This window comes from Ambystoma mexicanum, chromosome 3p (assembly GCF_040938575.1).
Source record: "Ambystoma mexicanum isolate Mex_15411 chromosome 3p, UKY_AmexF1_1, whole genome shotgun sequence".
Lineage (NCBI taxonomy): Eukaryota > Metazoa > Chordata > Amphibia > Caudata > Ambystomatidae > Ambystoma > Ambystoma mexicanum.
This window is the reverse complement of record NC_090925.1, coordinates 283,672,847-283,817,025: the sequence shown is the minus strand read 5'-3', so window position 1 is coordinate 283,817,025 and position 144,179 is coordinate 283,672,847.

The window sequence follows — 144,179 nt, the reverse complement described above, 5'->3', positions numbered from 1 at the left end:
CTGTGCATGTTAGCAGGTTCCCATTGAAGATTCCCCATTTTCCTGTGTAAATCCTTAGTGCATTTTTCTAAGTAAATCAATTAATTTCCCCATTGATTTCACGGGATTGGTATGGTTGGAATTCGAAGCCAACCATCTCTTCCCAGTGTCTTATAAAATGTTATAAAGTGTTCCCCAAAATAAATAATTCAATTGTGATCTGAGAAATGAATGTGTCCCTGTGTTTAAATTGTGCCCTGCTAAACAAATTTCCATATGCAACTGTATGTTCCCCTTGCATATGTCATCCCGAACCAAAACCGATTTTCCTCTTGTGAGCTACCCCCTTTCCTAGAGCCTACCTATCATTGTAAGCTTCAGTGAAAACGACTTTCCAGTTGCACTTTCTTTACAATTGAAATTAAGCTTAACATTCCACAAATCGATGTTCCCCTCCTGTTCCTCTTTCCCTATGGTGAGATAAAAATGATTTAACTTTGCATTTTCTTTCACATTGTCTATGTCTTCAATTATCTAAAAGATGATTTTCCCTAGTGTGCTGAATAGTATTCAATTAAAAACCCATTCTTTCATTGTGCTCTGAAACAAATTGTTTCATTCGTTGCTTGCTCCCCATATTGTTTCTGTGGGCACCACACCAAAATCGATTTCCGCCCTGTATTCTTACTCCCTGCCACTACTTTCCATTCAAAGGAATCAAGTCCAATTGATGTTTGGGGGTTGAGTTTCGCTGGGGGGAGTGCTTAACCATAAGTGCTAACATTGTGTATGCATTGCTCTTCTTGTTTTGCCATTAAAAAGGCCAGGTCACTTCATAGAGGTTATTGCATCTTTGTGTGGCTGTTGTAAATTGTTTGATTCAAATTTGACATTAAATAATAAATTAATAAATATTGTATTGATACACACCAGCCTGGTTCCTAGTCCATTGTGACATGTGGTATTTGTGAAGGTTGAGTGCGAGACGGGTTGGAGGCCTTCTAAAAATAAAGGACCTAAAGTGTGAAAATTCAAAGTACTTTTATTGTGCGCCACATTAATTTGCAGGGGAAGGTGATCCCTGGCTTGCGTGTGCCGTGTAATAAAACTGTGACAGGGCTTGTCGGGCTCCAAATTGCATACATAATTATATGTTATGAGTTACGTTGTCTCACTTCGCATTAGTTTTCATATTCGGAGAGTAGGGTTAGATTGGCTCTGCACTGTAGTAATATTGTTACCATGGTTATGGCCTTCACTATCAAACAGTTGTGGTGATCACGGCTTGTACCCCTTGTTGTAATAATGAACAGTAAGTCGCTCAATAGATGGACATATGTATGTTTTTCCAATAAAAGGGCACCCACCACATAGCATTGGCATTGTTGCCAAGTGTTAAAATGAATATTGGATATGTAGACTGTATGAAGCAGCACGTTATACAAGCACAGGGCCCCCTTATACCAAGCCTTCTTTTTATACAACTGACCAAAACGATGGGTAGGACTGTCTCCACCCCTCCCAAGAGCTTTCACATATGAGTTTAAAGTTACTGAAAACAACGTGGCCAGCTTCCTGCAACAGACAGGTAAGCGGCCCCAGCATTTTTACACATATTAATCTATGAATTTTGAGATATAGTAGAGAGTACATATCCTGTTTAAATTCTATATTGTTTTATAGGTACTGGCGTAGTAGCCACTATGACAAACTGAAAAGGAATCTGGGGAATTCCAGCCCCCAGTGGACTGGGTACAAATCCAGGTAGGTAGACTAGCATTACATTGAATTGTTTACTTAAATTACCCTAGACATATTGATAGATCGAACCAGTATTACATGTCACAATTCCTCCTTTAATATGTACAGACATTATTGTTCTTTACTTGTAGACACAGAAAGACATTTGATGCTATTATAAAATCGGTTACGTCCTGAAGAAGGCCGTGATTGATAGGAGCAACAGTGAATGCTTCACTGATGGCTAAAACACACTGGCCCTCATTACGACCCTTGCGGAAAGCGACTGACCGGAGCGCCACAGCGTAAATAGCGTTTCCGCCATTGCACGAAGGAGCAAAGTGCGGCCCATTCCGACCCATCGGGCACGAGCACCACGCCACGGCGGAAGTGCAAAGTCCGCGATGGCGGAAATTACCCCAAAACGGCCCACACCGCCGCCGTACGGCGCCCTAGGTGCAATACCGCCACCCCTCTTAGCGGTCACCGCATTGTGCGCCTACCGGAAAGTACGGTGACCGGAAATATACGGAAACGGAAGTTAAAACATGGGCCCGGAACGGGAAACATCCCGGCGTACACCTATAAAACCACTAAAACCACACAACTACTAAAATCACTACCCTGAAACACACCCCAACCCGTCACCCACCCTAGCGAAACCAAGACAAATGGGAAAAGTAGCGAAGAAAGCGTGCGACCGCAAGCGGCAGGTCCACTTCTCCCGCGAGGAACTCACCGTGCTAACAGAGACCCTCCAGGAGAATGCTGCCGTCGTCTTCTCCACGCAAATGACCAGAACGGCACTTGCAAACAAGAAGACCATATGGGCTCTGGTGGCACAGCGGGTAAGTGCGGTGGGGACCGCACCCCGCACCCCACAGCAATGCCGCAAGCGATGGGACGACCTGCGGATACGCGTCCGCAGCATACTCTCTGCCAACCGCAACATTGCCACAGCCACCGGGGGAGGTCCTGAATCACCCATCAAGTTGACCCCCTGGGAAGAAATCTGTGCCTCCACCATCGGAATGGAGAGCATAGAGGGAGTCGGAGGGATGGAGAAAGGAGTGCAGACATCCGAAGATTCAGGTAGGTGTACCAGATAAAACAATGCCAAATCCACACAGTCCATCCATGTGAAGTACCATGCGTCCACATAGTGCAACAGAAACACATGTCCAGGAGAACGGCCACACACATCGGCCTGATAGCGCACGTTAAAACCCACAATAAATACATAAATAATTAAAAACCCCTAATACACGCACTACACGTGCAGCAGGCACACCCTAACTGCAGGCTGCCAAACAACTGCACCCTCACTCCACACACAAATCAAAGCACCTCCAAGGACCCGACCCAAATCACCCTCAGGTACCACCCCAGAGCATGTGATACAATGCCATTCCAATTCCCACAGACCCATCATTAACCCTCGCCCTCCTTTACTCCACCACAGGGTCCGATCCAAACGACGAGCTACAGGACACCCCTACCAGCACACCTGCAAAGAGGGCCAAGACCAACGGCCAGAGACCCTCCACCTCAGCTGCACGCATCAAGACACGGCAGCAGCACAAATCAGGTGGCAGCACAGAGGAGGGAACATCAACAGGCACCCCAGCAGCCAGCATGCCCACAACACCACCACCACAGGTCCCCCCAATGGATGCCACAGAAGGCACTGCCTCTGGTGGCAGCAGCACCATAGGTGACACCCCATTGATGGCAGCATGCTCCGACACAGAAAACGGGGATGTCGAAGTCAGATCCATCCATGACCTGTCCCAATCCCCCTGTCTGTCCCATCCCGTACAACATGAGGATACCACGCAGGGGCACCCACAAGACAACGACTGGCCATCCCCCACAAGCCCTGTGGCAAGGCAACATGAGGACAACAGCCCCTCTGTGACACCCCCGCAAATGGGCATGGCCCAGCAGAGGCAACAGTCCCTCGACCAGTTAATCGTGCAACAGCAGCAAATGGCCACGCTCCTCAAGGACCATGCCGATGAATGTGGGGGCACTAAGGCAGACATAGAAACATCAACTGAGACACTTAGGGCAGAAATGGAGAGAGGCACAGAGACGCTGAGGGCACAAATGGAGAGTAGCACCGAGAGCCTGAGAGTCCAAATGGAGAGAAGCACCGAGAGCCTGAGGGGGGAACTGCATGCGACGTCCAAAGACGTATGTGCCGAACTTGCCGCAGTGCGCCGTGTGCTCACTGAGCTCTCGCAAACCCTTAGGGACATGCATGGACGTGAGCAGGCAGACACATCATCCGTTGCAAGTTCCGTCCAGGGCAGCCCCCAACGTAGATCTGGAAGGAACCTGCGCTCCACAGGCAGGGGTGCCCCTGATACCCGCAGAGGGGGCTTGCAATAGCGACAGCCCACTGACAATGAGCATCTTTGGACACTGGGGTTCGGGGGGGAGGTAGGAGGGTGGAGGGGGTGTGTTGGGCTCACTTGGGTGGCGGGTCGATAGGGTGTTCAACATGACATCACATATGCCATATAAAGTGCACGATCAACCAATGAGATGTGTGGACATTGATTTTTGTGTACTAGGCCATCATAGGCGTACAGTCCATATTGTGCATGTCCCAGACACGCACAGTGCCACGAGTCCCGTGTCCATGTATCAGCCACCAGGCGTGAGTGCTAGAAGCATACATCAATGAGATGCTGACGAATGTCACGGGCCTCCGGTGCCTCGCAGACTCCATGAGGTGCTGCCACATCCCCACCCTCATCATGACCATCATCAGGTGCTTGCAGTTCTGCGTCAGGGGGCATGGGCACATTTCTACGTACGCACATGTTGTGGAGCATGACACATGCCATCACCATCTTTGCAACCTTCTCATGGCGGTACAGGAGTGCCCCGCCAGACCTGCTGAGGCAGCGGAAACGAGTCTTCAGTAGGCCGAATGCCTGTTCAATGACTACACGGGTACGTGAGTGGGCATGGTTGTAGTCCTCCTCATGCTGGTCCCGTGGGTTCCGGACTGGTGTGAGGAGCCATCTCTTCAGTGGATATCCAGCATCACCTGTATGTGGCCGAGAAACCTATGATGTGGAATGCCATTGCTACGTACGCACACCCCCCCCCTTCCTGCCAGGTCATTGCCAAATCACATTCCCCACATAATCATGCATGTAATGAGACTCACCGAGTAGCCAGGATCTGTTCCCTGCGTGTCGCTCCATGTAGCGTGGTATTGTAGAGTTCCTCAAGACCATAGAATCATGGGTAGATCCAGGGAATCGGGCACAACAATGTGTAATGATCCTGTTGGAGTCACACACCATTTGTACATTCAGGGAATGAAATTGTTTTCTGTTGCGGTACTGGGCCTCCATTGCATGTGGGACGACCAATTCCACATGGGTGCAGTCGATGGCACCAATGCAACCCGGTATGCCGGCAAGTGCATGGAATCCCACTTTTGTGTTGGTAATTTCCTGCTCCGAGCGTGGTAGAGAGATGTAGTCGTCTGCGTGCTGCAGGAGGGCATCGAGCACTTGCAATAGTGTCCGTGAGAACAGTGGCTGAGAAATGCCATGCAACTGTCCGACTGTGTGCTGGTAGGTGCCTGTGGCCAGGAAGTGGAGTACAGACACCACCTTCAGTAGGGGTGGGATGGCGGTTGGGCTATCTATCATGCTGACAAGGTCAGCCTGTGTCATGTCCACAATGGCGGCTATGGTGTCCCGGTCCAGACGGTAGAGGGTGTGGATCTGCTCATCAGTGAGGTTGAACGGATGTGCTCGGAGGCGTGGGATTGCGGGCTGCCTGCGTGGTGGTAGTGGCTGTGCTGGCGGCCCTTGCTGGCCCTGCCTTGGCCTCCTCCTCCTCCTGCGTCTCCTTCGTGCGGCCGGTTGCAGTTGGTGTTCGTCTTCTTCTTGGAGTTGGAGTACTTGCAGTGCTATCAGGTCCCCCAGGGCCAACATCGCGAGTCCTGCCGGTAGCATTTCGGTGTGGTTGTGGGAGGAGACTGGCTGTGCAATTTATGTGTTTTCAGGCTGTATGGCCTCCACCTGTGGTGATTAATTCCACCTGTGCAAGCTGCTCTCCCCTTTGGCCGAGCACGTCCCGCGCACAACGCTGCAAATCTGGGAATGGCATCTTGCTATTGCAATCATGTATTTGTACCCGATGGCCGTGTAACATTGGTTGACATGTTCATTCTGCTGTGGTCCCATTGTTGCACATACTATCTGTGCAGTCGCGAACAGACTTGTGAAGGGTCAGTGGAACGTAGTACTCGAGTAACGGTGGGCCCTCATGCATCACTTTACCGAGTTGCAATGACGGGCGGGGCGTCCCATTTGTGGGTGAAGGCAGTTGCCATTTTCACACACAGCCGCACTCGATGGAATAATTAGTGATTTCAAACGGCCACAGATGCCTTTTCGGCGTGATGTTGCAAATGTGGAATTCCAAGGGCGGCGCTTTCGGTTTCCAGCTAGCGGCGAGGAGATGCCCACAGGTCTGACTGCAAATATAACGTTCTGTTGTTCAATGTCCTTGAGACAGGGCCCATGGCGAGGAAGCAATGATTGATATGAATAGTTTGGGATGCGCAATTGCTACGTGGGCGATGAGGCCGGCCGTTCCCAGATACATGTTACTTCACAACACTGGAATTACGGGCTGGGGCACTGTGGATTTTGCAGGCTGCATAACGCACAGACTCAATGGATGTTTCTAATGTTATGTGAGTAATTATTCAGGCGTTTTGATTCCGGGATGAGGGAATGATGAATGGATGCATGGGCAGGTGATTTGATACAGAGTTTGCCATGTACAGGGCTTCTTGGGATCTATCCGCCTCCCCTACGCTATGTGATGCAGGGCTGCCATGGTGGGACCATCGTCTATCTGGCCTTGTTGAGCCCTCCCTGTCTCGACACGCCCTCAGACACTTGTGTCCATGCACATTAACATTCCCATCTGATGGATTCTGTTTTGACAGACGCATGCACAGGTACACTCGTTTGTGATGGTGTTTGCACCTCGATATAGATGGTTATGAGTCGCAAGTGGTTTTGGGGTGGTGATGATCCTTTGGAGTGGGCTAGCATGCATATGGCTGTGGATTTCGTGTGATCATTGAAGTGAGTTGTTGGAATGTAGTTCTGATGGCCATTCTGTTCTTTTTCTTTTCTTTTGGTTGACAGGTATCTCCTCCCCTTTTGCCACTGCCATCTGTATGCCACTCCTGCAGATGGGTTTTACTCCCGACACCTGCTGCTTCGTGTTAATCAGTGGAGCAGCATTACGATCTTATGGGACGATCGCCAATGGCCCACATGCCCTTACGCTGTACTGGTGGCTCGGAGCAACATTTCGGCCTTTCGGCTGGACTAGTGCCTCCCCATTGGGACGGCCCTGCGGTTCTGTGCGCTTCCATGTTGCCTTTTCGTACGTGAATGTGGCTCTGTGTACCATGAGGGAACAGGACGACACACAAGTAGTGGCTGGTCATTTCTTGCGGATGCAGCCCACAATGGTGATTGGTGTTTAGGAGTTCATGGCCTGATGGCTGTATGGGCTTGGTGACTTTGATGTGCATTAAATTTCTATTCTGATTTGGCCCGTGTAGCGTTTTTCTTTGCAAGTGATGTGGCATATGCCTATTTGGGGGGCGATGTATTGTGAGGAGATCTGCATTGGGTTCCAGCTTCGGAGTTTAGTTGCGTGGTACTGTACTGGGCGCGTTTGCCTACTAAGCCCGTGAGGTCAGGGATGGGGGCTGCCAATATGACAGTTTGAATGTTGTCATGCTCAGGGGCGGGGGATTGGGTTTTGTGTAACAGATGCCGGTCAGCCAGGTGGACTGGTGGAATGATGTGATTCTCGGAATATGGCTGGTCACAGGTGCCTGTGTTTGCGTGCGTTTCTTGGTGGGGGACTGTGGTCATGTCCATTGGGATGGCTTCTGTGTTCGTGCCATCTGTGCCCTGCAGCTCCCATTGGCCCCTCTTGTGTTTCTTTTGTTCGTTGCCATGCATGGGTGACTTGTACATTTCAATGGTTGCATTGTGGCTTCATTGCACCTACGGGGAGTTGTACTTTGTGGGCAGGGAGCGGTGTACAGGCACTCAGTGGGGCCGTTTACGGTTGATTCGCGATGCCGTACTTCTCACCATGGCGGAATGGTACATTACGCCATGCCTGATGGCGTTAGGTACATGTCCGCTAGGGTCGGAATTGGCGTACCGTTGCGCCATGGTGGTGTTTGCGGTTTGGCATGGCGCGCGCGCGCGTGCTTGGTGCAGTTAGCGTTGGCGTTCACTACGGTGTCGCTAATGGCTTCGTACTTTGCGGTGACGGGTCATAGTCGCACCGAGCGCTATTCGATGGCGGTATTGCATTTCCGCCATCGTTTTCCGATTTCCGCAAGGGTCGTAATGAGGGCCACTGTGTCGACTTCCCTAGAAGTAATTGTGCCACTGCAAACAAAGAGCAGGTCAAAACAAAAGAAGGATTAACACGATTTCAAAGATCCCTTAATGATGCAGGGGCGATTTTGCATCACACACCTATAAGTTGGATCTATGTTTTGTTTGGGTCTAATGTTGAGAAACAAGGGTTTTTGTGTCTGAAAGTTTGAGAAGACTTAGAGCTATGTTATAAAAAGATGTCAAAATGGTGTAAATCTGTAATATTTGTAAATAGTATATGTGTTTTTTAAACCTGGAAATCTGAATAGATTTATATTTTTTGAGAAATAATATGATTGGTTAATGGAAGTACAACAAAGTTGATTACATGTGGCATTATGGCCTTAATCAACTGTGTTTTTATATGTGGATGATAGCCTGGAAGATTAAGGCCCACCAGTGACCGTGAGGGTAAAAAGAGTCAACAGGTTGATTAGAGCCAGCGTGACAATTGAATGAACACTAATCTGCTTCTAGGCAGAGCTCAGCAATGTCTGACCATGAAATACATGGCATCTCAAACGCTGTGCTAAGTGCGGCCAGAGAAATGTATAAGAAGAGGGCACACATGAGGAGTCTGTTTCCTGCGGGTATGCACATTTTAGAGTGACTGATTACAAAATCTGTAAGTATTTTTCTGTCAGGACCAGAAAGAAAATAGCCATTTGAGTCGTTTATTTGGAATAAAAGCATGAGGATTCTGACTGATAACAAAAAGGCAAGGAACTGGGGACAGGGCTAATGCCAGCAAAATAAATTATCTTCAGAAACCTAACTTCCTGTAACAAACTGAAACCACTGACCGGGGGTATTAGGAATGGTATTCCTATTGTATATTTATCCTCTTGCTTAATATTTTTTTTTCTGAATGCATGGTGTGTGTCTGCAGGTATGAGGTCTTGATTGGAATGCCAGGAGTGTGACTGACTGGAATGTTGAGTGTATGAGATTCCACCCAGGGCAGTTGGTGATGATGTAGCCTGGGTGGTGGGAGCCAGTGGGCTTCCCTAAGACTATACTTCCTATCTCCTTGTGATGTAACCTGATTAAAGTAACCTGAAGATCACAGCTGGTCCAGTACTGGTCTTCTTCGGGGGCACGGTTCCATCCCGGACCTGACTAACAATCATATGTTCATATATAATCTGCATTGTGCACTTATATACTTGTCGCAGATTAACCATGGTCCTGAATGTTCCCCACCATTCTGCACGGTCTTCTTTTGGGAGTCACTAACCCTTTCGCTCTGTCATATATAGCTGTTAGATTGGGATTCCTATTTTGCTTAATTGTTATACGGCATATATGATCCCTGAGTTGTTTCACAAAGAAAATTGGGCTGCTCTTTTATAGTTGCCCCCTCTTTTTAATTGTATTCGGCAGAGAGTCAGCTATGACTCATATGTTCTATGCAGTAGTCTATAGCCATGTTTTTGTGTTTTACAGAATGGTAACATCCACCTCCTGAGGAAGACGTTGTGTTTACTACCACTACACGTCAAAACCGGTCAAGAGATAAACCCTACAGGGATGTGATCTTTTGCACTTTTCCTTCCGATCCACCCTGATAATAGATTATTTATTAATTAATTCTATTGATTATGAATATAAAAATTATGTCTATTTGATGGGGACCAGTCATGAATTCCTTCTTCCCACAGGTTTTTAGCATGATTCTTTTGTGTTTTAAGCTTTTGGATGTATGTCATGGTATGTTGAGTTGGGTTTGAATGAGTGCACTATGAATGGCAAGTATGTGTGACAATGTTTTAGCCGACTTTAGGCATACGGTTGCTCCTGTTTTGCTGTATTAAAGTGATCAGTGTTTAATTATTTGTTATTGACTCACCATTCTTTAAATTGTTGGTATCACTTTCAATAAATTTTCATACACATTTTTTCAAATTGATTTGTTTCTCTGGACAATCTTTTTCTGTTGTTCTATGCAATTGTAATACTCTGGTCCAGAGGCTAGAGTTTCCCTGCCCTTTTCAGATGTTTTGCTACCTGATTAAAGTAATCTGAAGATCACAGCTGGCTACCTAAATACCTGGATACTGGTTATAACCGGGGGGGGGGGCTTCCACTGAGCTATGCTTTGAAGGTACCTCCAGCATCATGTTCAGCTTGCCAAGCGTCTCAGGGAATCTGTCTTTTCTGTCCTTGATGTCTAGAGTTCAATGCATTAACACCCAAGCAGACTCCCCATCGTCAGATATGACACCTGTGGGTTGCAGATGCACTGATTGAAATCTAATGCGGTTAGTGAATTAGCTAGTGAGGTGGCTTGTAGGTCGGTGTGGGTATTTTTCAAATGCCAGGATGGGGCCACATAGGTGGTAGACAACATGGATGGTGATTGTGTTGTTAGGTGAGGTGGTCAGTTTTTGAGAAAGTATGTCACAGTTTCTGTTGAGCAAAATGTTAATTTGTCTAATGCAAATGTGGTCTTTAGCTATGAGGGTGACTGTACCTCCTCTAGAGTTCAGCCTATTGCGCATGAAGATAGTGCAGCCTGATGGGATTGCAAGGGATAGAACAGGGCCAGATGCAGCGTGCAGTCAGGTTTCTGTGATGGCAAGGGCACGAGATTACCTATTGTCAGGAGGTCAAGTATGTCAAGAGCATGAGCAGGTAGTGAGCGGTCATTGACCAAGGTTAGATTGAGAACAGGGGGGTTGTGATTGCCTACTTCTGTGCAATGTGTGGCCAAGTAGATAGGAGCAGTGGTATTGGGAGCCAAGCTGGCGGGGACGATACCAAGGTTAAGGTTATAGTTGTCTGATCCTTAGAGGACTGGTTGGTGGTTAAGAGAGTGCTAGTGCAGGTTAGATCCATTTTAGCAGTGTTAGTCAACATTACGTCATTAATGGGAACTTTACCATGTGCATTGGCACTATTGGGAGAGATGGGCACATCTACATCATCTGAGGGATCACTATTGGCAGTGTTGGGCATAGCAGCAGCACACATGGGTGCATCATAGACAGCATTGGGGTCAATGACAAGCCAAATGTGTACAGCATTAGCAAGTATTGGTACAATTGCCTCATAAAAGGGAGTAGCATTGGTAGCATTTGGAGCAATAACATCAGAGATGGATGCAACATTAACATGTATCGGTACAATTGGTTCACAAAAGGGAGTAGCAGTGGTCAAATTATGGCCAATAACATCACAAATGAGGAGGGTGTGGCTTGGCAGCCATGGAATAGGCTGGAAACCCTGTGAGCTCCGTGATCCGACAACTTGATCCGACCAAGAAACGCATTTTTTTTTTATCAGCGGCGGCCCAAAAAGTATGTGCAGGCGTGGGAAGGCACAGAGCAGAGCATGAGGAGGCTGACTGCAAATTTACAGCGGAGGAACGGTCGTATTGTTACTTTGTACTGAGAGGCCGGTCGCGGAAGGGACATCAAAATGGCCGCGGACGAGAACAAAGAGATCCCGAGGGGCGCACCCCTGAGACAGAGGAGCTGTCTCCGTTTGACAATAGCAGAGGAGGATTGCCAGGGATACAAAATAATCATCACATTGCCCAGTCCGGGTGGCCGCAGTGAAAGAAAAGCAAGGGGAGAGACGCTGGTGGAGTGCCCGGAGTGGAGCGTGGATTATCGAAGGAACCAGCAGATATCATCGGCCCTTTGAGGATAGCAAGAACCCACTCTTGCTGGGACTGAAGACCACGGGTGAAGGGGCTGACCCACGACTCACAGACACAGCACTATGTCTAATAAACCCCCAAGATTGAAGAGTAAGCAACCCACATTAGAGGAATACACTAAGACGCCACCCGCCCCGGAAGGAGCCAGGAACAAAGACAAAGCCCAAGTTGGGAGCAGTGCCACCATGGGCGCGAATCAGGAGGTCCTTGAGGCGATCGCCAATCTGAAGGCGGCTTGGGAGACCAAGCTCGAACTGGCGGTGACAGAACTAAAAACAGCGCTGGAGCTCCAGGTTGGGGCAGTGCAAGAGGATCTGAATCTGCAACGGCAAGACGTTAGGTCTCTGGCGGAGCACACAGAGAACCTCGAGAAGGAGATGGGCCCTAGCACGGCGGACTGTGCTTCCCACCGGTCGGAGCTTCACACCCTGGTACAACGAGTGGGTAATCTGGAGAGCAGAGCGGAGGAGGTGGAAGGACGAGCCTGGAGAAATAATATCCGTATTGTTGGACTACCAGAAGGAGCAGAAGGCCATAACCCCACGGAATTCGTTGAAACAATGTTGCTACAAGAAATCACTGGAGGAGTGTTGTCTCAGGGGTTCGCGGTGGAAAGGGCGCATAAGGCCCTAACGAGGAGACCACCACCAGGAGGCCCACCTAGGCCGGTGATCACCAAGATACTTAACTACAGGGATCGTGAAAGGATCCTGGAACACTTCCGCAAAGGTGGGACAATACAAAGAGGGTCGGCAAACATAACGGCTTACCCGGATTATACCCTGACGGTGCAGCGGAGCAGAATGAACCTTGGGGCAGTCAAGAGAAGATTGCGAGAAGCGGGTCATAAGTACATGCTGCTTTACCCGGTTAAACTGAAGGTTTTACACAAGCACAGAACTTTGTTTTTTGAAACTCCGGAAGAAGCTATGGGATGGCTCGACACGCAGGGATGCCCCCAGGAGTTGGACGTTCGGACAGGCGAAGGAGGTGATGTGGATAAGTAATGAACGAGAGGGGCACCGGGGGGTGTCAGAACTTAAGACTATGGGACTTGAATATAGTCACTGAAGTAGCTTGCTGAATGGTGTGATCAGGCTGGGAGAAACACATGATCCGCTAATATTGCGATCAAGACTTGGACTAGGAGCCTTGCAGGACCAACCTTTACATCCCCCATTTAGAGTTTAGTTAGGTCGCTGCTGGGGTCTTGCCCGGGGTATCAGGGTAGGTCCAAACGCGGGGGAGCCTGAGATCCAGGGATGGAGCTGGGCAGCTGTTGGGGTTGGCTTAGGGTGGGGAGGTGGGAGGGAAGGGGTTGTGTGCTGTGGTTTGTTATAGTTGGGGAAGAGTTATGGGGTGAGCTACACCTTACGGAAAATGAGATGAACCATGGGAGACCTTAAGATAGTCACTTGGAATGTTAGGGGGCGCAATAGTTATCTGAAGCGGAACAAGGTAATGATGTACCTACGCAGACAGAAAGTGGATATAGCCCTGTTACAAGAAACTCATTTAACGAAAGACAAACTAGAAGTGGTATGGAAAATATGGAGAGGGACAGTGGTGGGGGCAACATACTCTGCCAATGCAAGAGGGGTAATCACATGGGTGGCCCCACATGTTCCATTTCAGTTGCTGAGCTCGCAGGTAGAGGCGGATGGTAGGATGGTGATCATGAGCGGGATGGTGGAAAATGGAGAGATCTGCATCGTAAATACTTATGTCGCGAACCAAGATACAGCTGCTTATTTTAGGACCCTGTATAGTAAACTCAGTGGCAGCGTGGGGGGAGCTATATTGTGGGGGGGGAGACTTCAATTGTGTGTTGAACCCCACCATAGATAGATCAGACACTAAAATAGTTATACCCACCCCGGCTGCAAAGGCACTACATGCACTATTGGCGGATTTTGGGCTGACAGATGCATGGAGAACACGTCATCCGCAGGATAGACAATATTCACATTATGCAGGCCCCCAGGGCCTATATACAAGACTGGACTATGTATTTGTCACGCAGGAGTTACTGACCGAAATACCGCAGGCGGAATACAAGGCTAGAGTCCTCTCAGACCACTCGCCACTGCTGCTAACATGGCAATACCGACCCCCCATGGGAAGGATAGCCACGTGGCGATTGCGTGCAGAAGCGCTTAAAGATAGCATATTCAGGGAGGATATGCGAGAGGAAATAATAAGTTATTTCGAGATAAATACTGGCACTGTCAAGACAGCGGGCACACTCTGGGAAGCCTTTAAAGTGGTAGTGAGAGGAATTGCAATAGCCAAGTCTAAAGGACTGCAGGATGGGATTCTGACCAGATTACAGGACTCTGAAAAGGAATTGGAGAGGGTATTGGAACGGGGCAGCAACACTAAGGCAGATACAGAAATGGCACTGGGCCTGCAGCAGAAATGTACAGGATATTGGGAGAGATTATGTAATCTTAATTATAAAAAGTACATAGAAAGACAACATGCTGTTGGTGACAAACCAGGAAGACTCCTTGCGTGGTTCTACAAAAACGAGACTCCCAGGCCCCCAATCAGAACAATAGTGAAAGACAATGGCGACGTAGTGGATAAGCAAGAGGGGATTAATCAAGAATTTGCAGACTATTATAGATGCTTGTACGGAGACGAGACGGGAAGCAAAAGGGGGGAGATAGGAGACATACTGGAAGACATTGGGCTACCCCAAATTAGTGTGGAAGAAAGGGAGGAGCTAGATGCCCCGATCACTCTAGAAGAGCTAGAAGAAGTGGTGAGGCAGCTGCCCACGTGTAAAACCCCGGGAACTGACGGACACCCAAGCAAATTTTATAAGGCATATAAAGCAGAGATTCTCGCCCCACTGCTGGAAATGCTTAACTAAGCATATGAAGTTGGAAGATTACCGGAATCACTGCGCAAAGCGGTTATTATACCACTGCCCAAGCCCAACAGGCCTGGTAGTGACTGCGGTTCCTATAGGCACCTATCGATGTTAAACCAAGATAGTAAGATTTTAACAGCGGTTCTAGCAAACAGATTAAAGAAGGTCATAAACAAACTTATTCATCCTGATCAAACAGTATATGTCCCAAATAGGAATATCTCGAATAATTTAAGGCGACTCCATCGAGTGATCGAACATACTGAAGGGGACACTAGCGAAATGGCGATAGTGTCGCCGGATGCGATCAAGGCATTTGACTCGGTCAAGTGGCCCTGGCTGAAGGTGGCCCTAGTCAACTATGTTATGGGACCAGGATATCTTCACTGGGTAGAACTCCTATATAGTAAGCCATTAGCGAGAGTGAAGACAGGAACCGTGATCTCTGAAAGGTGGCAACTTGGTAGAGGGACCAGACAGGGATGCCCCTGGTCCCCCATGTTGTATATTCTGGCTTTGGAGCCTCTGGCGATTTATTTAAGGCAGCAATATGACGCAATAGGCATTTTTGTTGGAGAAAAATCACATTTAATTTCACTATACGCAGACAATATGTTATAGTATCTGCGTTACCCAGAGGAGAATCTGCAGTATGTGTTAGAAGTGGTGGAGAGGTTTGCTGAACTCTCAGGTAGCCGTGAACCCAAGTAAATCCTGTGTGTTCCCGCTGGGCAGATATAGAGGGCTCTTGGCGGAGAATTTGCCAGTACTCCAGATACCGTGGGAGGCCACAACCTTTAGGTATCTTGGGATAGACATATATCATAAAGTAGAAGCCGAACATAGGCATAATACAGAAAGAACGGTTCAGAAACTGGAAAACAGCATGAAGTTCTGGGCGAAACTCCCCTTAGCAATGATGGGACATGGGGCGATGCTCAAGATGGTGGCATTGCCCAGACTGTTGCATTGTTTCGTGAACATCCCATACTCCATACCCCAGCAATTCTTTATTAAGCTGATCAGCATATGCAGGGAATTCCTATGGTATGGGATGAGGAACAGGGTAGCCCTGTGTAAACTCCAAAACCCGCATGAGAAAGGAGGCATCAAATTACCTAACTGGGAAGTATATTATGTAGCGAGCCAGTTGCAACATGTAGCCAAATGGCTCTTTGCGGAGCCTACCTTAGAGCATAGGATGCATCAAGGAGATTGCACCCCATATTTTTTGAGAGAAATGATATGGTTACCCAAGCAGGAGCTAAGAGGTCGTCCGGGGATGCTGGGCCTTGGGTGGGGGATGTGGCAGAGGGCGTGCCGGTTGATGGACAAGCTGGCCCTGTGCTCTCCACAAATCCCACTGGTCACAATGATGGGAACAGAAAAGCAACTAAGGTTAATGATTAGGAAGTATTGGGAACCGGTAGGAATAGCCACATTGGGGGATGTGTAGCAAGAGGGGAAAATATTGGAATTTGAGGAGCTGGTGGAACAAACAGGGTTGAGTGTTGGGCAATATATTACATATAATGGGATGGTGCAACGAATTAAAGATACCTGGTCCGAGGTGGAACTTGCAGAGGAACCGGACACCACACTAGATGTGATATATGATATAGCAGAAGGAGGGCATGAAACGTCTAGAGTGTAGGAGATGATGATGACTCAAGTGGGCAAGGAAGTGGTGCAACTTACACTGGACTGGGAGGAGGAAGTAGGGGATATGATGAGTGACGGGATGTGGGAAAGGGCTCAGAGGTATCATAAAAAAGTATCAAGAAATGCTATGCTGCAACAAATACAGTTGTATATAACTCACAGAGCATATCTGATGCCACTAAAGATAGTCAAATTTAAGAATGCCGGAAGCCAAGTGTGTCCCAAATGCAATGAGGAAAAATATTGGAATGGTGCATATGTTCTGGGCATGTCCAATGATAACGAAATATTGGAGAGATATAGCACAGAAATGGAAGACAAGGGGATCCGCATGAAGGTGGATACAGTGTGGGCTTGCTTGTTGGGAGGGTTCCCCAGACCGCAGAAGCTTAAACATGTGAGTAAATTGAAAGATCTGGCATATGTACTGGCGAAGAGAAGGATTGCAATGGGATGGAAAGCGTGCCACAAGCCCAAAGTGGAGACGTGGTGGAGGGACTTGCAGAAGTGGGCAGAGGCAGAAACAGTGGCATGGCAGGAAGCTTGTAAAGGGGACATAGAGGGTGAAGCCAGAGCCCCAGCGGGTTGGAGACAACTAATAGCAGAGCTATTTGGGCTCTCGTATGATGGACCAAGTGATGATGATTCAATAAGCGTGGCGGGAGAGGTCTCCCTACCACAAGAGGTGGAGACTAACAATGGGAGAAAGTAGGCTTGGGAGGGGGGTGGGATGGGAAATACAGTGGGCGAAAAAGTAACAATGTACGTGCATTTATGAGCAAGATATGTAACCACTGTAAATTGAGTTGGGTTTGTTATTTGTTGTTTGAATAAAATTAATAAAAGTGTTTAAAAAAAAAAATAACATCGCAAATGGGCGCGACATTAGCAGAGGTAGGTACAATTACCTTACAGGGTGGAGTACAGGCATTCATATTAGCAGAAGGGTCAGGTTTACCGGGTCTGACTTTGGAATCATCACGCATTTTCCGGGAGGTGTTGACAGGCCTGAGATTTATGAGTCTGTTTGGAAAAGGCGCCTGCTCGGTGCCTGCAGTAGTGATTGTCTGTGGATCGTTATACCGATAGACATTGGCCGCTGAAGATGGCAAGGAATGTCCTAAACATGCTGGGGGAGCGAGAGCTGAGAAGTGTTGACTTGTTCTTAAATGCAGATTGCTGTTCCTTGAGCATATCGAGGACGTGAAAGTGCTCTAGGAGTCTGTGCTCTAGGAGGTTGTGTGCCCCACAGATATCGCAACTTTTGAGGCTAACATGGTTTTCCCCTGGAATCTGCGGTGTACCTGCGAAGGTATACCAGAGCGTGCGGGCTGCTAGGGGAGCTTGAAACACTGCGAGTGTCAGGCGCAGCCCTGGAGGTGAATGCGAGGAGTGCTTTGCAGCAACCATCAGGCTTACTATTGAGGTGGCAGCCATAGCGGATGGCAGGAAGAAGGGGGTGGGAGCTAGCAGGGAGATGTGGTGGGCAGCAAAGAGGCCAATTACAGGTACAGACTGGCAGCAAGTTCTACGTATGGGCTTATCCGACTGGGCTTTCTCAGCTGCAGAAGTGGGACAAGTCTTACCTTTAGTATGGGGCTCTTTCTGGTAGGAATTCAAGGGCGAATTCTGCGTTTGGGCCACTGTGATGCATGATGGCAATCCAGGCAGAGGCTTGCTGAGGCAGATTGCAGCATTTTGTGCCGCCTTCGGTGCTAGCTGGCTGCGCCTCCTGGCTGGCGGGTTCCTGGACACATGAAGCAGGGTGCAGTCAATGGGTTCTCCTGAAAATGGCAGCGGCCATCTTAGAATCCCAAGACTGTCATTTGCAGGTGGGGCATTCTTTGTTATCTGGGGTCCTGGTCTCCTAGATGGCAACATTATGGTTAAGTAACACTACTAAAAAACCTATGAAATCCACTGAAAAATCTTTGTTAAAGGACGTTATGGTTACAAATACAACTGAAAAACTCCAGAAATGGGCCAGTTATGGCAAGCTAAGCGTTTACCACTCACGCCACCGCCATGCACTGCTAAGACTAACACACAGGACATGAAACATGGCATCACAAATGTCATTGTTGACATCACTGATAACAACACATATTAATTTAATTTTAATAAACAGTCCCTACAAGCGTTTGTGTTTATAATGTTGGTAACAAGCTATCAGGGGTGATTGGGAGACCTATCATGAATTACTTAACGTATTAAAGAATATACTTATGTAAACAAAACATTATATTCAAGTGTTGTTGTTACTAGAGGAACCTAATCATACATACATATAGTCAGTGGTTGCAGCATGAACCATTGAAGTATGATATGATATGATAAATAATGCCATCACATTTGCTGTGCCAGTTTTTTTGCTATTGAGTTTATTCAATCTTGATTCCTTTTTTAGCCGGTTTACTTTTCAAAGACTTAATCACTGGTGTAGTGTAAATTAGTTCTGTTATGTGTCCAGTATGTGACACGTGTTTCGGCCTATAGCCTTCTTCAGAACTGGACAAAATACATGAATTCAATCTCCCTTCCGGGTTTCACAACTGCCAATTTTCTTGTAGGTAGTGTCTTTATACTGGTGTTCAATCACCTTGCCTGGTTCTCGGAGCTCAAATCTTCCTGCTGCATCCTATGAACTAGCACAACTGATATGATATGATATTATATGGCATTTATAACGTGCCTATACACATGTGTTTCAAGGCATGACGAGGCAAGGGCGGGGAAACAGAGGGAAGACAGAGATAGAGATCCTACTAGGCCAGGTGACATTGAGATTGCACAAATGCAGGGAAGGGGGGAAGGGGAAAAGTGCGGGGGAAAGGGGAAGGGGCAGTGCAGTACATAGTATAACAGTAAAACAAATAAGACAATAAATAATAGATTGAAGTGCAGCCTGCTGGTGGCATTTGCAGGGGTAAGTGCAGACATCAGGTGTCAAGGGCTAGTAGGGGCTGTATGGATATAGAACAGTCCCAGAGTGCAAGGGCTGCCAGGGGGGCAGTGCAGGTGTGCAGCTGGAGGGGATGGGACCTGGGCCCGAGATTAGAGGGTAGCCAGGTAACCAGTATAGTTTTCGATTCAGCCAGGAGATGAGCAGGGGAGAGGAGGAGAGGCAGCAGAAGCAAAGAGGAAGGTCTTGAGGTGCTTCCAGAACTGGAGATGGTTCTCCTCAAGTTTTATTGAAACATGGAGGCTGTTCCAGAGGGAGGCCCCAGCAGAAGATATTTTTAATGTGGTAATTTCCGATAGTAAAAAAAATAAATGCTACCTTATGAGAGATTTAAGTAATGTTAAACATGGATTACATAGGTATCAACTGAAAAATTACCACACACTTGTGTTGGTAGAAAAAATACATATACAACCACAGAATGCATACAAATTAGAGGCACATACAGGGAAACTAAACTAAGGAAGAAATAAAGAACATCACCAAAAAATGACAATAACATTAGAGTTAATCATCATGTGCACAAATTAATTGTGTGTTTGAGGGCTGCCCCCAAGAATCTGTCCATGGGCCACAAACAGCACAATAAAATTAAACCATACAACAAATACATACAGTACACCTTTGTGATGCTATCTTTGATGTCATGGGTGTTAGTCCTTGCAGTGCACAGTGGTAGAGCGAGTTATGGTTGCTTAGCTTACCATAACTGGTGAATTTCTGGGGGGTTTCGGTTTTACCTGTAACCATAACGTCCCTGTAATAATGTTTTTCGATTGAATTTCATAGGTTTTTGCTAGTGCAACTTAACCATAACGTCCTTTTAACAACGTTTTTTGTTAGTTAATTTCATAGATTATTATTAGGGCACTAAAAACATAATGTTGCTTCAGCATAGTGTATTTAACAATGATGCTATGTTTGTAGTTCCACACCTTCACCATAACGACCCATTAGCAATATTTTCTGTGGCTGATTATGATATAAAGCTCCTTTCAGAGTGTCACAATGTAAGTATACCTGCCACACAATTGTATGCTAAATGGAAGGAACTGTGGTACTGTGGAAAACACTGCAGTGCAATCAGTTAGAAATGTGTGGCTGTTGAAACAGATGGTTCTGCGTGTTGCAGTGCGTTTTCAAGAGCGCAAGTGCGCAACAGAAAGCACACACATTATTCCTATACGTCCAAAAAGGGCAGCAAGGCAATGTGTGTAGAGCGTGCACGTATCGCAAATGCAGTGATATCAACAGGAATGCTATTTGTGCGGAAAAGTGTTTGTGCTGTGAAACCATAGATTATCGTTTGTACAGTACGACAATGGCAAAAGTTGTAAAAAGACATAATTACACTTCTTCACAATGTACCGCGCTTTCTCCATTTCCGGACCAAATTAAAAAGAACGCGCCTACATGGGTGTCTGCATAATGGGATACACAATTATTCAGGAGATTGGAAACAGAAGCATTACCTGGCCTACTGCCACCCTCAGCACAAACGGCACTGAAAATCGCGTTACATGGTGTTCATTTGTCCCTCCACAGTCAACAACAAAAATATCATTGTGATAGAGCATCACCAAAGTCTCACATAGACAAAACAAAAACAATCACTTCAGTGTGGCTGCTCCATACGTGTACAAACCCATATGATACACTCCACACATAACTTCCACCAGACTCTGGTTTCCATGCACTGTCAAGCAATGTATGCACAACTCATCCACAAAGCATACGCTGTGGCTCATACAACACACAGCCATAAACTCACCCTCTGCATTTACTTCGACAAATATACCGTATACCACAGTCTGTGCGTGCACTCCACACCCAGAAAGCTTATTGAGCTGTAGAAGAGGTCCCAAATAAAGCCTGCACTCCAGTCGCCCATTTGGAAGTACCAGGAACGTTCACAACGAGTTATGTGACGTATGATGAGCAAATAAGCCAGCAGAGAGCCGCAGTAGGGCTCTGCCAAGGGCCTATCAGAAGAACGATACCTTTTGAAGTACCAATAACCAGACAATGTTGAACAGTAAAGTATCCATTGAGAAAACCCTACCAGCAAATGAGACGAAATGAAGATTGCCTAAGTACTGTCCCAGAAGAAACCAAATAGACCTTAATGGAAGACGAATGGTGACGTCACAAGGACTCGGACTGACTCGCACAAAGGATGACACAAAGAGACGAAAAGCCATGAATAAAGATACATAGAAGAAGGGAACAATGCTGAAATATAAAGCTTAAACTGTAAGCAGGATGAAGATATTCAACCAGCTAACACCTGTACCTATGCTTGGAACCGCAAGAAAGCTAAGGAAACAGCGCAGCTTGCTATGCTAAGTAGAAGAATAGCTTTATAGAATCTACCTTAAAACGAAGCACAGTATTAGAAGTGCGAGTCCACTTTGCACTAAAAGCAGAATCAAATCAGGTTACTATAGGCCATAAGAGAAGATTCATATTCCAGCAACACAAAGAGGGAAGGCTGAATCGAAAATCGGCAGAGGCAGCTGGTGCCAGGGAAGCCAAGGTCATACCAATAGAAGCTATGAACAGTAGCTACTTTTAATTGAAACTAAGAACAGAATATCCTGCCTCTGAAGGATCGAGATAAGAAGGCGAAGGCAGGTGGCGGGTGAAATGAAAATCAAATACACAAATTGAGAGAAACGAGGCAGATTCACGGTGTGAGTAGCACGTGACCAGTTGAGCGAGAAGGAACACGGGTTCATACATATGCTTGGCATCTGCCCAGGCAGAGATATCAGAACTTTTCGAGACAAGAAGATGCAGTTTCGAGGCCAACCACGTTGAACTAATTGATACATAGCCCATAAAGTGATGATTGATTGAAGGAAGGCCGGGTGAAGTGGGGGACACCCTGCACATGGCTGACCATTCTGCGTGCTGCTAAGCAAAGTGGAATTTTATTCATGGGGTTGATGCCAACCCAATCACAATGGACCAAATAATCTAGGGTCCCATAGTTAGTAGAACCAATGGGATTTCGTACTTTTAGTGACGTCTACAGTAGTCATTTATGAAGGAAGGTCTTAGATGCCCACCTGATAGTGTTTACCCAATCCCCTCACTCCGTTACCATATACAGATATAGCACCTATATTAAAGTTACCTTTTCCTAAACAATAGAATTGCATGTTAACTTTTGAGTGTTACACCTCAGATTATGACGCGTTTTGAGTATAAAAGTTATGTTTTGTATGAAGTTCATTGGAGTTGAAGCGAGACAGAGTATCGCATCACTACTGATTCCTATAACCTGTTTTTTGTACTTGACATTAAACGGACTCCCTTTGCCAAACCATTGAGTTGTCCTTATTGATTGGTGTTGGAGTAATAAATCTGCACCCCCACCCATCTCGAAGGTGCAGCTATCTCGTCTTAAAGTACTTCAGAGCAAACCCCGACTCTATGGGCCGGCCGGGGTCTCTCCATTACAGCTCAATCTCGTCCCAAATGGAAGGTGGCCATGTGCAAAAGGGGCATATATTACACATGCAACCCTGCAAATGTCAACCAGGGTATGGGATGTCCTTTGTAGTGGTGGTTCTTAAAAAAGCTGGTTTGTTTTTAAGTTTTTAAACAACTTCTACAATAATTACTCTTTTTTCAGGCTTTTATAATTGTTTTAATTTTTTGCACTTCGCCTCACATTCTAACAATACCCGCTTCAGTGCAGCCTGTAGATTGAAAAACCAAATGTCACTGCCACTGTGCGACAATGAAATGCCATTTCCATTGAGAAGGTGCACATATCTATCACCAAGGTTGTCATTGTCATAGGAGTACATCCAAGCAGCACGCAAAAAGTTCCACATGCTTCTGTTGATAAGACGCCTTCCCACCTCTGGCTGCCGACAACATTCATTGGGATAGTTATATACTGGACTTGGTGGTATACAGGAGAAAAGCACCTTCGCAGTGGCAAAAATGTGCTGAACCTTTTTCATCATCTTCTTGAATTGACGGTATACACTTGCAAAAACTTATGGAACCCAAAAGCAATGCTCCATAATGCACTACCACAACATGTATAGTAATGAAACTAGCCACTCATCGACACTATGCAAGCAAATGGTTGAAGGTACGGACAGCGACACTGCACCACAAAGTCTCCACTTCGTCCAAATTCAAATTGCCATTAAGGCCTGTTTCCACAGCATAGTGGAGCACATCTAGCAAAAAGCAATCACCCACTATGAAAACTGTACGTCTGGTCATCTATGTCTGTCTCAGTACGCAGAGTAATTAAACAAAATATGGCCGCCGTTTACTGTGACACACACTTGTAACGCTCACCTGGTATCCACGGGGACGTTACTCAGCCTGTTGTGACCTCTTACATCCTCGAACACTTCCCTGGAGGCTATTCGACTGGAGACTGGGCCTTGTTTTCTTGGATAGTGTGCTCTCCATCCTGCTTTCAGCGCAGGGGCATGTTGATGGATGCGGGCTCATTGCTGCCTAGTTACTTCACTGGCAAGAATCCAACAGGTAAGTATAATGAGGCTTTTGAACAGTTCTCCAACTTCGTTCCTTTCCTTCCTTAGATGATGGCCGGCGTCCGTGGATGGCGGCATGCTGCTGAGATGAGTAGCGCTGAAGGTGAGTGAGAGCGCGATGCACCCCTTTCGTATTTGTATTGAACTGAGTTATTTTCGTGTGTCTTTTAGGTGCTGCGACGTTTTCAGCGTGGATGCCGGTTATGAAGAACAAATGCGGTGAGTAAGCGCAGTATGCAGCACCTCTAGATGTTTCCATGCTAACCTGGAGTGTCTTTTCCCTCTTGCAGATGGATGAGAAGTTCCGGAGACAGAGTTCCCCCAGAGCAGCTGGGATTCAGGTAAGCGTTTGAAGCTTGTACAGTATTTAAAAACAAGCGAAGATTTGCAGAATGCTTACTAATGCCTTTTTTCTGTTATTTTCCCTTTTCCTTAGGAAGCGGCGTGCCGGGATGGGAATGTCACCGCCGAAGATGCCTGCAGAACAGAAGGAGCGATAAATGATGGGCAGAAGCGCCGCAAGGTAAGGCTGTTCCTAACGGTGTTCTTGTTCTTGCAGGAGCTGAGTGCAGAAGAAAGATGCAGGCCTACTGGAGACCGATCCGAACACAGTGAGTGTCACGCTGCAGGTGCAGAAAACACAAATCATTTTTCTCAGCCTGGGCATGGCTTAAATAGTCTTTGGGTATCCCAGGTGTCTCTGGGCTGAACCACACCCAAAAGACTAGACTGCACATGCAGTTCTGGGAACCAAAATATGTGGGGGCATCCATCTTGTCCCCATCAATGCACTACAAGTCCAATCCCCAATGTTATCCTATGGGAGTGAGTGAGTCTGGTGCCACAAATGCCAAGTCTGACTCCAAGTGGGTCTTTGGAGAGATGGAGAGGCCCTTGAGGGCCATGTAGGTGATCGTGGCCTGGCTCCAGCCTGACATCTTGGAGGGCTGGGGACATGAGGGGCAGGAATCATGACAGCACTCCCCCCAAGGTCCCTCTCAAGGTGGCTCTTCTGTCTGGTTTGGTTGGATGGTTTTTGATGAAATCGTCTAAGCAAGCGAGGTGCATGGATGTACTCAGAAGGCTCCCATGTCCTGTCTTGTGGACCATACCCCTTCCAGTCTACTAAGTAGTATAATTGACGTACTTTGAATCTAGGATGTCCTTGACTTCGAATTCTGGCTCCCCGGGACTACTACTGGCTGCCGTGGCGTTGCTACCCGGGTCCCAGGTTGAACAGGTTTAAGGAGATACACGTGGAACACAGGATGAATCTGCATGTTTGACAGCAAAGCTAGTCTGACCACCACAGGATTTATCACAGAGGTGACGGTGAATGGACCCAGGTATCTTGGACGGAAAGTTCAGGTTTGTTTAATGGACACGTGTTTAGACGCCAGCCAGACTTTGTCTCCCACTTGGTAGTCGGGGGCCTTTGCTCGGTGTTGATCAGCAAACTTCTTTTGACGATTCTTAGCTTGAAGTAGGTGTTCACTGCCCTTTTAACAGTTTGAGAAATGGTCGTGTGCAAGGTTTTGACTGCTGGCATTTCCAGGGTTGTAGTTACGTCCAACTAAGAAGTACGTGGGTGCCTGCCATACATGGTATAAAAGGGTGTCCGCCCAGTGCTGGTGTGTAGGGAATTATTATAAGCATATTCAGCTATCCATAATAGGTCGAACCAACTTCCTTCAGCGTGGTGTAACATGCAACGCAGATACTGCTCGAGCGTCTGATTTGTCCTCTCAATTTGACCATCCGTTTGGGGATGGTGACTGGTGGATAGCTGGATGTCGATGTGGGCCATAGAGCAGCATTTTCTCCAGAAGTTAGATACAAATTGAGTACCTCGGTCTGAGACCAAAACTGAAGGAAACCCATGAAGCCGTACGATGCTTTCAAGAAATACCTTTGCCAGAGTGGAAGCATTTGGGAGCCCCTTAAGAGGAATGAAATGTGCCATTTTTGAAAATAGGTCCACGACCACAAGAATAGTGTTAAACCCTTGACTGGGTGGTAAGTCAGTCATAAAATCAAGGGACAACGTGAGCCAGGGTGCTGGTAGGATTTCCAATGGTTGTAATAGCCCAGCTGGTTTCTGCTTGGATGACTTGTTTTGAGCACACACTCCGCAAGATAGGATGAATTGGATAATATCTTTAAGGCACGTGGGACACCAATAAGTTTTACCTTGGCTAGGGTTTTAGTGATTCCGGGGTGGCCCTCGATCAAGGAATCATGATAACTGGACATGACTTGTTCTTGTAGTTCTTGGTTTGGTAAGAATAAACGATTCCTGAAGTAGGGCAACTGATCTTTTATCATGTAATGTTCTCCTTGTGCACTCCACGCTTGTAATTGCTCCAGACTCATCAGGTTTTGGATTTCTTCATGTCATTCTTTTTGAGTTATGGTTGCTGTGATTCTTAGGAGCTTGTCACTTGGGATGATTGCTATTGGGTCAGGGGTCTCATACCCTTGCTCTTCCACCCCCATACGGAAAAGGGCATCGCCTTCCGGTTTTTCACCCCTGGTCGAATGTAATCACGTAGTCATATTCAGCAAAAGAAAAGAGCCCAACGTAGTTGTCGTGAGGATTGGGCCTTTGCCGTTTTTAGGTACTGGGGGTTCCGGTGGTCAGTTATTACGGTGATTGTGTGTCTGGCGCCCAAGAGTTAGTGCCGCCATGCCTTAAAGGCTGACTTAATGGCCAGGAGTTCTTTATCTGTCCTAGCGTAATTGAGATCAGGGGGTGTGAATTTACGCGACCAGAAGGCAACAGGGTGTAACTGGCCAGTTTCGGGGTCCTTTTGTGAGAGGGCGGCTCCCACAGCCATGCTTGAGGTGTCCATTTCCACCAGGTATCGGCGATCAGGGCGAGGGTGGCGTAAGATTGGGGCAGATGTGAATCTTGCTTTGAGTTCCTGGAAAGTCTCAGCTTCTGTTGTCCACTGGAACTTTTTGTTACTTTTCCTTAGTAATGACGTGATGGGATGCACGATTTGCGAACATCCTGGGATGAACCGGCGGTAGAAGTTTGCAAAACCCAGCATACTTTGAACCCCCTTGAATGAATTTGGGGATGGCCAGTTCAGGATAGAATCTACTGTGTACATCCATTCAGATTCCATTCGGGCTGAGAATAAAACTCAGGAATTCCACCTCAGAGACGTGGAATTAGCACTTTTTGAGCTTGGCGTAGAGCTGGTGTTGACAGAGTTTCTCCAATACAGATCGGACGTGTTTAACGTGGTCCTGCTTTGATGCGGAATATACTTGAATATACTAGGATATCGTCGATGTACACTAGATCACAGACATCAATCAATTCCTGTAGGACATCATTCATGAAGTATTGAAATGCAGCAGGTGCGTTGCAAAGGCCAAAGGGCATTACTTGATATTCGTACAAGCCGTATTTGGTGCGAAAAGCGGTCTTCCTTTCACCCCCCTGTTTTACGCGAGCAAGGTGATATGCACCCCTCTGGTCTAGTTTTGTGTAGATTTGGGCATCTTTGACTTGATCAAGCAATTCAGGGATCAGTGGCAGGGGGTAGCGTTTTTTTACGGTAATCTGGTTCAATGAGCTATAGTCGAAGCACGTTGTCAAGTCCCCCTCCTTTTTCGGTACGAAGAATAGAGGACTGGCTGCTGGAGACTTCGAGGGACGGATGAACCCGTTGGCCAGGTATTGGTCAAGATAGGCCTTCAGGTGCTGGTTTTCTGGTTCCGTGAGTGCGTATATTCGCCCACAAGGGATTTGTGTGCCTGGTATGAGGTCAATTTGGCAATCGTATTGTCTATGCGGTGGCAGGGTATTAGCCTGTTCTTTCTGAAAGACAACTTGAAAGTATTGGTATTCACTTGGTAGGGTGCCGATTGCCACAGTCGCAAGCGTGGAGGTTCTGGTGTCTATTGGTTGTTTCTCTTGGCGATGACATGTGTGGGCACAAGTCTCGGGAAAGGCCAATTCTTTTGCTTGCCAATCGATTTGAGGATTGTGAGCTACCAACCATGGCATTCCCAAAATCAACCGGAACTGTGGTGACTTAATGAGGTCGAAAACGATAGATTCTTGGTGTCCATCCAGGCCCAGAAGTGTTAAAGCTGCAGTGGGTTGGGATACTGGACCAGATGCTATTTCCGTGCCGTCGACAGTGGAAACAGTGTCAGTGGTGGATTTACGGCGTAACGAAAGCCCCATCTTTGCCGCAAGATCCTGGTCGATGTAATTGCCAACGGCTCCACTGTCTATGTATGCTCTTACTGCGTGTATCTGAGATGGTTGTTGGTGATTGATCAAGACCACAGATAGTGCAAAATGGGAGGTCTGTAGTTCACTTTTTTCGCTCGACAAGTGGACCCCTACACTTGCTGGACTGGGGAGTTTTCTGATTCCTTGATGATATCTTCCTTGTCCGTGGCCCCTACCGTCCTCCTCAGTGGCTTCACAGGGCACTCTTTAAGGAAATGACCTGACCTTCCAGAGTACGGACATAACTGCTGCTGTCTCCTTTTATCCCTTTCCGCTTTAGTCAAGGGGGTCTGACCCCCCGATTTGCATTAGTTCTCCTGAACCTTCCGTTGTTCGGGCAGTATTGTCCTTTGAACACACATACATAGGGCGAGGGTCCGGTCTGGTTCGATCTGCTCTTCGGTCCTGCAACCTATGATCCAGTTGAACAACAAGGTCAATGAATTCTGAGCAGTCTTTCGGGGGGTTCACTACTTGTGCGAGAACATACTTGAGCTCCCCTCGCAACCCCTGAAGAAATAACGTGGTTCTCTTCTCCACTGGCCATTCTGCTTCAACTACGAGTCTATTGAACGTGGCTATGTATGTTAATAGGTCTTGATTACCTTTGCGTAGGGACAGAAGTTCGTTGTCTAATGCCTGCCCATGATTACCACAGGCGAACAGCTTTTCCATCTCCTGCTGAAAGCCCCTGAAGTCATGCAGCAAAGGATCGTCTTGGGCCACAAAGGATAAAGACCAGTCCGCGGTGCTACCACTCAGGTAGGATAGCACAAAAGTGACCCGTGATTGGTCTTTCGGAAAGGCCCCTGGCCTTCAAAGGAAGTGCAGGCGGCACTGGTTCATGAACGTTGCAAACCTCTTGGGATCCCCGTAAATCATTCGGGCGGGGCCAAGGGAACTGCCCCAGGAAGGGTTATCTGAACGGGATTGGCTGATGGCACTGGCATCGAGGGCACGCTTCCCGGCAATGGTGCACGCCCTGCTTGTGCCTGGAGAATTTACCGGCTTAAATCATCAGTGCATTCTTTGGCTACTATCAGCTCTCTCCTCAGGGTGTTGGTTTCCTGCCTGGCCGCATGTACTTTGCAACATAGCTGCCCCAACATATGGGCTAACTGGTCGGTTTCTGATGTTTCCATGACGCCCAGGTGGATTTTGATGTGAGGCTTTGTGTTCTGTAACGCTCAACTGGTATCCACAGGGATGTCACTCAGCCTGTTCTGACCTCTTACGACCTCGAACCCTTCCCTGGAGGCTATTCGACTGGAGACTGGGCCTTGTTTTCTTGGATACTGTGCTCTCTATCCTGCTTTCAGCGCAGGGGCATGTTGATTGATCCGGGCTTGTTGCTGCCTAGTTACTTCACTGGCAAGAATCTGACAGGTAAGTATAATGAGTCTTTTGAACAGTTCTCTCACTTCGTTCCTTTCCTTCCTTAGATGATGGCCGGTGTCCGGGGATGGCGGCGTGCTGCTGAGATGAGTAGTGCTGAAGGTGAGTGAGAGCGCTATGCGCGATCCACCCCCTTCGTATTCATATTGAACTGAGTTATTTTCCTGTGTCTTTTAAGTGCCACAACGTTTTCAGCGTGGATGCCGGTTATGAAGAACAAATGCGGTGAGTAAGCACGGTATGCCGCGCCTCTAGATGTTTCCACGCTAACCTGGAGTGTTTTTTCTCTCTTGCAGATGGATGAGAAGTTCCGGCGACAGAGTTCCCCCAGAGCGGCTGGGATTCGGGTAAGCGTTTGAAGCTCGTACAGTATTTAAAAATAAGCAAAGATTTGCAGACTGCTTACTAATGCCTTTTTTTCTGTTCTTTTCCCTTTTCCTTAGGAAGCAGCGTGCCGGGATGGGAATGACACCGCCGAAGATGCCCTCAGAACAGACGGAGCGATGAATGTTGGGCAGAAGCGCTGCAAGGTAAGGCTGCTCCTAACAGCGTTCTTGTTCTTGCAGGAGCTGAGCGCAGAAGAAAGATGCAGGCCTACTGGAGACCGATCCGAACACAGTGAGTGTCACGCTGCAGGTGCAAAAAACACAAAGCATGTTTCTCAGCCTGGGCGTGGCTTAAATAGTCTCTGGTTATCCTAGGTGTCTCTGGGCTGAACCACACCCAAAAGACTAGACTGCACATGCAGTCCTGGGAACCAAAATATGTGGGGGCATCCATCTTGTCCCCATCAATGCACTACAAGTCCAATCCCCAATGTTATCCTATGGGAGTGAGTGAGTCTGGTGCCACAAGTGCCAAGTCTGACTCCAAGTGGGTCTGTGGAGGGATGGAGAGGCCCTTGAGGGCCATTTAGGTGATTGTGGCCTGGCTCCAGCCTGACATCTTGGAGGGCTGGGGACATGAGGGGCAGGAATCATTTCGGGGTCCTTTTGTGAGAGGGCGGCTCCCACAGCCATGCTTGAGGTGTCCATTTCCACCAGGTATCGGCGATCAGGGCGAGGGTGGCGTAAGATTGGGGCAGATGTGAATCTTGCTTTGAGTTCCTGGAAAGTCTCAGCTTCTGTTGTCCACTGGAACTTTTTGTTACTTTTCCTTAGTAATGACGTGATGGGATGCACGATTTGCGAACATCCTGGGATGAACCGGCGGTAGAAGTTTGCAAAACCCAGCATACTTTGAACCCCCTTGAATGAATTTGGGGATGGCCAGTTCAGGATAGAATCTACTGTGTACATCCATTCAGATTCCATTCAGGCTGAGAATAAAACTCAGGAATTCCACCTCAGAGACGTGGAATGAGCACTTTTTGAGCTTGGTGTAGAGCTGGTGTTGACAGAGTTTCTCCAATACAGATCGGACGTGTTTAACGTGGTCCTGCTTTGATGCGGAATATACTTGAATATACTAGGATATCGTCGATGTACACTAGATCACAGACATCAATCAATTCCTGTAGGACATCATTCATGAAGTATTGAAATGCAGCAGGTGCGTTGCAAAGGCCAAAGGGCATTACTTGATATTCGTACAAGCCGTATTTGGTGCGAAAAGCGGTCTTCCATTCGCCCCCCTGTTTTACGCGAGCAAGGTGATATGCACCCCTCTGGTCTAGTTTTGTGTAGATTTGGGCATCTTTGACTTGATCAAGCAATTCAGGGATCAGTGGCACGGGGTAGCATTTTTTTACGGTAATCTGGTTCAATGAGCTATAGTCGAAGCACGTTCTCAAGTCCCCCTCCTTTTTCGGTACGAAGAATAGAGGACTGGCTGCTGGAGACTTCGAGGGACGGATGAACCCGTTGGCCAGGTATTGGTCAAGATAGGCCTTCAGGTGCTGGTTTTCTGGTTCCGTGAGTGCGTATATTCGCCCACAAGGGATTTGTGTGCCTGGTATGAGGTCAATTTGGCAATCGTATTGTCTATGCGGTGGCAGGGTATTAGCCTGTTCTTTCTGAAAGACAACTTGAAAGTATTGGTATTCACTTGGTAGGGTGCCGATTGCCACAGTCGCAAGCGTGGAGGTTCTGGTGTCTATTGGTTGTTTCTCTTGGCGATGACATGTGTGGGCACAAGTCTCGGGAAAGGCCAATTCTTTTGCTCGCCAATCGATTTGAGGATTGTGAGCTACCAACCATGGCATTCCCAAAATCAACCGGAACTGTGGTGCCTTAATGAGGTCGAAAACGATAGATTCTTGGTGTCCATCCAGGCCCAGAAGGGTTAAAGCTGCAGTGGGTTGGGATACTGGACCAGATGCTATTTCCGTGCCGTCGACAGTGGAAACAGTGTCAGTGGTGGATTTACGGCGTAACGAAAGCCCCATCTTTGCCGCAAGATCCTGGTCGATGTAATTGCCAACGGCTCCACTGTCTATGTATGCTCTTACTGCGTGTATCTGAGATGGTTGTTGGTGATTGATCAAGACCACAGATAGTGCAAAATGGGAGGTCTGTAGTTCACTTTTTTCGCTCGACAAGTGGACCCCTACACTTGCCGGACTGGGGAGTTTTCTGATTCCTTGATGATATCTTCCTTGTCCGTGGCCCCTACCGTCCTCCTCAGTGGCTTCACAGGGCACTCTTTAAGGAAATGACCTGACCTTCCAGAGTACGGACATAACTGCTGCTGTCTCCTTTTATCCCTTTCCGCTTTAGTCAAGGGGGTCTGACCCCCCGATTTGCATTAGTTCTCCTGAACCTTCCGTTGTTCGGGCAGTATTGTCCTTTGAACACACATACATAGGGCGAGGGTCCGGTCTGGTTCGATCTGCTCTTCGGTCCTGCAACCTATGATCCAGTTGAACAACAAGGTCAATGAATTCTGAGCAGTCTTTCGGGGGGTTCACTACTTGTGCGAGAACATACTTGAGCTCCCCTCACAACCCCTGAAGAAATAACGTGGTTCTCTTCTCCACTGGCCATTCTGCTTCAACTACGAGTCTATTGAACGTGGCTATGTATGTTAATAGGTCTTGATTACCTTTGCGTAGGGACAGAAGTTCGTTGTCTAATGCCTGCCCATGATTACCACAGGCGAACAGCTTTTCCATCTCCTGCTGAAAGCCCCTGAAGTCATGCAGCAAAGGATCGTCTTGGGCCACAAAGGGTAAAGACCAGTCCGCGGTGCTACCACTCAGGTAGGATAGCACAAAAGTGACCCGTGATTGGTCTTTCGGAAAGGCCCCTGGCCTTCAAAGGAAGTGCAGGCGGCACTGGTTCATGAACGTTGCAAACCTCTTGGGATCCCCGTAAATCATTCGGGCGGGGCCAAGGGAACTGCCCCAGGAAGGGTTATCTGAACGGGATTGGCTGATGGCACTGGCATCGAGGGCACGCTTCCCGGCAATGGTGCACGCCCTGCTTGTGCCTGGAGAATTTACCGGCTTAAATCATCAGTGCATTCTTTGGCTACTATCAGCTCTCTCCTCAGGGTGTTGGTTTCCTGCCTGGCCGCATGTACTTTGGAACATAGCTGCCCCAACATATGGGCTAACTGGTCGGTTTCTGATGTTTCCATGACGCCCAGGTGGATTTTGATGTGAGGCTTTGTGTTCTGTAACGCTCAACTGGTATCCACAGGGATGTCACTCAGCCTGTTCTGACCTCTTACGACCTCGAACCCTTCCCTGGAGGCTATTCGACTGGAGACTGGGCCTTGTTTTCTTGGATACTGTGCTCTCTATCCTGCTTTCAGCGCAGGGGCATGTTGATTGATCCGGGCTCGTTGCTGCCTAGTTACTTCACTGGCAAGAATCTGACAGGTAAGTATAATGAGTCTTTTGAACAGTTCTCTAACTTCGTTCCTTTCCTTCCTTAGATGATGGCCGGTGTCCGGGGATGGCGGCGTGCTGCTGAGATGAGTAGTGCTGAAGGTGAGTGAGAGCGCTATGCGCGATCCACCCCCTTCGTATTCATATTGAACTGAGTTATTTTCCTGTGTCTTTTAAGTGCCACAACGTTTTCAGCGTGGATGCCGGTTATGAAGAACAAATGCGGTGAGTAAGCACGGTATGCCGCGCCTCTAGATGTTTCCACGCTAACCTGGAGTGTTTTTTCTCTCTTGCAGATGGATGAGAAGTTCCGGCGACAGAGTTCCCCCAGAGCGGCTGGGATTCGGGTAAGCGTTTGAAGCTCGTACAGTATTTAAAAATAAGCAAAGATTTGCAGACTGCTTACTAATGCCTTTTTTTCTGTTCTTTTCCCTTTTCCTTAGGAAGCAGCGTGCCGGGATGGGAATGACACCGCCGAAGATGCCCTCAGAACAGACGGAGCGATGAATGTTGGGCAGAAGCGCTGCAAGGTAAGGCTGCTCCTAACAGCGTTCTTGTTCTTGCAGGAGCTGAGCGCAGAAGAAAGATGCAGGCCTACTGGAGACAGATCCGAACACAGTGAGTGTCACGCTGCAGGTGCAGAAAACACAAAGCATGTTTCTCAGCCTGGGCGTGGCTTAAATAGTCTCTGGTTATCCTAGGTGTCTCTGGGCTGAACCACACCCAAAAGACTAGACTGCACATGCAGTCCTGGGAACCAAAATATGTGGGGGCATCCATCTTGTCCCCATCAATGCACTACAAGTCCAATCCCCAATGTTATCCTATGGGAGTGAGTGAGTCTGGTGCCACAAGCGCCAAGTCTGACTCCAAGTGGGTCTGTGGAGGGATGGAGAGGCCCTTGAGGGCCATTTAGGTGATTGTGGCCTGGCTCCAGCCTGACATCTTGGAGGGCTGGGGACATGAGGGGCAGGAATCATGACAACACTCTAACCACCTGATTGGCAATTGCAAAAGTCGCATTTCCATTGGTCAGCATGTTCAAAAGCACAGAATGAAGCACGTGCGACATGCAAAGTATCGTAAGGGCCGCACCCCAGTAAATCATGAGCAGTCCTCTTCCCTTTCCACTATCCTCTTCCCTCCACGCCCTTCTTAGGTATTGCTAAGTAGTGACACATGCACACACCAAAGGCCTCCAGGCCTTCAGCAGCTTACAATGTCAGTTCTCCACAAGACTTCATATGTACCGTTACAAAATCAGCCTGCACGTGTGCTGTTATTGGAAAGGAAGTCCAGTGGAAACTTCAGTGAAACATTGCATGAGTTATACATACACATTCATCCTCATAAGCACCCTTCACCAAGAAAGAAAGGTATGGACTGATTTTTTGCAGTATCTGCACAACTCGGTTATAAGTGGCTCTGCACACAATATCTGCCTCTAAGTGTTGACTACATGTTTAAAAAGCATACTGATGTTCCTCCCATCTCCTTCCATAAAGTAACAATTTGTTCGTATGTGCGTGCAACATTTAAAATTACCTGTAGCATACACTATATTAGCAAAGCAGGAACTCTGTTCTTTCCTTCTGACAATGCTACAAAAATTGTTCCCCACTAACCCACCTACTAAATAACTCGTACAAAGAAGTTAGTAAAACCACCACTAAATGTTTCTTAGCAACATACAGTCACTTTCCAAAAGGTCAGTCTCTACATGGCTCTGGTGCTGTGCACACTGCACTGTTGTCGAAATTCCCTTTTTAAATCTATCAGCTTCCACTCTGCGCCCTCAGCAACTCATCCTTAAGAGGAGTGCACAACTTGTCCTTGGCCTGAACGCCAGGGATACTATCTCGGCTAGACTAAAATGTCTGCAATACCTCACAGTGGCTGCGAACAATGAACTAAAAGCTCTGTGCATTATACAGAAGGCCTTCTGGTCCCTGGACCTCAATACCTTGCACTGTGACTTCCTAAATATCTGCTTGCTCCAGCTCTTCCCTCATCCACCTCACACTCCCTCAGGGTCAGTTGCTTCTACTCACAACCACATGTTGGTAAATGTGTTTCTTCTGCTGCGGCCTCCCTGTGTAACACACTCTCTGTCTCCCTGGCCCTTGAGGAGAAGCATTGTAGGGTTTGAAAGCACCTGAAAACCTTTCCATGTCTTCTTATTTTTCCCCTCCTTTTACCTACTCACTTCCTGGCTGAAACGTATTGTGCACTGCTTTCCTACCCACTTATAATCTTAGGACCAGGCCAGCTCCCTCCGTACAGTTCCACCCCTCCACTGGCTTTCTTCCAACCCCCGCACTTAGGGACTGTTTTCTATAACCCTAACAGTGCAGCCACCACTTCATGTCTACACTTATCCTTGCACTTGTCAGCACCGGTCGTAGTTGCATGTATTTAGATTTGTTATTATTCCCATGTACTGCAGTTTACCCTCCCCCTTCCCATTCACTTGCGCACTCTCAATGTCAGCTGTCCTAGAGGAATCAATGTCTCTGTGCGGCCTCCGTACCGCCTCCCTTTCCACAGTGTGCCTTCACACACTTGTATGCAGGCATGATACAAATGGCACAAAATACCATAACACATCATATCATATAATACACACACTACACTCATAACAACATGATGCCTGCCACGTACCTTGTAAACTTCAAAATAAGGTCTTCCCACTGCAATGCATGCTCTACAAATGTCAGAAAAGTGAACCCACAAAAGCAGCAGGGAATGCATAATAGCAACATTAGGCAAGTGTGTGCAGTGCATGGATACACACAGGGTGCATGCCCCGGCCTTGCACACTTTCACCATAGCCTCCGACATTTATTGGTACCAACAAACCTTCAGTCACAGTGTTTATGTACACACCGCAACCACCCATCACATTGCCGAATTGCTTATACTCCCCATGGCCAATGCCATCGGTGCCATCCTAAAAAGAGCCAGAAATGCCACATCTAATCCTCAAAGTGCCGCGAAATCCACAGCATTACCGTGCTACAAACTGGAGGGGGAGGGGGTTCAGGGGTGTTGGAGGTGTTTGGGGGGGGTTGGTGGGGAGGAATGTGAAACAGGGCTGGGGATGTGTCTTTAGGAATGTCTCTAAAAACACATATTTTTTTTCTTTTCATCAAGTTTTTGTTATGTACGTGTATTCATACTGTTTTTTTTCCTTATGTTTCTCTTTTGCTCACTGTCTGTTTACTTCTGTTCCTCACAATTTTCTTGCCTGAACATGAACGCTTATCTTATATTTCTACATAATTCTCTGCAATGCTTCGTGCAGAGTGGCAAACACAACAGCATTGCCAATGGAGGTAAAAAAAAATGCCATTTCTTTGAAACCACTGGAAATCTGTCTCGTAACTAATGCTTTCATAGTCCATGTAGAACATCCCAGCAGTGCACATAAAGTTATGTGAATATGTCACTGCCCCTTCTGGTCAACCACACCTTCGAATCCTCATTGGAGAATCCCCATAGTCCCATTTGCGAAACCTCCATGCTCAGAATTCCATTATGTGGCATGTGTGCATTTCCAGCTACAACTAGGGCCACACCCCAGTAAAACAGATACAATACTTCTTTCCTTTGCACTCAAACTTTCCAACACTAACTTAGTACAACCTATTGGCAAATATACAATTTCATAAACATCTGCACCACTCACATACTGAACCTCGGCATTGCACACTATCATTTCTTTACACAACTCCATATTTCCTGTTACACACTCTGAGAGCACCTTCCCTTTCATTCCAAAGTCCCTCCACCAAAAATGTTTCCTACAGGATACCCTATTTCAGCATCCACAATGATCCTGCGGCGCACCCAGCACACCTTTCGCCATGCACACAACAGTCCACCCTTGCCCACACCCAGCACAACACTATGAATCCATGCATGCGACCATGTGGACAGCTGACATTGTGCATAAAGGTAGCATACATAGCAGCACTGCAACCCAACTCACTCACACCATAAAACACCCATTCACGAAAACAGGTCGCTATTATCTGCATCTACAAACATACCACAGTTTCCATCACCCCTACCCACTACAATTCACAAAATATTGGGTCACTACCAACCAAACCACAACGTTTTCACAACATTGGCCCTACTTCAACAAATCTCCACTCAGCATAGTATAGAACCGATACAAGCTACCCTTCAACCATACCCTCTGCCATACTGTCAGCATGCACACAGTGCATCCAGTGCCCACACTGCGTGACTTTTCATTACACCATCTTCAATCACACATTGTCATGGGTTTTGACCCATGTTGAATCAATAGACTGGGTAGATGTGGGGAAGAGCTGTCGCCGCCCATTATTCTATCCCAGAACAAACTAAATCAATAGACTGGGTGGATGTGGGGATGAGCTATCGCCGCCCACCTTCACGCCAGAATAGGAGAACTGCGCAGTTGGCACGAGACCACTCCAAAGATACAACCTTCTTGTGGGGAATTCATTTTCTTAATCCCAAAAATGGTTGCATTACCAGTACTCACCACTATCAGAAAGCCGGCGTTTTAAAACCACCAGACTTTTGTGTAAAACTGAACAAATGAAACAAAACCAGACCAAGGAAAGACTTGCTTAGAGGTGTATACAATGTAAAACTATATTCTGAAATGACTTGAAGGGAGTAATTATTTAATGTATAGGTAAAAATTGTCAGTTTGATTTGAATGTAGAAAACTGGGAACAAAAAGTGACATTTAGCTGAAACCTGGCTTAATAAAACTGAATTCTGCCAGACAACTACCCCCGACAGGAGTTGATACTGGATCAACAGCTGTGTTCCCAGGCCGGACTGCCAGGCCTGGCTGCATCCTGAGGTCACATGGCCCTGTTGATTAGATAGGGGTGGAGCAGCTGGGGACTACAGGGAGTTGAACAAAGGCCTGTCCTGGACTCAGGCAAATGTTATATTGGGAGCGTCGTAAAAGTGGCTTCCTCTTAGGGGAAACTGGGAGGGGCAGTGCCTCTGCTAGCAGCTGAGCTTGGGGGAAGTGGATGATGTGGGAAGCCACACAACCCTTTTTGACCAGGGCATAATTTTAAAAAGATAGATAACTCAAAGTGCGGACTTGTCAGAATTATATAAGTAATATCATTATTTTTGTGATTTTTCTGTGAACATTTTGAGATGCGTTAGGACCCTGTGGTGTATTCTGGGGGGTTGCTAGCGGAAAATAGGGTCTCACTCCAAATGTCTGCATGTTAAAAATCTGACACTTCATCAATTAATGTCCATACTCCTTGCGCACATGTGTGTAAATTTGGGTAAATGTCCGATATTGCAAAACCAGTTAAAAAGCGCAAAATGTTGTCATTTTTGAATGCAAGCCCCCAGGAAGATCAGAGGCGGACAAGCATGGACCATAAGGAATATATAATGTGCACATGTAATTTCAACAAATTGTATATCTGGGAAGGATGTATTTGAATCAAATATAGATTTGTGGGCAAACGACCAGGGGAGGTTCCTCTGACCATAAAACCTACAGCATCACTCTGACTCACATTTCCTTCCCCCAAACATAGGAAAGGGGAGAATTGGGCCAATGACAAGTAGAGAGGGGCAGGCTTAGCTAGGCCCAGGCACACACCCATTTTCAAAACACATAAAAAGAGACTGTTGGGACAGGTAGAGACATTCAATTCCATTTGCTGCGGAGCATGCTGACCGACGACTTCACATCCAGAGATCCAGACTTCAAATCAATCAATCTCCAAAGACCAGAACTTTACTTCAGAACTTAAAGCAAGGGCCTAAACCCACAAACTGAGAACTCTTCTCAGCAGGCCTCAGCAACCTTAAAATCATTTGCGAACTATTCCACAGCCGGGCGAGCTGTTTGAATTCTTTTGCCAAGAACAATTGCCAGAGACCAGACCAGAGATCCAGAGTGAGCCAGACCGCTGTGAGCAGAACCAGAGAGCTGACCCAGATCACTGTGAAGTGCCGAGACCAGAACCGGAGTCCAGTCCAAGCAGAACTGTGCAGAACCAATCTCTTAGTTAAAATAATCTAATCCAAACTATTTTAAACTAAGTAGAACTGCCTCCTAGAAATCGTGTCATCTGTCATTTTTAAAGCTGCACAACTGTCACCTGTCAATTCTGCAGCTGCAAGCTGTCACCTGTCATTTTGAGTTTCCTTTAAATCCGAAAAACTACCTTTATTTAATCGTCCGTATCTCTGGAACCGTTTGGGTTAGGAACGAAATTTTCCTCTGAAAGCTTAGAATCTAGGCTTTCCAACGAACCTAGAACCGACTTCCTACTCCTTATACTTTTTCCGTAATCGGGATTCAGGCACTTGCGAATTTTCCCGCGATTTGCGATTTGGCCTGATTTCTTTACCTGTAAAAAGATAGCAGCTTTTTGCTTTCCTGTGCTAAAAATTCGTTTGTCTCTTAATAACCATCCCTGAATCATTGCTGTATCTCTCACTCACCCTGAACCTCCTAAAGGAAATTAAAAGCATTTTCAGCATATTTCTCACTTCATTACCACCACATTCAAAGCACTTGGGCCTGTGTTTTAAAACTCATAACGGTTTTCTCTAAGCTTGCTGGGGGGGAACTGAATTTCGTATTGTATTTGATTGCATTCCTAAGAACTGTGTGCTCCTCTTTCCATCTACTTCCATTTCTTACATTGCATAGGGGAGGGGGGTGAATTGCCAGAGAAAAAGTGATTATCTTATCTTTTGCTAAAATCATCTCAAGTATTTCTGTACTGCATTTTATTCCTCATTGCTTTTCCCTTGAAATCATAAAAGTATTTTTGCTACTTGATCCATCCTATACTAACTCCTCATTGATTATAAAGAAGTGTGCTAGTGTCAGATTACCCATTGTTGATTAACATTATATTTATAAGGGCGATATTGATTAATAATTTATTATAAAAGCGTGGTATCTATATTTTGTTTTATTTCTCAAATAAACCTTTTAAACTTGCAAAACAGAACTTGGCTCAGTGGGGTCAGGGGGATTCTAAGAGAGGGGTGTTATATAGGGGTAGTCATCCAGAACTCATGAACTGGACATAAAGATATATCAATAAGGGTTTCCATTCAGTATCCCAGACTAGGCATTGACTTAGCTGTAGTGTTGAATTGAATCCTCTTACAACATCCAGAACTTGACAATCTCCTACCAGCGACCTCACCGGCGGAACAAAACATGCACACTTGGCAGCTCAGTTCTGCTGCTCTATGGCATTTGAAATATACTCCAAAACCATTCTTTACAGGTCACTACCCTCTACCAGATACTAAGTCAAAATTGCATTAGGGGTGTGGGTTTCCTGAAGTGCTAGGCTCTTCAATGGACGGCCTACGGCCTTCGTCCATTCACCCAATTGGCTAGGCCTTGAACACAGGCACCTCAACGTAATGCCACCATGCATGTGACCATATCACCAACTACCCCTATCCACATACATACCACTTCCACCAGCACTCTTACCCAATCTGAACACGCACCCACCAATCACATACTGAACCTGTGCATTGCACCCAATTGTGAAAACTGGCCGTAATCCGGACAATCTACAAACATACCACAACCTTCACCACCCCTACCCACACCCATTCACAAAGTATTGTGTCACTACCAACCTACCCGCAACTTTTTCACCACATTGGCCCCACTTCAACAATTCAGCACACACCATACTTACCAAGCACAGTATGCAAACCCAGCACCCAGTTTCCACACTGCATTACTTTTCACAGCACCATCGCCAAGTTCACATCAAAAATGTTACCATGTAATAACTGTGTGCTTTCCTGCAAAACCAAACATGTACACATGGCAGCTCATTTCTCCTACTCTATTGCATCTGAAATATGCTCTACACCCAATATTTACAGGTCACCACCCACTAACTGGTGCACAATCCAAAATGCAATACTGCTGAGTGTGTCGGAAACTCCTAGCCTCTTGAGTGCACGTCTAGGCCTTCAACACTCTCACTGCTACAGAATGCACCATCCATTGCACCTTGCCATCAACTTCGACTATCCACATACACAGCACTACCACCAACACTCCTACCCACCCTGTGCACCACCATGTAAGCAAGCACAGTGAAGGTGCACTTCTACAATATCCTCGTCCATACTAACAGTATGCAAAACCAGGACCCACTTCCCACACTGCATTACTTTTCACAGCACCATCCCCAAGTACACATGAAAAATATACCATGTTATAACTGTGTGCTCACCTCCAAAACAAACATTTACGCATGGCAGCTCACTTCTCCTACGGTATTCCATCTGAAATATGTTCTACACCCAATATTTACAGGTCACCACCTGCCAACTGCTGCACAATCGAAATTGCAGTACTGCCGAGTGTAGCAGAAACTCCTAGCCTCTTGAGTGCATGTCTAGGCCTTGAACACTCTCGCTGCTACAAAATGGCACCATCCATTGCACCTTGTCACCAACTTCGACTATCCAAATACACAGTACTACCACCAACACTCTTACCCAACCTGCGCACCGCCCTGTAACTATATAGCAACAAATTGCACTACTTATAATAATGTAGAAAGAGAACACTCTCTCCTGCACCCCTCTGCACTTTCATTCACATACCATGGGCGTCCCCATTTTCATTCCCAAACTATTGCGTCACTGCTAAAGTACCCACAATCGGTTCGCAACACTGTGCTAGCCTCTTGAGTGCATGACCTTCAGCCATGCATCCAACAGTCTAGGCCTTCAACACTGTCACTGCTACAGAATGGCACCATCCATTGCACCATGTCACTGACTTCCACTACCCACATACAGAGCACTACCACGAGCACTCCTACCAAACCTCCGCACTGGCATGTAACATTGTAGCAACAAATTGCACCAGTTACTATAATGTAGAAAGAAAACACTCTCTCCTGCTCCCCTCTACACTTTCAGTCACATACCATAGCCATCCCCACTTCAATTCCCGCAACTATTGTTTCACTGACAAACTACCCACAATCGGTTTGCACCCTATGTCATGTGCACTTCATTCCCCTTCTAAAATTGCTACACCACCACTCACCTCGTAAAGAGGTCTTTGCAAACAGGTTGCGGCACAAGCTATCAGGCCGTTATGACACCTGCCTCCAATCACCACACAAAGTAGTCGCCTGTCTAGCTAACCGCGACTTGATGCAGTACGCATGAAAACTGCAGGCACTCCTCCGTCTTCTTCCACCTACCAACTTATGTCACATAAACCACTTCTCACTTCCCCACCTGTTCCTTCCTTTATTGCCAACAACGCATTCCATATGGTACATTTACCAGACCCTTCCGCCGCCGCACTGTCCTCCGATACACCATGGCACCTTTCCCAAAAGAATGTGACGCACACTACACTTCCCTGCAGCCATCCACTGGCCACGTCCAAACTTCTCCTAGAGTGTGCCGTACCGCTAGCCAATGACACGTCTTTCCGCGGAGCGAACAGGGAAATGGGTCAGCAGAGTGGACCCAGATATCACAAATATTTTGGGACGTACATTTCAGTTCTTTGCATCAAAAGTAGTGGTCTGATTTCCACCAAACACACAAAAGCACGCTTTCTGACCTAAGCCCCCGCTCCTGCCGCACATTTGGTGAAAATCCGTCCAGCCTTTTGGTTTGTAGCCTTGCACAAATTTTTTCCCTATTCAGTCTATGGAAAAAAAAAACATTTTGGGACCCCATATAACTTCACCCCCTCACACAAAACCTCCCCCAACTTGGTGAAAAAATTCAGACCGGGCCATATACTTTTTTTGCAAAGTTTGATGAGGATTCGTTCAGGGGGAGTGAAGTTATAAGACGCCGAAAATGTGCTCTTCCTATGAGTTTAGCAACTTAACCGGAACTACACGGCCGCTACCGCGGCCTGTGTAATATATTTATATTTGTGTATATATCTCCTTATAGACCACTATATCAACCCAGATATGGCTGAATATTTAGATTTACCAAGACCACTGCCACCAGGCCATGTAGACGGTTATATATTTTGATTCATGGGTGCCCATTGTTAAAGACAGCTCATGACTATTGAAATTAATTAGTTTCCAGCAGGATGTTTCACGAATGCACTTTTACTCTGTAGTTATTGTGTTGGCAGTTCACATTGCAACCTCTGGTTTATCAGTAGACAGGGTCCTGCAAAGGTACAGATGTGTAGTATACTTTTTTAATCATGGAACTTTGGAAAGTAAGGCTGTTTTAGAAAAGCTCACTTTACGAGAGAGAAAACTAGCATCACTTTGCATAGCAAAAATCAAAAAGATTCAGAATAGCACACCCTCGAAGATGGCACTCTTTCCCAGATTTCAAGATGAATAATCTTACTGTAGGGACACACGCCACCAGTAAACCACTATCTGGTACTGAATATGACACTGCCCACCCAGGCATGAGTGTTCGTAAAGTTTGCAAGATGAAAACCCTCTGGGGAAATCTTGCTGTAGAGAACCAGCAGGCAACCATATGGTGCTGAAAGCGACACTGCCTGCATATTCATGTTGGATGATAAAAAACACTCTATGGACATCTTAATGGATGCTGCAGAGGACAAGCCACACTCGGCAGACTGTAATCTTCTAAACATGCCTGACAGCTGTGCCGTTTCTCAGCATAAACATGCCAGATGAATGTAACACGCCAGCAACTGGGCAGAGATTGCTGTATGTTGGCTTATAAATATAAAAGGGTGGGCACTGAAATAAAGGGGCATATGTATGTATTGGATTTCTAAAGCATGAACCCAACTGAGAAGAAATGGAGCGCTATTTAGGGGGGCACACCCACAGAGTTACAATTAGTGTGATGTTATATTATGTTATGTTGATTTATACCGTACACCGCTACCACCCAGGGGTAGTCTCCAGGTGCTCACGTGGCTCTGCAAGAGAGGGAGCTGGGGGCTTAATGGGGAAAAAGCTAAGAGAAAAAATTCAGAAGCAGGAGGAACTGGCGTCTGTGAGTGTTGTTTTGCATGTGGTAGTCGGTGGGAGGCCTCATGCACTGTAACCGTAAGGGTAAGATTAAGTGCCTTGGGTATGTGGTAGTGTTTGTGTTGGAGTTGGTGTTAGTGCACTGCATGTTTATGCAGGTTGGTCATGTGCACTGGTTAGATAGTGTCCATAAGGCATCCAGAGTCACAGGTGATAGCTGTAAAATAATCCGCCATCTTGGTGTGTAGTTGCATTATTGAGGGCTTTCTGGAGTATCTGAGTGGTTCACTCTAGGTGTGGACATAGTAATGCTTGTTTGTTTATGTGGAGTGTGGCTAGTCTAGGATCTGGTGTAGTGGCATCAGTTATGTAGGAGGAGTAGGAAGGGAAAAGGGTTAGTAAAGTCGGTCAGTTTGTTGGGGCCTCTGGCGTGGTCCTTTGGATGCCGCTTGACAGTATCCAGCCAGGTTTTTGTTTGTGGTTCTTTCTGCCAATCTCGTCTCCTCTCTAGTTGTTTGTCTGTGGTGTTGTTGTTGCTGGTGTCCCTTCTAGGTTGTCACTGCCTGCTGAATAGCCAGGTTTTGAGCAGTTTCCAAAGGTGATGTGGTCTTCTGTGGAACTAATTTCTTTGGGCATGTTGTTCCAGATGATAGCAATTAGACGTGACAACGCTGTTCTCACAAATTTCCTTTTTTCGTAGTGTTTTGCCTCTATTTGTGGTTGTTGCTGGATCGTAGTTCCCTTCCTGGGCGATACCTGATTATTCTTGTCTTGGAGGGATTCTGGACCTTGTCTGTGCAAGGCTTTGTGGGTGATGCAGAGTGCTTTGAACGTGAGGGGGCAGCAGAGAGGCTGGGATGGCAGGGATGGGGGATATCTGTTTCTGCAAAAAGACTTGGCTCTATCCCAAATACAATGGGCTTCTCCCTAGTCGACCCACTCTTTTCTATTTTTCGATCTTCTGGAATTCCAATACCCCACTTCAGTGACATGCCTTTAATAAAAATAAAATTTGAATATTCTGTCTGTAATTTTCAATATGGTTTGAGCGGCCATGGAGTCCTGAATTCGCAGGCCTCTCTCGCCGCCGGGAATCAATGGCATTCCAAGAGGCAGAAGATGAAAGGGGTGGATCAGAGCGATTCTCCGCGCCTCCAAAGTATGATGAGAGTGCTCTTCTAAGACTGTGCTAACAAGCGGCGAATCGATGCCCCCAGTCTGCCTGACCCCAGAGCACCCCATAACTTGAGATCCTAATCGTTGGCTATCGATACAATCACCGCAGCCGCAGAAGAAAGCCCGTCGACTCTGTTTGTTGCGGGTCGGCCAATATTTGCAATACATGAGAAACAAGCAGCTCTCGGCATTGAGTTAACATCATGTCATGAATAAGGAACGATTCTACGGCATAATACGAATAATGCATTGGATCTCATGCTGAGCCATTGCTGGCAACGTAGGGCTTCCGATCGGGGCTGGCAGTGCCAGCAATCTGCAGACTGCTCAAGGGCGCGTATTGTGCTGCGGGATGGCAGGGTTAGCAAACGGTATAATGCTTAAAGAAGGCAGCGTTATCCGTGGGTATATTGCTGAGAGATGGCAGTGCTAGCAATGGGTAAATTGCTGAGAGATGGCAGTGCTAGCAATGGGTATATTTCTGAGAGATAGCAGTGTTTTCAATGGGCATAGTGGTCAAAGATGGGAATGGTATCGGTGGGTATATTGCTGAGGGATAGGAGGGTTAGCAAAGGGTATATTGCTCAAAGAAGGCAGCGTTATCCGTGGGCATATTGCTGAGAGATGGCAGTGTTACGATGGGTATATTGCTCCAAGAAGGCAGTATTATCAGTGGGCATATTGGTTAGGGATAGCAGTGTTAGCAATGCTTATATTTCTCAAGAGGAGCAGTGTTATCAGTGGGTATATTGCTATTGTATAGCAGTGTTACTAATCAGTATATTTCTCATAGATGACATTGTTATCACTGGGTATATTGCTGAGGGACAGCAGTGTTAGAAATTGGTATATTGCTCAAAGAAGGCAGTGCTATCAGTTTGTATATTGCTAAGGGAGAACAGTGTTAGCTATTAGTATATTGCTCTAATATGGCAGTGTTATCACTGGACATATTGCTGAAGGATAGCAGTGTTAGCAATGGGTGTAATGCTCAATAGCGGCAGTGTTAGCAGTGGTCATATTGCTGAGGAAAATCAGTGTTATGATGGGTACACTGCTCAGACATGTGAGTGTTATCAGTGGGTATATTGCTGAGGGATAGCAGTGTTAGCAGTGGGTATATTGCTCAAGAGTGGCAGACATAGCAATGGTCATATTGCTTAGGAATAGTAGCGTTACCATGGGTATACTGCTCAAAGATGGGAGTGTTATCAGTGGCTATTTTGCTGAAGTGTATAATGTTAGTAAGGGGTATTCCGGCTGCTCAGAGATGGCAATGTTGGCAGTGGGTATATTGCTGAGGGATAGCAGTAATATCAACGGGCATACTGCTCAAGAGCGCCAGAATTATAAGTGGGCATATTGCTAAGGGAGAGCAGTGTTATCAATGAGTATATTGCTCTAATATGGCAATGTTATCACTGGGTATATTGCTGAAGAATAGCAATGTTAAAATGTGTATATTGCTCAAGAGCCGCAGTGTTAGCAGTGGTTGCATTGCTGAGAAATAGCAGTGTTACGAAAGGTATACTGCTCAAAGTTGGGAGTGTTATCAGTGGGTATGTTTCTGAAGTGTATAATGTTAGAAAGGGGTACTCCGGCTTCTCAGAGATGGCAATGTTGGCAGTGGGTATATTGCTGAGGGCTATCAGTAATATAAATGGGCACTCTTATCAAGAGCGGCAGTATTATCAATGGGTATATTGCTGTGGGATAGCAGTGCGAGCAAGGTGTATATTGCTCAAAGATGACAGTGTTATCAGCGGGCATATTGTGGACTGGTAGCAGTGATTTCAATGGCTATTCAACCTGCCCAAACATGGCAATATTAACAGCGGGTATATTGCTGAGGGATAGGAGTGTTAGCTATGGTTGTACTGCTCAAAGAAGGCAGTGTTATCAGTGGGCATATTTCTGAGGTACAGCATTTTTAGCAAGGGGTATACTGCTCAAGGATGGCAGTGTTAAGCAGCCTTTAAAATGCGTAACCGGCTGAACAAAGAAAGCGGTGTTAGTGCGAACATTGCTGAGGGAGAGCAGTGTTAGCAATGAGTGTACTGCTCAAAGAAGGCAGTGTTATCACTGGATATATTGCTGAGAGATAGCAGTGTTAGCCATGAGTGTACTGCTCAAAGAAGGCAGTGTTAGCAGTGGATGCATTGCTGGTGAATAGCCGCCTTAGTAATGAGTAATTGGCCTGATCAAAGATGGCAGTGTTATCAGTATTTATATTGCTGAGGGAGATCAATGTTAGCATTTAGTATATTGCACAAAGATGATAGTGTTTGGAGTGGGTATAGTGTGGACTTACTGGAAGCAGTGTTTTCAAAGGGTGATCAGTCTTCTAAAAATAAACAATATAAGCAGTGGGTATATTATCGAGGGATAGCAATGTTAACAGTAGGTATTATTCCTGTTGAAATATGGCAATGTTAGAAGTGGGTGTGCTTTTCGAAAGTGGCAGTGTTTGCAATGTTTGTACTGCTCAAGAGTGGCTGCGTTAGTAGTGGCCATATTGCTGAGGAATAACAGTGTTACGATGGGTATACTGCTCAAAGATGGGAGTGTTATCAGTGGCTAAGTTGTTTAGTTTATAATGTTAGCAATGGGCGTTCTGCCTGCTCAGAAATGGCAATGATGACAGGGGGTACATTGCTGAGGGATAGCAGTAATAGCAATGGGCATACTGCTCAAAAGCAGCAGTGTTATCAGTGGGTATTTTGCTGAGGGTTAGCTGTGTTACCATTGGTTTACTGCTGAAGGCTGGTAGTGTTACCAGTGGTCACATTGCCGAGGAATAGGAGCCTTAGCGGGTTATGGGTAAGCGGCCTGATCAAAGATGACAGTGTTATCAGTAGGTATTTTGATGAGGGAGAGCAGTGTTAGCTATGAGTATATCGCTCAACGATGACAGTGTTAGCAGTGGTCATATTGCCGGCTGGTTGCAGTGTTTTCAATGGGTATTCAGCCTGCCCATACATGGCAATATTAGCTGTGGGTATATTGCTGAGGGATGGCAGTGTTAGCAGTAGGTATTATTCCTGTTCAGATGTGGCAAGGTTTGAGTGCATATGTTGCTAAAGGAAATCCGTATAAGTAATGGGTACATTGCTCACTGATGGCATTGTGATCAGTAGTTGTAGTGCTAAGCGATCGCAGTGTTAGCGATGTGTATACTGCTGACATATAGCAGTGGTATTAATAGCTATATTGTTGAGGGGTAGCAGTGATGGCAGTGAGTATATTGTTCAGAGATGACTGTGTTAAGAGTAGGCACATTGCTGAGGAAGAGCTTTGTAAGCAGTGTGTATGTTATCTAGAGAGGGGATTTTTAGCAGTAGGTATATTACACAGGCATAGCCGTGTTAGCAATGGTTCTCTTTCTCAGCAGAGATGGCCGTGTTTTCAGTAGATATAGTGCTGTGGGTGAGCAGCGTTAAATATGAGTATATTGCTCAAAGATGGCAGTGTTATCGATATGTATAGTGCTGAGGGGTAGCAGCATTAGCAATGAGTGTGCTGCTCACCGAGTGCAGTGTTATCAGCAGATATATTGCTGAGGGAGAGCAGTGTTAGCAAGGTGTACACGTCTCAAAGATGGCCGTGGTATCAGTGGGTATATTGCAGAAGGGTAGCACTGTTTGCAATAGGCATTCTGCCTGCTCAGACACTGCAATGTTAGCAGTGGGTATATTGCTGAGGGATAGCAGTGTTGGCAATGGGTATACTGGTGAAAGTTGGCAATGTTATCAGTGGGTATTTTGCAGAGTGATATCGGTTTAGTGATGGGCGTGTTGCTCAAATATGTCAGTGTTATCAGTGGGAATATTGCTGAGTGGAAGACGTTTTAGCACTAGGGTTTATTTCTCAGAGATTGCAATGTTATCAGTGGGTGCATTGCTCACAGGTGGAAGGGTAGCAGTGTTAGCAATGGTTATATTGCTCAGAGATCGCTGTGTTATTGGGTATATTGCTGAAGGGTCGCAGTGTTTGCAATGGGCATACTGGCTGCTCAGACGTTGCAATTTTAGAGTGGGTGTATTTTCCCACAATATATAGAATTATAGAGCGTTCACTATCAACTAACGGGATTGATTACATCAGAGGCTTCCAAATATCTCTGACAGACAAGTGCATGCTGTTTCTTGATTGCAAAACATTACCAGTTTCAAGGTGCTTTTAGATTCACATAATAATGTAGCCTTATAGATCTAGAGGGGTGGGGGGCAATATCCCAAGAGATGGTGGATGGCGGATTTGCCGCCCCATTCCAAGGTTGGCGGGGCGGTAAATCCCCATTCACCATGGCCCCTTCCCCATTCCCATTTTTGGCCAATAGGGCTCAATGGGGAAGGCGCTAATTACGGCACCGTAAATTACGGTGCCGTAATTAGCACTAAGGTCCCTTAGCGGGTTGGACTTTACCGCCTGCAAAAAGCAGGCGTTAAATTTTGAATCTGGCGTTAAGGGTTTAACGGCGCCACAGCCTTTTACGGCGCCATTAACCCCTTAACACCAGGGTTGTAATGAGGCCCAATGACCACTCCTGAGATCTATGGTTCTACGTGATTTCACTGACCTATTTTTGGTCGTGGTACTTTGCATCGCCGGATTTTACATCGCCAGAAACACTGTTTTTGGTTTTTTTTTATTCTGGGGGGGTTCCCTCCCTTTCTAATATAATAATACCCCAACCCCAACAAAACACCCCCCAAAATAAAAAATAAAAAAAACGTGGTTTCTGGCGATGTAAAATCCGGCGATGAAAAGTAACACGACCAAAAATAGGTCGGCGAAATGCGTGTATACCGAGATCTATAACGCTCTTAGCATAGAGTGGTAAATAGAAATACATGTTTTGGAGTTTTCGTGGTGAAGTACAAATGTTACTTTAATAGTGACTAAAGTAAATAGACACAATGGGCCTCATTACGATTTTGGCGCCAAAATCAGGTCTGGGTTCCCAGAATGAGGATTTACCGGGCCATTCAGAGTTCGGAGGGCCCGATAATTCCTCCCTCCAGGAACACGGGCCTGGACCTTCACCATTCCCATTCAGCCCCCATAGGGCTGAATGGGAATGGGGGAGGGAGCAAACAACGGGCCGATTGCGAGCGGCCCGTTGTTTGTTCCCTCTTCCACTCGCGGGACCCGGTAAGCACGCCTGGTTTGACCAGGTGTTACTTACCTGGTCCCGCGTGGGGAGCTTGTAATGAGGCGGAACGGGTTTAACGAGTCCGCCTCCTTTAGCAGGTCCCGTTAACCCGTTCCGCCTCACTTGTAATGAGGCCCAATGAGTTTGTAAACGGAATGTGCATTTTTTTAGTATTTAAACAAGGTTATATTCATATGTTAAGCATTTAAATTGCAAACATGGTTATAATGCAGCATGTTTTAGGTGTCACGTAAACGTTAAAAACTTCTCTTAGGAAAGAGAAATACATTTTCACATTTTAGCTTTCTGTTTGTTGTGTTAAATGGAATGTTGCAGCAAACAAATCTACTCCCTGAGTGGAAGAGTCTTGTTGAAAAGAAACTGACTTGGAAATTGTATTTGTGTTTCCCTGTTTTCTGTTGAAGGCAGAATGTAGTCAATACCAGTAGATATTGACTGCACTCTGAACATTTTCGATTGGCAAAGGGGAGGTCAATCATTGTATTTTTTATTTATTTTATTGTTGACTTATACAACTAGCAACACTGTTTCAAAGCACTAACAGGGCAAACAGGGTGGGGACAAGGTAATACAGCAAGGATAAATAATAGCATTAGCACCTTGGTTAAGTGTCTTCACTTCAACACTACAGCTAAGTCAATGCCTAGTCTGGGATGCTGAGGGAAACCCTTATTGATATATTTTTAGGTCCAGTTCATGTACTCTGGATGACAACCCTTATATAACACCCCTCTCTTAGAATCCCCCTAACCCCACTGAGCCAAGAAGTAGGTCTGTTTTGCAAATTTAAAAGGTTTATTTGAGAAATATACCAATACATATCTATCACACTTTTATAATAAATTAATATTGGATATCACACTTAAAATACGACAGTGATCAACAATGGATAATGTTCTACTGGTAAACTGATTGGGTTACTTAGAAGTAGTATAGAGGATGAGGTAGCTGAAATGCTTTATGGTTTCAAGGAAATGCAAGGTAGAATAAATGCAGTACAGAAAATAAACTGATAAGGTTTCACAAGAGATAATTTGTTCACTTTTCCCCTGGTGGCAATTCACCCCCCCCCCTATAAGCAATGCAAGGAGATGGAAGTAACACACACGGTCTTCAGGAATACAATCAAATACAATACAGAATTCAGTTCCCCCCCCCAGCAAGCTTAGACAACAGGTATGCTTTTTAAAACACGGGCAAGAGTGCTTTGTAATGTGGTGGCAAGGAAGTGAAAAATGCTAAAATTGCTTTTAATTCCCTACAGGAGGTTCAGGGTGAGTGGTAGACACTTTAAATCAGTTCAGGTCAGCCCTGACAATGGTTCAGGGATGGTTATTAGGTTGCAAACGAATTTTAGCAGTTCAGGCAAAAGCGGCTATCTTTTTACAGATGACGAAATCAGGCCAAATCGCAAATCGCGGTAAATTTTGCGAGTGCGTAAATCGTGATTGCAGTAAAAGTATAAGGAGTAGGAAGTCGGTTCTAGGCTTGTTGGAAAGCTTAGATTCTAAGCTTCAGAGGAAAGTTAAATCTCGTTACTAGGACAAACGGTTGACAGGTGACAGTTGTGCAGCTTTAAAAATGACAGATGACACGATTTCTAGGAGGCTGTTCTAATTAGGTTAAACTAGTTTGGATTAGATTATTTTAACTAAGAGATTGGGTTCACACAGTTCTGGCGGATACTCACTCCTAATTTTGAGATGAATGGGCCTCGTCACGGATCTGGTCAACTGGGCTGGACTTCGGGCGGTTCTGCTCACAGCGTCTGGGTCAGCTCTGCTCTGCTGGTCTAGCCTCTCTGGATACAGCGGCCTCTGTTTCTGGATACTGCTCTGCTTTCCGGTCCGGATCAAGTGGATTCTGGATGTAACACTGCTTTCTGGGTACTGGCAAAAGTTCTAGGCAAAGAATTCAGACAGCTCGCCCGGCTGTGGAATAGTTTGCAAATGATTTTAAGGATGCTGAGGCCTGCTGAGAAATACTTTTGCTTGCAGTGGGCCTTCTTGGTTCAAAGTTCTGTAGTCTCTGTTTAGCTTGGAAGTCTAAGTATTGGATCTCTGGATGTGAAGTCGTCGGTCAGCACGCTCTGCAGCAAATGGAATTGAATCCCCTACCTGGGTTTCAATGTTCCTTTTTATGTGTTTTGAAAATGGGTGTGTGCCTGGGCCTAGCTAAGCCTGCCCCTCTCTACTTGTCATTGGCCCAATTCTCCCCTCTCCCATGATTGGGGGAAGGAAATGGATTGTCATCATGATGAGGTCTGTTTATGGGTCAGAGGATCCTCCCCTGGTCAATTTGCCCACAAATCTATATTGATTCAAATACCTATTTCCCAGATACACAATTTGTTGAAATTACATGTGCACATTATATATTCCTTATGGTCCATGCTTGTCCGCCTCTGATCTTCATGGGGGCTTGCATTCAAAAATGACAACATTTTGCGCTTTTTGGTCGGTTTACCAATATCAGACATTTACCAAAAATTACACAAATGTGTGCAAGGAGTATGGACATTAAATGATGAAGTGTCAGATTTTTAACATGCAGACATTTGGAGTAACAACCTTTTCTCCGCTACTATCCCCACGAACATCCCACAGGGTCCTAACACCTCTTAAAATGTGCACGGAAAAATCCCAAGAATAATGATATTATTTATATAATTTTGACCAGTCCGCACTATGGCCCTCATTACGACCCTGGCGGAGATCCATGGTGCAATTTGCACCATGGTCCATGGCGCAGAGCTGCCAACTCCGCCATGGGGGTTGGCGGACTTACCGCCCCATTCCGACCTTGGTGGGGCGGTTAGTCCCCAATCCCCATTTACCCTTCCCCATTCCCATTTTTGCCCCATAGGATATAATGGGAGTGGGGAAGGCGTTAATTACGCCACCGTAGATTACGGTGGCGTAATTAACAAGAGGTCCCGTAGCGCCATGGATTTTTCCGCCCGGAAAATCCGGGCGTATAAATCACCATGGCGCTACGGAAAGTCGTAATCTGGCGGAGAGGTACGCCATGCATTACGCTGGCGTAAACCCCTCTCCGCCAGGGTCGTAATGAGGGCCTATGAGTTAACTATCTTTTTAAAATAATGCCCTGGTCAAAAAGGGGTGTGGCTTCCCACATCACATGGTGGAATAACTCGTTTATCCACTTCCCCATAGCCCAGTTTGCTAGCAGAGGCACTGCCCCTCCCAGTTTCTCCTAAGAGGAAGCCACTTTACAGCCCACCCAATATAACATTTGCCTGAGTCCAGGACAAGGCTTTGTTCAACCTCCCTTAATTCAATCAGAGAGGTGTGATCTCCTTTTGGTGGGGGCAACGGGATGCAGCCAGGCCTGGGAAGAGGGGCTGAGCAGGTTTCTCCTGTCGGGGGTAGTTGTCAGGCAGAATTCAGCTAAATGTCACTTTAGTTCCCAGTTTTCTACATTCAAATCCAACTTACATGCAGCTATTTTTTATATATACATTAAATAATTACTTCCTTCAAGTCATTTGAGAATATAGTTTTACATTGTATCCACCTCTTAGCAAGTCTTTCCTTGGCCTGGTTTGTGTTCATCTGTTCAGTTTTACACAAAAGTCTGGTGGTTTTAAAACGCTGGCTTTCTGATAGTGGTGAGTACCGGTATTGCATCAATTTTTGGGATCTGTCTTGAATTACTGCATTTCAATAGAGTGGTCTTTTGCTTCATAGTATAGGACCCTTGCTTAACATTGTTTTGATGGCATCCTTACAGTAGAGTGGTGATGTGGAACCCCCCGCAAGAAGGTTGTATCTTTGGAGTGGTCTTGTGCCAACTGTGCAGTTCTCCTGGATTCTGGCGTGAATGTGGGTGGCGATAGCTCATCCCCACATCCACCCAGTCTATTGATTTAGTTTGTTCTGGGATAGAATAATGGGCGGCGACAGCTCATCCCCTCATCTACCCAGTCTATTGATTCAACTGTGTCAAAACCCTTGACACAGTACACAAATAATGACAATAAAGGGAGGAAGAGACAAACCTATTATGCCGTGTGAGTGTTCAGAACGTGCAAGTGCAGGGGGGAGAGGTGAGTTATAAGGTGCTTAGAAGCTCAAGGGGAAGTGCTCAATGTAAGTGCTAAGAGGAGAAGAATGTAAGTGCATAATGTAAGTGCAACCACCCATGGGTAGGGTGAGCTCAAGTAAGTGCAGCAGAAGACTTCGATGAGCCATGTGGGGGGTCAAAGCCCCGAGGACACATAATGGCCCTGCACACCAGCCATGCTGCTGTGAGAGTAACAGGGCAGAGAGGAGGAGAAGGAAGAGGTAAAGAGAAAGGTCTTGAGGTTTTTTTCAGAACAAAAGTAGGTCTTGATCAAGACGCAGAGGGAGAGGAAGGCTGTTCCACAGGAGGGAGCCAGCCAAGGACAGTGATCACCCACCAGCTCTCTGTTTAGCAAAGCGCTTAACCCGCAGAGAATTGGTGCCAGACGAACAGAGGAGTCTAGAAGGAGAGTGTTTGGTCAGGAAGCATTGAAGATAGAGTGGTCCCCGGCCCTAGATCGCCTTATGAATGATACAGAGGGATTTGAATGTAATCAGTTCTGAGACTGGGAGCCGATGAAGGCTTTGTAGTGCAGGACAGATGGGGTCCCTGCGCTTGAGGACAAGGATACGTCTTGCTGCCCTATTCTGGGTTTGCTGGAGGGGTCGCAGGGTGCAGGAAGGAAGATTAAGGAGGAGGCTATTACAGTAGTCTAGCCTGTAGAGAAGCATAGAACGGGTAACATTGAGTCTCTGGAAAAAGTGAGGAAGGGTAGAGTCCCTTTGCGAAGGAAGAGTTGAAAGTGGGACTTCTTGACAATGTCCTGAATATGTGGGATGAAGGAAAGGGAAGAGTCAAAGATGACTCCAATATTCCTTGCAACAGTGGAGGGGGCGTGGAGGGGGGCATGAAGGCCAGAGTGCAGGGAAGAAGTAGGGTGCAGGGGACCCAATAGGGAGAATCTCAGTTATGCTGATAATAATGACCTCCATGTGCTAAGAACAAATAAAATATTCAAAGCCAGTAACATTGAAAATAACAACCAGACATTAAAATATAAATACTCATCACAAACATATACAAAAAATACTTAATCCTTAAAGTCTGGTATGTAAAAGGACTTATAAAACCTGATCTTTTGCGGAAGAGTGTTCCATAAACTACTGCCTACGACTCAAGAATGTTCTGCCCATTCAGATTTTCTGGCCCCAGTGCTATGTTAATTTAGCCTCTTTGCAAGATTGCAAAGAACGGCCAGGAACTAATTATTCAAAAGAATCTGAGAAATATCGATGTGACAAATCAAATTCCGGGGTACCAGTGGTCCAGCGGTGAATATCAGTTTCTAAACCATCAATCAGCCCTACACCTCGAATACACCAGAAGGGATCCGAACAGATTGGATTGGATATAAACCTCCTTGTCCAAATTTGGTAACGTGGACAGAACAGCAGGCATTTCTCCTCTAAAGGTCGTGGATCGTTGTTTATTTGTTTATGTTCAACAAACCAAAAATAAAATTATTACCCAATGTGTGTTCAGTCAAGGTTGTATAAAAATATATACTTTATTATTATCAAACAGACAATTTAGTAACACTCCTGAATATAACCCACACAGTAAAGGAATTCAAAGAACAGACAGTTTCTATGACGGAAAACGGCCTTACCATGTCTCTATAGGCCTTCTGGGAAGGACCAGGTGGACAGAAACACAATGCACCTTTTGCTGTAGTTCTTGGTGGTCGACAGTGTCAAGTGGGGCTTCTGCAACAGAGCTCAAGATGGAGTCAGCGGCAGGTATCAGGCGGCAACACGGTTGGGTGAATGAAGCTTGGTGATCAAATCCAGGTTGGCCTTCATGGCGACTTGGGGTCAGGAATCATTGTCTCAGTGGTAATAGGCGGTTCTTAAGCTCTGGTTAAATTGTCTCGGGTTCATTCAGTGACTGCAGCTTGACAGTGTTCGCTCGAGGCTAGACGGTGGTCAGGGTTGCAGGCGGTTGTGGATCGAGGAACTCAACTGGCTTGAGAATGTCCTTTAAGGCTGACAGCGGCATGTACTTGTCGTTGAACTTCTCCTTGCCTCTTCAATGGGCTTGCATTGTGTTTTAAGGCAAACGGCCCAGAGCTAGGAAGTGTGTTGCAGGCGGTTGCCTTGTCCTTGCTTTCAGGTTCAGAGACCTTCTGGCACTCCCTGTCCAGGGAGCTTGCTGCAGAACCTAACAGGACACACTGTGTGCTGGCTGGGTACCTGTTCTAAAATGGCTGGAGGGTCGTCTGAGTTATTTTTTCCCTCTGTTCCCTGGGAGAAGTTAAGGGGAGGGATCTTTATTCCCTCTTTGGATGTTCCTGGCCTTCCTTCAATGGCTGAAGCTGTAAGGCAGACTGCACCTTCAGCCAGAGTCCAAGGATGAGTTATTCTTCATGCTTCAAGTGAAGTCTTCAGATGATCTGCCTGAAAGAGGGGCTCCAGCCCGCTTTTAAAGCCAGGTGGGCCACAATGATTGGTGTAGGCTGAGCCTACTTTAGTGAACTAATTCTGGGTTCCCTACCAACAATTTTCTGTATGTGTGAGAGGAACAAGGAGTATCCCAGAACCAATATGGCAGAACACTTGTCTCAACAGAAAAACCTCTGAGCTCACTCCCCTGTGATACTAGGCTCCACACATCATCTTGTCTGCTGTGATAAAAGAGTCTCTCTGGTTAATGATTCTCTCTTTGTGGTTCCTTTTGAAGTTGCAGATCTCCCTTGTAGATTCTAATAAACCAGACTCTCTGGCTTCTACAAACCACATTCCTGTATCTTATGAATGCTGTCCCCCTAGCATGGGTCTAATGCAACACTAGACTCAGACCTGTCAGTTATTGTTATTAATACTGAGAGGCGGGAGCTTGCTTCAGGTTGACACAGTTTCATATGGAAGGTTTGTTGAGTGTCCTGTCTCCTTTGTTATCCTCTGCAGCCAGGCCACATGGGCGGCTGTTTGAACTACCCTCTATTGGTATGTTAATCACTACCACCAGCTGCAGAACCTAACAAAAGAGCAGGGTGGTTCCATGTAGCCGTTGTCAGTTAATCGGGCACCCCCTTGCAGGTGGAAGCCCCCTCCCCCCCTTGGGATGATTAATGAGCCTGTTCATAGGAGGCAGGAGCCCCTCCCCCCCTTTGGGATGACATCATGCTCTGCCCACCTGTCATATTCCAAATAAATATGACAGGGGCAGACTGTGCCTGTAGGCTGTGTCCATGCCAGATTACACAAGTCTATGTGTTTGGTGTTGTAGGATCATTAGAAAATGTTTTCGGATTATCCCCACATATTTCCTGAGGCAGGTTTACCATCATCCATTTACTTATCATTTTATTTAAAACGCCCAGGCAAGCCAATGCCCACCATACGGATGCTCGAATTAGTCACAATCGAGGGACAACTCTAACAAGAGACTTCTACTTCAGTGACACAACCCAACATTTAATGAGCTTCTTTATTGTGGGTCAGCCTAGTGATTGGCTAGCTGCAAAAATATGGTCAGGTTTCCATAAAAGAAAAATTGCTTGAAAGGCTCAGATTCTGTGTAGAGGACACATTCTTCTGATATTATGAAGATGGAAATGTAGTGCCTTTAGTGACTGAATTTACTTTGGTGTAAAAAGGTAACTTACTGTCAAATAAGACTCTCAAGTTTTTGACAGAATCAACTGGGGAAGGTGGTTTACCCAGATGTTGAGGCCATTGAAAAGTGAGAGATGCCAATGTGGGAAGACAAGGAGCACAGCCACAGTGCTGTCACCATTTTGGCATTGACAGTTTTTCTGCTTCCACCGATGCACCGTCGTTGTGTAGAACGAGCAATGCCTGGAGGCCTGGCGGTGGAATACACCGTGTAGTTGAAAGCTACCCATCCATCATGTTATGTGTGTTTGCCCCTGAATCCTATACCCTAGGTTCTTGATCTTACAGATCAGCATTGCAGTTTGTGTAGAGTGGAGAAATGAGGGGCTCCATACAACACAACAAATACCAGGTTTCCACTCCCAGTCCTTCTTTCCAAACACTGGGTATAGAAAACATTGCATCCCACTGCCATGATGTCATTGCAGTTGAATTCCATAATCATGGACCATCAGAGTAGGAAGATTGTGCATTCACTGCAGGAAATAACTGATACCTACTGACACTGGGGTGTCACACCCAGATCTAGCACTCTCTCGTTTTCCTCTGTCTTTCTCTCGGTGTTTCTCTCTCTCTCTCTCTCTCTCTCTCTCTCTCTCTCTCTCTCTCTCTCTCTTCGTCACTCTTTGCCTCGGTCTCTTTCTCTGGGTAGGAGCCATTTTATCAGCTATGTGGTTGCCAGAACATTACCAGCCATGCACAACAGAAGAGCCACCATATAAGAAATGCAGATATCTCGAAGGATCACATTGAGGAGGGTTGTGTATTGATGGTTAAAGATAGAATTAGAGCAGCAGTGACAGAAGCATCCACTGAGGTGGGGACAAGTTGCATATGTTCAGCTCGAATGTTGACATCACATTGAGGGCACATTGTCCATATGGAGCAGTGATTTGAACATGTGTTGATTCTGTGGTGGGTTCTGGGGTTTTGACAGATCTTGTGTGCGACCAGAGGACTAGGCTGCAGGTTTTTCAAATGTGTTTGTCATTTTTTGAGTCAATTATCAGTGATTGTTCATACTGTAAGAACTGTCGTGGTTCAATAGATTTGCCAACTATTAAGTGAGCAGTACACACAATTAAAAATGGCCTTGTGCTCACAAAAGAAACAGATCGTTTGTTTTAATCGAAGCATGACCCGTTACATTTTAAGATGGAAAATGGTAGGTATGCTCAGGAAATGAAGATGTTTAAAATAATGGAAATGATTGAATTGTACTAACATTGGAAATGACACAGAGTTAATTTCTAATGATCACTTTCAGTTTATATTGTAGTCATCATAGGAACATTCCACCTGTCCGAAGTTTGGTTTTTCCTTGCAGTTGGCTCCTTGTCTGCGGCCTAGGTGAACAAGGTCATATCAATTGAGCCTGACGAGACTTGCACTGGCTAGCAGCTCAGCCTACAATAGCGCATAAAGCCCCAAGCCTTTCCCACAAATGACTTTCCGGTAATACACCTCGTTGCCTATAGGATCGTTTAACGGCAGCTCCTCGTAGGAGACTCCGTTGAACCAATAACAATACGTTTCTATCTCAGCCGCGGACCAGCTAGAAAAAGTATGGTGAAGTCTGCTTCCATGTCTGGCTTCCCACCTTGTGGAAGGAGCTTCCGGATTCATTGAGGGCTATGTCTTGCCTGACTAAATTTAAGAAAGCAATTAAGACTCATGCTGTTTGTTGGCTGTCCTATGACGGTGTTGTGTGTCCTCTGAGGTCTCTGAGGGGTTTGTAGGGCATTACAAATAATAAAGTAAAGTATCTGTGATGGTTAAAGTGGACATTCCATGTCAGAGTGAAGATTGACAGTAAAGGCCACACAGTCTTCCCAGCCCATAATTGTGAGTCACTTCTTAGCTATGTAGAACATGCATACTGTGCCAGGGTCTTCAATGATGAGGGTAACCCACTTAAAGCTGACAGCAGTTGACCTCCTTCCAATGCTTCAATGCACCAAGAAATGTGGTGACAACCTCCACATTTCCAGAATCACGATGCAGATCAAGCAGTAGGTGTGTATCTGGAGGTGGGATGCACCCTGTGGGTGAAAGCTATACATTTATAGTAGTATGGTGTCTATGCCACTCACGTCTGTCAGTTTCTTCTTGAATGAGACATCCTTTGAACACATCGTCCTTGTTCTTGGCTTATTCCCAGGACTTTTGGGGTGTCACGTAATGTCCTTGTCACATGCCTCATTTGTACCTTTTTGCATCGTGGGCTAGATCTTCACAACTTCAGAGACATTGGGCCTCATTATGACCCTGGCGGTAGTCATGCCGGTAAAAATGGCACGGCTGCCGCCGGAGTCGTTTTTTTCCGGCGCCTGGCAATGGGGTATTAACAGGGCACTACAGCCCCGGTGGTCCCGGTAATTCCCCATTGCCAGTTGCTGGAAAATATTACTCCCCATTCCCATCTGGGTCCCATAGGACTCACTGGGAATGGGGAGGACAGTAGCACCAACACCATTCATGATGATGTGGGTGCCACCGTCAAGGAATGCGAGCGGGTGCTGATCCGATGGCAGGTCAGACCTGGCAGGCAAAAAGGCACTCGCTCACAGAACTCGGAGTTTGTCGGTCCGGTAACAATGGTGCCAGTAGCGTACTGGCACCATTGTTACCGGACCGCATACTCATAATGAGGCCCATTGTTGTTTCCAGCTTTCGTTATCTCCAGGTACCTTGAACGTGTCTCACTTTACTGTGCAGTGGCAACTTTTGATGCATGGTGGGGTCAGAGGTGTTTATCAGGAACCTGTCCCTAAGGACAGTGACAGGTAATATGGCAAGTAGTGATGAGGCCCCACTAAGCATTCATGTAGTTGTCCACATTTTTGCACTTGCATTTGCGCTACTTTGGTCAGAAGAATGTGTATCACCAGAACAAAAAGCATTCCTTGCGCCTCAACAGTGCCTGGTCATAATGTGAAAACAAGGAAATAATATTGAGGCTGGGTAGCCCAAAAGGAAATACACCAAACACAGGTTACAAAGGAACATACAAAGGTCTTTATTTTATACTAAACAGTTACAAAAAGTCAAAGACAAATCAGATAGCTATCGGTCCTGAGTACAACACAGCGAACTCCGGCGTGGTTCGGTGTGCTCAGTGAGTGGGAATATACATTGAAATAGTCAGGCTTTTATACAATTTTCAGCATGATGTCCAGCCCTACTGCAAGTTAACATTACTCTAATACATTACTGATCTACGGTTCATGCCAGGTTCGCTTCTAATTCGTTCATCTATATGTATCTAGTTCATCTTTGGTTTGCACATCAACAAGTCATAATGGCAACAGTGTATTCTCTAGGTTTAACATTAAGCCTTAGGACATAGTTTATACAATGTAGTTAAACAGGCGTTTCCATTCAGTTATTCAAACGACATTGCAGTTAATATATGTTCATGGATCAGTTTCGTTGACACAGGTAATCCTTGATCTACAGGTCAATGAAGGACAAGGTCTCATTAGATGATTCTAACATTTAGCCTATGGCAGTTTAAACATTAACTTGCATCAAGACGGCCAAGTTACAAACAGAAAACACTGTCCACCATTTTAACTCACAGGGTGACTTTGCAGAGAGAGATAACCTAAAATGGTGGTTTACACTGATTCTAGGATCAGGACCTGTGCAACACGAATTTCCTCACAAGTAGCTCACGAGCAGCTTGGCGTAGGCCAATATACATATATTCAATGCAATAGGAGGCATGATATAATTTCTAGTTTGACAATAATTCCTTTGTGCATGTGCCTTCCCCCTACCTTCTTCTCCTAAGGTCTGGACCTACTTGCTACACTGTAGAAATCCTTAGGTCCTCTGTTCCTATGCAACACAACAGGGCAGCTTCCCTTTTGTCATCGGACATGTTTCTCTTCCTGTTTTCCTGAGCTAATCTGGAGGGAGTCTAGCCATAACTCAAAGTGCTTGGGTGGCTCCCTGGGACCTACAGCAACTGGGTTGTCAGGCTGATTTTCACATTTTGCTAGGTGTTGTCTTTATCTGCTATGATTCTCGGCAAGCAAGCAACATTCCCTGGCAGTCTGTCGTCTTCTAATGGCATGCAATGGCACAGTCCTCTCTGAGTCTGTAGCACGGGGAAATTAGGCGTTATTGTCCATATCTTCCAGAGTGTGTGATGTTCTAATACTTGTCTTTACTTAAATGAAGTCTGCAACTTGCTGGGTTCACAGCCTGCAGTGTCAGGGTTTTATTAGCGCATACATATATTCAGGTCTGTACCTGGGAATATGCGGCTTGCAAGTTTTCTGAGCCCCCCTTTCCACCATCTAAAAAACTCTCATTGTAACCTCATAATTATTGTTATGCTCATTGGCGTCCTTCATGGTGGTGATCTCCTGAGGGCCTCAAAACAATAGGTTGCCCACAGTGAAACCACACATTTCACATGATTCCTGGTGTGAGGCTTCAATTCTTAACCTCCTTCGCCCCTTCATGATGTCCTTTCCTCTAATGTACATGCATTTTTTTTAATTTCCTGCATTAGTCTTTCACTGCTCTTGTAGTACTTGCTGGTGCACTAGAGCAAACGAGAGCCTTGCCATTGCCTTTCTGGAGTTCAAATAAAGGAACCATGTCAAATTCAGCTCCAAAGTTGTCTTCACCTATGTTGGGCGCAGGGAGGCGGGGTGCAGCAGGTGTCACCCCTCCCCACACATTCCCTGGCATAGCCAATGGCATTCCTAGTGCCCGCTCTCCAGTTCTGCTTAATACGCACTGCAGTAAACATTTGCAAGCCTAATCAGGAGTAGTCCACACTGCCTGGTCTCTCCCTCGATTGCCCTTTTTTGAGGTTGCCCTGAGGGAGAGGGCTCCCAGTTTGCCTTGCTGTGCGGCCCGCAAGTGGTGCTCTGTTGTAGGCCCTTTTTTGTTCCTGCAACTCCGCAGTCTACTCACTTGTGGTTGTGCAGGGCGTCTTGGACCTCATTTCCACCTGGAAAGTATAACTGGCACTGAGATGAGGCCGTGGAATTGAAGAACGTTATTGCCAGGTGGCCTGCACAAGTGGCACTGTCAACCCCATATAACATGTCTTTCTCAATAACTTGAAATGACAGAAACCCATTAGGTTTCTATGCGTCCAGCCATTCTAAGTGATGCAATCAGTTGATCGAAGCACAGCAGTATACTGCCCATGGACAGTGTTAGCAGTTTGGATACTGAACAGGTCTGACAATGGAATTGGGTATGTTGCTCTGTGCTCACTGTGTCAGCAGTGGGTCTTTTAAGGAATTACATATCTGAGTATTCGGTTAGGCATTACTAGTTTTGCAGTAAGCATATTCATCAGGATAGTTTAGCAGAGGGCACACTTCTTAGGTTGGTCACCGTTAGATGTTGATTTACTGCTCATGAATGTCAGTGTAAGCAGTGTGTATAGTGTCATTTCCTAGCAGTGTGAAAATAATAATGCTATTTAGCAGCATTTGTGTTGGTGGGTATACTGTTCGGGGCTGGCAGCAGTGAATATAGCACAATAGACTAGCAATATTAATGCACAGTGCAGTGCACATTATTTTCAGAGCAGCCATCACACCAAGAAAGTGGACATCTAGTCTCTCACATGACTGTGAGAACAACAATCAACAACAATCAACAACAATGAGAGTTCCTGAATGTTCAATTGTTTGAAAATCTCTGGTTGAGCAGAAACCTGGTAGCGAAATACTTGAGCAATCTTGCCAACCTCCAAAAAACCCAAGGGATTGCATCCACCATCTGAAAAGAATGCACTCCTTCCACTCACATGTGTCCCTTACTTGTGTCCTGAAAAGCAGTCATAATCAGGAGAGAATAACCGCACCGGTCTCCAGGATTACAAACTCTCTTGCCGCATTGTGGGCAAATACTCATACTTACTTGCCGTCTCATCATTTCCCCTCCTCACCTCCATGACTGGCTTTCAACAATACTCTGCATCATAAAGATAACTTGAAAAGTACACATTCCATAGTGTCACTCAAATATATAAATCCTTAATTAATTATGTTATGCAAAAAACTGTACAATTATGCATTATTCCCCAATCTTCACTTAGAGACTACAAATACCAGAAAGCAATTCACCAAAAGGCACATAGAAGGTTTCTGAGTGCAATACATTCATGGACTGACAGTAGCACAGTTGACAAAAAAATTATGTGGATGCTGTCTGTTTTATTCATGTGTTTTGAAATATTTTAAACATAAAAAAACACACAACACTAGACTGTTTCCCAACCATGCAGCAACCAGGACCAACGTATTGAGCACCAGAATAATAACCTGAGAGAGGAAATGTTCCAATGAATATGCTGGCAGCTCACCTTTTAAACACAGCAATCTGTCGTGAAATGTTCCCTGGAAAACAAAATCCCAATATAAAAGAAGTGCATGTGGTCTTGTGAGCAAGAGTCTGCAGTGGGAACATGACAACCCAAGTAAAATCCTTGTAGCCAAATACTTGAGCAAGCTTACCAACCTCAGAAAAATCAGAGTGGTTGCGTCCGCCCTCTAAATCAAATGTTATGCTGTCCACCCAGATGTGTCCTTTACTTGTGCCTTGTAACTCAGCCACAATCATGGGCAAATTACATTGCCAGTGGCCAGGATAGCAAACTCTCTTGCCACATCGTTGGCAAATACTCAAAACTTGCTTGCCCTCTCGTCCTCACCCACATGTCTTTGTTTCAACAATACTCTGCTTTATAAAGATAACTTGAAACGTACACATATATTGCCACTCAAATATATAAATCATTGTTGAACTATGTTAGGCATACAGTTTACAATTGTGGCATTATTCCCCACATCTTGGCTGGGAAACTACAAATACCAGAATGCAATTCTGCAAAAGCCAAAAGAATGTTCTATGAGTGCAATACTTTCAGGGACTGACATTAGGATGTTTTTAAAAAGAAATATATCGATACCGTGTGGTTTCTTAGTGTATTATGAGATATTTAAAACTAAGAAAACAGACAACATCTGGAACTGTGGACTGGCTCCCATCCATGCAGTAACTGTGCCTGAACTGGCTCAGTTTCAAAGTGAAGAATGTGTCTCTCCTTTCAGGCCACATGGCTCTAAGTGGTCTTTCAAAATTATGCTAATTTGTTAGGCAACATACCCTGAGTGTTCCTGCCAGTACCGTGCTTTAAAGCTAAGCAGTGTCAGTCCTGGATAGGTTTCCCGTATGCCTATTGTGTCACTGGAGATGGCCTTGATTTTTCACCCCCGACGTCACTGTACTTGCCAAAATATTTGTTTAACTTTTTTTCTATAGCAGCGGGTACGACCTACCGATATCCTTGGTCATCTGTAGTCCTTTTACACATAAACTACAGATAGCCACAGTTATCAGTAGTTTATTATAGCTGTGAATATTGGACAAATTACTGAAAAGAAATGCTTTCTTGCCCCCCCCAGGCCCTCACCAAGTCCCCTTATCATCTGTGCCCACTCTCCACACACCTCAGCAGGCATTTTCATCTCCCCTGCCCTCTGCCTTTCCCCTAAAAACACTTGCCTGTTTCTGTGATGCAGTTTGCTTTGAGATGTCGGCTATTCGAGATTATAGCCGAGGTTACAGAAAAGCTTTGTGTTGCAAACTCAGTCCCTAGACCCCCTACAAATCCCTAATTTCACCGGGTGACCTCTAACCAACCCCACCTCTGGACTAGTGAAATTTGCAATTATGTTGACCTGCAAATGCCTTTTTCCCTGCTTTTCATCATCAGATTTCCTCGGCTATAGGCGCAGCTATCTCTCTCATGGAAAAGAAATGAAGATGGCAGCTGTTTCATTGCTAAAAAACCCTGATGTTCGTAATTTACCCGAGATACAGCTGGCTATTTTTGAGAAGTGGGCACCTTCTTCTCCGTCACATATATTAAAATCTACTGCACTGAATAACCCCAAGTCACAGAAAGGCCTCCTTTAAAAACTTCATGGACCTGGTCCAAATCCATTCACTGCTTTCGACTTTGTGGTTTTGCAAAAATGTATCTTGTTTATCTATGGGAAAATTAATGAGAAGTAGGCCGCAAATTTGGAAAAAAATGTTGACTTTTTAATAACTTTTTTTTATTTTTTAACGAGTCCTTACCAAACTTTGCAGTCTGGTGGGGCTCGCAAGTCCCTAATCACTTTTTCAATTTTGGCCGTTACTCAAATCAAAAGTTACTAACAATAGAATTTTTTGAAGTTCCTGTGGGAGTCCAACTCATCTTAACTATAGGCCCTAAAATTACAGGGCCTGCGGCAGAAGCCCTTTTGTCACTGTTAAGTTGCTCAACTAATAGAAAGAGAACTTTTTAGTGGCTTATAACTGTGCCCCACTGGATGAATCCTCACCAAACTTTGCAAAAAAGGTATATGGCCCTGTCAGAATGTTGTGTTGCTGTCTTATCCAGCGGGGGCAAATGTATAGGGGATCTCAAAATTTGAGGAAATCCTCATAGATGCAATGAAAGCAATGTTTTGCTTGCGCCTACAACTCAAACTGCTGGACGAATTTTACCAAATTTGCCCTAGGAGCATCGACTTGGTCTCAAAAGCATGCTTTTGGAAGTTTGCTGTAAATCCGTCCAGTTGTTTGTTTTACAAATGGGCAAAATGTAAGTACAAATAAAATTGACATAGCTGGGTCCAGTGAGCAGACTAATTTCCTGTTTCGGTGTCCGCCGATGCCTCTGGACCAATCAGGGGGTGGCGTGACATCCACAGACATAATATGCACCCGCTGATTGGTTAATAAAAAACATGAGGTGTGTCCAATTTAGTTTAAACTGAAGCCATGTTGGATCCGTGGAACCGCCACCGCTGACCGCAGACACTGTGGTGAGCAAGAAGTGTGGAAAACACATTTGGGGTTATTTGGTGGCGAAAGAGGGGCTCGGAATGGTGGGGGAGTGGAATATTGTTAATATGGAGCTGTTTGTATAAGTGAAATAAAGCTTTGCAGATGCCGCCGAGTCCATGGTCACTTTTACTGTCTGTGGATGTCAAGAGGAGATGGAAGGTTCAGGGTGAGTCGTGTTCTTTGAAGGTGTATTTTACTTATTTGTTACATTTTTTTATTGTATCCCGGCGATTGTGGCCAGTGTAGGCAGAAGGGCTGCCCTGTGCCACGGTGTCCACGGACAACATGACTGTGCCATCTGGGTCCTTTAAGGAAACAGGTTTGTTGACCGCAGACAGTCATGATGTCCACAGACATTGGGAGGTCAGCCAATCAGGTGATGTGGTTGTGTTGTACAGGAAGAGGGGGTAGCAGGTGTATTCTTTGTTGTGTAGCTGTGTCTATAAAGAAGCAGAGTGTGTGGATGCTGGGAGATTCTGTCATGATGCCCGCTCCCAGCGGGGAGCCGGTTCAAGCCCTGCGTCCCTGAAAGCGGACATCCAGTCCCCAAGGAAGGACCCAGCAACCCCATATAGTGGCCCTTTGGACAGTGTCCTGGCGCCTATGGCGCCAGGCTCATAAAAGACATCAGTCCTGGCGCCATAGGCGCCAGGCTCATTATAGGAGTGCTTGGGTGCACTTACCTGATGCAGACCATGCTGCAGGATCCCGGCCTCCTTGAGGCCTGGAAGGAACTACTTTACCTGTGGGACTAATTTACCATCCGGGCGTGGTCGGGGAAGGATACATATCTGATTGGAGGAAGGATACATACCTGGAACTTCTTCCAAGGCTGTTTAAACCCCACCCGAACAGCCACACGTGCTTCGCGTTGTTCTGCATCTAGCAGCTGGATGCTCACCCTGTCTGCTCCTGCATCCTGACTTCTGCCACGCCTGCCAGCATCCTGGATCACCTGCAAAGGAAGAGAAGAAGAGAACAGAAGAAGGAAAAGTCCTTACCTGCTAAATCCGCATCCCAGAGACATCTCGCCGCCAATCCTGAAAAGGAAGACTTTTATTTAAAAGCTCATTGCGTCGATCGCTGCAGCGCCGCATTCCACTCACCTTTACAGGGCGCCTCCATGTTCAGCAGCGATCATCCGGATTCGCAGTCACGCCCCAGCGCCTAGGGAGAAAAAAGACAAGAACAAAAGGTGAGAGAGAGAAGGGAATAAGGAAAGCTAAATCTCCATGTAAAGACTTACCTGTTGATTCATTCCCTCTTCATTTCGGGTCCGCGCTGCATCCTGGCCTTTCTGGACCCCGGTCCCTGAGGGGAAAAAGAGACATTAGCGTTAATGAGCGAATGAAAAGACATTACCAAAAAAATGCTCATTAAAGACTTACCTGATTTCTACAAGGATTTCCCCTCTCATCTCGGGTCGGTGCCTGTTCCCCGGCATTCTGTACCCCGGCCCCTATGGGGAAAAAGACACTAGCATTAGTACATTAATGCATGGACACAAGGGGAACCTCTTATCAAAAAACTTACCTGGAAGCCAAGCAAGTTTGGTTCTCACCAATCCGAAAATCCAGTGAAGTAACTGGATACCAACGCGCCCCTGCATCAGAAGCAGGATGGAGAGCTTATCCTTCCAAACCCTAAGGTGAGATGCTACGGGGAATCACAGAAAGGTTTCGAGGAGGGTGAGAGGGGAAAGTGGGAGGCCGATTGCATTACCCCGCAGACAGTTAATCCCCTATTTTCGCCTGCAGAAGGATACTTCTGTGAGCCAGACAAGCCAGATTTGGGGGCCCGGTCCAGTCTGTCTTCCGAACCCTGCGCATCACCTTAGAAGAGGTCACAGCAGCGTGAACCAGGCCAGCACCTCCGTGGGAGTCAGGTGAGCGTTACAGAACGCAAAGCCTTCCTACAAATTTCGACCCAGGCGATATGGAAAGTTCTGAGACTGATCAGTTGGCCCAATTACTGGGGGAATTACGGGCCGAAGTACATGCCGCTCGTCAAGAGACTAATGCCCTCAGGAGGGAATTAATAATATCAAAGGAAAGAACTGATGACCTGGCCAGAGAGCTTTTGCAAGGTCAAGCTGGGCAAACTCCTCTACCCGGTTCCGGAGGGAACCCCGCTCCTGTGGTTTCCAGTAACCCTGTGCAGATTAATCTACCTGGAAACATGCGCTGGCCCCACCCGAACGCTTTGCTGGGGACCCCAAACGATTCGCCGTATTCATGAATCAGTGTCGTTTGCACTTCCTATGCAGACCTGGGGCCTTCCCTAATGATCAGACAAAGGTAGCCTTTGTATTGTCATATCGCAGCGGCTGCGCTGCCGATTGGTCAGTTTCACTGGTTACTCAAGATGACCCTATTCTCCGTGATTTTCAAGGGTTTCAAGCAAGCATGGAAAGGTTATTTGCTCGACACTCTCAGGGGCAGGCTCTGGATGACGAACTTCTATCCCTGCGACAGGGCAATCAGGACCTCCTATCCTATATTGCAACCTTTAATAGACTAATTGTGGAAACGGGATGGCCAGAGGATAAAAGAGTCACGTTGTTTTATCGAGGCCTATGCGGAGAACTTAAAGATGTCTTGGCCCAAGTTGTAAATCCGCCCCAAGAATGCACCGAGTATATAGACTTAGTGGTCCAATTGGATCACAGACTTCAAAACAGAAAAGCAGATCGGTCCAGGTTTGAGACCCGGGTGTTGGTCAAGACCCATGCTAACCCCAAGGGAGTTGATATCTCTGAGCCTATGCAAACTGGAGGGGTTAAAGGACCCTTAACTCAAAAGGAATGTGAAAGGAGGCGACAGTTAAAATTATGTCTTTATTGTGGGAATTCTGGACTTTCTACGAGATTGCCCGGCAAAACCGCCCCGAAAGGCGGTAGGAGCCGCTGATAAAAAGCATGAAGACTCTGTTTCGGGAAACGACTCCGCCCGACAAGCGTAGGGGTCCGCTTGCCGAGCTTGAAAACTAACTCTCAGACCTCGCATTTCATTGTGCCAATGGTTCTCGTAGATCCAGAACAGCCTAAGCGGTTGCATGCAATAAAGGCATACATCGATAGTGGGGCTATTGGAAACTATGTGGATCATGAATTGGTCTCTAGGATTAACCTCCCTCTCCATCCTAAAACCAGCAAAGATGTCATCACCACAGTCGATGGAACTGAAATTGCCTCTGGACCGGTAACACATTCCACTACTGAGGTTACTCTTTTTGGTCCCGACGGCCATCGGGAGTGTGTTGTGTTTGATGTAATCAAGGCTCCACAGTTTCAGGTTATTCTTGGAATCCCTTGGTTAGAGACACATAATCCTCAAATTGATTGGCGAGCTAAGAGAATAACCTTCCCGGATTGTAAACAAACCTGCTACCTAGAAAACCTGAAGATTAAACTAGCATCTGTAACCTCTGCCTCCATGCAACTACCTCCGGAATACCAAGACTTTCAGGACGTCTTCCAAAAGGAACGGACCAACACGTTACCTCCTCACAGATCGTACGATTGCCAAATCGATCTGGTGCCCGGTGCACAACACCCTTGTAGCAGGATTTATGCCCTTACCGAACCTGAGAACCTGCATTTGAGACAATATTTGGATCAATACCTAGCTAATGGTTTTATTCGCCCGTCAAAGTCCCCGGCATCCTCGGCTTTGTTCTTCGTGCCCAAAAAAGAAGGCAACCTTAGAACTTGTATCGATTACCGCGCATTGAACCAGATAACGGTTAAAAACCGTTATCCTCTGCCTCTGATACCTGAACTCCTTGACCAGGTGAAGGACGCTTGCATATACACCAAGTTAGATCTCCGGGGGGCTTATCATCTGGTACGAGTTAAAGAAGGCGACGAATGGAAAACTGCCTTCCGTACTAAATGCGGATTATTCGAGTACCATGTGATGCCTTTCGGATTGTGTAACGCGCCGGCTGCCTTCCAATACTTCATGAATGATGTCCTTCGGGAACTCATCGATGTTTGTGTAGTCGTATATATCGATGACATTCTGGTGTACTCCTCTTCGGAATCTGATCACAGAAAACACGATAGGGCAGTACTTGAAAAACTGCGCCAACACAAACTATTTGCTAAATTGGAGAAATGTGTTTTCCATATCACAGAAGTCGAGTTTCTAGGTTTCATCCTGACACCCAAAAGAGTCCAAATGGACTCAAGAAAAGTGGATGCCATCCTCAAATGGCCATCACTTAGCTCTGTAAAAGGGGTTCAAAGCATGCTCGGCTTTGCCAATTTCTATCGCAGGTTTATCCTGGAATTTTCACGCGTGGTACAACCCATTACTGCACTCTTGAGGAAAAATAAACATTTTGAATGGTCTGAAGAAGCCGAGCAGGCCTTTCAGGATTTAAAAGCTAAGTTTACCTCTGCACCTTTATTGAAACACCCGCGTCCAGATCTCCCTTATGTCGTCGAGACTGACGCATCCAGCCTTGCCATGGGAGCTGTCCTGTCCCAAAGAGATCCCGAAACCAACCAACTGCATCCCATAGCATTTTGGTCCAGAAAATTCTCGGCACCCGAGGTTAATTATGCAATCACTGACAAATAACTGTTAGCCATTAAGTCCGCTTTTAAAGCCTGGCGGCATTATCTGCTTGGCGCTCGACATACCATCACAGTGATCACTGATCACCGGAATTTACAGTATTTGAAAACCGCCAAGGCTCAGTCATCACGGCTGCTCCGATGGGCTTTGTTTTTGGCTGAATTTGATTTTGTGATTACCTATCGACCTTGCTGCAAGAATGGCAAAGCAGACGCCTTATCCCGAATTGGAATGGGAGAATCTGATACAAACTCAGAACCAGTACCAATAATTCCCGAACAGAGGATTCTAGGCATGACTTTGTTACAGACGCTTGAAGACATTCAAGCCAGAGTGAAACAACTCCTGGATCCTACAACCTTACAGGATTGGATACAAAAGGGATCAGACTTTACCATAGATAATGGTTTACCTTATTTCCAAGGGCGCTTATTCCTGCCACATAAGGAATTACACAAACTAGTTATTTCCGGTTATCATGATACATTAATAGAGGGACACCCCGGTATTGCCAAGGTGAAATGACAATTTTGGTGGCCCTCTTGGCGAAAAGATGTTAAATCTTTTGTGATGTCCTGTGGTGTTTGCGCCCAAAATAAAAGTCAAAAGAAAAGACCAGCCGGTCTCCTTCAACCTCTAGACATACCGCCAGCACCCTGGCACACCCTATCAATGGATTTTATTACGGACCTGCCTCCTTGTTCGAGGTACAATACTATTCTGGTAATTGTGGATTTGTTTTCCAAAATGGCCCACTTTATTCCTTTGAAAGGTTTACCTTCAGCTTCTGTCCTAGCCAAAGAATTCCTCGAAAATATTGTTCGGCTACATGGATTCCCATCTATACTAATCTCTGACCGGGGAAGCCAATTCATTTCCCACTTCTGGCGCAAATGTTGTCAAATGGCGCAGATCGACGTAAGATTATCGACCAGTCACCACCCTCAGACCGATGGTCAGACCCAGAGGACAAATCAGACCCTTGAGCAGTTCTTACGGTGTATGTTACAGCAATCTGAAAGCAACTGGAAAGACATTCTTTGGATAGCCGAATACGCATATAATAATTCAGTACACTCTGGAACTGGCCACAGTCCTTTTTATACTTTGTTTGGGCATCACCCTCGAACCTCAAACCTTGACTCACCTCAGAACCTCGGAATGCCTGCAGTAGAACATCTGCACTCTACAATTACCCAAGCCTTCAAAGAGGCAACTACGTATTTACAACAAGCCAAGAGAAAATACAAGGAGAATGCTGATCTACATCGGAGTAAAGCACTTCCGTATCAGATTGGGGATCAAGTGTGGTTAGCTACCAGACATTTACCACTCAAAGGGCCTCGAACTTTTAACCCAAAATATCTGGGACCTTATTCTTTTACGGCAATAATTAACCCAGTGGCTGTTAAACTTGATTTACCAGCTAGTATGCAAATTCACCCTGTTTTTCATGTGTCACTTCTGAAACCAGTGGTACCCGGAACCAGACTACTCAAACCTCCAGAACCTATTCTAATAGATGGGGAGCCCGAATTCGAAGTGAAGAACATTTTAGACTCAACAATGTTTAGGTCAAAACTGTTCTACCTAATTGATTGGAAGGGGTACGGACCTCAGGAGAGGTCATGGGAACCCAGCGACCATGTGCATGCACGTCGATTAGTCAGGAAATTCCACCGACTCTTCCCAGACACACCAAAACCCCCGGAGGGAACAACCTTGGGAGGGGCCTTGGGGGGGAGTGCTGTCATGATGCCTGCTCCCAGGGAGCCAGTTCAAGCCCTGCGTCCCCGAAAGCGGACATCCAGTCCCCAAGGAAGGACCCAGCAACCCCATATAGGGGCCCTTTGGGCAGTGTCCTGGCGCTTATGGCGCCAGGCTCATAAAAAACATCAGTCCTGGCGCCATAGGCGCCAGGCTCATTATGGGAGTGCTTGGGTGCACTTACCTGATGCAGACCATGCTGCAGGATCCCTGCCTCCTTGAGGCCTGGAAGGAACTACTTTACCTGTGGGACTAATTTACCATCCGGGAGTGGTCGGGGAAGGATACATACCTGATTGGAGGAAGGATACATACCTGGAACTTCTTCCAAGGCTATTTAAACCCCACCCGAACAGCCACACGTGCTTCGCGTTGTTCTGCATCCAGCAGCTGGACGCTCACCGTGTCTGCTCCTGCATCCTGACTTCTGCCACGCCTGCCAGCATCCTGGATCACCTGCAAAGGAAGAGAAGAAGAGAACAGAAGAAGGAAAAGTCCTTACCTGCTAAATCCGCATCCCGGAGACATCTCGCCGCCAATCCTGAAAAGGAAGACTTTTATTTAAAAGCTCATCGCGTTGACCGCTGCAGCGCCGCATTCCACTCACCTTTACAGGGCGCCTCCATGTTCAGCAGCGATCATCCAGATTCGCAGTCACGCCCCAGCGCCTAGGGAGAAAAAAGAACAAAAGGTGAGAGAGAGAAGGGATAAGGAAAGCTAAATCTCCATGTAAAGACTTACCTGTTGATTCATTCCCTCTTCATTTCGGGTCTGCGCCGCATCCTGGCATTTCCGGACCCCGGCCCCTAAGGGGAAAAAGAGGCATTAGCGTTAATGAGCGAATGAAAAGACATTACCAAAAAAACGCTCATTAAAGACTTACCTGATTTCTACAAGGATTTCACCTCTCATCTCGGGTCGGTGCCTGTTCCCCGGCATTCCGTACCCCGGCCCCTATGGGGAAAAAGACACTAGCATTAGTACATTAATGCATGGACACAAGGGGAACCTCTTATCAAAAAACTTTCCTGGAAGCCAAGCAAGTTTGGTTCTCACCAATTCGAAAATCCAGTGAAGTAACTGGATACCAACTCGCCCCTGCATCAGAAGCAGGATGGAGAGCTCGTCCTTCCAAACCCTAAGGTGAGACGCTACGGGGAATCACAGAAAGGTGAGAGGAGGGTGAGAGGGGAAAGTGGGAGGCCGATTGCATTACCCCACAGACAGTTAATCCCCTATTTTCGCCTACAGAAGGATACTTCTGCCAGCCAGACAAGCCAGATTTGGGGGCCCGGTCCAGTCTGCCTTCCGAACCCTGCTCATCACCTTAGAAGAGGTCACAGCAGCGCGAACCAGGCCAGCGCCTCCGTGGGAGTCAGGTGAGCGTTACAGATTCTTGGATGCATTCATTGAAGGGTTAGACTGAATCTTGTGGCATCTCTGCTACTATTGAATTGGAAGAAATTGAAGTTTTGTGGTATGCAGTTTGCGGATTAAAATATGCGACCTTATTACCATTCTCTGATAGTATGGCTCACCTTAAACATCCAGATATTATTGTTGTGCATTGTGTAGGCAACAGTTTGGGCTATATAACTCCAGTAGTTTTGCAGCTTGCCATGAAGGATATGTTGGGAAACCTAATGAAACTGTTTCCAGCTGCTATGATTATTTTTTCACAAATCAATCCAAGGGTAATATGGAGACGTCCACATTTGTTTTGTTCGCAAATGAAAGAAGCTATGCACCATGTCAACAAAGGTGTATTTGCTTCTCTATATGGTTTAGGGGTGGCATATTTTATAGTGAGAAATCAAGTTGGTTTGTGTAAATATTTTTCTGAGCGATGGAGTACATTTGACTGATGTTGGAAATCATTTTTTTTTGGAGTGTTGTATCCATGTGAAGAAGTTAAAAGGGAAGATGTGGAGCTTATTCTAAAGCATTTGTTAGTAGAAAAATTGGGGAGAAAAAACCAAAACAAAAAAATAAAAAAGGCTCTATTAAGAGACACCATTGTAGAAATAAATGATTTCAATTGAGTTTAAACCTCCCAATACCCTTGAATTGGCGATGTGATCCACGGACAACGGCGTAGTCCATGGACACCACACGTGCCATCTGGGTCTTTTAGGGAGGCCAAGCAGGGAAAGGGGACTGGTTTGTGGGCGTGGTGTACATAAAGACTGGGCAGCAAGAGTTATCCTTGTTGTGTGCAGTGAAGATGACTATGGCTTTGAGGAGTGCCTGGTAGGTGGGATGTTCTTGGGTCTATTGGCTTAAGGTGCACTGTGAGCTGTGTGAATTACCTGGGAATGTTGGATTCCAAGAATTTGAAGTTTGCTGGTTATGGAGTTCGAGGAATGAAGTGGGCAGAATTGCTCCCATTTTGTGAGAGTATGGTTATTTTGAAGCATGTGGACATCATTGTAGTTCACTGTGGTGCCAATAGTTTGGACAAAATTTCATTACAGTTTGCAACGAAGGATACATTTTTAAAGCTGATGGAACTGTTCCCCCATCCTCTATGTGCCCTGTGAGACAGCCAGTGAGGTCCTCTCTCTCACAGGATTAGCCATTGTGGTGGCAGGAGTTGTTGAGAAAGATGGGTAGAGGAAGGTAACTACTACTACATGAGAATGGAACAGACTTTCTCAGAACACTCGAGCGGTTGGATGTGGTGTGGCAGGGTATGGGAGTGGTCCCGAAATAGTACTGCCCAGGTTGTCCATGACTAAGTACGACCTGCACTAACTGCATTTCACCCACACAGCTCAGGCCTTTGGTACTCCCCTAGTGATGTTAAAAAATGCCACATCCATGCCTCTCTCCGGGAGCTGGAGGTAGGCATTTCCTCTAACTCCTCGTCCTGTTTCTCATAATTCTCGTCCACATTACATTTCCTGTTGTCCTGCACAGGCTCTCCGCTTGGTGGTGGTGGTGATGGCCGATGGGAAGGAGTTAGGCAATTCCTCTACCTCCTCTTCCTCGTCATCCTTGTCCACATCACTGTGCCTGTTGCCCTGTCCAGGCCCTCCACTTGAAGGTTGTGGTGGTGGACTCTGGGAAGGAGGGATGGCCATGAGAGATGCATTTGTTATCTCTTGGAAGTAGCTCTCCTGGAAGCTGCTCTCTCCTGGTATGCCAGATTGAGAATAACTAAAAGTAATGAGTGGGTCCCTTTATAGGAATCGTCCATGGACTGCACTACTGCCTGCGGACTAGAGACCTGAAAATAGGCTTTGGAAAGTTGTAAAATGTTGACAGATCAAGTAAGAATGGATCTAGGAGCTATGGAAGGGTAAACTTTCAACTTGAAACAATGTAGATTGGCCAAAAATGCAGTTCCAAAATGTCTGTGGTGATGGACACTCTCTGTGGATATGCCATCAGGCCACACAGGCCTGGTTGCATGATGACGTCCAGGGATGTTTGTGGCAGCAGCAGGTGTTCACGGAACCTGTTGAGCGGCATACGTCGGATGCCTGCACATGAATGTCTGCAAACAAGTGTGTTGTGGGTGGACTGATTAAAAGTGTTTCATGTGAGACCGATGTAGGCCCCAGCTGAAGACAGAGATCTACCCCCAAATCAAATGCTTGGAGAAACTAGTGACCCTGGGGGATATGGAGGTGGAGGAGCAAAGAACTTGAGTGGGAAGGTATTTACAGAGGGAGAGTTGAAGGTATTTTGTACCCAGGCCCCAGAAGGCCGTGTGGACAACGCTTATTTGTAAGAGAGGTATGACATTAGATGAGTGCAGGGAGAGGGCTAAGGTAGATATTCAAGAGAAAGGGGGGCAAGGAGACTCCTTGCAGAACCCCTTTCAGCACTGGGCAAGAGAGTGAGGATAAAAGGGTGAGGAGCATGAATTGTGAACGTTTCAAGATAAAGGTAGAGATTGGAGTTAGAACGGAATCCTTGATTCCTAAGGAAAGTAACCTGTCTGTGAGTATGGTGTGGCCAATAGTATTGAATGCATCAGATAGGTCAAGAAGGATGAGCGCTGCACATCCTTCCTCATTTGCTGTTCTTTTTAAGTCATCCCAAACTGATACAAGGGAGGACTCATTTCCTCAGAGGGGTCTAAAGCCTGTTTGGGCTGGGTCAAGAAGGTTGTTGGCTTCTGTGAAGAGGCAGAGTTGTTTTTATGCTGTGCGGTCCGGGAGTTTAGCCATGAAGCGTGTGTTGGAAATAGACCTGCAGTTCTCTGGAATAAGTGGGTCGAGCAAGGGTTTTTTGAGGAGAGTTTTGATATAGGAGGTATTGAAAGATTCCTGAAGAGAGGGACTGGTTAAGTATTGGGTGTGTAAATCTGCCTGCACAGGTTGCTGTTGTTAGGATGTTCTTGAGGAGAGCAGGGGGGCAGGGGTCTCCAGGAGAGCCTGGCAGACAAATTTGCCCTCGGAGATCATAGTGTGAGATGGGAAGAAAGAGTGCTTACCCACTTATTAAAGGTATTGACTAGTCTGATATGTTTTGTGTGTAGCAGTGGCAGGTTCTCAATACCTAGAAGACCTCTGGCCTAAATACTCTTTTTAAATAACACTGCAAAGACAAGTTGTTTCACAGCAGCATGTGCAACATAATGTTTCCAGCACCACTTCAAGTCTGGACTCTGTCCTGCATTGGAAACGAACAAAAACATCATTCATACCATTACTTCGAAATCACCCTTTTTTGGAAAGAAATAAAACTTCAAAATAATGCCCTTACTTCAACCTCAGGAAGTAATAGAGTCAACATGCTAGGGTTCTTAGCATTTTGCAAATAGAAAAAGATGTTACCAATACCAGCCTATATGTAGCACTTCCATGATTCAACGACTTAGCATGTCAAACCAAATATGTGGGTGGCATGGAATCAACTCAGAGTGTCATCTGCTTGCCTGCTTCTAATGAGCGGTTCCTGCTGTCATTTCTCATGCACAACCCTTGCTGCCCACCTTGTCTGTCAAGTGTCAAAGTATTCTGTGTCATACCTATTTGTGTCCTCACCAAAATCTCTTTCAACCTTTTGATATTTTATTTTAAACTTATATAATTTCTTGTGTGATTGCTCGACAGCTTATTTCGATTTCTACCCTGGGCAATCGGTTAAGTGTCCATTTAAAAAAAAAATGGCACCATAGTAGGTTTTAAAAATGGACACCACTTATTCTTGCCTACCGTGATTCTATCCTGCTGCCCTTCAGATTAATTCCAATTAAACTACAATATTTCTAACTGAAGCTCTGGACTTGCAGTGTAAGGCTTATCTCATTCTAGATGATGTGCAGAGATTGCTTTGTCTTTTTTCGACTACCTTAGTCCTCACTTCTTCTGAACATAGTGCTGAAAGAATTTTAAATAAACCTTTTGATTTCAATCAAAATGCACTCTGAAAAATCGTCCTTGCCATTGTACTTTTATAAATCCATTATGTATCTACAACCTAATTCTTTGTTAATAACTTTTAATTCGAGTACCGGATTTCATCAAAATTTAGAATGTGATTAAAAGTCTGCACTCCCCCCCACCCCTCCCAGAAAATTAAGAAAGTTATTAAGTGTTTAAGAATTTTCCAAAAGTGCAGACTACTTCCCATTCATGTTCCCATAGACAAAAAAGGTCAATTTTTGCCAAAGCGCAGAGACCCAACCACCGGATGGATTTGGACTAGGTCTGAAACAACATGGCCACAAAGCATTCAAAAGGGTGGTTTTTTTTGGTTGGGGGTTATTCTGTGCAGTAGTTATTTAAATATTTGATGGAGAAGGGGGTGCCACCTTCCCCGTAAGAAATTGAGATATCCCCCATGGTGCATTGCAGTATCATTGTTTTCAGAAATGAAATGACAGCCATCTTGTTTTTCTCTCGATGCAGGAGATATTTGCGGCTATAACCGAGGATATGAGAAAATGAAAGGCAGTAAAAAGCCATTAGTACGTCAAAATCCCAGAACCAATATGGCAGAACCCTTGTCTCAACAGAAAGAGCTCTGAGCTCACTCCCCTGTGATACTAGGCTCCACACACCCTCTTGTCTGCTGTGATAAAAGAGTCTCTATGGTTAATGATTCTCTCTTTGTGGTTCCTTTTTGAAGTTGAAGATCTCCCTTGTAGATTCTGATAGACCAGACTCTCTGGCTTCTACAAACCACATTCCTGTATCTTATGAATGCTGTCCCCCTAGCAGGGGTCTAATGTAGCACTAGACTCAGACCTGTCAGTTATTGTTATTAATACTGAGAGGCGGGAGCTTGCTTCAGGTTAACACAGTTTCATATGGAAGGTTTGTTGGGTGTCTTGTCTCCTTTGTTATCCACTGCAGCCAGGCCACATGGGGGGCTGTTTGAACTACCCTCTATTGGTATGTTAATCACAACCACCAGCTGCAGCGCCTAACAAAAGAGCAGGGTGGTTCCATGGGGCCTTTGTCAGTTAATTGGGCTGCCCCTGGCAGGGGGAACCCCCCCCCCCTTTGGAAGATTAATCAGCCTGTTCATAGGAGGCAGAAGCCCCCCTCCGCCCTTTGGGATGACATCATGCTCTGCCCACCTGTCATATTCCAAATAAAAATGACAGGGCCAGACTGTGCCTGTGGGCTGTGTCCATGCCAGTTTACACAAGTCTATGCATTTGGTGTTGTAGGAGCATGAGAAAATGTTTTCGGATTATCCCCACACATTTTCCTGAGGCAGGTCTACATCATCCATTTACTTAATCAATGTATTTAAAACGCCCAGGCAAGCCAATGCCCACCATTCGGATGCTCGACTTAGTCACAATCGAGGGACAACTCTAACAAGAGACTTCCACTTCAGCGACACAACCCAACATTTAATGAGCTTCTTTATTGTGGGTCAGCCTAGTGATTGGCTAGCTGCAAAAATATGGTCAGGTTTCCATAAAAGAACTATTGCTCGAAAGGCTAAGGTTCTGTGTAGAGGACACATTCTTCTGATATTATGAAGATGGGAATGTAGTGCCTTTAGTGACTGAATTTACTTTGGTGTACAAAGGTAACTTACTGTCAAATAAGACTCTCAAGTTTTTGACAGAATCAACTGGGGAAGGTGGTTTACCCAGATTTTGAGGCCATTTAAAAGTGAGCGGTGCCAATGCGGGAAGACAAGGAGCAGAGCCACAGTGCTGTCACCATTTTGGCATTGACAGTTTTCCTGCTTCCACCGATGCACCGTCGTTGTGTAGAACGAGCAATGCCTGGAGGCCTGGTGGTGGAATACACCCTGTAGTTGAAAGCTACCCATCCATCATGTTATGTGTGTTTGCCCCTGAATCATTTCCCCTAGGTTCTTTACCTTACAGATCAGCATTGCAGTTTGTGTAGAGTGGAGAAATGAGGGGCTCCATACAACACAACAAATACCAGGTTTCCACTCCCATTCCTTCTTTCAAAACATCGGCTATAGAAAACATTGCATCCCACTGCCATGATGTCATTGCAGTTGAATTCCATAATAATCGACCATCACATTAGGAAGATTTTGCATTCACTAAAGGAAATAACTGATACCTACTGACACTGGGGTGTCACACCCTGATCTAGCACTCTCTTGTTTTCCTCTGTCTTTCTCTCTCTCTCTCTTCGTCACTCTATGCCTCTGTCTCTTTCTCTGGGTAGGAGCCATTTTATCAGCTATGTGTTTGCCAGAACCTCACCAGTCATTCACAACAGAAGAGCAACCATATAAGAAATGCATATATCTCTAAGGATCACATTGAGGAGGGTTGGGTTTTGATGGTTAAAGATAGTATTAGAGCAGCAGTGACAGAAGCATCCACTGAGGTGGGGACACGTTGCATATGTTCAGCTGGAATGTTGACATCACATTGAGGGCACATTGTCCATATGGAGGAGTGATTTGCACATGTGTGATTCTGTGGTGGGTTCTGGGCTGTTGACAGACCTTGTGTGCAACCAGAGGACTAGGCTGCAGGATTATCACATGTGTTTGTCATTTTTTGAGTCAATTATCAGTGATTGTTCATACTGTAAGAACTGTAGTTGTTCAATAGATTTGCCAACTATTAAGTGAGCAGTACACACAATTAAAAATGGCCTTGTGCTCCCAAAAGAAACAGATCGTTTGTTTTAATCGAAGCATGACCCTTTACATTTTAAGATGGAAAATGGTAGGTATGCTAAGGAAATTAAGATGTTTAAAATAATGGAAATGATTGAATTGTACTAACATTGGAAATGACACTTTTTAACAGAGTTAATTTCTAATGATCACTTTCAGTTTATATTGTAGTCATCATAGGAACATTCCACCTGTCCGAAGTTTGTTTTTTCCTTGCAGTTGGCTCCTTGTCTGCGGCCTAGGTGAACAAGGTCATATCAATGGAGCCTGACGAGACTTGCACTGGCTAGCAGCTCAGCCTACAATACTGCATAAAGCCCCAAGCCTTTCCCACAAATGACTTTCCGGCAATACACCTCGTTGCCTATAGGATCGTTTAATTGCAGCTCCTCGTAGGAGAGTCCGTTGAACCAATGACAACACGTTTCTAGCTCAGCCGCGGACCAACTAGAAAAAGTATGGTGAAGTCTGCTTCCATGTCTGGGTTCCCACCTTGTGGAAGGAGCTTCCGGATTGATTGACACACTCATGCTGTTTGTTGTCTGTTGTATGACTGTTTTGTGTGTGCTCTGAGGTCTCTGAGGGGTTTGTAGCGCATTACAAATAATAAAGTAAAGTATCTGTGATGGTTAAAAGTGGACATTCCATGTCAGAGTGAAGATTGACAGTAAAGGCCAGACAGTCTTCGCAGCCAATAATTGTGAGTCACTTCTTAGCTATGTAGAACATGCATACTGTGCCAGGGTCTTTAATGATGAGGTTAACCCACTTAAAACTGACAGCAGTTGACCTCCTTCCAATGCTTCAATGCACCAAGAAATGTGGTGACAGCCTCCACATTTCCAGAATCACGATGCAGATCAAGCAGTAGGTGTGTATCCGGAGGTGGGATGCACCCTGTGGATGAAAGAGATACATTTATAGTAGTATGGTGTCTATGCCACTCACGTCTGTCAGTTTCTTCTTGAATGAGACATCCTTTGAACACATTGTCCTTGTTCTTGGCTGATTCCCAGGACTTTTGGGGGGGGTCACACAATCTCCTTGTCACTTGCCTCATTTGTACCTTTTTGCATCGTGGGCTAGATCTTCACAACTTTAGAGACATTGGGCCTCAATATGACCCTGGCGGTAGTCATGCCGGTAAAAATGGCACAGCTGCCGCCAGAGTGGTTTTTTTTCCGGCGCCTGGCAATGGGGTGTTACCAGGGCACTACAGCCCCCGTGGTCCCAGTAATTCCCCATTGCCAGTTGCTGGAAAATATTACTCCCCATTCCCATCTGGGTCCCATAGGACTCACTGGGAATGGGGAGGACAGTAGCACCAGCACCATTCATGATGATGTGAGTGCCACCATCAAGAAATGCGAGCGGATGCTGATCCGATGGCAGTTCAGACCTGGCAGGAAAAAAGGCACTCGCTCACAGAACTCGGAGTGTGTTGGTCTGGTAACAAAGGTGCCTGTAGCTTACTGGCACGGTTGTTACCGGACCGGCATACTCATAATGAGGCCCATTGTTGTCTCCAGCTTCGTTACCTCCAGGTACCTTGAACGTGTCTCACCTTACTGTGCAGTGGCAACTTTTGGTGCATGGTGGGGTCATAGGTGTTTATCATGAATCTGTCCCTAAGGACAGTGGCAGGTAATATGGCAAGTAGTGATGAGGCCCCACAGAGCAGTCATGTAGTTGTCCACATTTTTGCACTTGCATTTGCGCTGCTTTGGTCAGAAGAATGTGTATCACCAGAACAAAAAGTATTCCTTGTGCCTCAACAGTGCCTGGTCATAATTCCTTTGTGCACGTGCCTTCCCCCTGCCTTCTCCTCCTAAGGTCTGGACCTCTTTGCTACACTGTAGAAATCCTTAGGCCCTCTTTTCCTAGACAATGGAACAGGGAAGCTTCCCTTTTGTCATCGGACATGTTTCTCTTCCTGTTTTCCTGAGCTAATATGGAGTGAGTCTAGCCATAACTCAAAGTGCTTGGGTGGCTCCCTGGGAAGTACAGCAACAGGGTTGTCAGGCTGATTTTCACATTTTGCTAGGTGTTGTCTTTATCTGCTATGATTCTCGGCAAGCAAGGAACATTCCCCGGCAGTCTGTCGTCTTCTAATGGCATGCAATGGCACAGTCCTCTCTGAGTCTGTAGCACGGGGAAATTAGACGTTATTGTCCATATCTTCCAGAGTGTGTGATGTTCTAATACTTGTCTTTACTTAAATGAAGTCTGCAACTTGCTGGGTTCACAGCCTGCAGTGTCAGGGTTTTGTGAGCGCATACATATATTCTCTGTACCTGGGAATATGCGGCTTGCAAGTTTTCTGAGCCCCCCTTTCCACCATCTAAACGACTCTCATTGTAACCTCATAATTATTGTTATGCTCATTGGCGTCCTTCGTGGTGGTGATCTCCTGAGGGCCTCAAAACAATAGGTTGCCCACAGTAAAACCACACATTTCACATGATTCCTGGTGTGAGGCTTCAATTCTTAACCTCCTTTGCCCCTTCATGATGTCCTTTCCTCTAATGTACATGCATTTTTTTTAATTTCCTGCATTAGTCTTTCACTGCTCTTGTAGTACTTGCTGGTGCACTAGAGCAAACGAGAGCCTTGCCATTGCCTTTCTGGAGTTCAAATAATGGAACTATGTCAAATTCAGCTCCAAAGTTGTCTTCACCTATGTTGGGCGCAGGGAGGGGGAGTGCTGCAGGTGTCACCCCTCCCTACACATTCCTTGGCATAGCCAATGGCAGTCCCAGTGCCCGCTCTCTGGTTCTGCGTAATACGCCCTGCAGTAAACATTTGCAGGCCTAATCAGGAGTAGTCCACACTGCCTGGTCTCTCCCTCGATTGCCCTTTTTTGAGGTTGCCCTGAGGGAGAGGGCTCCCAGTTTGCCTTGCTGTGCGGCCCGCAAGTGGTGCTCTGTTGTAGGCCCATTTATGTTTCTGCAACTCCGCAGTCTACTCACTTGTGGTTGTGCAGGGCGTCTTGGATCTCATTTCCACGTGGAAAGTATAACTGGCACTGAGATGAGGCTGTAGAATTTAAGAACGTTATTGCCAGGTGGCCTGCACAAGGGGCACTGTCAACCCCATGTAACATGTCTTTATCGATACCTTGAAATGACAGAAACCCATTAGGTTTCTATGCGTCCAGCCATTCCAAGTGATGCAATCAGTTGATCGAAGCACAGCAGTATACTGCCCATGGACAGTGTTAGCAGTTTGGATACTGAACAGGTCTGACAATGGAATTGGGTATGTTGCTCTGTGCTGGCTGTGTCAGCAATGGGTCTTTTAAGGAATTACATATCTGAGTATTCGGTTAGGCATTACTAGTTTTGCAGTAAGCATATTCATCAGGACAGTTTAGCAGAGGGCACACTTCTTAGGTTGGTCATCGTTAGATGTTGATTTACTGCTCATGAATGTCAGTGTAAGCAGTGGGCACAGTGTCATTTCCTAGCAGTGTGAAAATAATAATGCTATTCAGCAGCATTTGTGTTGGTGGGTATACTGTTCGGGGCTGGCAGCAGTGAATATAGCACAATAGACTGGCAATATTAATGCACAGTGCAGTGCACATTATTTTCAGAGCAGCCATCACACCAAGAAAGTGGACATCTAGTCTCTCACATGACTGTGAGAACAACAATCAACAACAATCAACAACAATGAGAGTTCCTGAATGTTCAATTGTTTGAACATCTCTGGTTGAGCAGAATCCGTGTAGCCAAATACTTGAGCAATCTTGCCAACCTCCAAAAAACCCAAGGGATTGCATCCACCATCTGAAAAGAATGTACGCCTTCCACCCACATGTGTCCCTTACTTGTGTCCTGAAAAGCAGTCATAATCAGGAGAGAATAACCGCACCAGTCTCCAGGATTACAAACTCTCTTGCCGCATTGTGGGCAAATACTCATTACTTACTTGCCGTCTCATCATTTCCCCTCCTGATCCCCATGTCTGGCTTTCAACAATACTCTGCATTATAAAGATAACTTGAAAAGTACACATTCCATAGTGTCACTCAAATATATAAATCCTTATTTAATTATGTTATGCAAAAAACTGTACAATTGTGCTTTATTCCCCAATCTTCACTTAGAGACTACAAATACCAGAATGCAGTTCAGCAAAAGGCACATAGAATGTGTCTGAGTGCAATACATTCAAGGACTGACAGTAGCACAGTTGACAAAAAATTATGTGGATGCTGTCTGTTTTATTAATGTGTTTTGAAATATTTTAAACATAAAAAACACACAACACTAGACTGTTTCCCAACCATGCAGCAACCAGGTCCAACGTATTGAGCACTAGAATAATAACCTGAGAGAGGAAATGTTCCAATAAATATGCTGGCAGCTCACCTTTTAAACACAGCAACCTGTCGTGAAATGTTCCCTGTAAAACAAAATCCCAATATAAAAGAAGTGTGTGTGGTCTTGTGAGCAAGAGTCTGCAGTGGGAACATGACAACCCAAGTAAAATCCTTGTAGCCAAATTCTTGAGCAAGCTTACCAACCTCAGAAAAATCTGAGTGCTTGCGTCCGCCCTCTGAATCAAATGTTATGCTGTCCACCCAGGTGTGTCCTTTACTTGTGCCTTGTAACTCAGCCACAATCATGGGCAAATTACATTGCCAGTGGCCAGGATAGCAAACTCTCTTGCCACATCGTTGGCAAGTACTCAAAACTTGCTTGCCCTCTCATTTTCCGTCCTCACCCACATGTCTTTGTTTCACCAATACTCGGCTTTATAAAGATAACTTGAAACATACACATATATTGCCACTCAAATATATAAATCATTGTTGAACTATGTTAGGCATACAGTTTACAATTGTGGCATTATTCCCCACATCTTGGCTGGGAAACTACAAATACCAGAATGCAATTCTGCAAAAGCCAAAAGAATGTTCTATGAGTGCAATACTTTCAGGGACTGACATTATGACCTTTTTAAAAAGAAATATGTGGATGCCGTTTGGTTTCTTAGTGTATTATGAGATATTTAAAACTAAGAAAACAGACGACATCTGGAACTGTGGACTGGCTCCCATCCATGCAATAACTGCTCCTGAACTGGCTTAGTTTCAAAGTAAAGAAGGTGTCTCTCCTTTCAGGCCACATGGCTCTAAGTGGTCTTTCAAAATTATGCTAATTTGTTAGGCAACATAGCCTGAGTGTTCCTGCCAGTACATTGCTTTAAAGCTAAGCAGTGTCATTTCTGGATATCTTTCCCGTATGCCTATTGTGTCACTGGAGATGGCCTTGATTTTTCACCCCCGACGTCACTGTACTTGCCAAAAAATTTGGTTTACTTTTTTCTATAGCAGCGGGTACGAACTACCTATATCTTTGGTCATCTGCAGTCCTTTTACACAAACTACAGATAGCCACAGTTATCAGTAGTTTATTATAGATGTGAATATTGGACAAATTACTGAAAAGAAATGCTTTCTTGCCCCCCAGGCCCTCACCAAGTCCCCTTATCATCCGTGCCTGCTCCCCACACACCCCAGCAGGCATTTTCATCTCCCCTGCCCTCTGCCTTTCCCCTAACAACACTCGCCTGTTTCTGTGATGCAGTTTGCTTTGAGATGTCGGCTATTCGAGGTTATAGCCGAGGTTACAGAAAAGCTCTGTGTTGCAAACTCAGTCCCTAGACCCCCTACAAATCCCTAATTTCACCGGGTGACCTCTAACCAACCCCACCTCTGGACTAGTGAAATTTGCAATTATGTTGACCTGCAAATGGATTTTTCCCTGCTTTTCATGATCAGATTTCGTCGGCTATAGGTGCAGCTATCTCTCGCATGGAAAAGAAAAGAAGATGGCGGCTGTTTCATTGCTAAAAAACCCTGATGTTCGTAATTTACCCAAGATACAGCTAGCTATTTTTGAGAAGTGGGCACCTTCTTTTCCGTCATATATTTTCATGTACAAGTTGTTTTGGACCTGGTCCAAATCCATTCACTGCTTTCGACTGTGCGGTTTTGCAAAAATGTATCTTGTCTATCTATGGGACAATTAATGAGAAGTAGGCCGCAAATTTGGAAAAAAATGTTGACTTTTTAATAACTTTATTTTTTATTTTTTAACAAGTCCTTACCAAACTTTGCAGTCTGGTGGGGCTCGCAAGTCCCTAATCACTTTTTCAATTTTAGCCGTTACTCGAATAAAAAGTTACTAACAATAGAATTTTTTGAAGTTCCTATGGGAGTCCAACTCATCTTAACTATAGGAACTAAAATTACAGGGCCTGCGGCAGAAGCCCTTTTGTCACTGTTAAGTTGCTCAACTAATAGAAAAAGCACTTTTTAGTGGCTTCTAACTGTGCCCCACTGGATGAATCTTCACCAAACTTTGCAAAAAAGGTATATGGCCCCGTCAGAATGATGTGTTGCTGTCTCATCCAGCGGGGGCAAATGTATAAGGGGATCCCAAAATTTGAGGAAATCCTCATAGATGCAATAAAAGCAATGGTTTGCTTGCACCTACAACTCAAACTGCTGGACGAATTTTACCAAATTTGCGCTAGGAGCGTCGACTTGGTCTCAAAAGCATGCTTTTGGAAGTTTGCTGTAAATCCGTCCAATTGTTTTGTTTTACAAATGGGCAAAATGGAAGTACAAATAAAATTGACATATCTGGGTCCAGTGCGCAGACTAATTTCCTGTTTCGGAGTCCGCCGACGCCACCGGACCAATCAGGGGGTGGCGTGACATCCACAGGCATAATATGCACCCGCTGATTGGTCAATAAAAAACATGAGGTTTGTCCAATTTTGTTTAAACTGTAGCCATGTTGGAATTGTGGAACCGCCTCCGCTGACCGCAGACAATGTGGTGAGCAAGAAGTGTGGAAAACACATTTGGGGTTATTTGGTGGCGAAAGAGGGGCTCGGAATGGTTGGGGAGTGGAATATTGTTAATATGGAGCTGTTTATACAAGTGGAAAAAAGCTTTGCAGATGCCGCCGAGTCCATGGTCACTTTTACTGTCTGTGGATGTCAAGAGGAGGCGGAAGGTTCAGGGTGAGTCGTGTTCTTTGAAGGTGTATTTTACGTATATGTTACATTTTTTATTATATTCCAGCGATTGTGGACAGTGTAGGCAGAAGGGCTACCCTGTGCTACGGTGTCCACGGACAATATGACTGTGCCATCTGGGTCCTTTAAGGAAACAGGTTTGTTGACCGCAGACAGTCATGATGTCCACAGACATCAGGAGGTCAGCCAATCAGGTGCTGTGGTTGTGTTGTACAGGAAGAGGGTGTAGCAGGTGTTTTCTTTGTTGTGTAGCTGTGTCTATAAAGAAGCAGAGTATGTGGATGCTGAGAGATTCTTGGATACATTCATTGAAGGGTTAGACTGAATCTTGTGGCATCTCTGCTACTATTGAATTGGAAGAAATTGAAGTTTTGTGGAATGCAGTTTGCGGGTTAAACTATGTGACCTTATTACCATTCTCTGATAGTATGGCTCACCTTAAACATCCAGATATTATTGTTGTGCATTATGTAGGCAACAGTTTGGGCTATATAACTCCAGTATTTTTGCAGCTTGCCATGAAGGATATGTTGAGAAACCTAATGGAACTGTTTCCAGCTGCTAAGATTATTTTTTCACAAATCAAACCAAGGGTAATATGGAGAAGTCCACATTTGTTTTGTCCGCAAATGAAAGAAGATATGCACCATGTCAACAAAGGTGCATTTGCTTTTCTATATGGTTTAGGGGTGGCATATTTTTATAGTGAGAAATCAAGTTGGATTGTGTAAATATGTTTCTGAGCGATGGAGTACATTTGACTGATGTTGGAAAGAATTTTTTTTTTGGAATGTTGAAAATTCTTTAACAATATCCATGTGAACAAGTTAAAAGGGAAGATGTGGAGTGTATTCTAAAGCATTTGTTAGTAGATGTAGGACACAAAAAATTGGGGAGAAAAAAACCAAAACAAAAAATAAAAAAGGCTCTGTTAAGAGACACCATTGTAGAAATAAATGATTTCAATTGAGTTTAAACCTCCCCACACCCTTTAATTGGCGATGTGATCCACGGACAGCGGCGTAGTCCGCGGACACCACACGTGCCATCTGGGTCTTTTAGGGAGGCCAAGCAGGGAAAGGGGACTAGTTTGTGGGCGTGGTGTACATAAAGACTGGGCAGCAAGACTTATCCTTGTTGTGTGCAGTGAAGATGGCTATGGCTTTGAGGAGTGCCATTGGTGGGATGTTCTTGGGTCTATTGGCTTAAGGTGTACTGTGAGCAGTGTGAATTACCTGGGTATCTTAGATTCCAAGAATTTGAAGTTTCCTGGTTATGGAGTTCGAGGAATGAAGTGGTCAGAATTGCTCCCTATTTGTGAGAGTATGGTTATTTTGAAGCATGTGGACATCATTGTAGTTCACTGTGGTGGCAATAGTTTGGACTAAATTTCATTACAGTTTGCAACGAAGGATACATTTTCAAAGCTGATGGAACTGTTCCCCCATCCTCTATGTGCCCTGTGAGACAGCCAGTGAGGTCCTCTGCCTCACAGGATTAGCCATTGTGGTGGCAGGAGTTGTTGAGAAAGATGGGTAGAGGAAGGTAACTACTACTACATGAGAATGGAACAGACTTTCTCAGAACACCCGAGTGGTTGGATGTGGTGTGGCAGGGTTTGGGAGTGGTCCCGAAATAGTACTGCCCAGGTTGTCCATGACTAAGTACGACCCTGCACTAAATGCATTTCACCCACACAGCTCAGGCCTTTGGTACTCCCCTAGTGATGTTTAAAAATGCCACATCCATGACTCTCTCCGGGAGCTGGAGGTAGGCATTTCCTCTAACTCCTCGTCCTGTTTCTCATAATTCACGTCCACATTACAGTTCCTGTTGTCCTGCACAGGCTCTCCGTTTGGTGGTGGTGGTGATGGCCGATGGGAAGGAGTTAAGCAATTCCTCTACTTCCTCTTCCTCGTCATCCTTGTCCACATCACTGTGCCTGTTGGCCTGTCCAGGCCCTCCACTTGATGGTTGTGGTGGTGGCCTCTGGGAAGGAGGGATGGCCATGAGAGATGCATTTGTTAAACTTCTGGAAGTCTCTTGGAATTAGCTCTCCTGGAAGATGCTCTCTCCTGGTATGCCAGATTGAGAATAACTAAAAGTAATGAGTGGGTCCGTTTATAGGAATCGTCCATGGACTGCACTACTGCCTGCAGACTAGAGACCTGAAAATAGGCTTTGGAAAGTTGTAAAAAAGTTTACAGATCAAGTAAGAATGGATCTAGGAGCTCTGGAAGGGTAAACTTTCAGCTTGAAACATAATAGATTGGCCAAAAATGCAGTTCCAAAGTGTCTGTGGTGATGGACACTCTCTGTGGATATGCCATCAGGCCACACCGGCCTGGTTGCATGATGACGTCCAGGGATGTATGTGGCAGCAGCAGGTGTTCACGAACATGTTGAGCGGCATACATCGGGTGCCTGCACATGAATGTCTGCAAACAAGTGTGTTGTGGGTGGACTGCTTAAAAGTGCATCATGTGAGACCGATGTAGGCCCCAGCTGAAGACAGAGATCTACCCCCAACTCGAATGCTTGGAGAAACGAGCGACCCTGAGGGATATGGAGGTGGAGGAGCAAAGAGCTTGATTGGGAATGTATTTACAGAGGGAGAGTTGAAGGTATTTTGTACCCAGGCCCCAGAAGGCTGTGTGGACAATGCTTATTTGTAAGAGAGGTATGACATTAGATGAGTGCAGGGAGAGGGCTAAGGTAGATATTCAAGAGGAAAAGGGGGCAAGGAGGCTCCTTGCAGAACCCCTTTCAGCACTGGGTAAGAGAGTGAGGATAAAAGGGGGAGGAGCATGATTTGTGAACGATTGAAGACAAAGGAAGAGATCGGAGTTCGAACGGAATCCTTGATTCCTAAGGCACGTAGCCTGTCTGTGAGTATGGTATGGCCAATAGTATTGAATGCATCAGATAGGTCAAGAAGGATGAGCGCTGCACATCCTTCCTCATTTGCTGTTCTTTTTAAGTCATCCAAACTGATACAAGGGAGGACTCAGTTCCTCAGAGGGGTCTAAAGCCTGTTTGGGCTGGGTCAAGAAGGTTGTTGGCTTCTGTGAAGAGGCAGAGTTGTTTTTATGCTGTGCGGTCCAGGAGTTTAGCCATGAAACGTGTGTTGGAAATAGACCTGTAGTTCTGGGGTCTAGCAAGGGTGGGTCGAGCAAGGGTTTTTTGAGGAGAGTTTTGATATAGGAGATCTTGAAAGATTCCTGAAGAGAGGCACTGGTTAAGTATTGGATGTGCAAATCTTCCTGCACAGGTTGTTGTTGTTAGGATGTTCTTGAGGAGAGCAGGGGGGCAAGGGTCTCCAGGAGAGCCTGGCAGACAAATGTGAGCTAGGAGCTTTATGAGATCATAGTGTGAGATGGGAAGAAAGAGTGCTTACCCACTTAGTAAAGGTATTGACTAGTCTGATATGTTTTGTGTGTAGCAGTGGCTCATTACCTAGAAGACCTCTGGCCTAAATACTCTTTTTAAATAACACTGCAAAGACAAGTTGTTTCACAGCAGCATGTGCAACATAAAGTTTCCAGCACCCCTTCAAGTCTGGACTCTGTCCTGCATTGGAAACGAACAAAAACATCATTAATTCCACTACTTCGAAATCACCCTTTTTTGCAAACAAATAAAACTTCTGTCTATTGTATGCTGAAGGATCGCGTGAAACTCTCCCCCTCAGCACTGCGAGCTGAACGCAGCTCTTGCTGAGACCTCGGGCTTCCTGGAGGAGGCGGAGCTGAGCGACGTCACGTGACTGAACACGTGACATCTTTGGGACTCATATTGAGCCGAGAGCCGCCCGTGCGGTGTGTCTATTGTATGCTGAAGGACCGCGTGAAACTCTCCCCCTCAGCACTGCGAGCTGAACGCAGCTCTTGCTGAGACCTCGGGCTTCCTGGAGGAGGCGGAGCCGAGCGACGTCACGTGACTGAACACGTGACATCTTTGGGACTCATATTGAGCCGAGAGCCGCCCGTGCGGTGTGTCTATTGTATGCTGAAGGATCGCGTGAAACTCTCCCCCTCAGCACTGCGAGCTGAACGCAGCTCTTGCTGAGACCTCGGGCTTCCTGGAGGAGGCGGAGCCGAGCGACGTCACGTGACTGAACACGTGACATCTTTGGGACTCATATTGAGCCGAGAGCCACCCTTGCGGCGTTAAGCCCGGCCGAGTAAAGCCCACTGGCTGTTGTGCGGCTGTTTGGCGCGTGGGCGCATCAGCTACTAAGCCTCACTGCAGAACGTGAAGGATAAGGTAAGCCTGACCGCACAATTAAGTATCATCTATCGGCCTAGTCTAGGGGAGTCTGTGGAAGATTACAATCTCCTTCGATCCTTACTAGGAACTAATAACCTTCTACATAGACCCTCTAACCTGAATTATACGCATTCACTGCTGAACGACTTGCCATTGCTAAAGATTGGCTCTCTCGGCTTACTACTTTTACTTTCTCCCTCGCTACTCTTCGGAGCCTAAATGCCGCCTAAAGCACGCGGGGCAAAAGCGCCCTACAATTTACGGAAAGGCAGAACTAATCATCCTTATACACCTACTAACAATCCAAGTGGTGGGGACAGTTCGAAATCGCCAGCTAACGTTAAAGGCACCATCCTTGAGCTACTCAATAAAAAAAAAAACTTGCCTGAATGTACTGACGAACATACGGAGGTGATACTTCCAGCTGAACAGAACGCAAGCCGACCACTGGATGCTACATCCTTTGACGATATTGCCAATAATTCGTTATTGGATTTATGCCTGTCCATACAAAAATCTATGGCCCCTCCTCCTAATTCAGGAGAATTAGGGATCATCGAGATGGGGACTGCCAAGAAAGCTGCAAGTATAATAGTGGAGGCTCAAGTGCTACAACCTGCCAATTCCCCTCAGAGAACTTTATGTTCTGGGCGACTGTCTGAATCACCAAATCTACTGATCGACTTAGAGGAGCCAGAGCAAAGTAAGGCCGACCAACCCAGTGAACTTTCTCAGTTAAACTCCGCAGCTATTACTGAGATACAGGCGTCCTTATCCTCTCTCCAATTAGCCCTAAAAATTCTCCTAAAACTATGCGGTAGAATACACGTGAATACAATTCTACAGCTGAATCTCCCCGTTCCAGACTTAGATTATGAAGTAGGTCATGTAGAGGTAAAGGAGCCTCAGATTCCATCTAGCCCAATTAATGTCGAGGGGAACGAACATCCGACAAATGAAGGAAATGCTCGCCTGACTAAGAAACAGCGTAGAATGGCGAAAAGAGCAGCCTTAAGAAATGTTCCGGTAGAGGTGGCCTCTCCACTACCTAATACAGCAATCCCACAACAGAAATCTAAAAAGGCTAGAAAAAGGGCTCTTAAAAGAAAGAAAAATCGAAATAAAGGTCCGGGTACACTCACCAGCTGGATATTGACGGAAAAATCCAAAGAAATTTCCACAGTGAGCAATGCTAGCCAAGACTCTATTCTTACAGAAAATCATTCAATTGACAATCAGTTTTCCACCCCTCAAAGGAATAATCCTAATAGTACATTTGAAAGCATGGAAACTGACAGGGATACACCGGCTCTAACAAAGGAAGAGAATAGAGAAGAAAATAGGATTTGCATTGTGAAGAATCTGAATCAGCAATGTCGTGGCAAATGGCTTCCTCGGACAGGCATGCTCGAGAAACTTCACCTAATACCTCAATTAAGAGTTATTAGATCTGAGGATTTCTCATTTGTTGAGCCTTTATGTACCACTAACCCTAATGTTACAGCGCTGCATTGTACGGTCCATGCCTCAGCTCAGCTGATCCGTAAGCATAAAGTCAACTTAGCGCAAGTAGGATTGGGGGTAGATGTGAATCCTGACGATGTAGACCCTCTGATCAAAGAAGCTCCCGAGTCTACTAAAACTGACAATAAAACTAAGCCACCTCCTCTTGCTGGGACCAAAGTCCAAATGAGTGACATTCAGAACACTCTAAAATGGCTCGCAGAGGCTTTGCCCACGGTTATAAATCAACCCTGAACTTGCTCATTACTATCCTGGAATACCAGGGGTTTCAAGCATATTACCGCAACTAATGGCTTGTTACCTTTCATTATGAACTATACCTTTTTTCTGCTGCAGGAAACTTGGCTAACCGCCCCAATTATAATAGATGGGTATAAATTGTACCACACTTTTGCCAAAAAAGGCCAAAAGGGAAGACCTTTTGGGGGGTTGTTGATCGGTGTAAGTAAAACTATAGCATCCAGTGAAATTACTAACGATCATGAGGATAATATTAATGCGGTGGAGGTGATTATACCGATCAAAAAAAGTCAGACGAAACTCTTGCTGGTCAATGTTTATAATCCATATGATGCATCAATGAGTGATCAAATACAAGATAGACTACATGATTTACTCACTAATGGATGAATGAACACCAAAATAATTTTTTTGTTATTGCTGGAGATTTCAATTGCGCCATTAAAGGGGATGGTGGTACATCTAATAACAAGTATTTACACCCGTATCCCCTCATGCTTCAGAATTATAGCGATAAAGAAGGGGAGAAGTGGTTATGTTTTATGAAGAGCTGGGACCTGGAATGTCTAAACGGTCGAACTATGAGCGACCGCCCGGGACATTATACTTGGAAAGCAGGTACTGCTCGCCGCACTCTTGATTATTGTTTCATTAGCCCGGAGGTGGCTTCCCTGGTCAATGATATGGAAATAATAGACAATGACTGGAGTGATCATAGAGGCCTGAGTTTAAGTCTGAAATGTGATCCTGTATCTCCTTCAACAATAGCTATAGGAAGTGTGTTGCTTAATCATGCTGGTTCACGATTATTATGGTCTGAGAAAAATATAGCTAAAGCATGTCAAGATTGTGGTGAATGGGATGCTGATTATCACACTATGTTTGTTAACCTCTCAATAGAACAACTCGAAGGGTGGATTTATAGTTTTACGGGTAAATATGCTACCAAAAAATCATTACTTGTTATTAGAGAACAGGGCTCTATTGAGGTTTATGACAAAACAATTCGTGATGCTAAGCGTACTCTGAGAGGGGAGATACGTAGAATCAGAGCCCATTCCCATCTAATTATGGATACACATACTAAGATCAGAAAGATAAAAAATAGGTATAGGACATGGTTAAAACACTGGAACAGATCGAAACAATTAGTAAACTGGCAAAAAACTGTGAAGACTATTTGCTCGAGAAATCCCCGGAACATCTGGGCACTTCTAGGAGAAGCTAGGGGAAGCAGGGTAACTCCCCAAATAAACCCGATTGATGCGGAGGAATGGGTTAATTTTTTGGAAACGCGTAATGGTATGACAGCAGCTAACCCCGGAACTCTTCCAACCATCTCTTTAGTTCCAAAGCCGTTTCCTATTTCCCTAGATGACCTGATAGGTAAGATTACTAAACTTAAATCCTCCCGAGCCCCGGGGCCTAACGGTCTCTCTAATTTACTTATGAAGAGTAACCCAGTTTTCTGGGCTAACCTTTTGAAAATCCTCTTTGAAAAAGTCTTAAAAGAGGGAGTAATACCTGAGACCTGGCAAAGAGCAATTTTAGTGCCTATTTTTAAGAAAGGCAATAGATCTGATCCTGCCAATTACCGTTTGTTATCTATGCTAGATTGCTCTGGTAAATTATTTGCCTCCTTACTGTTACAGAAATTACAATCTTGGACTGAAACGGAAGGGATTCTGGACCGCTTTCAAAGCGGATTCAGATTTGGTTACTCTACCACTCACAATCTTTTCATCATGAACAGCCTTAGAGATAAAGCCCTACTCCCCAATAATCCGCCACTGTATGCCTTATATATAGATTTTAAGGCAGCGTTTGACATGGTTAATAGAGAGAAGCTATGGAGGAAGCTTAGGGGCCTGGCGTGCCCTGAAGGCTTGCTCCACTATCTGCAACTCTTACACCATAACACCACAGTCCAGTTGAGGCTTGACGGAAGTGGATCTACAACTAGGGTGATAGAGCAAACAAGAGGGGTGAAACAAGGCTGTGTCACCGCACCCATGCTATACAATCTGTTTGTCTCCGATATTCCAAAATGTATCAGAGAGGTGAGTAACTGCCCTCCCAAAGTTGGCTCCCAACACTGCTTAATCCTGGCGTATGCAGATGATGTGGTTATTTTTGACCACACATTTAGTGGCATCTTACGCTCGGCATAGCGACTTTGGGAGTATGCGGAGGAGAATGAACTCACAATTAATCACACAAAAACAGAGTTGATCCTATATAGTCATGGCAAAGTGAGCCGCCCCAGAATGACTATAAGAGGTCAGGAAATTCAATATACCCATAGCTATAAATACCTGGGAGTTGAATTCGACTCTAAGGGAAATTCCCAATCATGTGTACAAGCCCGCAAAACAAAAGCAGCGCAACTTACCTCTATGATATAGCAGTTCACTCGTAAGAAGAGTGGATATTCCATGTGGGCAGCCCGCCAACTTTATGTCCAGTGCCTGATACCCACGGTAATCTATGGACTGGAAGCCCTAGTTAACCTTAATTTGGACTGGCTACAGAAACTGGAAGGACGTTTTTGGCGAAAGCTGCTGGGATTGCCACCGGGAATACCTATGGCGATACTAAGATTAGAGCTAGGTTTACCCTCTCTAAAAGCTCTGGTCTTGAAGAAAAGAGCCGAGGTCTATATTAAGATGCATTCTAACCCGATTAATCCCCTTTTGATAACCGTGAAAGAAGAAATCGACAGGAATAAGCAGGCCCGTTTTGCGAGAGAAATGAAAGCTCTATTTAAGGCGATAGAATGGATCCCTAATTGGGAAGACAATTTTATAAATCTAAAGTCCCAAATGGCAGAACGACTTAAAATTTGGGACTGGCAAGACAATTTTAGCCATCTTGCGAGTCTTCCTAGCTACGGATTTATAACTCATGTTTTATATACCTTCAGGAGAGCACAAGGATATCTCAATCTTTGCCCCTCGGATAATCTAAGACGCTTCCTATTACTCCTACGTATCAACCATCTACCAGTCCTAGCGGTGTTGGGCCCTGAACGGACCATTTCTAAAACAGAGCATTTTTGCAGGGTATGTAAGAATAAAGACTTACCTGAAACTGCAAGACACGTTCTCACACTATGCCCTAGATTGGGATTAACTTACATAAAACATTACAGCAGATACGTACACAATCTCAACCATATTAAGTCCAAAGACTTCTGGATAGCATGTATTAACACCCTGAATCTTAGCCTACATTTGGCCTTATACAGAGTATGGTATACAGTTAAGGGAATACTAGAAATTTGAAGGCTAGCTTACTCTCCTTGCATCAATAAATAGTAAATGAGCCTTTACATGCAATCACATGAAACTGCACGAAAGTTAACTTCTGGCTATAACCTGTGACATTTTTAATAAGAATGAATATGAACATGATTTTAAACGTTTTTTTTTCTTTTCTCCATTTTAATGATGAATTGCTGTTTAAAAAATTGTTGCTTAATAATTCAAAAAAAAAAAATTTCTTTAGACTTATGTGTAAAGTTTTTGTTTTTAAAAAACTGTATCACATTAAAATAAATAAAAATAAAATATAACTTCAATCGAATGCCCTTACTTCAACCTCAGGAAGTAACAGAGTCAACATGCTAGGGATCTTGTCATTTTGAAAATAGAAAAAGATGTTAACAATACCAGCCTATATGTAGCACTTCCATGCTTCAACAACTTAGCATGTCAAACCGTATATGTGGGTGGCAAGGAATCAACTCAGAGTGCCATCTGCTTGCCTGTTTCTAATGAGCTGTTCCTGCTGTCATTTCTCATGCACAACCCTTGCTGCCTGCCTTGTCTGTCAAGTGTCAAAGGATTCTGTGTCCTACCTATTTGTGTCCTCACCAAAATCTCTTTCAGCCTTTTGATATTTTATTTTAAACCTATATAATTACTTGTGTGATTGCTTGACAGCATATTTCGATTTCTATCCTGGGCAATCTGCTAAGTGTCCACTTAAAAACAAAATTGCACCATAGTAGGTTTTAAAAATGGACATCACTTATTCTTGCCTACTGATTCTATCCTGCTGCCCTTCAGATTAATTCCAATTAAACTACAATATTTCTAACTGAATCTCAGGACTTGCAGTGTAAGGCTTATCTCATTCTGGATGATGTGCAGAGTTTGCTTTGTCTTTTTTCTACTACCTTAGTCCTCACTACTTCTGAACATAGTGCTGAAAGAATTTCTAAATAAACCAAGCAGGTTGTGATGTTGAGCTTCTGCTGGGAAATCCGGTAAGGGTGAAGGATAAGATGAAAGAGCAGGACTGGATTCATACCATAGAGAATATGAGGAAGGCTAAGAGATCTGCCTCTTTTACAGTGATTGATAAACGATTATCAATGCTCCCTGCTAATCTAAAAGAATCTCCAGATCTGCGGCTGGGTTTACCCATCCTTAGATTTCGTCTAAATCTTCTCCCAACCCTTGAGATTCAGGCAACAAGGGATAATGAAGGGAAAATACTACCGAGCTGTGATAAGTGTGATAATATCGTTAATAAGACATCTAAAAACGTATTATCAGAGTGTCCAAGCACCTGGAGTATGAGGGTAAGAAGATTTGGTAGGTTTCTACACCATCCGTTATGGTTAAATACCATTGATTTCTGGGGGAGACTATCCTCATGTCATGAGTCTGCTCTCTCAATGGAACTTGTTCGAGCTCTGAGGGAACTTCATTTTATTAGTGACTGACTTGAAAGGAGGAGAGAGGGAGGTGAAGGGTAATTGGATGCCACGGGGGGACGGATCATTTTTTTTCCCCACTTTTAAGTCTTTTCTTTTTTTAGATGTTGTGTTCCAATGAGTAATTTATTTAAAATTAGTCTCTATGAGACCTAACAGTTATATTCCCTCCCTTTTCTGTTGTTCTCTTTTTAAACTACTTCTCCTATGTGCTGTTTTCTAAGATTTTATAATATGTGTTGAAATTGCCTGTTTATTTAAAGATAATAATTTAGGAATTTGAATGCTCATAATTCTTTTTTTTAAGGTTTTAATTTTATTTTTTATTTTTTTATGTATGTTTCTTTGTGAAATGTGTTTAAAGTCAAATGTTGGCTATGGCGCGATAAATAAAAAAATAAAAAATAAATAAATAAACCTTTTGATTTCAATTAGAATGCACTCTGAAAAATAGCCCTTGCCATTGTACTTTTTTAAATCCATTATGTATCTACAACCTAATTGTTTGTTAATAACTTTTAATTTGAGTTCCTGATTTCATCGAAATTTAGAATATGATTAAAAGTCTGCACTCTCCCCTCCCCCCCAGAAAATTAAGAAAGTTATTAAGTGTTTAAGAATTTTCCAAAAGTGCAGACTACTTCCCATTCATTTTCCCAAAGAAAAAAAAGGTCAATTTTTGCCAAAGCGCAGAGCCCAAACCATCGGATGGATTTGGACTATGTCTGAAACAACTTGGCCACAAAGCATTCAAAAGAGTGTTTTGCTTGGTTTGGGGTTATTCTGTGCAGTAGCTATTTAAATATTTGATGGACAAGGGGGTGCCAACTTCCCCATACAAAATGGAGATATCCCCATGGTGCATTGCAGTATCACTGTTTTCAGAAATGAAACAACAGCCATCTTGTTTTTTTTCTCTCGATGCAAGAGATATTTGTGGCTATAGCCGAGGATATGGTAAAATGAAAGGCAGTAAAAAGCCATTAGCACGTCAAAAAACACGAAAATGCCATGGGACTAGAGTTGGGGCGTGGGGGGTGCTAGAGGGTACTAAGTGAAATTTTTGAGTTGAAGGATGTCTAGGTTCTGAGTTTGCAGCACAAAGCTTTCTGTAGCCTCGGCTATAGCCACGGATAGCCGACATCTGAAAGCAAACTGCGTCACAGAAACAGCGTTTGTTGTGGTGCAAAAGGGAGTGGGCAGGAGGCCATCTGGGCAGTGCGGGGAGCTGGCACAGATGAGGGGGACACTTAGTGAGGTGCAGGAAAGTTTGTTTTTTCCATCCATTTTGGTTTTGCTGATATTCATGTTTACAAAGAACTACGGATATTTGTAGTTCAGTACCCACGATAAAATAAATGTAATTCTTTTATTTAAAAGATATTTTTGCAGGTAAAGTGACTTTGCAGTGAAAAACGACTGGTTATGACAGAAGGTCATGGGCAATGACTCAATTGCGATCCAATTCTCCCATCCACGCAGTAACAAGGATAGACACTGCTTAGCTTTATAGCGAGAAAGGGGACAGCCTTCGCAGACCATGTTGACAGATAAATGTGCCAAACTTACAAGACCACTTAGAGGAACAGGTCGTCCCTTTCCTTGCTTTGACGCTAAGCATGGTCTGCCTGCTTTAAAGCTTAACAAGGTCAGTCCCTGTTACTGCATGGATGGGTGACCAAATGGGCATCTTAATTGTTTATTTATTTTAAACTGTGCTACTGTCAGTCCTTGAAGGTGTTGCACTCAGAGGCCATTTCTTTCCTTTTGCTGAATTGCATTCTGGTATTTGTAGTCTCCCAGTCAATAATAATTACAAGACCACCTAGCGAAGCATGGCCTAAGTGGGCTGGATCCTTCCGCGCTTTGAAACTCAGCAGGCTCGGTCCCAGTTACTGCATCAATGGCAGACAGTCCACAGTCCTGAATGCTGTGTGTTTGCTTAGTTTTAAATATCTCATAACACACAGAATCTACTTTTTCTTCCAAAACCGTGCTACTGTCAGTCCTTGAACGTTTTGCACTCAGAGACCATTGTTTTGCCTTTTGTTGAATTGCATTCTGATGTGTGTAGTCTCACAGTGAAGATGTAGGAAATAATGGCGCATGTGTACACTTTTTCCTAATATAGTTCTAAAAAGATTTATATATTTGAGTGACACTATGGAATGCAAACTTTTCAAGTTAGCTTTATAAAGCAGAGTATTGTTGAAAGCCAGAAATAGGGTGAGGAGGGGAAATGATGAGAGGGCATGTAAGTAATGACTATATGCCCACGATGTTTCAAGAGAGTTTGCAATCCTGGACACTGGTGAAGTTATTTCCAATTGATTATGGCTGCTTTTCAGGGCACCAGTAAAGGACACATCTGGATGGTGTCAACCCATTGGGTTTATTTGAGGTTGGTAATCTTCCTCAAGTATTTGGATACTAGTATTTTACTCAGGTTGTCATGTTCCCAGGCAGACACTCACCCACAAGACCACAGCCACTTGATTCAAATTGGGATTTTGTTTCCCATGGAATATTTCACTACAGATTCCTGGGTTTAAACGGTGAGCACCTTTTACACTTTACCAGCATATTTATTGGAAGATTTCCTCTCTCAGGTTATTTTTCTGGTGTGTATTATCTTTTTTTAAAAGTGTATTTTGTCTTGTGCACTTTATTCTAAGGAGAAGGTAAATTGAAGAACATTTGTATATTTCACTTTAAAATATATGGTCACTTACTGTGTGTATATTCATGGGTGCCTGCTTTTGATTTTCGCTATGGAGGCAAAAGTACCTGGGCATGTGTTATTCTTGCAGCTGATAATTTTTTCCCTTTTCTGTGCTTCTTAAATGCAGTTAGTTGGCGTCATGCAATGTATCACAACAGTCAACAAGAGACTGGCCATAAAACAAGGGGTTTGTAGCAAGCTGCTTAACCAAAGTGTGTGATCCTCGGGAAATACTTTTATCACACAGTTACATTAACTAAAAACATTGGGAGTTCTCAAATCCTGCAATCTTTTATACTTAAAAAGAAATTATATTTCTACAGCTATAGTGACATCGAGAGTGAAAAATCACTGGTGACGGGGTCTCCTCTCCATGCAGTAACAAGGACCGACCACTTTGAAGCTAAGTATCCTGATAATTTGTTTTGGCGTATTGTACTCGCGAGCACAATTATTGACCAGGTAACACCAGGAATCTGGTATGCCTGAGAAATTGTCTGTCTGCCTGCTTCAGGGCATTATTCCGCAAGGACAGACAATCTTTGGAATTTAGCTGACCGGCACCAGAGGAGGGGTCTCCGGTGTGTACTATGTACTGTAAGCACGGCATTGGTAGTATAATTTTCAATGATATTTGGCACAGACAAATTAGACATGCTTCCGAACTTCAGTGGCCAACCAATGGTAGCTTTGAAATTCCTCGTATAGAATATTTAGAGTCTATATTATTAAAGAAAAAGGTTAGACCTGCAGCATTTGATGTATTACAGAATTGGAAGAACAAAGCTATGCAGCAACTTAAAAGTAGAGAGAAACATGCACGCCGTCACATGTCCAACGCCAAAAAAGCATGGTTGTACGATCAAAATAAACAGTCTGAGTCAGGGCGGAGTATGGATAGGGCTTTTTCACTTGGTATTCAGAAAATCTATCCGTCTAAAGACTTTCATGTATCTGGTGAGTTGATTGACAAACTGCTAAATGAACGAAGGCCTGGTGCCACTGCGCCACCTCTGTATGTACCTATTCCTGCTGTTTTGACTCTTCCTGCTGTCGTTCCTCCTCCCGTAGTAATTCCTGCTCCTCCTATCGTTCCTCCTAATGTCCCTTTTCCTCTGGCTGTTGTTCCTTCTCTTATCGTTGCTCCTCCACCTGCTCCTCCACCTTTGCCTACTGTTACGGATTTGGTAAATTTGTCTTCTGCACCAGTGATAGCACCTTTGTTACCGATTGCACGAGATTTGTCTACTCTTTCTCTTCCAAGTGGTTCTGTCCCACTTGTAGTTGATAAGGGAGTAGAATCAAAGATTGTAACTCGTAATACTGTGTCTAAAGAGAGAAAGCACTATTTGACTGCATGGGCTAGACAATGCATGGAGAAGGGTGAACAATCTGATGTTTTTGCCACACTCTCTAATCTAGAAGGTTTTCCTGAGAAAAATGTTTTTATTGACGGGTTGGGAATTCATTTATGTGTAATATGGAACAGACTAGATGATATAGATCTCCCACAAGGGTTGAGGGATCTGAATATTTTAGCATATTCAAGAAATACTGCGGAGAAAGTATATGAGCATGTTGAGAGGATTTTATAGAAGGGAGTTGGAAAGGTTATGGAATGAAGAAATTGATGGCGACAGTTTGAGCGCTATTTTTGTACAGAAACGGTTCCTTCCTTGTTGTAAGTTGATAAATGAGGAAACACGTATTTGCACGAAGGATGCGATTAGATGGATTTCAGACATGTCGATATCTCACGTAGAAGTATATGACATGTATAGTCAGTATATGCCAGAAATGCAGAGGAAAGTGATACAGGTAATGGTAGAATACCTGCAGGATGAATGCATAAAATTAAAGATGTGTTGTCCCGCAGAATTATTGAATATCTATAAGAGAGCTTTTTCATCTGACACTCCTGCTTTAGCTGCTTTAGCGCTCGATTTAGCTCTGTTGGTCACTAAGCGTTCAAAGTTTCCTATCTTTCAGTTGCCTATGAGAGAGGTTCTGCTGACGTTTGTCCCAAAAGTCGAGGTTCCAGCTAATGCCTCAGCAGGTACAGCTGCCTATGACATTCCTGCACATTATGTGTCACAGTTTGTTCACATCCCATTTTCAAGACAGTAAGTGAACACCATTAAACAATCCATTCCCGATGTTAGAAAGAATCCGACAGGGTTCTATAAAGAGATAGAATCTGTCTTGCAGTCATCAGTATTTACTCTGAGCAATATAGATTTGTTATTTCCCGTACTCCTACCTGTTTATTTGTGGAAACAAATTAGGACTGTGGACGATGTACCAGGGTTAGGGGACACATGGGTTAATATATTTTGACAAGATAGAGAAAGGCCAGCTGTCGAGAGACTGCCACAGGTGATACTGACTTTGCCTGATGGAATAGTGACAAAACTAAAAGTTATAATTCCTGAAAGAAGGATTATTTGGGACAAACGTACTGCTTGTGTCCAAGGGAAGTCTGAGGGTGCTACCAAATTCTTTAATCGGTTCGAACAAGTGTTTTCAGATTTCAGTGGACAAGATTTGAGCACAGAGTCTGGGAAACGACTATTTGTAGATAAATGTGGGCATGGATTGTTGCCTGACATCTAATTGCAAATTATGTCTTCTGAGAGGGCTTGGCAAGCTAAGTCTCAGTCTGAAGTATTGCATATGGCTCAGTACTATGAAAACCGAGTCAATAACGAAAAATAGAGAATCAAAAAGAGAAATGGAGACCTGAAAACTAAAGTTCTATTGCAACAAATTGTTATAGGCCCTAGAGGGGGTACTTCACAATTTAGGGGACCATACTCTCCACAGGGAAATGTGCCGTTGGGTCCTGTAAACATGAACCAATGTCCTTATTGCAGACAAGAGGGTCATTGGCTAGCACAACGCCCGATCCACCAGCAAAGGTCGAATAACACATTTTTTGGTAACATGGGTAGACAATCCAGCGGCCGCCCTGGGGTAGGGGGTCCTGATAGAAGTCAATTTTTGAAACCTTTTTCGAAGGATAATCAGGCACCGAGTGTGGATAATAGAAACATTTTTGATCATCCTTCTGCTGCATATCTCTCTGAAGACCTTCCTTTTGATAACATTCTGTTTCGCTAGGATTGCCCGAAGCATGGTTTGGAACCGACACCTATCCCCGTTAATCAGAAAGGTCCCTACGTTGAAATGATAATGGGAAATAGGAAACATCTATTCTTGATAGATACAGGGGCACAGAAGTGTTCCATCGACCATTCACGGGTTCCAAACATTCCACTGTCAGGGCAAACCAATGTTTCTGTAGGGTTTTCTGGTACGCCAGTAGTCTTTCCGGTTTCTTCGCCAGTACCGATTACATTGGGTCCATTCACGGACCACTGTCCATTTCTTTTGGCTACGAACTGTGAAGAGAATTTGTTGGGATTGAATCTGTTGAAGGAATTAAATGCTGTAATTCATTGTTCTTCAGATGGAGTGCGTTTGACGATTTCACCAGAGCAACTTTCTGTCTCTCAGTTCTTGACTAGACCTTTGCCGCCGGAATTTAGTGATGTTCCGGAGTGTTTGTGGGCAAATGATGACAATGATGTTGGTGTTCTACAAATGGAGCCTGTTAAGATCATTTTGAAACATGGAGTAAAGTTGCCACGTATTCCCCAGTATAAGATTGTGGTTGATGGTGAACAAGCTTTGAAATGCATAGTCTCTGATTTTGTACATCGTGGTGTAATTGGGGAAATTGCAGGTAGTTTGTGCAATAGTGCAATTTTGCCTGTGTACAAGAAAGGCGATAATGCAATTCCTTTTCGTGTCATCATTGATTTACGTGCCATCAATAAGATTGTTGCTCCACAATTTTCTATTGTGCCTGATGTGACAACAATACTAACCATTATTCCGGCTTCTGCTGCTCACTTTAGTGTTGTAGACCTTAAGAATGCTTTCTTTAGCATTCCTATACACAAGGACAGTAGATACATGTTTGCGTTCACCTTAGGGGGACGCTCGTTCACATTCATCCGTGCTCCGCAAGGTTATACGGAAAGTCCGAGCATCTATAGTAGGGCTTTGAAAGAGCAGCTTGATACACTCGAGTTGCCTACCACTTGTAATTACTTCAGTACGTAGACGATCTACTTTTAGCTGCTGACTCAGAAAGTGCCTGTAAGGAAGGCACCGTGTTGTTGCTCATTCACCTAGCAAAGCATGGACACAAAGCTTCACTCAAAAAGTTTCAGTATTGTCGACAGGAGGCCACCTATTTATGCTATCTCCTGTCAAAAGAGGGAAGAAGGTTGACGCCTGAACTGATAAAAATCATTTCTAGCATGTCTTTACCAAATACACAGAAGGAAGTCAGATCCTTGATAGGAATGGCTTCTTACTGTAGGCAGTGGATCCCGAAATTCTCGTTAATGATTAAACCAATGTTGGCTTTGACAAAGAAGGGCGTTTCTTTGCCATGGCCGTGGAACTTGAAACACCAGCAAGCGTTTGATCTGCTCAAGACTGCACTGTGTTCAGCACCGGTTTTGGGCACACCAAATTATGAAAAGGCCTTTGTGTTGTATGTGTATGAACGTGATGGATGTGCTTTGGCTGTATTAACGCAGGAACATGGAGGGAAGAATAGGCCGGGTGGCTACTTTTCTTCCGCCCTTGATCCTGTTGCATGCACTTTGCCAAGATTTTTGAGAGCTGTCGCTGCTGCTGCTGCGTCTGTAAAACAGAGTGAGGGTATGGTCCTAGACCATGCTTTAACACTGATGCTACCTCACTCTGTAGATGTTGTATTAAACCAAACACAAACGCAACACCTCACCTCCGTACGATTAACGAGATGCGGATTGATCTTTTTCACACTGCACATTAAAATTCAGAGGTGTTGCGTCCTGAATCCGGCTGAACTTTTACCTTTCCTGCAAGATACTGCTTGCAGTTACGAAGCGTCACATGGCTGCCTCTACACCACAGAGCAAGAGACGAAATGCAGAATCGACCTGAAAGATACTCCTTTGAATAATCCACAAGGGGAGCTGTTTTGTGATGGCTCCTGTTTCAAACTTCCGGATGCTACATCCACGGCTGCTTATGCAATCACCACATTGAGCACGATTGTGGAAACCAAAAGAATCATGCATAACACCGCGCATGCCGCAGAGATTATAGCATTGACTCAAGCTTGTAAACTTTCCGAAGGGCCTAGAGTAAATATATATACTGACAGTGAGTATGCTTTTGGGGTAGCTCACAACTTCGGTAGACTTTGGGCAGAACGAGGTTTCTTGACCTCACATGGAACAAAGATCCAATATGGCTCCTTGATAGTACGGTTACTCTCAGCGCTTGCACTCCCCACTCAGTTAGCAATCATGAAATGCGCAGCACATCAGAAAATCATAGTTGATGTGGGAAAAGGGAACGCTTTCGCTGACCAGATAGCCAAACAAACTGCCATTGATCTCTATTCAGAAATATATACTTCACGGGAAGCCGCAAATGTTTCTACTATGGATGAGGGTGTTGAATCTGTAAAGAGTATTCAAGCTGATGCCACATTAGAAGAATCTAAACAATGGGCTGAGGGTTTGGCAAGATTGGATGATGACAGGTGTTGGGTGGACAAGTTAGAAGGAAAATGATTGTTGCCAGATGCGTACATTACAATGATGGTCGTAATGGCTCACGGCCCCACCCACATTTGTGCGAGGAAGGTTTCCAAAATGTTACAAAATGTCTGGGTGAATGATAAAATCTCCAAAATAGCTGAACGTTTTGTTCAGAGTTGTATGATCTGTCTACAGCATAATATGGGAAAGGGCACTTCGACACTAAGGGGTAGTTTTGGTCCACCTTCTGTCCCCTTTGAGGTCATCCACTTTGATTTCATTGAAATGGAGCATTGCAATAATTACAAGCGTGTCTTGGTTGTTATCTGCGTCTTTAGTAAATGGTTGAAGCCTTTCCTGTTAAAGATGCCACAACAATGACAACTGTGAAAACCATGCTTAATGAATATTTTCCTAGGTTGGGTTTGCCAAGGGTCATCTGGTCGGACAATGGTCCACATTTTGTCGCTGCTGTAATTCTGCAAATATGCGCGGGATTACAGATCGATAAACGATTCCATTCAGCTAAACATGCTCAAAGTGCTGGTTTGGTAGAGAGACACAACGGAATCATAAAAAACAAACTCGCTAAGACGTGTGCCAGCACCAAACTGAAATGGCCGGACACCTTAACAATTGTGTTATTATCAATGAGAACAACCCCACAGACTAGGACTGGGATCTCCCCTTTTGAGGTGGTTATGGGTAGGCCAGCTAACATTTGGAACGTGCCTAAGCCTAAATCCTTGCGGGACATTGAGCATGTACTTCTTTCCGATTACTGTGATCGGTTAACTAAAAAATCTGTATTTGATTTATCAACAGGTGCGAGAAGCCCTCCCGGTCAAGTACGAGGGCCCAGGTCACAGCATACAGCCTGGTAGCTGGGTGCTGATAAAATCATTTGAAAGAGCATCCTGTCTCGCACCGCGTTGGAAGGGCCTTCATCAGGTCCTATTGGCCACACAGAGAGCCGTACGAGTGACCGGACGAAAGCACTGGATCCATGTGTCGCATGTTAAGAGGATTCCATTCCCTCTGCCACACTTTACAGAAGATACAGAAATTCCTACCAGCACTGCTCCCAGCGATCACGCAGCATTGAGCAGCATCGAGAGTCCTTCGGAGACTCTCCCTGAGCCCGTGGGGCCTGGGGAAACAGCCGCTTTATCTCCACACTCTCCAACAAATCCTTTTTCACCATTGTTGGGTTCTGTCGCAAATCCACCACTTCCATCAGGAAGCAACGACACGTTATTCGCAGATCACACAACACCAGGTGTCACAAGGTACGATCCACAGAGCTAGACTTACTGCATGGTTCGGCTGTGCCACCAGGGAAAATCATCGTAGGGCTTTTCTTTTGGCCCTGTTCTTTTGCACGTAAGGAATTATGTTGGCTAGGGTTAGGCAAAGAATAAGAAAACGTGCGATCAGGAGATCGCCAGCAAATAAACTCTGGAGTATTTCGTTTGAAGAAACAATGCCTGCAATCGCTCTCACTTGTACGGAACAAATAAGAGACTGTGCCCCTCATCGAAACCATGAACAATTGAATGCGTGGTCTCTAAAAACGTATTGTTGTTTGTGATTATGTTAACCGGCTTCACAATAGTAATTGCCTTAGGATTTTGGTATTCAGAAGAGTACATCCGCTTGAAATTCTTTTGCCTACAGAAAATGTACCTACTGCTTCTACACCTTTCGTGCATCTGCACACTCTATCTCCTAGAGACTCTCAGCAGATACAGAGTTACCACAATAACACTATACTACTCATAATGAATGCCACCCAAGCCATTTTTAATAAGTGTAATTGTTGGGTCTGCTCGCATTTACCGCCACACAGAGACAAGGGGTTGGGCTGGTATATTCATCCTTTTCTTTTGACTACTGCATGTTATGCTTCTTTAAGGGCACTATTATTTGGCCAATGGAACGATAGCATCTCGGGGAACTTCGATGGAATGAATTTTAATGATTATGAGAAACGAGTCCTAACGCCCTTGGGATGCTCACGTTTTGCAAATAGGAGCAAGCTTAACGTTGATTCTATTAGGCCTTCTGATGGACTAATAGATGGACTTTTCAATCTCTGATCTCTTTCAAGATGGTCCCTATAGGCAATAGGGATGCCACGCCACCTTCCTATACTGTTAACCACAGCCCTGATTCAGTTTATTTCTGCATACATAGGAATGGTACTCAGTCTATGGGTGATTTCAAGGGTTGCACCAATGTTGCAAACTTGACCAGTGAGGACAGACCTTTGTATGTAGGCAAACCTGTCTACTTTGTTTGCAGTAATGAATCTTTCCCATAGCTACCTAGAGATTGGCAGGGAACCTGTTATTTAGGGATTCTGTTACCCGGGGTATTCATAGCAAGCACCATAGAAATCTCTAAGGCTCATCCAAGGTGGCACGAGAATGGCGATACTTCAGGACAAGTTCTGGGTGACGTAGCAAAATCTTTTGTATCATTTTAGGAGCAAATATTAAACTATGAAGATATCAGAAGACTAGCGAGAGTACTGGAGAGGACCATCAACCGGACCACTGAAATACTCTATAACATGACTTTAGAACAGAAAGCGATATGGTTAGTGGCACTTCAGAACCGGTTGGCATTAGATGTCATCCTGGCTGAGCGTGGAGGAGTATGTAAATTAGTGGGGTCCGCTTGTTGTGTTTTCGTGCCAGATTCCTCCCCAACCATCTTTAAGGCTATACAAAATCTGCACGTCCTTAGTTCAGAAGTCCATGTTCCTGAGGGAAACTGGGATCTTAGCGCTTGGTTCTGGGACTTCTTACGATCTTGGGGATGGAAGCTACTTTCAGTCTTGCTGATCATCTTGGGTATTCTGTTGTTTTTCTGTTGCTGTATACAGTGTCTTCCTGGCATATGTTCGGTGTTAGGAGGATGTTGTGCACAGACGATGGGAACAGTAGGACATAAGGTACGCGCCCCGGAGAGGATGACAAATTAATTTGTGTTGAAAGAAATTTCTGTTTCAGACCTTATGGCGATTGATATCTCTGATGATTGTGATTCAGGGTGTATGGACGTTGAGACATAGAGTTACCCGATTTTGGATCGACTTCGCCGCCATTTTAGGATCATCTGCCATTTTGATTTCTGTTCATATGAAATTCTGTGTTCTAAAATGGTGGACTTTGTTTCCGACTTGTAACCGAGCCTTCCCAACCTTTACACTAAGTTAATGGTTAGACTGTCCGCGGGCTGAATGTTTAGACTGGGTAAAGAGACCTTGTCCCAATCATGACTTGTGGTTTTAGGATTGTCTGCACCAATAAGTCTCATCCATGAACATAAATCGAAGACAATATAGAGCAAATATCGAGCGTGGACACTGGCTGAACTGCCTTGTGAAGGGATATGTGCTAAGGCTTACTGCTAAATCTGAGAATACACTTTGCCATTGTAACTTGTTTGAATGTAAACCAAATGTAATCCGTGTGCATATTGTTGTATAAGCCATAAGCAAACTCGGCCAAACTCTAGACCACAGATTATTAACATGCGGAGGGGCTGGACATTATTACTGCAATTGTATAAATGTACGAATGTCCAGATGTCCAGTACCTCTCACTCCTCACACTGAAGGGCTGGTACTCACTGTGATGTATGAGGGCCAGATAGCTATCTGAATTTGTTTCTTTGTAACTGCGAAGTAGAATAAAGATCTGTGAATCTTTATAAGCCAGTGTTTGGTGTATTTCCTTTTGTGGTACTCAACCTCGATATTTTCCCTTGCTTTTACAAAGTGTGTGCACAAACTAACACTCACCTTCACAGAGCAAATGCACACTGCATGCACAATCCCTCAGAAACAACTTCACACCATGTACACACACATCAGACACACAAACATTGCATGCAGACCCTCTCAGGTGACATGCACACCCTCACACCACACATTCCCCCTTACACTGCACATATATTCAAAAAGAGGACTACTCCATCTCTGGGGAACATTATACAAAAGAAAATAAAAACAAAACAAAACACATTTATGCTGAAATCAGAGCACCCTGGCCTGCTGGAGTTTGAGACGCAGCACTTAATCATTGTGCTAAAATGATGTTATTGTTTGGATTTTCACACATTTCATACGTAGCATGTTTTATCATTGAACATATTAAATTGTAGGCTAGGTATGAAATGTATGCCGCAAAAAGTACCAAGCAATTGTGCCTATGGGTTAAATGCTAGGCTTTAAACTCAGGCAGATCAGGGTTCAAGGCTGTATGTTTTTTTTATTTATTTTTATTTAACAAATTTAAATTAATTAAAACAAAAGCAAATCAACTGGGAGGTGGCAAGGTTTGTTGCAGTGCAGTCCTGTGATCTTATTTGGCATGAGGGCATTTAGACGTGCTGCAATGTCAGCCACATCCAAACATTCCTTGCACCAAAATAACAGCACCAGAATGGCCCTTGCACTGAAAAGGGGAGTAGCCACACCAAATCCACCTGTGCCAAAATGATGGCACCGAAAAGTGGTGTACCACTTGGAGCACGCTGCTTAACCAAAGTGTGTGCTCCATGGGAAATAAATTAATCTCACTGCACATTGCCTAAAAACATTATGACTTTTCAAAGCCTGCAATCCAATGGGCATGGCTAGTGGTCTGGTAGTGTTTTAAAAGGGACAGTTGGCACGGCCTACGGCCATGCCCACTGACCATACCAATAGACCATGCCAGTGGTCTGGAAGCATTCTAAAAATCTATGGAATAACAAAACCCTTGAAATTGAAGGAAAAAACATTAGTTGTAGGGATGTTAAGGTGAGCAATACATTGTAACAAAACCTTTGTAATTCAAGGAAACACAATTTTTAGTTGCAGGGAGGTTAAGGTACAATAAAACCCCTGAATTTCAGCTTAAGCCACCATTACTTTGTGTGGCCTGTTGCACAGCCTATGACCACAATGATGACATCACAGATCACATCACTGATGACTTCACTAACTACATTACAATGGTGGCGTGAGTTATGGTTACTTACCTTACCATAACTGGCAAATTGATTTTATTTTTTATTTTACTTGTAACCATAATAAGCCTTTAAGAAAATCTTCCACTGATATTTTTAGGTTTTTATTAGTGGAACTTCACCATAATGTCCCTTTAACAATGTTTTTTAACTGAATTTCATCGTTTTTTATTAGTGCAACTTAACCACAATGTCCTTTTAGCAACGTTCTCTCACTGAATTTGATAGGTTGTTATTAGTGCAACTTAACCATAACGTCCCTTTAACAAAGTGTTTTCACTGAATTTCATTTTTTTACAGGATACGCTTAATTTTTCTACATGTCCTTTACATCATACTGAACCTCTGCCCCTAGCATGATATCCACAGAGTCCGTAGAGTCCGTGGACTGTACGAATGTCCGCGGACAGCGGACAGCATTCACTACATTGTTGTATCCTTCAAAGGGCAAAGACATGTACTTGAAACAATACCAGAGAAAACTAGCACATCGAAAAAATAAATATGTATACAAATTCTGTACTTAAGAAACCAAAAGTACGTTTTCATAGGTTGCACAAAAAGGTGAAATGTACACCTAACAGAATTACCTCAGTGAGAACCTTGCGTAAACACTGACAAGCAGCTGGCAGTTATTCAGAAGGAACCCTTACAAAAATAGTAAGTACACTGTATTTCTTTCTGTAACATTACAATTTACTATGTGTACATGACTTGTACAAAATAGCAATATTGTTTCCTTTGAACAGCGATGGCAAGCACAGTGGAGTGGCTGGAGGACCATTTCCCCTATGACGAAATCAGTGAAGGAAACAACTCTAATGATACAAAATACATTTTGTGAAGCAGAAAAAGTGATGTAATTTGTTGAGATGTCACTAAAATATGTTTTTCTTTTTAACAGTACATAGTGGGAATAAAGAAAGTGGCCAGGAAATTACAAGTAAATGAACCTGAAAATGGCCACGGACAACCCTTAACTACAAATGCAGAAAAGTACACCATTTATTAAAAATCAAATCATTTATTAAAAATCACATCAAAGAAAATATCTGATAGCACTGCCCCACTTGTACTTGTGGACATTCATCCTGTCCCAACCAATCATCCCCATCAAATTCCCTAAATGAAAGACGCTATGATCAAACCTCAATCCCTTCCTCCCCTCATGAACAGTGAATAGAACACCCCAATTCCCCCATACATGTTTCCCATTGTGCTACCCCATCTATTTCCTAACTGATTGTATGCGTTTGTTTGAATAAATATGTCTGTGTGTAATGTTGGTGCGTATTTATTTTAAAAAGCCCAATTTCGAGTCTGCGGACTGCGCAACTGTCCGGGCTGTCCATAACCAAAATAGAGATGTCCCCGGAAATAGCATCTGCCTAGAGGTGTCTGCTTGGTTGTGCCACACTTTTAATTAGTTTGAGGACTCCACCCCTGTCCTACAGACACCAGTGCACATGTGCACCTGTTCTCAATGTGCCCCGAACACCGCACCTGTCCGGACATGGCTGCTTAAACATGTTTCACTTTTAATCAGTTCAGGGACTCCACTCCTGTCCTATTGAAACAGGCACACATACGCAACTGATTCATGTGCGCCCCCCAACACCTTGCCAGTCTGCACATGTCCACTCCCACATAGCACACCTTTAATTAGATCAGGGACTATACCTCTGTACTACGGACATTAGCACACATGCGTGCAAGATCCCATTGTACCCCCGGACACCCTGCCTGTCCGCAGAGGGCAGCGTGCACGTGTCATATTTTTTATTTGTTCGGGGACCTAGCCCCTGTCCTAAGGACACAGGCGCGCATATGCACAATGTATCCCACACAATAGGTGTCCACAGGACAGCTGTCCTGTCCGCGGCCGTCCGGGATGTCATCATGTTACCACACGCTTGCTGCGCATTGGGAGTATCCACGGACACCGTCCGTGCCCGCAGACAGTTTAAAACTGTATTTTTGGCCAATCCAGGGTGTTTTAAGCTGAGACTTCAACCTTGCAGAGGTCATGGACCATGTTTTTGATGTTCTGGCAACTTTTAATAACTTTTTGTGCCCTGTCTGTGGATCGACTGTGCCTATAAAGGGAGCCAACGAGTACCGCTTCTCATAATGTTTCTGGCTGTCCAGGAGAGAGCATCCGCTGCTGATTTGGGATATTGCTATTTCTGCTTTGTGCTTCTATACAGAATGGCTTCCATGGCTACTGCAGTTGCCCCACCACCACCACCACAACCACCACCATCCGGAGGGCTTGGAGAGGGGAACAGGTGTGGTGATACAGAGGTGGATCAAGAGGAGGATGAGGTAGTAGAAATCCCTCTCTCCCTTGGCTCCTGACGTGAATCTTGGGTGTAGCAGCTTTTAACCACTGTGGGGGTGTACCTAAGGCTCAGGCGAACAAGGTTAGATGCACTGAGTGCAAAGTTGTACTCAGTCGCCAAAAACCGGGTCTGTACAGCTATGGGACCACCTTCATGCGGCGCCACCTCAGATCAAATCACAAGTGAGCAGTGCGGAAGTTTGTACCTTTTTTGAAGGGACGAGTAGGTTCACATCCACTACAACATCCTCATCATTCACTCCTGCCACCACAAGAGAGACTCCTGTGGGGTAGGGGATCCCTGCAGAAGCCTTGCAGGCCATACATTACACTGTCAAACCTTTTCTTTGGAGGGTGACAGTTCTCTCTATGTACTGTAACACACTGCTCTGTAGGGGGGAACAGTTTCAAAGTGCTGTGGATGCTACGGTAAGGAGCATGAGAAACACTGTCCCCTACCTAATAAAGTCCCACCCAACATCTTCCTCTCTCCACCTGCCCCTTCATCCTTGTGGTTTGTGCCCTTTCCCTGCATTCCAAACCCTCCCTTCCCACCTCTCCCTTGTGTGTCCTGTGTTTACTGTGAAAAAAAGCCAAAGAAATATAAAACACAAAAAATCCAGAGCCACCTTTCACAGTTCAAAAATAGAAGTACCAAAAAATGTTACAGGCCCTCACAAAAAATGTGTGTGATGGTGGTGAGATCAAAAACATTCAACTATTTTGCATGGGAAAGTGGTGGTTATGAAAATAACTTATTTTTGTATTTTTTGTACTTAAGAGGTTTTTTCAAGTTTGAAAGTAAACTAAGCAACATTTTACTGAACTAAACTTTTTCTTTCAACTTGCAAAACAGTAGGCATTTTGTTTTTGCCTTCCTTCCATGTTTTTTGTTTTACCTAATGGAACATGCTTTCTATATTTACAAAAGTGCTTCAAAACATTTCTAATATTTTCAGAAAAAGCTGATTACCAGCATCAGTAAGATGTACTCTGGCTAATTGAAGGAGTTTATTTGTTTATCCTGACACTTTTACTCTCACCTACCCGGCACTGCGAGCAATCACGAAGCTCTTGTCGGATCTCCTGCGCTTCCTGGAGGAGGCGGTGCTATAGCGGGGACGTGACTCATCACGTGACACAGGCCGCCCACAAAAGGCAGAGGCTGCCGCCCGAGCGCTGTGCTCTGGCTAATTGAAGGAGTTTATTTGTTTATCCTGACACTTTTACTCTCACCTACCCGGCACTGCGAGCAATCACGAAGCTCTTGTCGGCTCTCCTGCGCTTCCTGGAGGAGGCGGTGCTATAGCGGGCACGTGACTCATCACGTGACACAGGCCGCCCACAAAAGACCGAGGCTGCCGCCCGAGCGCTGTGCTCTGGCTAATTGAAGGAGTTTATTTGTTTATCCTGACACTTTTACTCTCACCTACCCGGCACTGCGAGCAATCACGAAGCTCTTGTCGGCTCTCCTGCGCTTCCTGGAGGAGGCGGTGTTATAGCGGGCACGTGACTCATCACGTGACACAGGCCGCCCACAAAAGACCGAGGCTGCCGCCCGAGCGCTGTGCTCTGGCTAATTGAAGGAGTTTATTTGTTTATCCTGACACTTTTACTCTCACCTACCCGACACTGCGAGCAATCACGAAGCTCTTGTCGGCTCTCCTGCGCTTCCTGGAGGAGGAGGTGCTCAAGCGGGCACGTGACTCATCACGTGACACAGGCCGCCCACAAAAGACCGAGGCTGCCGCCCGAGCGCTGTGCTCTGGCTAATTGAAGGAGTTTATTTGTTTATCCTGACACTTTTACTCTCACCTACCCGGCACTGCGAGCAATCACGAAGCTCTTGTCGGCTCTCCTGCGCTTCCTGGAGGAGGCGGTGCTATAGCGGGCACGTGACTCATCACGTGACACAGGCCGCCCACAAAAGACCGAGGCTGCCGCCCGAGCGCTGTGCTCTGGCTAATTGAAGGAGTTTATTGGTTTATCCTGACACTTTTACTCTCACCTACCCGGCACTGCGAGCAATCACGAAGCTCTTGTCGGCTCTCCTGCGCTTCCTGGAGGAGGCGGTGCTATAGCGGGCACGTGACTCATCACGTGACACAGGCCGCCCACAAAAGACCGAGGCTACCACCCTTGCAGCGTTAAGCCCGACAGGGGTAAAGGCCAACGGCTGTTGTGCGGCTGTTTGGCGCTGGAGCGCGTATTACATGCCTGAGCAGCTCGGTGAGGATATACGTCACCCACAGGTACTATAAACTGCGTACTGTCGCATCTGAATAATATATGGGAGACTGTGGGAGAATATAATCTCCTTTGATCACATCGGTGACTTGGACAATTTAACATTATAGGTATTTTGTCCTGCCACTCCTCGCAATTGACTACTGAGTATCTTGTTCTGCGTGAAACATCCTCACGCCCCCAGTTACACATTTTCAGTCTCTCTATTAGGACTTTAAACTAAGTCTATATGCCACCCAAAACACGTGGGGCGAAAGCGCCCTATAATCTGAGAAAAGGCAGGACAAACCATCCCCGTATGCCCACTAGTAACGACATTGGGGGAGAGAGCCTGAAATTCCCAGTTAATGGGGGAGCCACCATTCCGGAGTTATTTAATAAAAAAAAAATCCTTCCTGCTTGTACCAACGATCAATCGGGGGAGAGGTTATCGGCAGTACATAATGGAAGTCGACCATTGGACATAACGATCTTTGATGACATCGATAATAATTCATTATTAGACTTATGTCTGTCCATACAGAAATCTATGGCTCCTCTACCCAATTCTGACGAACAGGAGTCTACTGTGACGGGGACAGCTAAGAAAGCTACGCACATCACAGTGGATGCACAAGTCTTACAACTCGCGAGTCCCTCCCCGAGAACCATATGTTCTGGTCGTTTATCTGAATCACCAAACCTCTTGATCGAATCAGACGAGCAGGGACAAACCAGGGCTGACCAATCCAACGAGCTATCTCAGCTTAACTCGGTAGCCATTTCCGAGATACAGGCCTCCTTAGTTTCCCTTCAATTTGCACTAAAAATTCTCCTTAAATTATGTGGGAGAATACATGTGAATACAGTCCTACATCTGAACCTACCCAATCCAGATGTAGAACACGAAGGATCGCTTGCAGAGGCAAAAGAGCACGAGCTGCCGGTTGGGCCACCTAATGCTGAGGAGGCTAAACAACCCACATGCGAAGAAATTATCCATCAGACTAAGAAACAGCGCAGAATGGCAAAAAGAGCAGCCCTAAGTAATATCCCAGTAAAGATGGCATCCCCACTCCCCGACACAGCAAATCCCCAGCAGAAATCGAAAAAGGCTAAAAAAAGGGCACTCAAAAAGAAAGAACAATCGAAATAAAGGCTGAGGTACACTCACCAGCTGGATCCTAGAGGAGAAAGCTAAAGAAATCTCAATAGTAAGTAATGTGAGCCATGACTCCACTCTTATAGATAATCATTCTGCAGTCAATCAATTTTCTACTCCTCAACGGGACAATTCCAACAGTTCATTGGATAGTAGGGACTTTGAAAGGGATACTCAGGTACCGGTGAGGGAAGAGAACAGAGAGGAAAATAAGATCTGCATTGTGAAGAACCTAAATCAGCAATGTCGTGATAGATGGCTACCGCGTGCAGCTATGCTTGAGAAACTCCATTTAATACCTCAATTAAGAGTCATCAGATCTGAGGATTTCTCTTTTGTGGAGCCTTTATGCACCACTAATCCTAATGTGACAGCTTTGCATTGCACGGTCCTGGCCTCGGCTCAACTGATCCGTAAACATAAAGTCAACCTAGCGCAGGTAGGACTAGGAGTAGATGTTAACCCTGATGACGCAGATCCCCTGATTAAAGATGATCCCAAGTCAACTAAAATTGATAATAAGACTAAGCTGCCTTCCCTCACTGGAAACCAAGTGCAAATGTGTGACATTCAGAACACTCTCAAGTGGCTTGCGGAAGCTTTGCCACTGGCAATAAATAGATCCTGAACTTGCTCCTTGCTATCGTGGAATACAAGGGGTTTTAAGCATTTTACTGCAACTAACGGATCATTATCTTTCCTTATGGATCATTCTTTCTTTATGTTGCAGGAAACTTGCTTAACTGCACCAATCATAATAGATGGATATAAACTGCACCAGACCTATGCCAAAAAAGGCCCGATGGGGAGACCTTATGGGGGACTGATGATAGGGGTAGGAAAAACAATAACATCTAGAGAAATAGCTACCGATTCGGAGGATAACATCACTGCGGTGGAGATAGTTATTCCTTTTAAGAATAATTGGACTAAACTTCTGTTGGTTAACATCTATAACCCCCACGACGCATCAATGAGCGATCAAATACAAGATAAACTGGATGATCTCTTCATTGAGTGGACCAACGAATGTCAAAATAGCTTCATTGTCCTTGCTGGGGATTTTAACTGCTATATGAAAGGGGATGGAGGCACGACTAATAATAAGCGTTTACATCCGCACCCCCTCATGACTCAAGATCTCAGCGATGCTGAAGGGGAGAAGTGGTTGTGTTTTATGAAAAGTTGGGAATTGGAATGCCTGAACGGTCGAACGATGAGTGACCGTCCGGGACATTACACCTGGAGAGCAGGTGTTGCTTGTCGCACCCTAGATTATTGTTTCATCATCCCCGAAGCGTCATCCTTAGTCAATGACATGGAAATTATAGATAATGATTGGAGTGATCACAGAGGCTTAAGTCTGAGTTTAGATTGTGCTTCTGATTTTACCCCAAGAATAGCGGTAGGAAGCCTGCTGGTTAACCATGCCTGTTCGCGATTAATATGGTCTGAGAAAAATATATCCAAAGCCTGTAACGATTGTGGTGAGTGGAACAATGATTATTATACTAAGTTTGTCAAAGGTACAGCTGAAGATTTAGAAGGATGGATTTATAATTTTACAGCTAAATATGTAACTAAAAAATCATCAATTGTTATTAAAGAACGGGGCGAGATTGAGGTTTATGATAAGATAATTCGGGATGCTAAACGGACCCTGAGAAGGGATATACGTAGAATTAGAACTAATACATATCCTATTATGAATACACATATCAAGGTTAGAGAGGTAAAAAACAGATACAGGACATGGTTAAAATACTGGAAAAGATTGCAGAAATTGGCTAATTGGCAAAAAAACGTGAGAACTATCTGTTCAAGAAACGCCCGGAATATCTGGGCACTTCTGGGAGAAGCTAGGGGACATAGGGTAACCTCCCAGATTAACCCAATTGATGCCGAGGAATGGGTTAACTTCCTGGAGACACGCAATGGCACGACGGCAGTTTATCCTGCAATATGTGCCACTACTTGCCATGTCCCTGAGCTGTTCCCGGTCCATGTGGAAGATCTAATAGACAAGATTACAAAACTCAAAACCTCTCGAGCCCCGGGCCCAAACGGTCTTTCCAATCTTCTTATGAAGAGCAATCCAGTCTTCTGGGCCAATTTTCTGAAAATTCTTTTTGAAAAAGTCCTAAGGGACGGGATAATTCCAGAGACATGGCAAAGAGCAATCTTAGTGCCGGTATTTAAAAAAGGTAACAGGTTTGATCCAGGCAATTATCGCCTGCTCTCCATGTTAGATTGCTCTGGCAAATTATTTGCCTCCCTACTATTGCAGAAATTACAGTTCTGGGCAGAGAAGGAAGGGATTCTGGACCGCTATCAAAGTGGGTTCAGAGTCGGTTATTCTACTGTCCAGAATCTGTTTATCATGAATAGCCTCAGAGATAAAGCCTTATCCCCTAATAACCCCCCTCTGTATGCCTTATATATTGATTTCAAAGCTGCGTTTGATACGGTGAACAGAGAGAAGTTATGGAGGAAGCTTAAGGGCCTGGCATGCCCTGAAGGATTGCTCTATTATCTCCAACAATTACATCATAACACCTCTGTACAGTTGAGGCTAGACGGAAGTGGATCTACTACGAGGGTGGTAGAGCAAACTAGAGGAGTTAAACAGGGATGTGTCACTGCCCCCATATTATATAATTTGTTCGTCTCCGATATCCCTGAGTGTTTGGGAACTGTGAGTAATTGCCCTCCTAAAGTTGGTGCTCAGCACTGTTTAGTCCTGGCCTATGCGGATGACGTGGTCATCTTTGACCACACATTCAGTGGCATTCTACGCTCGGCTAAGCGACTATGGGAATACGCGGAGGAGAACAAACTCACAATTAACCAAACGAAAACTGAATTGATCTTATATAGTCATGGTAAAGTGAACCGCCCTAGAATGATAGTAAGAGGACAGGAAATACAATATACCAACTGTTATAAATACTTGGTTGGATTTGATTGCAAGGGAAATTTCCATTCCTGCGTTCAAGCTCGTAAAATAAAAGCAGCACAATTAACCTCCATGATATGTCAGTTCTCGCGCAATAAAAGTGGATACTCAGTGTGGGCAGCACGCCAACTCTACATCCAGTGCCTAATTCCTATGGTAACCTATGGGCTGGAAGCTCTAGTCCACTTAGATCTGGAGTGGCTTCAGGTACTGGAGGGTCGTTTTTGGCGCAAACTGCTGGGTCTACCACAGGGAATACCAATGGCAATCCTAAGATTAGAGTTGGATTTACCTTCCCTAAAAGCTCTGGTACTAAAGAAAAGAGCAGAAATTTATATTAAGATGCAGGTCACCCCGATTAACCCTCTCCTGAGGACAGTAAAAGAAGACATTGCTGGGAATAAGCAGGACTATTTTATGAGAGAAATGACAATTCTATTTGAGATGATTGAATGGACCCCTAATTGGGGAGATAATTATGAACATTTGAAGGCCCAAATGGCGGAACGTCTCAAAATATGGGATTGGCAGAATAATTTCAGACATCTTGCGAGTCTTCACAGCTATGGGTTCACATCTCATATTCTATATACTTTCAGAAGGGCACAAAGATATTTAAATCTTTGCCCCTCGAATAATTTGAGACGTTTCTTATTACTTTTACGTATTAACCACCTCCCTATTCTAACGGTGTAGGGCCCACAACGGGCCATCCCCAAAATTGAGCGTTTCTGCAGGATATGTAAGAACATAGCCTCACCTGAAACTGCGAGACATGTCCTCACATTATGTCCTAGATTAAGCTCAATTTATATAAAACACTACAGTAGATATGTACATAATCTTGATCACATCAAATCTAAAGATTTCTGGAACATATGTCTCAATACTTTGAATCCTAGTCTGCATTTGGCTCTATACAGAGTATGGTATATGATTAAGGGAAAACTTGAAATTTAAAACTCAAAACCTGAAATTTGAAACAGATGGATATGCCATCCTCCCGGTAAATAACAGAGGGAACTGAGTTGCCATACGGAGCTATCTGAAAACTTAAAGGTGTTTGTGACCCATGAAATCTGTAATAAACGAAATGTAGGTGAATATTTCTAAATATATCTCCTTTTTCTTTAATCTCAGATTTTAAAATTGGTTGTTTTATTCTAAGTTGTTGTTTTATAGTAATAAGAATTTATTTCTTGGTATATGTGTAAAGTTTTTGTTCAAAAAAACTGTATCACATTAAAAATAAAATAAAAATAAAGTAAGATGTACTTCAATATTGGCAATGTCAAATTTCATATTTTCATTATCGAAAGACGTCATGCCAACATCAGCCACAAATGCACAGACAGTCTTTTTGACATTGTGCCTCGCTTTCTAGATTTGTGGACCAAATGAAGTGGAGTGCATCCACATCTGCCTCCGGGCAATGCGAGAAAAAATGAGTCTAGAGTTCAGGAACATTTCCTTCATTTATGCAAATGTCTCCTTGATTGCAAATTGCAGTGAAATTCCAGTTACATGCCCTAAACTGTTCCCTCGACAGTTAACAATGATAATATCCAGATATTGTAGCATTACCAGATTGACACAAAATGTGAGCAAGTCCACCAACTTCAAGCTGCGCACTCCATACCATCTCATATGAACATCATGAAATCCAAGATTTTCAGCCACTCCGCACTGCTCTGCATAGACCTCAAACAATGGACCCACAGCCATAGCCATCTGCATTCCTGTCAGCAAACACACTTTCTGCCAAACTCTTTCCTTGCATACCACACCCAGGAAACCGTATTGGCCAATCCCCTGGACTGCACAGTCAAATTTCCATGCCTGGCATCCTCAAAAGACCGGATGTGGCACTTGCTGTCCGCAGATTACTGTGGTGTGTGCGGACAGATCGTCCAAATCAAGGGCGTGGGGAGATAAATTAAACCCTAGTTAAGTTATTTACGCTTTAATGGGGGCTCTGAAAAGAACCTTTTTTTGTATTATTATTTTTTTTGGGTGTTTTTTCGGATATATTTTTCTATACCTACTCACGTGCACTGTACATCATTACATATATTTTGAAAAGTAAATTTCCAACTCTTTTACAAATGTGTATAAACAGGGTTCCTGCCACTTACCATGCATAACCTCCTAAATAATCATACTCTTATTTGTCCCACCTCCTCACATCAAGTGGCAGTTACTGACAATGATGTGTGGTTGGAAAGTTTTCTTTTAATTAGCATTTTTATAACAGTTTCACAACACATATTTCCAATTTCAGCAACACTGTTTATGTCTTTTATGAAAGAAAAGAAAATCACATTTAAAACATGTCCACAGCATGTTTAAGTGCCAGATCCCATGCAAATGTTCAATATATTAACAGGACAGGTATACTTGCCGATATCACACATTATAATGTACAAACTGTTATTTTCATTCTGTTACTTTTAACATCATTTTGTCCACTAACAAAGTTAAATTAAAACTTACACAATGCAAACTCAAAATGAAAACTGCATGTATGTTACTAAACCATTGCATATACATGGAATGAAAAATGGCAAAATGCAATGCATTTAAAACTATTCATTTCAGCCCATTTCAAGTAAAACATACATTTACAATAGCGCTTTGTGTATTTTTTAATAAATAAATGAAAGAAAATGGTAGCAATTTCTCCAGCATATTGCAATAATTCTGAGTTGGTCCAATTTCATTACCTTGCCCACACATGCATACTTGCTAACATTTTCTTTTCTGATTATTCTGGGACTTGCAGTGCACCTTTTCTAAAGCAAATAGTGCATCCACATCTCCCACAATACAAAACAAAAGAACCATCATTTAATAAGCAAATACATATTACAATACATCCAATTCACAAGTATGCATGTACTGACAACATAACAAACCTTCACACAAATAGCACTCAATATCCATTTTTGTTAAAGCTACGCCCAGTGCTGCTATAAATCCACAAAACCACTTTTCACCCTTCATATCCACCCTCCCAAAAATGACAGCTTTTTAAACACTTAGCATTTTCGATTTCCAATTGTATAAATATGTAACACTTTCTTGCTAAGGTCCCAAGGGACATACTTATCATGGAACCACAAGCTCCATTATCAACACCGCTAGTGCTCCCATGTCCCAATTACCATACAGTGCAATGCAACTCCACAGACATAGGGAATAACATTTTCCACCACCTGACTTTCCAAGCCAACAGGACCTATAATGTCCTAGTGCAATGGGAAGCTAACTGGCAAGCAATTAATAAGAATTTGGTTACAACCCATCTGCCACAACAGCAGGGTTACCACAATACTCGTAATCACGTCCAATGTTACCAACTCTTCTTCCCAACAACTCCTCCTACATTGCAAAATAATGTCTTCTTGTACTAAAAGTACTTTGCCATTAACAGGCATACCCACTAATTTTCTTATTTCCAAATTGCAGTGAAGAACACCCTCCTGGAAGACAACAACCTACCTCCTAGAACACAACAACCGAAAGCAAACCACTCTTCACATCCTACAAAGTAATTGTACTATTGTAGTGGTATTCTTTCTGTCACTTATACAGTACAGCGTAGCTGCATACTGGTCTACAAACACATTCCTTTCAAACCAAAACCATTCACTTCACTCTTATTCATTGCACCTCAGCAGGTACACTCTTTGTATTATCATCTGAACACCAATACCATAACACCCACTATTATCGTGAAAACATTGCATTGTCCTTACTTATTCATGCACACTAGCACTCTCCTGAGCACTAATCAAAGCCTTTCACACATCTACACACATAACTAATCCTACAACCTTCCCAACCAGAACTAGAAGCCCATTGCACAATCACACCGCCCTTTATTTATGTCTGCCATCATATTCACACACTCATTCACAATGCACACACATATATTCCATAACTTTCATACACATACTTTCCTTTTTTCTCCAACAGGCAGAATAGAATCACTACTAAAGAACAACTCCATAGAAAACAAAGAAAAAATAAAGCAGATAAAATAAAAGCATGCAAAATACTTATCCACCTCTAGCAGAATGTACAGAATGATTAGCAAATGTTCAAACAAACTGCTAATGCAGTCAGTCAGCAAAACAGAACCAGATAGCACTCAAAAAACTAAGGCCCCTCTTGCAAAAAGTAAAAATAAAAACAAATGTATAAAAAAGAATAAAACTGCTAATAATGCTAATAATGCTACCACTATATCTACCAATGTTAAAGTAGCCACAGTTAAGCATTCCAAAACATTTATTTTACAAAGAAATGCCCACTGTAGAGTATGTCAGAATCTCATAAAAACAGCATAAAAGTCACACTCGACCCTTAAAGATTACCACAGAAGACTAATCGTGGAAGCTCTCATTCACAGTGCAATGTTCCTCCAAAGAAAAAAGGTTATTTTAATTTTAACCAGAATGTAACTACTAACAAAATTAATCAATAAACTACAAAAAAGAATACTTCTAAATATCTGCAATGTCAACATAGATAACTTTGCAAACTTCTGTGCAAACAAATGGATTCAGACAAGCAGCACAGAACCATATTTCAATGAAGATGATTACAGACAAGAAAAGAAAAACCCAATTGCCATACACAGTAGTGGTCGAGGCTTTGGGATGCTACACAACACCATTATGGCACAAGAAACTCTTATTGAAAAAATATCCCCAACAAACTTACAATCAACTCTTCCTTCCTCTGAACCAATCCGTCCAGTCTACAAATAGCCATGAACCTCAAAATGTAACATATGGAAACAATCCTTCAAATCTTTACAACAATTCATCAATCGCTATGTGAAAGTAAAAGACAAAAATAGAATAAAAACTTTACAAACCATGCGCAATGCCATTTCTGTTCAAATAAAACAATACTGCTATTTCTCACAATGTATGTATACATAATAAAGCTTTGTGCTTGGTGCATTGCATTATATTGTGACCCTATGAAGACATACTTGTGTTTTTTCAAGTACAGAATTCCTATAACTATTTTTGGATGTACTACATATATTGCTTATTGTTTCATATATATGTCTTTGCTGTTGCAGGCTACAACAATGTAAGCTAACCCCTGTGCTTTTGGGCAGTGTGAATGGTGTCCGATGTCTGTGGACATTCTGCAGTCCACAGACTCTGCATTTATCACAATGGGGCAGAGGGGTGTCAGTATGATGTAAGGAATATGTAAACAATCATTATCTATCCTGGTAAAAACCCATGAAATTTAGTGGAAAACATTGGTAAAGGGACGTTATGGTTAAGCTTCACTAATACAAACCTAACAAATTCAGTGGACAACTTTGTGAAAAGGATGTTGTGGTTACAAGTAAAATCGAAAAACCCCAGAAATGTGCCAATTACGGTAAGGTAAGCAACCATAACTCGTGCCGCCACCATAAACTGCTAAGACTAACACACAGGACATCAACGATGACATCACACATGTCATTGATGACATCACTGATGACATCACTGATGAAAATCATTTTGATGAAAAGTTCCTACAAGAGGCTGTGGTTAAAATCTTGGTAAGAAGATTTCAGGGGCGATTGGGAGACCTATCAAATACGACTTAATCTTTTAAAGAATGTACTCATCTAAGCTAAATGTTACATTGGAATGTTGTTGTTAATACAGGAACCTAATTATACATAAACATAGGCAATGGCTCCAGCATGCACCTTAGAAGTAAAATATTTATAATCTTGTAATCTTGTCTAGTAAAATAATGAATCCTACATTATCAGAGTTGTGAGCAATGTTAAACAAGTTATAACAAACTAACAATTCAACACTTACTACACGCTTGTGCTGCCATAAACAATACATACAAAGAACCACAAGGCATACAAATCTAAGGCACATACAGGGAAACTAAAGAAAGGAAGCAAGAAACAGCATTACATGAATTGTGTGTGTGTGAGGCCTGTTTATTGCCCCATGTATGTGCAACATGAGCTGAGCCCAAACCCTAAGGAAAGTACTTTAAGAATATATGTCAATGTTTATAATTGCATATATAGCACCTTTTAAATGTTAATATTCTGACTGTGAGTGAACAAAACCACCTGGCCTAGATGTGTTGGTGAACAAAAGCAAGTGGCCCAGACATGCAATGTCATCAGTGATGTCATCAATGACATTTTTGATGTCAGCTTTGATGTCCTGGGTTTTAGTCTTAGCAGTGCACGGTGGTGGTGTGAGTTATGGTTGCTTAGTTGCTTATGTCTCTTTAACTTAACCATAACTTCCTTTTAACAATGTTTTTTCACTGAATATATATATAGGGCGATCACAGCAACTCGGAGGTGAGAGTCGGACCAGATGACTAACGCCCACGACGAAGGCCCCTGTCTGCTCCCTGTCTGCTACCAAAATGCTACCCTTTCCCTTGCCCCCCCATGGTTGCCTCTGGTGTTGCCTGCCATTTCCCTGCCCCCCCATGGTTGCCTCTGTTGTTGTTTGCCATTACCCTGCCCCCATAGTTGCCTGTGGTGTTGTCTGTCGTTCCCCTGCTCCTCCCCATGTTTGCCTGTGGTGCTTTCTGCTGTTCCCTTGACCCCCATGGTTGCCTGTGGTGTTCACTGCCATTCTCTCGCCCCACCATGGTTTCCTCTAGTTTTGTCTGCCATTCCCTTGCCCCCCATGGTTGCCTGTTCGGTTGTCTGCTGTTCCCTTGCCCCCCATGGCTGCCTGTGGTGTTGTATGTCCATCCCTTGCCACACCCCTATTGCATGCATGTGTTTCCTACCTCGCTTATTCCTGTCTATGCTTCCTCACATTCCCCTTATCCCTCTCCCTCTGCCCCCCTTCATCATTCCACTGCAGGAGTTGTCTTGATACACTATTACTCTAGCATCACTGTGTTGTTGCACATGCATGACTTGGACTTTTTCGACTCGTTTGAGGTTTGGTGCTTCTCCAGTCTCTATTCTCATGCCGGAATTCCTCTGCATCACATACCCATGGTGATCCTGTATCATGCTGTGCCCATCTTCTTCCTGAATCATGTCATTCATCTACTGTCTCCCTGCAACACTATGTATTACCCACTCTAGCTGTATTGCTTCTCCCATTTTGCTACTCCACTCTTTCCACTGCTTACTCTTGTTCTCTCCTTTCTCCCTTCTTCCTTCTCCCTCTCTCTTCTCCCCCCCTCCCTTTCTTACTCTATGCACTTACTCTGTCAGAATTGTCCTTGGACATAGTATGATAGCTACATTGTTTGTCTCCTCCCCCTCCCTCTCATTTCTCTTCCTCTCCTTCCCTCTCCATCACTATCTGAAATTGTGCCATGCCTAGTACGATAGTCACTTGTTTTGTCCCTCTCCTTCCTACTCCTCCCCTCACCCTCTCCTCTTGTAATCTTCTGGCTCTATCAGAAATGTTGCCAGGCCTAGTGCAGAGTTGCCTGTCTGTTCCCATTCCCTCCCTGCCTACCTCCTCCCTTCCTTCCTTCCTGTGTATTAGCTTGTGCACTATCTGAAATTTTGCCAGGCCGAGTACGATAGTTAATTTCACATTCTTATTGTTCACCGCCGTGTAAGAATGTTTACTGTTTGTATTTTTTCCCTTGTTCCCCCACTTGCCTTGAAGCGCTTTGAACACATTGTGTTTAGGTGCTAAACAAATAAACTATCATATCAAACTATCATATCAGATCATTTTATATCATATGTCCGTATCTTAATCTTCCTCACTCCCTCTCTCCCCTCCTCATTCACTCTTCTCCTTCGCATATCATGTTTCACCTTCACCTAATCTCATCCTCTGGTGTCTCCTTTCTTTAGCCTCTATCTTTTTCTCACTCTTCCACTCTTAATTCTTCCACTTTAGCAACCATTTTCATTTCAATCTCAGCCACCACTGTCCTTGACTCTCCCTCATTTGCCTTAGCTCTCCTTTCTTCCATATAAAATATTGACTCTCTTCCTTGACCACTACTCTTCTTTGCCCTTCCTCTGCCCTGGACTCTCCCTACTCCAGGTCTATTACTCTTTAGAGTTGATGTTTTCCTTCCTTTTGGAACTCCCTCCAGTTTTCGTTTGATAGAACAGCTTCTTTAGAAAACATAATTGGAGGAGGTACATTCAAAACGGGGAACTGACCTAAAGAAAATACAGGCCCAGCCTGTGCAAATATGACACCTGTGAACCCTTCTCCCCTAACCACTTTAGATGCCTCCAAAGTCCTAGAACTAATACATACAGATGTTCCCTGCCATACAACATTTAGCACCATTAAAACATGTTCAAATAAATAATATAAAATCAAACTTCTTTGGTACACAAAACAACTTTCAGATGAAAATCTATTTCTTCTGGAGAGCAGAATGTATGTGATATTGTTCCAAATCCCCTAACTTAAATACAAATACCATCAATATAAAAGGAACACCCTAAGACCTAAGATTGGTTACCTGACTGGGAGATGTTTTAGCTTCAACAAACATTGCTACAGAAGTCATTAGTGCTCTGTATTAATTAAAAACTAACAAGGTTTAGGGGAGTATATTATTTCTTCTAACCAGTTATGTTTTACTATCTCTAATTTCTTTATCAATGTAGTTAAACACATCAACACTCAAAGTACTTTCAAATGTCCTACTATAGACGACGATGCATCCGCTACCATGCTGGGATTCAGAACTCTAGCTATCAAAATGTGGTTACTATTCCCATCTTTCTAAAGATAACCCTTATTTATTGGCATCTTCAAAACTGTCAGAATCAGCTGGCTATCATTGCTCAGGAAAAGTAGCTAAAGATTTGATACCTGTACTGTCAGAACCAATGCTCGTTCAATACCATGCCATACTATTGCTGTCCTTCATGACCTCTTACTGGGATATATTTTACATTTCGTAGCCATCTGTGAGATCTGGCTGAAAGACTGTTCGGGCTCAGCAATTGCTGCCACTATACATTAAGTAGTTGCTCTGTTTATATCTAATAGGACTCAAGACAGGGGCATAAGGGTAGCCTTAGTTACAAGAAATTATTTTAAGAACACACACCCATTTCATGTATCTGCTTACTCCCCAATGTGAAACACTATGTATAAAATTCACTCTATACATAAACCACTCCCTTCTGATTGTTGTAATAAATCAATTGGCACACAGTACAATTGATGTTCCTAATTGCCTATCAGATGTTTTCCTACCTCTCATCAGTCCTAACTGCCCTTTAATAATCCTAGGCAATTTCAATATTGATTTTAACAGTCAAAGAGAGCTAATTTCCAACTTTGGCTTCACAATTCTGTCAAAAGCGGTTGCTCACAACAAGGAAAATGTGCTTCTTTGGATAATTACCAGGAGCGATTTCACTGCATATCCAACTCGTTTAAACTAGTATGGTCAGACCATTCAATTATATGTTTTTATGTGCCTAGGTCCACTTATTTTCTTGTGCATATACATGGACAAATATTGATCACTTATAGAAATAAACATCTTATTGCTCAACAGCTGAAACCATATTTCATCAAGTTTTCCAATTCATTGGACAATAATTCTGGCCCGGATCACATTGTCACAACTTATATTCAGCCTTTGCCTAACGTAATTGATGATATTGCCTTCTTCAAACCACTTTTGTGAACATTGACAAAAACAGCAATTCATTGTTCTCACCTAATCTAGGTACACTCAAGAAATCCCTCGAAAGAACAAGGAGGAAATGGCAAAATAACCCTAATAAGGAGAATACCATAAAACACAAATTACAATGCTCTAAATATACGCATGCCATGATTGAATCTAAGTGTACCTATTATGTCACTCACATTTACAAAGCCTGGAACTCCACTAAATATGTATGAACTGGCCTAAATTCTCTAATTAAACCCATTTGTGATATCACTAATTAAGAACCGTTGGATGAGTGTTGTAATATCATTCAGCCCTATTTTAGAGACATTTTATTTTTATATCAGATATAGGTTTACTCATCAAAACTGAAAAGCGGAATGTGATGCTAATAATTATTTTTTAATCAATTCATATTTCATTTTGAACAGTCGGATGTTAATATTTATTCAGAATGTTCCAGATGTAGCTATGTAAATGTCACTTGCCTGGGAACTATGTCTATCTGCACTTTTAAATTCCTCATTTGACAATGCAGTGGTTCCTAATGCCTTAAAAGAAGCACACCCTTGATCTGAATGCATTGTCAAGTTACTGTCCAATCCCAAAGGTTCTGTTCCTGTTAAAAGTATTAGACAAAGTTAATACTGTCCGACTGAGAAATGTTGTTGAAACTCATGCCATTATGGATGATCATCAATCAGGCTCCAGTCCCGCTAGACTCATGGTACTAGCATTAATTACCATAAAAAGATTTGCTGCCTAAGATGATTGATGATGGGAATGTGGGTCTCTTCATGCGGTTTAATCTATCTTCAGCATTTAATGCATCTTCATCAAAATAGTCAAAGAGATATTGTACGCATCTGATTTATCAGCACAGTGGATTGCTTGTTTTATATAGAATCGCTCTTCTAATGGTTGGGATAGAGAGTTATGAAAAATAAACTTTCAACTGTGGTGTCCACCAGTGATCGTGTTTTGCACTATTTCTTTTTTTTTCTCTCTTTAAACACTTTCCATGACCTTATGGTAGACCTTGGTGTTTACTTTCAAACTTGATAAAGATCATTATTCTAATATTATTAGAATCCAACATATCTTTGACAGGATTGAAAAATGCATGGCTGATAATCTGTTAGGGCTATACCCCAATAGAACTGTACTTGTACTTTTGTCATCTAATTAAACATTTAACCCTGGTTATTTCAAGGTTCTAACATTTCTCCCTTTGAGGGCTTCCCCATAACAAGCTTGCAAAACGTTAAGACACTGCTCATGGTACTTCAGATAATCTGAGACATCAGTTCTGTTCCTTTTTAACTAATGCCATGAAGACAACTATGACTGATCCTTTCAGAATCACATTGTGTAACTGTTGCTAGATCCATCATAGGCTCAACAACATACTACTGTAGAAGACAATATGCAGGGTCTCAGAAATGTGCAGTGAAATCTCTTCAAAGCTTACACAAACTGTGGTTTGCATATCCACCAACAGTCCTCTGCACCTGCACATTACCACAGTGTGAACAAAACTGCAATGGCTCCATTTGAAGGCCAGCATCAAATTTAAATGTCTTATCCTGGTCCTGTTTGCATGATCCTTGCAGTCACATTTTGGAATTGTCTGTCTGTCTGACAATATTCGTGACATGTATGACCTTCTCTTATTTCAGAGAAAAATTAAAAGGTTGCAATTTAAACTATAGTTGTTAACATTTTACTTTTCTTCATTATTTGGATAGTGCTTGGATGCCCATAGGTCACAGCGCCCCACTAGAAACAAGTAATAATTAATACATAACAAGACAGTATCGATAAATTGATCTTTCAGCTCTGACGCATTTCCCCAGGAATCGAAACATGCTATATTCCTACTATTGGTAAAAGAAAGGGGTCAACCAAACAGACCCTGTTAACATTTGGTGGCATTATGGGGATGATGACATTACTAAATCCATCTACCACGTTCAATGCTGTCAACCATGCCATTCTTATTGTTTAACTAAGTCCATTTCAAGGAACAATATATTGCTTTCAATCAGTAGAAATCAAACGTTCAATAGCACCTGCATCCATAGTGAAATGTAGGGTTCCACTAGAGGCAGCAATCTCTTCTATGCTTTTCAATCTGTTTCTTTAGCTGCTTGCACAACGACTGCCCAACTTTGGCACAGTACTATATGTCTATTGCTTATGTGATAATGCACAAATACTTCTACATCTCAATAATACTGTCTTTTCTACAGACTGTAATTTTCATCTGGGAAGGTCATTAGTCTGTGTCTGGATGAGTAAAAAAAAGATTGCAATTGAATGCTTCAAAAAATGACACCTCTCTCCGCCCTTCAGGATCTCCTGCTTTTTTAAATAGATCTCTTAATCCCTGTTTGCAAAAAAAACAAACAGAGGTGTTCAATTCCAGTTTATGTATTGATTCTCAATTTAATTTTACTCCACATATTACCAAAGATTTTCAGTTGTGTTTGGGCCAGTTAGGAGAGCTGACAATAATGTTCTATATATTTCTCTTTCAACATCAGATCTAGATTCTCAGGCTTTGTGTCTCATTACATATTCTTTTTTTCTAATTTTGTTTATTGGGGCATCTTTAAATACCGACTATGAAAGATTCAAAGATCTGAGAGTGACCTTGTAGGACACTTCGGAAATAATTGCCAAGTAAATCTTTGAGCAGAGAAAGCCCTAGGCAACTGCATTGGTTTCCTGTTGATGATCACGTAACATGCAATGTTCTATAGATGAAAAGTCCTGCTATCTGAAAAGGTGTGCATTTCTATCTAATAGGATCAGTTAATATGCACCTCCAATGCCCCTTTTATCTCATGACTAGATCTTTACTGTGACTGCCAAAAGAAGATATGCTACTTAGTACAAAATGCCTTCCCATTCCAAGTTTCTTCCCTGTGGATCTTGACTACATAATCTAAGAAGAAATAATAAAGAAATAATAAAAATATTTAGAACAAAATTCAAAACATTTCTGTGCTTACTATAGATAAAGACAAACATCATTGGATCATCACATATTTCAAATAATCTTACACAATAATTGCTCAACCTTTGTCCACCATTTGTATTAAAATGTCCCATTTCAACTTCAAATAAGTGATGACTTTACATCATTTCAGAGTTGTGTCTTTCGCAAATTGATTTTACTTTCTTGTAATTTAACTGTTTTTGAAAAACAACAGTTCTGTTGACGTCATGTTCAGAATAAGGCTGATTGAAGATTGTTCTTCTTCAGTGGAAATTGTGCCATTGTACTTTCAGGTTGTTCATAGAGAATTCATTTTAAATTTAGTTTGCGTCCAACAGTAGCCATTGTTGTTAAATGTAATTCAGATATGTGTATAAATAAGATCTTGTTATGAGAATGTATAGTATTTGTCCTCCATTGTCTCACTTTTCTGAAAAACATGTTGCTATTGATTGTGATGCTTATGACACATTTTGTGCACTTGTTTAATATTCCAGGTCTTCCACAATTTCACACAATAAGCTTGATGGAGGCCTTGTTGAGCTCCTTTTTATTTGTTCTTTTCATTGGGAAATTATTTTTGGTCATCTCTTGTTTTGGAAGACATGTATAGACACTGTCATACTGACAATCCAAAGTGTCACATTTGAACTGCCAACATTTTGTTTTTTATTAGGATAATTTCCATAATTGTCTAAGTTTAATGATGACAGTTAGTGTTGTTCATACTTTTGATGGGCAATTCCTTTTTAAAGCTCATACATTTCAACATCAGGCTTATCAATATGCAATGTTCATTATTGTATAATCAAAATAAATACATTTAATGTATTCAAAACCATGCACCATTTCATAAGGACATCCATGTTAATCTGTCAAAGGGCCTTATTCCGAGTAGGGCGCAAAGGGATACCGTGCACCGTTAAGGACATTGGTGCCGGTAATCCCTTTGCGCCTTATTCCAAGGTCCCTTTGCGGGTTCCGGGAGCAAATAACAGTACCGCAAATTGCGGTACCGTTATTCGCACCTTCCCCATTCCCATTGAGCCCTATGAAGGCTCAAATGGGAATGGGGAATGGTATTTTCAATGGGGACTTACCGGTCCCGCAAAGGTCCGACTAGACCGGTAAGTCCCCATTGTATGAGGGCGGACTCGGTACCGTTATTGAAGGCAGCCATGGCGCTAATAGTGCCATGGCTACCTCCAATCTCGGAATGAGGCCCAGAGTGTGGTTTGCAAAATAATTTGTATCAAGTATTGTATTTAGCCTGATATTATAACTGTAGCTTGCAAAGTGCTTTTTCCTTGGTTTTTCATTAAATATTCAAATGTTACAGTTTTGCAAGATGAACTCCTTTGCTACTGAGTAATGCCCATTTGCTCTTTATATCCATGCCTGGGATTATATGGCTGTTTGTTTCAATAAGAAACTCGTTCACGTGTATCTGTGCACAATTTAAATGGTTTTTAACAGTCATACTTTTTTCACACTGTTCATCTTTTATTTCATTTTAAATTTAATGGGCCTCATTTCACGGTAGGCGGTAAGGGTTTACCGGTACCGGAAAGGGCACGGGTACCGGTAAACCCTTACCGCCTTATTACGAGGTCCCTTTGCAGGACCCAACCTTAACGGCTGGTTTTACCAATTTGCGGTACCGTAATTAGCGCCTTCCCCATTCCCATTGAGCCCTATCGGGGCAAAAATGGGAATGGGGAAGTGCCTTGGTGAATGGGGAATTACCGCCCCCGCTCACCTTGGAGTAGGGCGGTAATTCCGCCATCCACCAAGGCGGACACAGTAAAATAGTGGCGGCAACCATGGCGCTAATAGCGCCATGGTTACCGCCTACCGTGTAATGAGGCCCAATGTGTGACTCTTTCTGCACAAAAAACATTACTTGATCATATTTGCTCAAGGATAGTTGCTAGCACCAGCTCAATACATGCTCATTTTCTAAACCATATTAAGGTCTCTAAAATGAAACAGTAAAGGAGTGAAACATAAAAGCATTTAAATGTAAGTGATAACGTTTGCTAGTTGAATAATCAGAATGATTATTGTTCGTTGAAATCGTTGAATCGTTGATAACATAATCAACCGATGTTGGCATAAAACAGAGTGGCGAATACATAGAAGAGCATGTAACTGAGACAGATAAAGAAAAAGATGAGAAATCTCAGACACCTTTTTGTGTTTTAGGACTGTTTTGAGGTCAATTTCACTTTGACACTTTCGTTATCTGACCCTTAACTGAATACACAAAATCCTTAGAAACGTCAAATGAGAAAAAGGCGTTCCCTCAAACTGCCATGACTAAATGCACTTTCATGTTCATTGGGTGCAAGAATATTAGGCTAGTTTGCAGCATAGCAAAGTATAATGTGCCACTGGGACTTTCTGCCAGTGGGATATATCTCTACTGAGACAATTGAGCTGTTGGTATAATTCTTCCACTGGATAACCTTCCCATTGGGAGACCAGGCCACTAAGAGGCTTTACCTCTGGGTTTCTTTGCCAACAGTACTCTCTCCCTTTGGGATTCTTGGCCACTGGGATGCCTTGCCACTGGGATATTGTACCACTGTAATATTTCTACCAATGGGATTACTGGACACTGGAATACTATACCAGTATTATAGCTTACATCAGGGTAATTTACCACTGAGATTTCTTGCAATGTCAATAATTGACCATTGGGATTATCTGCCACTCGGTTACCTCCCCATTTTTTTTAAATAACTTAAATCATTAATATCTGCCCACTTCCATAAATTTCCACTTGAATAGTCCTGTCCACAGGTACAATCACCCGTATGGTTAATTAGCCGCTCTACTAGCCTATCGGTCATAAACTGTATCACTGGGAAACCTTGCCATTGGGTCTAGCTCAACGAAATATTTTGATGCATTTTTAAAAAAAATACCCGAAATCCAAACAAAATATTAACAGCCCACCAGCACAAGATCCCCCCAGAAACCAACCGCACAAACATCACTGAAATGCCTCAATCACGAAAAGGTTACAAGACAAGAACTACTCACAAGGGTGCAAGTCCCAAGAAGAAAAACAAACAACGCAACAAATCACTTTGTTGTACCTAAATTCACTGTGAAACCCCATACAAAACCTCTTCAAGAAAAAAACCCTTTTGCAACATCTAGACCAACATCGCTCTATGTCTAACAATACCTAAGAACTAGAAAAAAACCAAACACCAGGACTCATCGTTCATCACTGGGTAATTGCAATACAACAGATCTACTAAATATGAACCCACAATCAGTGTGAAAATTACATCGACTCTACATCTAACCTACTTGAGCTCCTCAATGAAGAACTAGAAATGAAGCAAAGGCTCACACTACAACCTGCTCATCAAAATCGACCACAGGATCACAAGACAGAAAGAATCAATGTCGAATTGCCTTATCAACATAACCCCCAAAAGACAGCACACACCGGACAACAAAAACATTCACTGCAATCCGGTCAACACCAGATTAATGTCAAAACATAGCACAGAGCTCCACAAGCTTCTCATCAAAGGTGGAACAGACATCGTTTTCCTAAAGGAGATGTGGCTAATGGACGCCTGCAGAGCAAACTCCTCCAGTGCAATTTCAGGCTGAAGCAGGCCAACCTAGAAGGAAAAAGAATTGGCGGCATAGAACAACCAACTAAAAATCACTATGGCTTATGCTTAAATATCCCAGATTGTGAATGACTCTTCACCCATCTAACTCTGGACCATCAAATCAATTGTTCTTGCCTACTCATGTACAGACCACCCACATACAACCTGACCTTCACAGAAACCTTTATAAAAGCAATAACCAGCATCACTATAGAACACAGCCATCTGATCATAACAGGACACTACAAATTATGCTCTGAAGAAGAGAAGACAAACCCACTGACCTCACAGCTAACCACCAATCACCTACAACAAATGGTGACGGGAGAAACTTACACAGCTGGACACACTTTGAATGCAATCTTGGGCAAAAGAGAACTTAGCTATAGCTTCACCCACAATACAAATTCTCTGGAAAGAAAAAAAAATAACCTTCCATGATACACGCTCTAATATGAATACAGGCCACCCACATAAATCTAACTCTAACTCCAACTGAGACATACAACTGGAAATCCCTCAACACCATCGACCTCAAGACCCAATTGGGAATCACAGAGCCACCAAACATTCTTCCAATTGAAGAATAAATTGAGATACTCCAGAAATGGATCACAGATGTTTTAGATACTTTAGTACCGAAGAAACTCTTTACCTCCTCCCAAAAGTAAATGGCTGCCAGATGGAACCCTGCCCACTCGACATCTGTAAGATCATCCTCAGCAAAGAGACACTTGTAGAACTCTTCTGCAACCTCATGAACCTCTCGCTGCAAAAAGGAACAATACCTAGGAGTTTCAAAACTGCCTGCATTAAAAAAAAACACTTCTCAGAGATCCTTCAGGAATGCAGACAATCCCACCTACTACAGGCCCCCATCAAACATCCTTCACGCAGCCTAACTCCTAGACTAATTCTTATATGTACAGATCTTGACACAAATTGAAACCAACCACATACTGGAACAGGCACAAGTTGGCTTCTGGTCCATGGGAGAAACTAAATCAGCAGTACTCGCAATCTGGGACAACCTACAAATGAACTCAGACTCACACATCACTTCCACCCTGATACAACTAAACCTCCCCGTGACCTTTGATACAGTCAGCCATGCAATCATCATCAAAAGGGTCCAAGATGTAGGGATAAGGAACATTGCACTACAATGGATATAATCCTTTCTGAGAAAAGAATGGAAATCACCTGGCTACCACCTTTCAGCTCAACAACACATACACCCACCTAGTCTCATCCCTCCCACCACTACTCTCCAACTCTTCCACATTTACATGACCCCAGTAATAAAAATCATCAAAGGACATGGATTCACTTGCTACAACTACACAGATGATACTCAAATAATCTACATATGCAATACCAGTGAGGACATAGAACAACATATACCATGTCCTAGTGGAATGGCCAACAAAGTGGAAGCATTCAAAGTGGTTACACATTTCAGAATTCGGATGGACAATGTCTGGAACCTCAAGTCAAAGCAGTATTGAAGAAATTACTCTTCTATCTACCCACCATGAGGAAGATATGACCCTTTCTCACCTTCCCACACTGGATACTTGCCATCTTTCTCATCATGTCAAGAGTTGACTAATCAAACAAAAAATACTTTGGAATGCCATACTACGTCACCAAACAAAAAGGCCATGGATCCATGAAGCGGCAGCATGACTCCTCCTCAGACTTTGCAAGAAAGAACACATCACACGAGAACTAAGATCCCTACACTAGCTACACCCTGCATTGTCTACAGAGCAATCCCTGGCAAAGGAGCAGAATTTCTGCAAGAAAGAATTTCCATCTATAGTACAAAAAGAACCCCGAGATCTAGCGATGACATATATGTTTTGAACTCAAACAATATTCAAAAATGAAATATGATGGATTAGCCTTTTCAAACATTTCAACGAAACGCTGGAACTCATTTCCCAAGGAAATGTGCACAATAGATGAACATCTGAACTTCAGCAAAGCACAAACACCATGCCTCTTTGACTTAATTATCTAAAATGCCAAACCATGATCAAAGAGGAGAACACAGGGTTAATAGAAAGAGGGACACCACAAAATACTGTGTCACCCTCGGGAATAGTGCTCAAAAGATGTCAGCTTAAATATCAAACAATCTATGCAACAAAGGAACAAGGATTGCCCATTTCTTCCAACTCTCCATACTCCTGAAGACGCACCACACATCAACCAAATACTACACCCATGCACAGTTATCACACCACCCATACTAACACCAAACAGAAAAACTCCTAACCTCCTCCAATGACTCACACAACCTCAACGTGGTCAATCCTCCCTACACCACCTGCACACAGGGCCTCCCATACAGATTCAAACACCCCCAAACACAGACAGACCCATACAACCTAGAAGCACACCCACACACGACTGTTTTTTCTGAACTAACACTAACAACACAACAGCAAAAGCACTTTTGTGCTCTCCCTCTCCTCCCATGAACAAACCCACCACTTCCATGTTTCTTCTTAGAGTCACCTAAGCACCTGGTGACCTTGAAAATGGCAGTGGTACATGGTATACATCACAATAACACAACATATCTTGAAAAATGGTGTTGGAACTTTGGGTGCTTGGCAAAGACGTTGTCAGGTCTGATCAACCTTTTTGTGTAAAATGTTCAAACATTTTGGATGAAATTGGCCTGAGCCTCAAGGGCCACTCCCCCTACAGCAGCCATTTTAGCAGTCTAAATACACAGCAACGACATAGTAAATGTGCCCTATGCTGCAACGCTACAGGCTGCCTTTGCTGGTGTCTTCAGGCTGTCCCCTTCCTTGGCCTCTTGCTGTATCCGGCCAGCAATGTTATCATCTTGTTTCCTTTTGCATTCCCGTTTCCTCTGCACAATAGCTCTGCAACAGCAAGGTGCTAAATGGCTTTTAATTGATCATTTAATGTTTGAACTACCTCAGGCTGCCTGTCCTGGGAAAATATTTTGCTGTCAACCCCCTGCCGCTTGTCTCTGTCTCCATTATAATACTTTCACTTCATCAGTGCCTCAGACTGCGTTTCCCAGTGGTACACAGGAGGCCCCTACAAATCATGTTGATATGGCCTCCACCAGCCCTGAGACACCTTCAGCCATCCCTGGTGTTAGGATTGTTAGTGCCTACCATAACCAACTACATATTTTTATTTTCTGCCATATGATGGTGCTGCCAGCATGGAAATCTATGTTTTCATAGTGGCATGTATTGTCGGCAAAGACATCATGAAAACGTGCTTGGAAATGCTCTTGTGCACTGTTGGTAATTTGCAGCTATTGCAGTTTTCGATTGGAGTTACCCTACAAAACCAGTTGCAAACTGTTTGGATTTTTACTCAGTTTTTCAAAGCAAGTGTGCTGTATAATGCACCATTTTAACATAATAACAAAACCAAAAAAAATCTCGTGTGGTGGCCCCCCTACACCACACAAATCTCCCTTGGTAGGTTTGGGCCCCCCAGCTAAGCTTGTTCACTCTGGCATTTTTGTGGGGAATATTTACACCCTCCAATTAAAAAATTCACCGGCTGCCAAGGATAATTGCCCTAAGCCCATGTTAATTCTGCTTCACTCTGAACCATTTATTTTGTTTGCACAATGATGTGTTACTAATGTCGACACTAACACTGAATTCATCACAATCAGTCAATGGGCCTCATTTCGAATGTGGTGGTCAGGAAACAAGGGTGCCGGTAAGCTCACTGGCACCCTGGTTTACGGACTGCCACACTACAAGTCTGCCTGCATGGGCTGTAGTACCCAGCAGGTCTGACCCCACCGGGCGCTTCAACCCTGGAAGGCAGAGTCATCACAGAAGCACCAGCACCGTTAGCAACAGTGCCAGTGCTTCTGTCTCCCCACTCCCATGGAGTCCTATGGGACTCCACGGGAAACAGAGTTACCGAATCTGCCGTCTGATTTCCCACTCCGCCAGGACATGTAATGTCCCGTTGGCACGGGGAAGTCAGGCGGCGGGTTCAGTGTTTCTGGGTCGGCGGCAACACACCAGTGGCAAAGGCAAGATACCGCCGACCTCAGAATGAGGCCCAATGTCTCTTATTTTCTAAAAGTTGAGCAATTTTCTTTGGTGCAAAGTCTTCAAAGTTAGGGACAGAGTTGACATGGTGTTAAAACGCAAGTTGAGGCATTGAAATGATGAGACAGGGGTCCAACATGGTTAGGAGGCTTTAGTGGGTTTGTAGTATAGGTTACAGGTAATTAACGTCACAGTCAGGGAAAGTACATGAGGGAAGGAAGAATCCACCGGTCCCCCTCTGCCCAGATCATTTTCCAACTGACAGAGGAAGAACCTTGGCACTCATACCACCACATTATAAATGGAATAAACCACACCAAACATTCCAGACTCAAACTCACACATAGATAGGGAATGGCCACAGACCCAGGATAGGTTAAAACATGACACATCTCCCCCCTTTCATAACAATACAATAAAGGAGAAAAGCAGAGGGAGAAGTAAATGAACCAAAAATCTCAAACAACTATTCTTCCAAAACCCATCCTACAAACCACTGAAAGCAAAATGCTATTCCCTACCAATTCCATGATATAGCTATGAACAGCTAATACACTACAAAAACACTCACCAGAACCATAATGGCCAATTATGAAACTCATCTACAGGGGACCATCCCACAATCATATAACTAATCCTAACCGCCTGCATCACCTCATTAACCCTTTATCAACCTTCACCAACATCAAAGCTTCCTGAAGAAACCACAGGGTTAAACCCTCTATCTGCCTAAAGCATAAACCTATTGAGACACAATGAGCCTCAACATTTCATAACTGTTGGGCACCACCCACAATATCAGTGACGTAGATCACCAAGGTTGATACCCAACCAAAAGATCAACATTTACTTACCAACAAATTAACACAAGCCGTGTGCCAACACAATACCAGGTCTGTTACCTGGCCACAGACTTCGAACAACCAATGCTCACCACTGAGCATACTAACCATGAAAACACTGAAGGTTTACTAACTGAACAACTAAATGCTCGCCACAACTGAGCACATAACATTGGCACCCTTGAGGTTCAATACCTAACTCAATAATAGCTAATGATAGAACCATGCTCTCACAACTGACAACCAGACGTCCATACAACCACAATCACACAGATGGTTTCCATTAATAACCCACACAGTTACCCTTAAACCAATTAATGGACAAATTCAGCTTGACATTTTGAGAATATAAAACGTTTTACGTAACACCATCAGAGCGAGTCCCAAAAATCATGCTTGCAGAGTTCATTGGTTTAGAATACCTGTGGGAAAAAAAAAATCACACAATTGGTGTAAAACATTTCATGAGTGAACGTATCAAAGAGATGCAACGGGTCCCAAATTCAAAATACTTTCACCCTCACACGCACAATATCCACACCACAAAAAAAGCTAGACGAATTCAGCAAATAATTATGGTAATCTGAAATTTAGGTGTGCCACATAAAAGTCCCATAAAATCCTTGCCTGCAGAGTCTTTGTTGAGATGTAACTGTGGATAAAACAATTTGGGTTAGTGCAAACCACACTATACATTTCATTGATTGACATTTCATTTGGTTGCATAAATCCGATAATATTACCTAAAACATGCTATAAAACATAGGTATCATAAAATTTCCAAGAAAATTTGCCACAACCAACATTTGCACCCTTGAAAGATACCACTTATTGGCACATAGCCACCATATGGCTCCAAAACAAAAACAATTTCCCGCTATTGGGCAACACTCATGCCTACACTGTTGGCCCACACCAATAACTATATTGGCACCCAGAGAGAAACACCACATTAAATGTACCTACAAACCAACTCTATTGGTACACCCAAACAACAAAATCACCACTTATTTTGTCACCTCTACAGCATATGGTTCCCACACCAACTATAGACTTGCCCAAACCAAAGCTGTTAACAAAGTAATGTACCGGCAAACTTGGAACTCATTCCCACAACTCGAAACGAAAGCACAATAATGTTGCATTACCACAACCACTTTGCAATATCATTATTACAATTCAGCGCCGAGATCACACCAGTGCTACAATTGACAGGGAGTAGCACACTCATGCCATCTGGAAAAAAAAATGTATTAGCATTAACATAGCCACCGGACACGCTATGGATCATAAGAACCAGCGCCAGTACAATGGAAATTTCCACAGCTTTGGTGCTCACAACGCAGTCATTTCCCTTCCTTTGAAGACCTGAACGAAGATTTTTCATCCGAGTC